Source organism: Equus caballus, chromosome 29 (genome assembly GCF_041296265.1).
Source record: "Equus caballus isolate H_3958 breed thoroughbred chromosome 29, TB-T2T, whole genome shotgun sequence".
In the NCBI taxonomy this organism is placed as follows: domain Eukaryota; kingdom Metazoa; phylum Chordata; class Mammalia; order Perissodactyla; family Equidae; genus Equus; species Equus caballus.
In genome coordinates, this window is record NC_091712.1 from 19007472 (window position 1) to 19151650 (window position 144179).

General features: G+C 40.6%; 2 protein-coding genes and 1 long non-coding RNA gene across 10 annotated transcripts; 2 read left to right on the plus strand and 1 right to left on the minus strand.

Annotated features, from left to right (window-relative positions):
- Positions 1-27979: 27979 nt before the first annotated feature.
- Positions 27980-59387, minus strand: MTPAP (mitochondrial poly(A) polymerase). The gene is made up of 9 exons (XM_001493752.5): positions 59175-59387; positions 53498-53670; positions 52725-52958; positions 51461-51685; positions 43973-44184; positions 41596-41822; positions 30731-30823; positions 30577-30650; positions 27980-28713 (listed from the first exon to the last, which is right to left on the minus strand). Exons 1-9 carry the CDS (start codon positions 59326-59328, stop codon positions 28351-28353), a joined length of 1755 nt encoding a protein of 584 aa, XP_001493802.2. The 5' UTR covers positions 59329-59387; the 3' UTR covers positions 27980-28350.
- A 15550-nt stretch (positions 59388-74937) lies between these two features.
- Positions 74938-97723, plus strand: MAP3K8 (mitogen-activated protein kinase kinase kinase 8). 8 transcript variants are annotated; one of them, XM_023632346.2, is made up of 9 exons: positions 75460-75794; positions 78285-78388; positions 79921-80279; positions 86715-86882; positions 89049-89310; positions 90726-90832; positions 94707-94859; positions 95488-95734; positions 96599-97723. In XM_023632346.2, exons 3-9 carry the CDS (start codon positions 79944-79946, stop codon positions 96727-96729), a joined length of 1404 nt encoding a protein of 467 aa, XP_023488114.1. In that variant the 5' UTR covers positions 75460-75794; positions 78285-78388; positions 79921-79943; the 3' UTR covers positions 96730-97723. The 8 variants fall into 8 exon arrangements, with proteins under 8 accessions (XP_023488113.1, XP_023488115.1, XP_023488116.1 ...); XM_005606867.4 differs by lacking the exon at positions 75460-75794 and adding an exon at positions 76058-76181; XM_023632345.2 differs by lacking the exon at positions 78285-78388 and having other exon boundaries at positions 74938-75794.
- Positions 97724-108701: 10978 nt separating this feature from the next.
- On the plus strand, positions 108702-118458 carry LOC102150520 (uncharacterized). Its single transcript, XR_002804931.2, has 4 exons — positions 108702-108913; positions 110153-110276; positions 116330-116456; positions 117986-118458. It is a non-coding gene; the product is annotated as an uncharacterized lncRNA (long non-coding RNA).
- Positions 118459-144179: the final 25721 nt, after the last annotated feature.

Here is a 144179-nt window from a genome sequence, read left to right on the forward strand (position 1 = left end):
TAAATGGAACAGCAAAGCCTGGATGACAGCACATCTGTTTACAACATGGTTTACTGAATATCTTAAGCCCACTGTTGAAACCTACTGCTCAGAAAAAAAAAAAGATTCCTTTCCAACTACGACTGCTCATTGACAATGCACCTGGTCACCCAAGAGCCCTGATGGAGGTGTACAGCAAGATCAATGTTGTTTTCACGCCTGAAAACATTCTGCAGCAGTAGCCTGCAGAGCCATTCTGCATCCCATGAGTCAAGTAGTAATTTTGACTTTCAGGCCTTGTTATTTAAGAAATCCGCTTCATGAGTCTATAGCTCTCACAGATAGTGATTGCTCTGATGGATCTGGACAAAGTCAACTGAAAATCTCTGGAAAGGATTCACCATTCTAGATGCCATTAAAAATATTTGTGATTCACGGGAAGAGGTCAAAATATCGACATGAACAAGAGATTGGAAGAAGTTGATTCCAACCCTCATGGATAACTTTGAGGAGTTTGACACTTCAGTAGAGGAAGTAACTGCAGATGTGGTGGAAACAGCAAGAGAGAATTAAACGTGGAACTTCAAGATGTGACTGAATTGCTGCGATCTCACCGTAAAACTTTAACTGATGAAGAGTTGCTTCTTATGGATGAGCAAAGAAACTGGTTTCTTAAGATGGACTCTACTCCTGGTGAAGATGCAGTGAAGACTGTGGAAATAACAACAAAGGATTTAGAATATTACATAAACTTCATTGATAAAACAGTGGCAGAGTCTGAGAGGACTGACTCCAAGTTTGAAAGAAGTTCTACTGTGGGTAAAACGCTATCAAACTGCATCGCATGCTACAGAGACATCGTTTGTGAAAAAGAGTCAATCACTGTGGCAAACTTCATTGTTGTCTTGTTTTAAGAAATTGCCACAGCTCCCCAGTCTTCAGCAACCGCATCCCTGATCAGTCAGCAGCCATCAATATTGAGGCAAGACCCTCCACCAGCAAAAAGGTTATGACTCACCGAAGGGTTAGCATTTTTAGCAATGAAGTATTCCTCTAATGAAGGTATATACATTGTTATATAGACATAATATTATTGCACACTTACTAGACTATAGTATAGTGTAAACATAACTTTTATATGCACTTGGAAACAAAAAAATTCATGTGACTTGCTTTATTGCAATATTCACTTTATTGGGGTGGTCTAGAATTGACCAGAAATATCTTCAAAGTATGCCTGTAGTCGTTTTATATAAGTCTGGAATCCTCCAACTTTTTCTTCTATTTCAGACCTGTTTTGACTACTCCATTTCCTTTGCCTTTCCATATGAAATGTCAGCTTGTCAATGTCTACAAAACAATTCCTGTTAGAATTTTGACTAGGATTCTATTGGATCTATAGATCAATTTGGAGAGAACTGCCATTCTAACACTCTTAAGCCTTTCAATCCATGAACAAGGTATGTCTGCATTTGTTTATGTTTTCCTTGATTTCTTTCATCAGTGTTTGTGGTTTTCAGCACATATATCCTGCACATATTTTGCTGGATTTATACCTAAATATTTCTGTGTATGTGTGTTCTTTTTAAAATTTTGAATTCCAATTGCTAGGGTAGAGAAATAGAATTGATTTTTATATATTAAACTGGTATCCTGTTTTCTTGGTAAACTTATTGTTCTAGGAGATTTTTTTTCATGGATTCTTTGGTTTTTTCCATATAGTCTTATTGTCTGTGAACAGAGAGTTCTATTACTTCCTTTTTAATCTGTATGCCTTTTGTTTCTTTTTCTTGCCTTATTGTACTGGAGAGAACTTCCAGTTAGTGATGAGAGAGGATATCTTGCTTCATTCCAAGCACTTTGGGGAAAGCATTCAGTCTTTCACCATGAAGTGTAGTAATAGCTATCAGACTTCGTAGCTGCCCTTCATCAGGTTAAGAAAATTCCACGCAGGGCTGGCCCTGTGGCCAAGTGGTTAAGTTCATGTTCTCTGCTTCAGCAGATTTGGGTTCATCGGTTTGGGTCCTGGACATGGACCTACACACCACTCATCAAGACATGCTGTGGCAGTGTCCCACATAGAAGAACTAGAATGACCTACAACTAGGATATATGACTATGCATTGGGGCTCTGGGGAGAAAAAAAGAAAGAAAGAAAATTCCATGCTATTCCTGTTTGCTGAGAGTTTTTATCATGAATGAATGTTGAATTTTGGCAAACGCTTTTTCTGCACCTACTGAGATGACAATATGGTTTTCTTCTTTAGTCTGTTAATATGATGAATGATACTGATTGATTTTTTAACACTGAACCAAGCTTGCATTCCCAGGACAAACCCCGCTTGGTCGTGCTGTATTCTTATTGTTGAGTGATTTTACATCTCTGTTCATGAGGAATATTGGTCTGTAGCTTTCTTACTTGTAATGATCTTGGTTTTGATATCGGGGGATTGCTGGCCTCATAAAACAAATGGAAAAGTGTTCTATTTTCTGGACAAGAATGCATAGAAGTGGTACTATTTCTTAAATGTTTGAAAGAATTCACCCCTAAAACCATTTTGACCTGGAGTTTTCTTTGTTGGAAGGTTTTAAATTATGAATTCAACTTCTTTGGTAGGATACGCAGGTTAACTATTTCTTCTGCAGTATGTTTTGGTAGATTGTGTCTTTCAATGAATTGGTCCATTTCACCTAAGTTGTCAGAACTATGGGCATAGAGTTGTGGGCAGAATTCCCTTATAAGATCCTAATGTCTCTTCTTTCATTCCTGATATTGGTGATTCAGGTCTTCTATCCTCTTTCTTTCATGACTTACAGGTTTATCAACTTTAATGACCTTTTTAAGGAATGACATTTTTAAAAAAGCATTTTAGCAGTTTTATTACTTTGAGTTAACAGATTTTTCTTTCCACACTTCAAAGATGTCACTCCATTGTCTTCTAACTTGGGTGGTTTCTGGGTGAGAGTCCATCTGCCTCTAGGGGTGACTCAACAGGGAGCTTGCCTGACTGTATGTTAATACCTTCTGAAAGCAGTGCAGACAAGGGTCTCTGCATAAATGATTCTCTCACACAGGAAACATTACTCCGGGGGTTGTGCAACATGGCCCTGGGTAAGATGCTTAGGCAGGGACCTGATCACATAGAGCTTTGTAAGCCAAGTCAGGAGTTTGGGTTTTATTTCAGAGTAATAGGAAGCCACTGGGGAGTTTTAAACAGCAAGAAGCATGATCTGATTTTAACTTTGTAAAGATCCATCTAACTGTTAGGAACTGAATTGTGCCCCACCCCCCTGCCCCCATTCATGTACTGAAGCCCTAACCCCGATGGTTACTATACCTGGAGACGGGGCCTTTAGAGAGGTAACGAAGGTTAAGTGAGGTCATGAGTGTGGGCCCTAATCTGACAAGACTGTTGTCCTTATAAGAGGAGTAAGAAACATCAGAGATCTCTCTCTCCACACAGTGTGAGGACACAGTGAGAAGGTGGCCATCTATAAGCCAGGAAGTGAGATCTCACCAGAGACCAACCTTCGCAGCATCTTGATCTTGGACTTCAGAACTGTGACCAAAAAAAACTCTGCTCTTTAAGGCACCTGGTCTGTGGCATTTTGATATGGCCGCCCTAGCAGACTGCTAACTACTGTGTGTAAATGGAAAGAAAGCAATCACTATTGGAAGCAAGGAGAGCGGTGAGCTTGGCTAGGGCAGCGGTAGCGGAGAGGATGGGAAGCAGACACACCTGGGCTGTGCTCTGGAGCGCAGCCCACGGGACATGCCGGCGGATTGGAGCTGGAGGAGGAGGGAAATAAGGGAGTCAAACTCCAGATATATGAGTAGGGAAATAAATCAGGCCAACTTTCCATTTTTAGTTTGGACTTTAAGAAAAATCACTTGGCTGAAAATTAGAAACAAGCTTGAAGATGAATCAGAAGATATTTTCAGACAGAACAGTGATTGTATAGGTACTAATTATAATTTTATAATATTATGTAATGTATTTTTACAATATAGCAGGATCCTACAATCTGACAGTAAACTGAGGCAACCGCGCCTGAAGGATACATAAGTCACTTTCCTCTAATTGCCAAAATAAGGCCCCTTCTGTGCTTCCTCCACACAGTACCGAATGACTCAGTCCCTCAGGGGAGGAAGAAGGCACGGGATAACACAGGTCTATATGGCTCTTAAATCATTTGGGCACACATGAGAATAATTATCATTGTAATGAGCTTCTGGAAATCTGTGAAGCCACCAGTTTGGAGCCAAATTGCAGCCCTAATTTTGCCCTCACATTTTCAGAGAACACCAGCTCTCTTAAGAGTAAAATTTCTAGTCCACAGCAACAGCACAGCCTGCGTTAGCAGCTGACAAAAACAGAAGGAATTAGCTTTTATACAGAAATGTTTTCTTGTTAACAAAAGTTTGCTTTCGTTTTGGTCATATTAAACAACCTCTGTAACATGATACTGCACAACTAAGCCTCCAGATGCTTCTGTAGCTGACCTGCATTCTCTGCCCGGAATAAGAATGTGTGTTCTTTTAAGAATAATTCTCTTTTCTCCTCACTCGGAGGAATAAAGCAGAGACAGAAGAGTGTCAAGGTTGTGGGAAGAGATGTACTAGATACTCTTAAATGAAGCAAACTGCCATTCTTTTAAAGCCACCCAATAAAAAATTGAAACAGTAGCTTCGATTTACCCATATACTGACAGAATGGTTCTGACCTCTTGACTAATATCCAGCCTTACTGTGTGTCACCAAAGTCAGTCAAATAGCACAAACAACCATTGCTTTGCTGCATGGATATGCAATGTGCAACCCTTATTAGCAAATATTCCTGTTAAATTCATTTCTAAAATTTTCCTATCCAAGACTAATTATGTAAATGCTCTTTATTTTTTTGATTGGCACCTGAGCTAACATCTGTTGCCAATCTTTTTTTTCTTCTTCTTCTTCTCCCCTGAACCCCCCAGCACATAGTTGTATATTCTGGTTGTGAGTACCTCTGGTTGCGGCATGTGGGACGCCACCTCAGCATGGCCTGACGAGCGGTGCCATGTCCACGCCCAGGATCCAAACCAGTGAAACCCTAGGCTGCAAAGCAGAGTGCGTGAAATTAACCACTTGGCCACGAGACTGGCCCCTGTAAACTGTTTTCTTAATCACAACTATAAACTCCTTGTAAATTAAATATTTATACCAAGAAATATGCATCATAATGAGTATCATACCAAAAATGTGTTGGGGGGCTGGCCCCATGACACAGCAGTTAAGTTCGTGTGCTCCGCTTCAGCAGCCCAGATCCTGGGCACAACCTACCTGCTGCTTACCAAGCCATGCTGTGGCAGGTGTCCCACATATAAAGTAGAGGAAGATGGGCATGGATGTTACCTCAGGGCCAATCTTCCTCAGCAAAAAGAGGAGGATTGGTGGTAGATGTTAGTTCAGGGCCAATCTTCCTCAAAAAAAAAGAAAAAAATCTATTATAGCTTATTGATGCATTTCAGGACCAAGTAATATCACTGTATAATGTTTGGAGCATTATTTTTTCTGGTGTCACATCTAGAATATATAATCTCGGTATTCATCCTAACTGCAACCTGGGAGTACCGGCAAAATCCAAAGGATATCCACCACTGTTCTTATATTCCTGGTTCGTATCCATGTAAGCAAGTCATCCAATTTCTACTTTTCCATCACTTAAGGCTAAGGCCTCTTCACTTCAGTGAGCAGGGTGTTGTGATCTAAGGTAGCTTTCAGAGGAAGAAACCAAGCACAGATATAGACACGCAAAATTATTTCCATTAAACCTAAAAAATATATAAAATGTCCTGATTCAGGAGTTTCCTGCTATCTAATGTTTTTAGATCAAAAGGCTTTATTTTTTAAGGAAAACTTAGAACCACGTTTCCAGTTGTTCTGTTTCTAGATCAGTAATTAGAATGCCTGCCTGAGCTGTAATTAACATAAGCCCATAATGACCTAGTGCACACAATTGGCATTTTCTTGAGACATGAAAAGCAGCTTCCTGGCAATGGATACTTGTCACTACATTCAAAATTAATTATTTTACTTGTGTTCTTAGGGGGAAAAACAACAAAAGACGACTTTATTCATTAAGATCAGTATAAAGAACTTTTATTTTATAGTATGCTAAAAAAAACCCACCAGAATGCCTTTTTCAGTTAACATATTTGTTGTTAAAATTATTTTTAAAAGTCCAAAGACATACCTTTTTCATGGATAATTATAAGGTTATCAATATTAATCTCGTTTATAGAGTAATAGGTGAAAACCAAAGTTTACTAATAAAATCCAAATTTAAAGGGTTAAAAAATTATAAACTTAAGTCATTTTATGACTTCAAGATAAAAATATTTAAGAAATAATGGCTTCTGCTTCCAGCCAAGAAGGAGTAACATGGACTAGAATTACTCTCCCACTTAAAATAACTAAAATACCAGACAAACTGTATGAAAAAAGTTTTCACGACATTGGACATAAAGAAAAAAAGAAGTCAGCCCTGAGAGATGGGAAGGAAATGCAGTGAGCCCTGTTTCCCAGCTGCCGTGGGGGAAGGTGGACCAGGCAGAGACGAGAGGACTTCCTGAGCCAAGAAGATGGAGACCAAGACACTACAGCTTGCAAGGCAGAAAGCTGGAAAGGAGAGAAGGGCACAAACAGCGGGGAGTTAGATCTTGTTTTTTAATCCATTCTGCCATCTCTGCCTTTTAATTGCAGAGTTTAATCCATGTTTCTTTAAAGCAATTGCTAATAAAGGACTTACTTCTGCCATTTTGCTATTTGTTTTATATACATCATATCTTTTTGTTCCTCAATTCCTCCATTACTGCCTTTTTTAGTGTTTATCTATTCTAGACACTATTTTGATTTTCTTCTTATTTACTTTTCTGTATATTTTTTAGTTCTTTTAAAGATGAAAATTAGCATCTTAAATTTATAGCAATCTAGTTTGAATTAGTACCAACTTAGCTTCACTAGCGTACAGAGTCTCCGCTCCTCTCCATCTCTGTCCCTCCTTTGTGTTGTAATTGTCATAAATGACATCTTTATACATTGTGTGCCCATTACATTGATTTATAATTATTGCTTTATGCGTTTGTCCCTTAAATCATATATAAAATAAAATTACCAAAAAATACAATAGTAGCTTTTCTATTTACCTAAGTCGTTAACTTTATCCTTGTTCTTTATTTCTTCCTACGGCTTTGAGTTACGTCTAGTATCCTTTCATTTAAGCCTGAATTTTCCTTTTAGCATTTCTTGAAGGGCAGGTCTATAAGTGACTAACTGCCTCCGCTTTTGTTTATCTAGGAAAGCCCTCTTTGTCCTTCATTTCTGGAGGATAGTGTTGCCAGGTGCAATATTCTTGCTTGACAGGTCTTTCTCTTTTAGCAGTTTAAATGAGTTACCCACTGCCTCTGGCATGCACGTCTGATGAGAAATTGGCCATTAATCTTGTGGAGGATTCCTTGTATATGATGAGTCACTTTTCTCTTGGTGCTTTGAAGACTCTCTCTTTGGCATTGACGGTTTTATTATAACAGGTCTTGGTGTGACTCCTTTTATGTTTGCCCTACGTGGGATTCATTGAGCTTCTTGGATGTGTATATTTGTAACTTTAACCAAATTTGAGAAATTTTCAGCCACTATTTCTTCAAATATTTTTTCTGCCCCTTTCTCTCTCCTCTCTCATTGGATTTCCTTTATGCTTAAGGTGGGAAGCTGGATCAGGTCCCATGAGTCTGTGAGGTTCTGCCCACTTTCCTTTTTTTTTCTGCTCTCCAGACTGGGTAATCTCAATTGACCTATCTTCAAGCTTATTGATCCTTTCTGCTGTCTGTTCAAATCTACTATTATGCCCTTCCAGAGAATTTTTATTTTAATTGTTAGAATTTTCAGTTCTAAAATTTCTATTCGGTTCCTTTTTATGGTTTTTATCTCTTTATTGATATTCCCTAGTTGGTGAGATATTATTCTCCTGCTTTCCTTTACTTCTTTGTCTATGATTTTATTGATCTCTTTCAGCACATTTAAGACGATTTAAAGTCTTTTTCTAGTAAGTTCAATGTCTGTGCTTCCTTGGGGAGAGTTACTGTTAATTTCCTTTTTTTCCCTAATAATGGGCCAAACTTTGTTTCTTTCATGCACCATAATTTTTTTGAAACCTGGAGACTTTGAATATTATAATGTGGCCACTCTGGAAATCAGATTCTTCTCTCTCCCCTGGGTCTCATGCTACTGCTTTTGGGAAGGTTATAGTTGCTTGTTTAGTGACTTTTCTAAACTAATTTTGTAAAGACTAAACTCTTTGCCATTAGTGACTACTGAAGTTTCTGATATATAAGCTTATTGGTCAGCGAGTGATTTGGCAGAGACTTCTTTGGGTGACTTGAGCCAACATCATCACCATCAGCAGCAGCAGCAGCAGCAGCATCTCCCAATCTTCGCAGATTGGTTCTGTGTTAGGGCACTTCTTCAGTGCTTAGCAAAGCTGTTTACAACTCTTCATTTCTAGCTTACGGAGCCTAAAGGTCAGTTGGAGGGGAAAGCTTAGGATCTTCTCAGGTCTTTTTTGAGCATGCCTCCTGTGCTGTGTATGTGTGTGGCTTTCCAGATTCCCCATATACCTGAGATGTTTTCAAAGCCCTTATTCCCCTGTCTCCTTCCCCAGCTTCTTCTTTCCCGGGATTTTCAGTGTATCTGCTGCTTGTCCCAACTGTTCTCTCTTACCCAAGGCAGCTATAGTTAGCATATTTGCCATGAAATGTTTTTGACAAATGCTGTGCAGGAATCTCCTTTGGCTCTGAGAAAGCTGGAGGAAAGAAAGCCAAGCCCTTGAGTGGATTCCTCAGGGAGTCACCAGACAGATCAAAACACATAACCACAGTTCTGGGAGAATAAGGTCCAAATTACCTCCTCTGAACCAGAAGCTGCACGAAGAACACAGATTTCTGTCTTCATAGCCACTGCCAGCTGGAGAGTAAGATATGGTACACAGGTGAATTAAATGCCAGAGGGCTCTCTTACTGAAATTCAGCAGCTTCTCTCTTCATTATGCATTCCCTCCATTGTTTCAAGTTTTTTGTTAGATTCTAAACATCAAGAAAGTGGATTCTGAAAGTTTTTGCCAGTTTAATCACTGTTTTAGTAGGGGGTGAGGTTTTGGAGTTCCCTAATTCACTATTTTTAGTGACGTCACTCATGGATAACTAATTTTGACAAAGGCACAAACTCAACTTGATGGACATCTGCATGCAAAACAATGAACTTCAATCCATACTCTACACCATACAAAAAACTAACTCAAAATGGAACATAAACTAAATTTAAAACGTAAAACAATGAAACATCTAAAAAAAAAAACAAATCAGAAAATCTGTTGCCTTGGATTAGGCAAAGGTTACTCAGCTATAACTTCAAAAGCATAATCAATAAAAGAAAAAAATTTATAAATTGGACTTCATCAAAATTTAAAACTTCAGCTTTTCAAAAGATATAGTTAAAATAATGCAAACATAAGCTACAGTTTAGGAGAAAATATCAGCAAATCATATAGCTGATAAGGGACTCATATCCAGAATATGTAAATACTCAAAACTCAATAATGAGAAAACAACTCAATTTTTTAATTGCAAATATTTGACAAAACACTTCAATGAAGAATATATATGGAGATATAAAATATATATAAAGATATAATAAGTATATATTAAGTAATAATAAGAATATAATGCAGAATATAAAAATAGGACATCAGCAAGATGATATTTAGTAGATCTCAATCTAGGCCCCACAAAAACAATAATCTAACAATTACTCACAGACTAAAATAGCTCTGCAAGGGCTCTGGAGTACAATTAAGAGTACCCAGTGGAGCACAAAAACCAAAGAGGGTTGCAAAGTGTAGGAAGCATTTTACCTGTGTCACTCCATCCCCAGACCGGTACTGCTTGGTGCCAAGAGAGCCCCTCAGCTGTGACTTCCCTGCAGAGGAAAAGGACAGCAAGAGGACCCCAGCAGGCTTTGCCACTGAGGACCCTGGCAACACTTGAGCTTGATACTTCAATATTGAAGACTTCATTGCTGAGGAACCCTTCAGTCTTTGCTGATACCCCAGCTGACAGAGCTACCCAGATCCAGAGCCATTACTGAAACCCCCTCCCCAGGGACAGAGACACTGCTGTGTCTCCCCAGGGTTGGAGATGCTGTACCCCATGCCCCAGCTCTGGTGCTGTCACACATGTGCCTTGGACCTGGAGCCACTGCACCTACCTCTGAAACAAGAAGCCCTGCACATCCCAAGAGAACTGCAGAGAACTGGTGCTCTCATGCACCCCTGGAAGCAGTGTCCCCATACCTAGTTCCAGACTCAGCACCATCATGCATGCCACCCAGCCAGCACCCTCATGCTGATGCATAGGTGGAAGGCCTTTTCTTTTTTTTTTTAAAGATTTTATTTTTTTCCTTTTTCTCCCTAAAGCCCCCCGGTACATAGTTGTATATTCTTTGTTGTGGGTCCTTCTAGTTGTGGCATTTGGGACGCTGCCTCAGTGTGGTTTGATGAGCAGTGCCATGTCCGCGCCCAAGATTCGAACCAACGAAACACTGGGCCGCCTGCAACAGAGCGCGCGAACTTAACCACTCGACCATGGGGCCAGCCCCTGAAGGCCTTTTCTTGACCAAAGTCAGCCCATACAGTCTGAAAGATATGACTGCTCCTTCAAATGCAGACACCAACTCAAGGCTACGGGAACACGAAAAATCAAGAAAACATGACACCACCAACGGAACACAACAAATTTCCAGCAAGTGATCCTAAAAAAAATACAGATACACAAATTGGCTGACAAAGAATTCAAAATAATTGTTTTAAAGAAGCTCAGTAAGCTACAAGGAAACATAGACAACTGAATGTTGAACAAAATGGTAAGTTCAGCAAAGAGATAGAAATCATAAAAAAGAATCAGACATAAATTCTGAAGCTGAAGAATACAATTAAAGAAACAAAAAATGCAATAAAGAACTTCAACATCAGAATGGATCAAAAAGGGGAAAGAATCAGTGAACACAAGGACAGCTCATTTGAAACTATCCATTCAGAGGAGGAAAAAGAAAAAATAATGAAAAATAAGGAAGAAAGCCTGTGGGATCTATGGGATATCATCAAGTGAATCAATATAAACATTGTAGGAATAACAGAATGAGAAGAGAGAGAAAAGGGCAGAAGCTTAAATAATGACCAAAAAATTCTCAAATCTGGGGAAGAAAATAGACACCTAGATGAAGAATCCCAAAAGACCCCAAATAAGTTGTACATAAAGAGGTCTACATCAAGGCACCCTACAATTAAATCATCAAAACTCAAAAACAAAGAGAGAATGTTGAAAGCAGCAAGCAAAAGGGACTTCTCACATATAGGGGGCTTCCCCCCCACCACCATAAGACAATCAGTGGATCTCTCAGCAGACACCTTGCAGGCCAGGAGAGAGGGGGATGATATATTGAAAGTACTGAAAGAAAAAAACCTGCCAGCCAAGAATACTATACTTGGCCAAATTATCCTTAAAAATGAAAGAGAGAAAGTCTTTCCCAAATGCAAAGAACTGAGGGAGTTCTTCACCATTAGACCTGCCTTACAAGAAATGCTCAAGAGAATTGTTCAAACTGAAATGAAAACACACTAAAAGCAACATGAAAGCATATGAAAGCATAAATCTCACTGGTAATAGTAATTATATAGACAAACACAGAGTAATGTAACACTGTAATTGTGGTGTGTAAATTACTTCTAACCAAAATATAAAAATTAAAGGACAAAAATATGTTAACAGATGCACATAAAAAGAAGCAACCCCTGAGAAAAACACAAAATGTATTGGGGGAGAATAAAAGTGTAGAGTTTCTATATGCAATTAAAGTTATTAACTTAAAGTAGATGGCCATAACGACAAGATATTTCATGTAAGCTTTGAGGTAACTACAAAGAAAAAACCTATAATAGATACACAAAAGATAAAGAAAAAGAATCAAATCAAATTGCTACAAAAAATCATCAAATAACAAAGGAAGACAGCAAGAAAGGAAGAGAGGAACAAAATAACTCCAAAACAGATAGAAAACAATTAACAAAATGGCAATAGTAAGTTCCCACCTATCAACAATTACTCAATGTAAATGGTTTAAACTTACAATTCAAAAGGCATTTAGACAATCCTAATCAAAATCCCAATGACATTCTTCACAGAAATAGAACAAAGAATCCAAAACTTCATATGGAACAAAGAAGACCCCAAATAGCCAAAGCGATCCTGAGAAAAAAGAACAAAACTGGAGGCATCACAATCCCTGACTTCAAAACATACTACAAAGCTGTAGTAATCAAAACAGCATGGTACTGGCACAAAAACAGACAAGCAGATCAATGGATCAAAATTGAAAGCCCAGAAATAAAACCACACATCTATGGACAGTTAATCTTTGACAAAGAAGCCAGGAACATACAATGGAGAAAGGAAAGTCTCTTCAATAAATGGTGTTGGGAAAACTGGACAGCAACATGCAAGAGAACGAAAGTGAACATCATCTTGCACCGTATACAAGAATTAACTCTCAATGGATTAAAGATTTGAGTGTAAGACCTGAAACCATGAAACTCCTAGACGAAAATATAGGCAGTACACTCTTTGACACTGGCCTTAACCACATCTTTTTGAATATCATGTCTACTCTGGTAAAGGAAACAAAAGAAAAAGTTAACAAATGGGACTACATCAGACTAAAAAGCTTCTGCAAAGCAAAGGAAACCATCAACAAAATAGAAAGACAACCCACAAACTGGGAGAAAATATTTGCAAATCATTTATCAGACAAGTGGTTGATCTCCAAAGTATATAAAGAACTCACAGAACTCAACAACAACAACAAAACAAGCTGATCAAAAAATGGGCAGAGGATATGAACAGACATTTTTCCAAAGAAGATATACAGATGGCCAACAGACACATGAAAAGATGCTCAACATTGCTAATCATTAGGGAAATGCAAATCAAAACTAAGATGAGATATCACCTTACACCTGTCAGAATGGCTGTAATTACCAAGACAAAAACCAACAAATGTTGGAAAGGATGTAGAGAAAAGGGAACGCTCATGCACTGCTAGTGGGAATGCAAACTGGTGCAGCCACTATGGAAAACAGTATGGAGATTCCTCAAAAAACTAAAAAGAGAACTACAATATGACCCAGCTATCCCACTACTGGGTATCTACCCAAACAGCTTGAATTCAACAATCCAAAGGAACATATGTACCCCTTTGTTCATTGCAGCACTATTCACAATAGCCAAGATGTGGAAACAATCCAAGTGCCCATCAACCGGTGATTGGATAAAGAAGATGTGGTATATATATATATATATATATATATATATATATATATACACATATATACATATATATATGTGTGTGTATATATACACACACACACACACACACATGCACACACAATGGAATACTACTTAGCCATAAAAAAAGACAAAATCATCCCATTTGCAACAACATGTTTGGACCTGGAGGGTATTATGCTAAGTGAAACAAGCCAGACTGAGAAAGACAAACACCGTGTGATTTCACTCATATGTGGAATATAAACAAATACATGGACAAAGAAAAAAGTTCAGTGGTTACAAGGGGAACGGGGGTGGGGGTTGGGCACAGGGAGGTGAAGGGGAGCACTTGTGTAGTGACAGACAAGAAATAATGTAGAACTGAAATTTCACAATTACGTAAACTATTATGAATCTCAATTTTTTTAAAAAGGCATTTAGCGTGGATAAAAAAAACAAAATTCAGTGATATGCTGTCTACCAGAGACTCACTTTATTTATTTAGTTAGTTTTTGGGTTTTATTACTATTTTAAAAAATTATTTTATTAAGGCCACATTGGTTTATAACTGTGTAATTTTAGGTGTACATTATTATATGTCAGTTTCTGTATAGACTGCATCGTGTTCACCACCAATAGTCTACTTTTTATCCATCACCATACATACCTGCCCCTTTACCTCTTTCACCCTCCCCCCACCTCCTTCCCCTCTGCTAACCACTAATCAGTTCTCTTTGTCCGTGTATTTGTTTATCTTCCACATATGAGTGAAATCATATGGTGTTTGTCTCCGTCTGCCTTATTTCACTTAACATACCTTCAAGGTCCATCCGTGTTGTTGAAAATGAGATGATTTTGTCTTTTTATGGCTGAGGAGTATTCCATCGTGTATATATATATACCACATCTTCTTTATCCATTCATTGGTTGATGGGCATGTAGGTTAGTTCCACATCTTGGCTATTATGAATAAAGCTGCGATGAACATAGGGGTGCATAAATTGCTTTGAGTTGTTGATTTCGTGTTCTTTGAATAAATACCCAGTAGTGGGATAACTGAATCATGTGGTATTACTATTTTTAATTTTTTGAGGAATCTCCTTATTGTTTTCCATAGTGGTTGCACCAGTTTCCATTCCCACCAACAATGTATGAGGCTTCCCTTTTCTCTACATCTCCTCCAACATTTGTAATTTTTTGTCTTGGTAATTATAGCCATTTTTTTAAATTTTTTTATTACAATTATGATAGTTTACAACCTTGTGAAATTTCAGTTGTACATTATTGTTAGTCATGTTGTAGGTGCACCACTTCACCCTTTGTGCCCTCCCCCCAGTCCCCCTTTCCCCTGGTAACCACCGATCAGTTCTCTTTGTCTGTATGTTAACTTCCACCTATGAGTGGAGTCATACAGAGTGCATCTTTCTCTGTCTGGCTTATTTCACTTACCATAATACCCTCAAGGTCCATCCATGTTGTTGTGAATGGCACGATTTTGTCCTTTTTTATGGCTGAGTAGTATTCCATTGTATATATATACACCACATCTTCTTTATCCAATCATCAGTTGCTGGGCACTTAGGTTGGTTCCATGTCTTGGCTAATGTAAATAATGCTGTGATGAACATAGAGGTGCATGGGACTTTTGGAATTGCTGATTTCAGCTTCTTAGGATAGACACCCAGTAGTGGGATGGCTGGGTCATAAGGTATTTCTATTTTTAACTTTTTGAGAAATCTCCATACTGTTTTCCATAGTGGCTGCACCAGTTTGCATTCCCACCAATAGTGTATGAGGGTTCCTTTTTCTCCACAACCTCTCCAACATTTGTCACTCTTGGTTTTGGTTATTTTTGCCATTCTGACAGGTGTAAGGTGATATCTTAGTGTAGTTTTGATTTGCATTTCCCTGATGATTAGTGATGATGAGCATCTTTTCATGTGTCTATTGGCCATCCTTATATCTTCTTTGGAGAAATGTCTGTTCATGTCCCCTGCCCATTTTTTGATCGGGTTGTTTGATTTTTTGTTGTTGAGCTGTGTGAGTTCTTTATATATTACGGATATTAACCCTTTGTCAGATAAATAACTTGTAAATATTTTTTCCCAATTAGTGGGCTGTTTTTTTGTTTCAATTCTGTTTTCCCTTGCCTTGAAGAAGCTCTTTAGTCTGATGAAGTCCCATTTGTTTATTCTTTCTATTGTGTCCCTCATCTGAGGAGTTATGGTGTCCAAAAAGATTCTTTTGAAACTGATGTCAAAGAGTGGGTAATTATAGTCATTTTGACAGGTGTAAGGTGATACATCATTGTAGTTTTGATTTGCATTTCCTTAATGATTACAGATGTTGAACATCTTTTCATGTGCCTGTTGGCCATCTGTATATCTTATTGGGAAGAATGGCTGTTCGTGTCCTGTGTCCATTTTTTTTTATCAAGTTGCCTGGTTTTTTGTTGTTGAGTTGTATGAGCTCTTTGTATATTTTGTAAATTTAACCGCTTGTTAGATATATGACTTGCAAATATTTTCTTCCAGTTGGTGGGTTGTCTTTCTATTTTGTTGATGTGCAGAAGCTTTATACTCTGATGTAGTCCAATTTGTTTATTTTTTCTTTTGTTTCCCTTGCCTGACTACACGTGGTATTTCAAAAGGTGCTGCTAAGACCAATGTCAAAGAATGTACTGCCTATATTTTCTTCCAGGAGTTTTATGGTTTCAGGTCTTACATTCAAGTCTTTAATCCATTTGAGTTAATTTTTGTGTATGTGTAAGATAATGGTCTACTTTCAGTCTTTTGCACGTAGCTGTCCGGTTTTCCTAACGCCATTTATTGAAGAGACTTTCCTTTCTCCAATGTATGTTCTTGGCTCCTTTATCAAAGATTAGCTGTCCAGAGATGTGTTGTTTTATTTCTGGGCTTTCGACTCTATTCCATTGATCTGTGTGTCTGTTTTTCTGCCAGTACCATGATGTTTTGATCACTGTAGCTTTGCAGTATATTTTGAAGTCAGGGAGTGTGATGCCTCCAGCTTTGTTCTTTTTTCTCAGGATTTCTTTAGCTATTTGGGGTCTTTTGTCACCCTATTTGAATTTTAGGATTCTTTGTTCTATTTCTGTGAAGAATGTTATTGGGATTCTGACTGAGATTGCATTGAATCTGTAGATTGCTTTAGGTAAAATGAATATTTTAACTATATTTATTACTCCAATCCATGGGCATTGAATATCTTTCCATTTCTTTATGTCATCATCAATTTCCTTCAATAATGCCTTATAGTTTTCATTGTATATGTCTTTCATCTCCTTAGTGAAATTTATTCCCAGATATATTATTCTTTTTGTTGAGATTGTAAATAGGATTGTATTCTTGAGTTCTCTTTTTTTTTTTTTTAAAGATTGGCACCTGAGCTAACTGTTGCCAATCTTCTTCTTCTTTTTTTTTTTTCTGCTTTTTCTCCACAAGTCCCGCCAGTATATAGTTGTATATTTTACTTGTGGGTCCCTCTAGTTGTGGCATGTGGGATGCCACCTCAGCATGGCCTGATGAGCAGTGCCATATCCACAACCAGGATCTGAACAGGTGAACCCTGGGCCGCCGAAGCAGAGCACGCAAACTTAACCACTCAGCCACAGAGCCGGCCATTGAGTTCTCTTTCTGTTAGTTTGTTATTAGAGTGTGGCCAAAATACTAAAGAGCTAAAATCATAAAGCCTTGACTATACTAAATGTTGGTGAGGATGAAGAGGAAGAGAAAGTAAAATTATACAACCACTCTGGAAAACAATTTGGCAGTTTCTTAATAAGCTAAATAGATATCTATCATATGGTCCAGTAATTCCACTCTTAGGTATTTGCCCAAGAAAAAAGAAAGCCTATGTTCATATAAAGACTGTACGTGAATGTTCATAGCAGCTTAATTTGTAATCGCCACAAACTGGAAATGATGAAAGTGGTTCATAAAATGGAATATTATTCAGTAATGAAGGACTGAACTGGTGATACACCCAAAAATATGAATAAATTTCAAAACAATTATGCAGATTAAACGAAGCCAAATAAGAGTACATATTGTATTTTCCCATTTTTATAAATTTTAGTACATGCAAATATCTATAGAAAAGAAAGCAGATGAGTGGTTGTCTGAAGAGCAGGCTGGAAAGGGAGCGAAGGTGGAGTGGGGCGGGGGCCAGGCGGGTTTACAAGGATGCACCACGAAACTTTTGGAGGTGGTAAATATATTCAGCATCTTGATTTTGGTGATGAGTACATAATATGTCAAAACTGATGAAATTTTATACTTTAGATATGCACAGTTTTTTATATTTTAATTACACTTCAATTTAAAAAGACTGGATAATTTTGCCTTGAGCAGTTGTTGACAGAAGAATGAACCAAGAACCGTGGTTTGGGGCATTTCTGAGATCTCTCCTTAACCATCATTCTGGGAATTCTCTTCAATTTTCTCCTTTTTCGGTCTCTTTTTTTTCTGAATCCCTTCTTCCTCTTTCTTGGTTTGCTCCCTCACTGGATGGAAGAGACCCTTTAGTGGGGGATATTTCTATAAGAAAGAGTATTTCTGTAAAAATATTTATTCTACCATCACATTTATATGACAGTTTGACTAGGCATAGAATTTCAGGTTAGAATTCCTTTTCCGTCAGAACTTTGAAGGCTTTGACTATTATCTTTCTTCCTTTGTTGCTATTAAAAAGATCCAAGCTTATTCTTATTCCTGATATTATTCCTTATTCCTCTGTGTGTGGACATTGGTTTCTTTGTACATCATCTTCCCTTCTGTCGCCTCCCCCATCTCTCTGAAGGCCTTTAGGATTTTCTAATTGCTTCTGTCAAAGTTTATGATAACGTGCTTTAACATGAGTCTATTTTTATCCATTGTGCTGGTCACTCATTGAACACTTTCAATTGAAAACTCATATCCTTCAATTCTGTCAAATTTTCTTGATGATTTTTTCCCACTTTTTTCTTCAATGGGGGTCAGAGTTTATTTCTTATCAGAGGAAGAAGTGCATTTGAGGTGCAAAGAGGTGCTGTTAAGAAACGTAACCAATGTTCTGAAGGCTTTTAAACACAGATAAGAAAATTAGACAATGGTAACAACTGTCATTAAGTTGAAAGGCTAAAACCAGTATTTCAAACTTTTCCTAAATGTGCGATTAGGAGTGATTTGATAGTCTTGGAAAACAAATACTCTACATTTCCCAGCATAATGAACTTCTTTTTAAAAAGCAAAACAGATTTTAGTTGCACAGAATTTAAAACAGACTGTAGCTTATGTAACTAAACTTAATAGCCTAAAATATTTTCTCCTAAATCATGCCGCACATATTTTATTAATCTATGAATAAAATTTATTCCAGGATGGTACTGCACATATTTAATCATACTCAAATCTTTCTTCATCTAGGAGATCAAATATAGCTAATGTTGCTTAGAAAATGGGAACTACGAGACGGCTTTAGAATTAAGAAACATTTAAACCACAATTAAATTCAAATATTACTTAACACAGCTTTCACCCTGAAGCACAAAGAAGTCTGAGGTACTGTCTTTGTTCAGAGCAACCAAGATAAAAACATCAAATAATTTCAGTTTTCAAAATGATTTTATTAAATATTTAAAGACTTGAATTAAGGTCTCTCACAATATGGTTATGCTAGAATATATGTAGCAAACTATAAATACAAGTTGAAAACTAACTCAAAATAATGACAGCTATTTTTAATTGCTACTTATCTGTTACCTAAACAAACATAGGCTGATAACAGCTGAAAAACTACAAATATTAAAGGGTCAAACATTAGAAAAATAACTGACTCATAATATAGAAACACCTAAATTATTTCAGTGACGTAAAAATGCACTAAAATTTTATGTTCATAAATAAGATATCCTGATAATATGCTTAAAGTTCAAAAGAGAATTTCTACACTCTCTCTTATAAATCATAAAATTTTCAAGCAGTATTTGGCCTAAAATGCTTCATTCTTGGTCTCAGTCCAGATAAATATTTTGGAAAACTGGAAGAAAAATTGTATTTTATAGTTGCTTGAGGTGTCTCAATGTGGTTGGAAAAAGAAGATATTTTCCCCCATTCTTTTTTGGGCATTTTGCACTCATTCACACATGGCATAAATTTAAACTTTGAATTGGCATGCACAAAATCCTCTATGAGGAAATCACAGTCCAGAAATAAAAGCTGGCAATTTCTGATTTTTGAAGCGGAGCACAAAACAACATTTGCAGTATCCGCTTTCCTTACTGGTGAACTAGGAATTCGTTCCAGCCAGGTGTCTGCACTGTTATCTAAAGCCCAACTCAACATGTGCTGGCAAGTGAGATGTCATTTGAAAGCTCCTTACAAGGAAGTAAACTAAATGAATAGTGTACATCATTCCTGTAAGATTAAAAAAATATATATGGGATCAGAAGCTGGAATCAAGCAGAACTCAACGGTTTCCGGTAATGGCAGAGTAGATAATATACACCAACTCTCTCACTGAAAATGAGAGCAAAACCAAACTGAGCAAAACAAAAAGCAGCTGCTTGCAAGCATGGAACGCTAAGGAGGCAGGACTGTGGAGAGGCACTCACACAGGGGAGCCCAGCCCTGCGGCTGCTTTCCCCACAGGGACTCCTGCTGAGGAGAGCTGAGCAGAGCTCGCAGAATACTCACAGGGAAAGGGGACAAAAACGGGCGTTCAGGGCCGACCAAGGGGAAGGGGCCCCGGGAAACACTCCTGGCTGTGGACGGGCTACACTCGGGAGTAAAGAACTAGCACTAGAATCTGGAACGGAATCAACTTCAAAATCTCAAGGTGATCTGGGATCCTAAGTACCCTACTCACCTTCCAGAAGCAAAAATAAATCCATTCTGAAGGAGACGAACATCATACTCCCTCAAGTAACCGACCGTTCTGCGTATACAGTGTCAACATACAGAACGAGGAGGTGTACTACCAGGAGAGAAGCCGCTGTGATGAAAAGCAGAAACAGACCCACAGGGGAGCCAGAGAATCGAGAGATCAGACGCAGACTTTAAAATAACTGTGCTGAAAACAAGGACATCAAAGACGAGATTGAGAATTTTGTCAAAAAATTGGAAAAGTTTTTTAAAGTACAAAGTGGAAATTCCAGAACTAAAAAAAAACCTACTGAAATTGAGAATTCAATAAATGTGTTTAAAAAATTAGACACAGCTTAAGAAAAAAATTGATAAACTATAATATAGGTCAGAAAGAAATATCCAGAAGAGACCAAAAAAAAAAGAAAATACTGGGAAGAATTTGGTTGAAAGTTTTCTAAAACTGACAAAAAAATAGTTTTGTCCTTAGGTAATACTGAACAACTCCACAGGACATAGTCATATGTGCTGACATAATCAGCACAATCCAGGTTGTGGGAAACTCCACAAGGCAGACAACCCAGTATCTTCCATAAATGCAACGGGGAAAAAAAGAGATGAAGCAGAAACCTAAAGCTTCAAGAGACCTCAGAAACAGGTCAACCAACCACAAAGTATGGACTCTAACTGGATCCTGATTCAAACAAATGTACTTGGGGAAAAACAATTGTGATATCTGTAAGACGACTGGAAACTTGAACACTAATTGCATATGATGCTATTAAAGAATTAGTGTTCTTGTTTGTTCTACTTAGGTTTGATAATGATTTGTGATTATGTTGGAGATACTGACATATTTACAAATGAAATGGTAGAATGACTGGAATTTGCTTAAAATCACACAGATGGGGTAAGTAAATGGGGTTATAAAGACAATTTGCCCTGAGCTAAATATTGAAATAGGCAAAAGATATATGCAACTTCACTATACTTTTCAATGTACTTTTGCCTGTGTTGAAAATTCTCCACAATTAACAATAATAAAGTTTTCTATAATTATTGGTAAGCTTGACAATCTTTACTGTTTACATGTCCATTTTAATTGCTTCTATGATCTTTGTCTTTGTTTTGCCTATCATAAACTTGTAGAGCCCATTATTTATTAGAAAAATTAGCCCTTTTTCATTAGTATAAGAATTTGTTCCTTTTGCCTATGGTTATTTTGTGGTATAGCTTTCCATTTTAAAGTAGTCACTCTCTCTCTTTCTTTTTTTTTTTTTTTTTGCTGAAGAAGATTTGCCCTGAGCTAACTTCTGCCAATCTTCCTCTATTTTGTATGTGGGTTGCTGCCACTACACGGCTGCCAATGAGTGGTGTAGGTCCACACCTGGGAACTGAACCCCGGCTGCTGACACAGAGGATGCCGAACTTAACAACTAGGGCACAGGGCTGGACCCCTAAAGCAGTTACAGTTATCAATACATTATTTTATAAATGCTTGTCATACTTGTAAAAGCATACTTCTCTACTCCAAGTTTATAACTCTCATCTATGCTTTCTCTTTTATACTTTATGATTTCACTTTTCCCCCTCCACATTTAAATTCTGACCCATCTGGAATTTATTTGGGTGTAAGAGCGAGATTGGGTTTAAACTATTTTTTTTCCAGTAGCTACCAGTTGTCCTCACACAATTTATTGAATAATCCATCTTTCTCTATTTATGGACTGTTTCATTGATTCATCTATTTCAAACCAGTACCATCCTGTTTTAATTACTTTTGCCTTATATTTTAATTTCTTTACCAAATTAAAATTTTTTTCCTAGCTGTTCTTGTATGTTTATTCTTCCAGATACACTTCTAATGACTTTCAAGTTTCTTTAAAGAATCCTTATAGGATTTTAATTAATTGCATTATTAATTGATAAATTTATGTAGGCAGAACACTTACCCTTATACTAAGCCTTTCTATTCAGGAAGAAAAATCATGTTTCCAGCAATTCAAACCTTTCATCTCTCTTAGGAAGTAGTGTATCTTGATTTAGAATGTCTGGTACACAGTAAGCACGGGTAAGTGTTGACTGAATGAATGACTCCACTGTACCATTACTTTAATTGTCATTATTAGAGAAGTCTGGAAACTTTAAATCAGTGAAGTTTATAAACAGAATACATTTGGATGTTACAGAATAAATCCTGTGTTTTTTACTAACTAGAACCTTTAATCAGTAACTTTTTTGTACACTTGTACAAAAATGTTCATTGATATGTAAAATGACCGTCAGGCTCTGTACAATTCACTGGTATCTTTAAAATCACAATGAACAAACACATATAATTTAATATTGACTTGCTGTAAAATGTACTTTCTTGAATCCTACTCCTTTGAAAATTGATGGGTTAAATGGGTACACAGAAGAGGGAAAACACTGTTGGGAAACTAGCTAATAGGTCACTGTATTAAATTAGGAGAGAGGTAATAAAGACATAAACTAAACAAGCTAACGGCAAGAGAATTAGAGAGAAAAAGATCAATCAAACAAGGGTGGGAAAAAAGGAATCTAAAAGGATCCTAGAGTTTGAGCTATGGTGGCAGAGAACAATGGTACTAACAATAGAAATAGGCAAATTAAGAGGTTAGCCAATTTTAAGGAATAAAATAATTTTAATTCAACACAGGTTGAACTGGAGGCAAAGAACAAGAGTTAAAGCACCAAGTCCAGAGCACGATAAAGATGCAGTTCCAGAGGGCGGGGCCAAGACGATGACTTGACAGTCAAACGTCCACGAGTGATGGTGAAGCTATGGAAACAACGGTATCTGACAAATTTGTTTATTTCAACCCATCTTACTGCTTAACAACAGAATCACTGAGCAGCAGCACTTCATTTGTCTAAGTGTAGCCACTTCTTTAAAAAATTAAGAAATCAAAATATAAAAATATTTCATCAATTATAAAAATAGAAAATATAAAAATATGCAAAAGGCGCTGTAGTTCTCCTCTTAAAAAACTCAATTATACAAAGCTGAAGGAAACCACTCCTACTGATAACGGCTTTAGAATCAGTAATGCCAAAAAATCAAGTAGGGAAACTCCAAAGATACTTACTGTGGGTTCAACTAGAGAACTGAGAGAAAAAGGGAAGTTATCACGTAAATCATTAACAGCCCTTCTAAATTACCAAAATTAATTGCTAAAGAAGAAAACCAAGGTGAAGCTTGTGTTAGTTTTATACTGATACATATATATTTGTAGAATTTCAATGTACATTTTAGATGCAGTAAGAAAAAAACCAACCAGGCTTTGAGTTTCAAATTCCCTTGCAAGATATCAGCCAACTTCATAATCTACCTTTTACTGTCAATTTTTGAGACGAGAGACAACACGTCAATATGCTCTTTCAAGCCAATGTGTAAACTTAGCAAAGATTAAGTAAAACTCTAGTCATTAAGCTGCAGTAATCTAAGCCAAGTACTAGTAACTTTTTAACAGGAAAATCTTTAAAAATGTATGACTTTCATTGTACCTAACAAGTTTAACATGTTAATGAATTTTGGTGACACAAAACATAATGCAGACCTAATTTGTAATCTTTTGTTAATTTGCTCCATTTTATTTGACAGCATCCATTATACTAAGTTTTCGATGTGCCATACTTCCAAATAAACCCAGAAAAAATAACAATCTGTAATTTACATTTTTCATTAATTTAGACTTGGCCTATTCTAAATGGGGTATTTTATAGCATTTACTCTTCATAGTCTGACATTTACTGTTCCAAGTCCTATCTTTCCAATACTCTCTTTAAAATGTCTCAGCAGCACATTCGAAAAGCTTAGGAACTTTGCCATGAAAAAAAGGAAGTTTAAATATATTCATCTAGGAGTAGGCAGAAAAAGGGAAGAATGTCTTTAACCTGGTTTGGACTCCACTGAGTACTCAACGATGGGAGATACACATACAGATAACAGGGGGGATCACATTGAAAAGATGAAGTGTGTTTTTTTAAATAATTTGTGGGGATTCTATATATCCTGTATCACAGACATTAAAGATTGAAAATTCTATCTAAAATAGACATTTTCTGGGAGTTGCTCCATGGGAATTCCAGAGGAAGACTGTAATGTTTATATTTTTTGGAATATGTATCCACAAGTAATTGAATTCAGCACGGAAACCAAAATGTCTTTCAAGTCCTTAAATTTTCCAACACCATCTCAAGGTGAAAAGTGATTTCTGGTCATGTTTTCATTCCTTTCCAAGTACATCTTGCAAAGAACTCCTCTTTAATAAGGCTTTACATAAAATTCTATGTCATGAACTGATATTTCCTGATGATGGCTTTAAATTACTTAAACTTTACTTCCTTATTAAATATTAAGAAGACAGACTCTTCTGAGATATATGAGAGTCAGCTTCTGGACCTTTGTAGAAAATTTAACAGCCAATTATTCTTTTTTTTGAGGAAGATTAGCCCTGAACTAACATCTGCTGCCAATCCCTTTTTTTCCCCGAGGAAGGTTGGCCCTGAGCTAACATCTGTGCTCATCTTCCTCTACTTTGTATGTGGGACGCCTGCCACAGCATGGCTTGATAAGTGGTGCATAGGTCTGCACCCGGGATCCGAACCAGCGAACCCCAGGCCGCCAAAGTGGAACAGGTGAACTTAACCACTGCACCACTGGGCCGGCCCCTAACAGCCAAATTTTATCTAACTTGATGAGACCTATGGTACTCAAGTTCACTTAGAAAGCAAGCAAAGGAGCTGTGATCTAAAACTGCTTGGTATCAACAGATTAATCATCTAAAGCACTGCTTTAATCTGTACTCCTCTACACAAAACCCTTCAAGGGTTTACCAGTGAAAACATACTCAACTTCCTTATCTTTCACTGGCAGCCCTTCACAATCTCACTCGACCTTGACTCTCCAGGGTCACAGTGGGTCTGGACTGCCACTTCTCCCACCACGCTTGCCTCTTCTGACCCGTTTACGCTGTCCTCTTTTTTCACAACGATAACCCCACGTCCCTCCCTCGGTCTACCTACTATCTCTTCAAGACGTACCCTACCCTACTCAATAAAGCCTTTCCTGACCATCTCAGGCAGAATTGGGTTCTTGCTTTCTACAGCGCTTTAACTGCTCCACTCCTACAGTGTTCCCTGACGGGACTGAATCGAGACACGAGACTACTCACCAACTCAACGCCAAACTCTGGAGAGCGGAGTTGCTACCTGGACAAGCTGTGACCGCTTGGTTGTTCTTTCTGCTGGTTTTGCAGATGTTCACTGTGTCGGCTTACATTATATATGCAAATGTAGCTTTAAGGAATTGAATGGAGCTGCACTTTTAAGATGAAGGAGTTTCTAGGAACATGAAATGACGTAAAATAACCTGATTCTGTGCTCACCTGACTATAACCCTAGAGCAAGGAAGAGGCGGCAAGTAGTAAACGACAGCAGGAAGAAAGTCCTACTTCAACTGTCTTTACTCCCTCTCCTCTATGATCTCCAAAGACTTGTGAATGAGAGATTATACATTTATACATCGTTCTCCTAGAATGTCTCTGGCCAATTCTCTAATTTCCTAAAGATGGGTAATAACTCCAGGAATGTATACTCTAGTCATGCATCACTTATCGACGAGGATCCGTTCTGAGAAATGTGTCGTCAGACAATTTTGTTGCTGTGCAAACTTTCATAGAGTGCACTCACACAAACCCAGATGGTACAGCCTACTGCACACCTCCGCTGCATGGGGGTAATGTTAAGGGGCCACCGTCACATATGCCGGCCGTCACTGAGCGAGATGCTGTTATGTGGTGCATAATTGTAGTGGGCTATAAAATCTGAAATGGTGTATAACTGCAATCAATCTGATCTAGGCAGGCTCATATCAAAATGACTTTCACACACTGAATAAAACTTATTATACATGAATGCTACTGAACGAAAGCCTGGTAATAGCTAGAAAAGAAAAACCTCGAAAACGTTTTTCCTTATTATTCCACCAGTTTTGACTAAGAAATGGCAATGACAAATAATTGCTGACTATCCCTAAGATGTAATAAAAACTATCTTTTAAAAATTTGGGATGTGGATACAATGAACTTAGGAGAAAACATATTACATTTGTTTGTAGTCTATATTCAGTTAACTAGAATTTAAACTTCGTATTAACAGATCACTGTAGATCAAAATTCATCACCTAAGTCTCACACTGAAAAATAAAACAGACCTACAGTGTCAAAGCTATTCTGTAAATAACAAAAAAGAAAATGCTAACACATACACATACTTTAAAACGGCCATTTTAGACTTGACACCAAGCAAAAAAAGAAAATGTCCAAATATCTATGAACAGGAAAAAAAAAATCATTTCATCTAGAAGCTTAAATATTTATGCTTTTTAAATCTCTTTTTAACTCTCAATACAGATTTCTAACCCAAGAGAATAAATCTAATTAAAGAACAAATGAAAAATGCCTTTTAATTTAAAGACATTGCCTGTATAACAGAACACTGATACTTGTTTGTTGCTTTCCAATGTGATACCAAATAGCACAGCCACGTGGGCACGGAGGGTATCTGCTTTATAACAATTCTATTAGTGAGTTTCCCAAAACATCCCAAGAAAAGCTCATTCTAGTTTCTGATCTAAAATTTAGATGGGAAACTATTTTGAAAAGCACTACGAACACTAAATCTGAATTCTAAGTAGCAAGCATAATTATACACCACAAACGCTACATCGTGACAGCTAGAGAAATAACCTGTACGATGGGCCAGGCTCTGCACCGAGCACTTTGCTATTCACCTCGCTTCATCTTCACAACAGTCTGGCGAAGTAGGCACTATTAGCATCCCCATTTCATGGACTAAACAGGTGGGGCCCAGGGAGACGGAGTAATTTACCAGGAAGCCACTTTAGCTCAAGTCTGTGTTTGCAAACACTACACTGTTTGCTTCTTAAACTGAAAGCTTCTCCAGAGGGAATGTAATGGAAATTATATTTCAATATGTATCCATTTCTTACAGGCAGAAAGAAATTCTCACAAGAGAAGGAATATTGGGAATATCACACATTAGTAGAAACAGGGTTTTATTTTTGAAAATAGAAAAAGTAACTAAATAATAGCCAGCCCCAGTGGTCTAGCGGTTAAGATTCAGCACTCTCACCACTGTGGCCTGGGTACGTTTCCTGGTCAGGGAACCACACCATCTGTCGGCTGTCATACTGTGGTGGCTGTGTGTTACTGTGATGCTGAAAGCTGTGCCATCAGTATTTCAAATACCAGCAGAGCACCCACGGTGGACAGGTTTCAGCAGAGCTTCCAGACTGAGACAGACTAGGAGGACCTGGCCACCCACTTTTGAAAAAATTGGCCATGGAAACCCCGTGACTAGCAGTGGAGCATTGCCTGATTGAGCGCTTCGAAGGGGAGGGGAGGGTGCAGAGACCGCGCAGGGCTGCACTCTGCTGTCCACAGGGGTGCTACATGTCAGAATCTACTCGACGACACTAACAACAAAACTAAAACATATTTGAAAATACAATGTACCAATATTTTTATATATCTGGCTTAGAATACCTAGAATGTAGTGTTAGAAGTGTCTGCATTCTTATCTTTTAAAAATACAAATATTTTTGGAAATCAGTACCAACCTGTTTTAATTTATAAATGAATAAGAGTACTTTGCTTGAAGAATACAAAAACACATCTAAAGGGTACTACCAAACTGTGAGGGTTTATTGTCTTCACTGCCTACACACATATACCTAAAGTTCTTTCAAAGGATTTCTACGCAGGGACTGATGTGGATATCAACAATGGTTTGAGTCTAAAACTGATTTTTACCATTCGCTTTGTATAGTTTATCAATTTGTGATCCTCCTTCACCTGTTCCTCATGGCTGCGTTCTAAAAAAACGCCACCGGGTACCAGACTGCTGAGACTGAAAATGTCCCGGGATGTCAGACCAAGTCAAGGGCGCAATGAGAAGATCAGGAGAGCAACACCAGACGCAGCTGAGATCTGTGAAGGCAGTCCAAAGATCATTTCATAGGAGGAAGCCAGTTCTTGCAGCCACGGTACAGCCATCAGGCCTGAGTACTAACTGTCCTTTTCCCATTGGTGTCCGAGGGACCTTCTGCACCGCTACTTTTTATGGATTCCAACAAGTTTTTAATTCTTTCACTTGCAGGCTTCTTCCTCTTCTTCTTGGCAAGAGACAAACTATTTGTTACAGAGGGGAGCAGCAGGGTCGCCAGTCCCCAGGGCTGATTCCCTGACGGGGAAGGGCGATCTTTATCTTGCTGATGTAAAATCCAGGCGCTCTCTCTGGCCAGATCCACAAATTTCTGCAGCTGGCTTTGAGTTACATTTTTGCTGATGTTGAGAGAAGTTTCAAAAGGATTCTGAATGTGCAGCGGAGAAGATTCAGGTTTGTTTTGTTCCCTTCCCTACAGATTATTACAAAGAAGAAAAAAATGTATAAATATACGAAGGGCTCAGATATAAAAACAGTTTGGCTTAATACAAAGTCAAAAACATGTAAAATACTAGCATTAATTTTACAGAGTAAAGAATTTCTTTCCTAAGGGGACTGGGTATGCATGCATTTGTGTATATATGCATGCATACTTCTGATTTTTTTTTTCCCCTTATAGTTTTATGAGTATTCTTTAGAGAAAAATAAATTAGGTTTATGAGCTATGGATAATGATGTCACTGCTCAAATGAGAGGTATCTGGACTAAGTCAACCAATAAAAGTATTTTTAAAATAACTAACTTTGACCTAACAGGATATAGCTGGGAAGGGGGAAAAAAAACGAAAAAGAAAAATGGCAGAAAATAAGATGAAGATACACTTATTTTTAAGACTTGCTAAAAATATACCTATTACAGTGGGAATGGAAGCACACAAAATTCAAAGCTTTACAATAATTAATGTTTCCCAAGTATGAAATGAGAAAGGAAGAGAAGGAACAAAGGATCATTCATTATTCATTTTAAAACACTAAAAGTTTCCTATTACTTTCCTAAAGATCCAACTTAAATAAGGCACTGCCAGGTTGACGCCTCACAGAAATAGAAAAGCTACAGCGACGAGCCACATGAACAGTGGTGATCCGTCTGCCCAGACCAGCTTTCCCTCTCTCAGATGGTATCACGTGCTACAAAACCAATGGTCAAGGGGCTCCCACGTGAGCAGCACCTGTTTCCTCCCTCACTCCTCTCATGCCACTGCTGGCAGGGGTCCTGCCTGTCCTCATCTCTGAGCCCTGGGAGGAAGGGGACAGAAAGGATAAAGAACTTCATGTGTTCGGTGACCTTTTCTTCCAGACTGCATTCCAGACCCGTGTCCCTTCCCTCCCTTCCTCACACTTTTTTTTTATCGGAAGATTAGCCTCTTTTTGCTGAGGAAGACTGGTGCTGAGCTAACACCTGTGCCCATCTTCCTCTACTTTATATGTGGGACACCTGCCACAGCATGGCTTGACAAGTGGTGTGTAGGTCCGCACGCAGGATCCGAACTGGCAAACCGCAGGCCGCTGAAGTGGAATGTGGGAATTTAACCACTGCGCCACAGGGCTGGCCCGTTCTCACACTTTCTTTAACAAAACCTCTATAATCAGGATAAGAGGGAAGAATGAACAAAGCAGAGTTGAAGAAACAACAAAAAAGAGTATGTGAGTATGTGTTAGACGAAGCCAATCTTACAAGAGCTGTAACTAAGGACCCAAAGGCGAACCAGAACAAACCCAGAGAGCGAGCTCAAGGATCGCCACACGGAAACAGACTTCGCCTAGGGTTCTGCTCTGACTGAAAATGTCTATCATTCCAGCTACTCAGATGAACCAAAATCATAAATTCACCTGCCTAAGTAAATTAAATCCTAAGGGATCACACTGAAGGAATTACTAAAATCTATCTCTGGGACTATGTATCCGATTTCTTCTATAGGAACACAAATCCAGTTTTAAAAGAACTGTATGTAAAATTATGCTTTCCAGAAAATTATTCAAAATCTGTTCCACGTCTGGAAGGACACGGTAGTATCACTTATTAGCAGTAAGTGAGGAGAAAGGCGGCATGGCATAGTGACATGGCACACGCTGAAAGAGCTGGCTTGCGCTCCTGCAGATAGCCGGGGGCTGAGCTCAGGCAGGCTCTGCAGCTCCTCTCGGCCTCCTTGTTACTGCCTGCTACTGCAGAGGCGAAATGCAATAACGTTTGTTAGAGTGCTTGAAGACAGTTTAATTAAATACTAGTACAGCAGGAGACCAGACACCCAATAACCAAATATTAAAACGTTATTTACCTGTCGAATATTTATGGAATTTTTATTGAAAGCGAAATTTCCAAAATATTCAAAAAATTCTTTCAGTAGTAATTCTGCAAGAAAATAAAACAAGGAAAATAAGAGCAAAGTCTGTTTCAATCCAAAAAGGAACAAAGAAAAAGAAAATACCTACCTAGTGTTTCTGTGTTTTCTGAAGGTTTAATTCTGTTCAGGTCACGAATAAATGTACAGTTGTGGCCTTCTATTACACATTTATCTTCTGCATCTTAAATCAACCGAAACAAAAAATATTTCACATTAAATTTCAAAGATATTCTCTACTTCAGAAAGGAAATCTATAATTAAATAAATCAAAGTTACATGTTAATGTGTCCTATTACTAGTGTTACATGATACTTAAGGGCTAATATTTAAAATTCCATTAAAAAAATTTGAGGGGCCGGCCCCATGGCCTAGTGGTTGGGTTCACAGGTTTGGATCCTGGATGTGGACCTACACCGCTTGTCAGCCATGCTGTGGTGGCAACCCATATACAAGACAGAGGAAGACTGCACAGATGTTAGCTCAGGGTGAATCTTCCTCAGCAAAAAAAAAAAAGAGAGAGAGAGAGATTTGAGACTAATTATACTACCATGAAATTAACATTACATTTACATTAGCATATTAAAATTGTCGATCAATAACCCAATGATTCCTACCCTATCTTTTGAGGTAATCAGTTCACCAGTTACAAATGAAACCGTAAATAGTTTCCATCTTTCACCAACGCAAATCTTGACACTACCTTTGATCAATAAGATTTAAGGAAAGTCTACATTTCCACTCTTACCACCTTTTTCTGCATTTACTCTCAACAATTCATCCATGATACTAACTGAATGCTCTAAGAGTTCTGAAAAACTTCGGGTAATTTCTAAAATGCAGCACTCTAGAGCAACTGGAATTGAGCACGACAAATTCAACAGCACACTGGACTTAAGCATTCACGTTTCCTAATGGTATTCCTATCTTTAGAGGTAACCGTTTCCCTATTTCCCTAATTGTTGATAAATCCACAGCCACCATGAGAGCCCTCGCCCACTCTAATCTGTCTTCCGTGGCACAATGTGCAGACACACTCCCACTCTTCCGAAGTCTAATCACTGGCCACCTTCCCCAGAAGCATTTGACCGTCCCAAGCCAGTGCCCCCTCCTTCCAGTCCCACGCTCCATTAGCACCTACCTGACCACATTCTGACTGGATGCATGCTGTCTACGGCCCTCCCTAGTCTGGGACTACGAAGGTCACTGTCCTTTTCATTATCGCCTCTCTCTCCTAGTCTAGTCCACAACAACAGTGCCTGACGTATAGCAGGCACATGACCACTAATCTTAATGACTGCTGATTTTGAATACTTATCTATAATCACCAGAGAGAAATTTAAAAAGAGATAAATGAGGTTCCTTCAAACTTCTGTCTCCCTTGTCTTGTGGTTTCGGTTATACGGTTGTTGTTGTTAAGTCCTGGGTTACTGACATAATTTCTCAAAAATCATTCTAGATTCTAACATATTAGTTTTAACAGCAAATTTTATGTGCTCTACTATACAACTTATAGTACCCTGAAGAATTTATATACAGTTCCACTTAGATCTATTTTTTATGGGGCCTGGGCATATGTTTCACTGTGTCAAATTGTCAACAGTTTACACTTTTTGTGACACAGCGCCAGTTACATTATACTGATGCTCTTTTAGCTGTCATGTCTTTTTTTTCAGGAACGAATTTTCAATAGAAAAATGAGATCCACATTAAAATAAAATATTTCTAGGAACGTACAGTGATAAAAAACAGACTGTCTCTACAACTGTTGCTCTTCACTAGAACAGTTTTTAACAGACAGTACAGAAACTTACAGGGAAAAAATCATCCTCTGATTTAAGATTGGGCCATCTTTGTTTCTCCAAAATCTCTAAGGCATTCAAACCTAACGAAGAGCCCAGCTGTCAAGCCTTTCCCTTCCTTTTCTCTCTCTCTTCTTTTTCTTTAACACTATCACCCAGACAACATCTATACCATAATAGCACTATACATTTACTACACAATAGCCACTATAAAATGTATATGGAACAAAAGACCGCAAATAGCCAAAGCAATCCTGAGAAAAGAGAACAAAGCTGGAGGCATCACAATCCCTGACTTCAAGATATACTACAAAACTACAGTAATCAAAACATCATGGACCTGGCAGAAAAAGAGATACACAGATCAATGGAATGGAACTGAAAGCCCAGAAATAAAACCACACATCTATGGACAGCTAATCTTTGACAAAGGAGCCAAGAATATACAATAGAGAAACGAAAGTCTCTCCAATAAATGGTGTTGGGAAAACTGGGCAGCCGCATGCAAAAGAATCAAAGTAGACCATTATCTTACACCATACACAAAAATTAACTCAGAATGGATTGAAGACTTGAATGTAAGACCTGAAACCATAAAACTCCTTGAAGAAAATATAGGCAGTATACTCTTTGACATCAGTCTTGGCAGTATCTTTTTGAATAACATGTCTACTCAGGCAAGGGAAGCAAAAGAAAAAATAAACAAATCAGACTATATGAGACTAAAAAGCTTCTACAAGGCAACGGAAACCATCAACAAAAAGAAAAGACAACCCACCAACCGGGAAAAAATAGTCGCAAATCATATAATCCAACAAGGGGTTAATTTCCAAAATATATAAAGAACTCACACAACTTAACAACAACAAACAACAAACAACCCAATCAAAAAATGGGCAGAGAATATGAACAGACATTTTTCCAAAGAAGATATACAGATGGCCAACAAGCACATGAAAAGATGTTCAACATCACTAATTATTAGGGAAATGCAAATCAAAACTACAATGAGATATCACCTTATACCTGTCAGATGGCTATAATTAAAAAGACAAGAAATAACAAATGTTGGAGAGGTTGTGGAGAAAAGAGAACCCTCAAACACTGCTGGTGGGAATGCAAATTGGTGCAGCCACTATGGAAAACAGTATGGAGATTTCTCGAAAAGTTAAAAATAGAAATACCACAAGATCCAGCTATCCCACTACTTGGTATTTATCCAAAGAACATAAAGTCAACAATTCAGAGACTTATGCATCCCCTACGTTCATCACAGCATTATTCACAATAGCCAAGAGATGAAAGCAACCCAAGTGCCCATCAACCAATAAATGGATAAAGAAGATGTGGTATACATACACAATGGAATACTACTCAGCCGTAAAAAAGACAAAATCATGTCATTTTTGACAACATGGACAGACCTCGAGGGTATTGTGTTAAGCAAAATAAGCATGACAGAGAAAGACAAACACCGCATGATTTCACTCATGTGTGGAAGATAAACACATGGACAAAGAGAACAGATTACTGGTTACCAGAAGCGAAGGGGGTGGGGAGAGGGCAAAAAAGGTAAAGGGGCACATATACCTGGTGACAGATAAAAACTAGACTATTGGAGGTGAACACGACGCATTCTGTACAGAAGCTGATATATAATAATGCACACCTGAAATTTACACATTATAAGCCACTATGACCTCAATAAAATAATTTTTAAAATACGTATGTAATCGCCACTAGCCACATGTGGCCAAAAATTAAAAATTCGGTTTCTCAGTCACACTAAACATATCTCAAGTGCCTAACAGCCACAGGTAACTAGTGTCTATTGTAATATACAACACGGATACAGAACATTTCCGTCATCATAGAAAGTTCTGCTGGATAGTGTTGGCTTAGAAAACTGATTCTCAACCTGTTCAGACATATATCGACACCCTACCACTCTTTTCTTCTTCCTTTGGCACTTTCTTCTTAAAAGTACTGTATGAAACACTAGCAAAATTACTAAGTAAATACAAATTCTCTCAGTTGTGAAGAAAAGAGCAATGTATGCATCTTAATAACTTGTAATAGAAACCTGATGACATTTTTCTTCACCTTAAACGAAGTTAAAAACTACATGAAAAGTTAAGGTTATGTATTTACTAAATTTGTTTTTCTTGCCTCCTTTGGAAACGTTTAGATTCTCATGGGTTATTTTTCAGCATGATACACACGACAAAAAAATTCACTGAGTAACGAACGTCCTCACAGACATATGCAGATTGATAAACTTACCCACATTTTTCAGGGAACTAATATTGTACTACAATAACTCATAATTTGTTACAAAGATCACACTGGCAACAGTTGGCATATAGATTACTAGGGTCTGCAGTATAGATAATCAGATCTATAGGTTGTGTAATTATGTAGGTTCTTCCTTCTGGTCAAAAGAGCCAAAATCAACACTGTGCCACCCACATGCATTTCTAATAAACAATATGAAGTTGACAGGGATATGAATGAGGGACATCATAACAGGTGTCAAGTTCATATGAAGGCTTAAATAGCTAAAAGCTCTATAACCAACTACATTCAGCTTCTATTATAATTATTAAAAGGTCCACTCTTCCCAGTATGCCATGGCTCAGTAATAATTAAATGGGAGAAGCCAACAGGTGATTGTGCTCTAATGAGTGCAGGCTAACTCTTTAACACGGGGGTGGCGGGTGCTATACGCCAGGCAAACTGCCATTCTACTTCCTTCTAATCTACCCAGCCAGTGATTTTTGAAAACGCACATCCAGCGGCCAGCCCTGTGGCTGAGTGGTTAAGATGGCGCACTCTGCAGCCCAGGGTTTTGCCAGTTCAGATCCTGGCCACGGACCTAGCACGGCTCATGAGGCCACGCTGAGGCAGCGTCCCAGATAACAGAGCTAGAAGGACCTACAACTAGAATATACAACTATGTACTACGGGGCTTTGGGGAGAATCAAAAAAAAAGAAAATGCACATCCGAGCAACTGCCTCTCACATATTTGGATCTGACTGACCCTGTGAAGAGTCTAAGTGTCATGGTTACACCCACCCTTCAAAGTAGCGTTATTTATTACCTTGTAGCTTACTTGACTTCAGAATGGAACTCATACTTAGATACCATTCTTCACAAGTGTACATCTAGAATGTAGGCTCTCTACTATTAATCACGCATGCTAATCAACAGACAAGGTGAAGTCCTCCCTGCTCCTCCCACCATGCCACCTGCTGCACTAACACTAAGCCTCTTTGAGGCTGCCTAAATACTCACCCTCCCAAAACACCACTGAAACGACAGTAAAATAATAGAAAATCTTAAAGATGGAGAATAGAAGACATAAGAGCAACCAACAATTTTTCAGGTTGAAGAACAGATGAACAAGTAGCAATGACTTAGGAGATCTGAAAAACGCTGAATTCTAAACCAGCAGTAAGGAAAGCCAAGAAGAAACCAGATGTACAAGGCAGAGATCCTAACAGCTCAGCAACTGGAGGCCCCACGTCTGACTGGAGAGACCAAGGCTGGAAGCCTGACGGCTAAAGAAGCAGACTCCCTAGGTCTCTTCCTCTCTGACAGAAACTTGAGGTTTATTTTGAAGAAGGTGAAAGCAAGGCTGTCTAGACACAGCTGAGGGTGGGAAGACAGTTCCACAAGTATGTGCCGAAGGCTCTCTGCGTGCTAGTAACCAGGCCTTCTCCTCCAGGAAAAAAAAAATTAAGAGAGTCATTTCTGGGGAATCTGAATAGCCAAGAGAAACGACCCAGAGATAGTGACATCTAAAGTTCCCCGCAACAAAGCAGTCCAGCAAGGTTACCCTACAATGAACATCACAGGCAGCAAGCCCCAACTAAACTCAGAGATTCCAATGAGCTTTTTAGTTTCTAACTCAAACATGAACAGAAATTCAAAGATCAGACACCTCCGCAAGGCTCTAACAGGAGACTAAAAGAAACAAATGAACAACTGTTTGGAAAGAACAGAGGCTAGGTGAAGAAAAATTAACTAATGGAATATCTGATGCTTCTATTTTGAGAAAAGATTTATTTAGAAAACCGGTAGCAAGTTTGAGTCAATTAACGTAAAGTACATAAACAACTAAGCAAACAAGAAAATAAATAGTACTAAGAACTACTAAACTCCAAAAAACAAAAAAGTTATGCAGAAAAGGAAGTTAATTTTAGTTTACTCTATGGATCAGATATGAATAGCATTTACGTAGTAGAACAGTGTGAAGCGTGGAGAGCTATATTTAGAATATGAGGGATGGAAAGGATGTGGGCGTGGTGGGGGCTACAGAAGGCAAAGGGTTAACTCCTCCCCTTCCCTCACGGGAAGACATAGATGGTGCCTAACGCTGAAGGTCAAGAAACAGCAATTCAAGCATTTTCTTTTGGAAAGATAGTTTAAAATATCAAACAGATCAACTAAAAGAGTTAAAAGCAGTTGCCTACAGGGAGAGGCACAGGAGGAGAAGGCACAGGCTCAGAGGGCAAGTTACTGTTACAAAGTTTGTAGAATATTCTATTCAAACTGTGCATCTGTAACTTTGACAGAACTGAACTGTGAAAACCAGAGTTCTTTTCATCAGACACCACTAAGAGTGAAAAGGGAAGCACAGTGTGCATATATCTCATATATAGATATACATATACATAAATATGTGACATGGGACTCTTACGCAGAATATATAAAGAATTGCTACAAATGAATAAGAAAATGGATAATCTAATAGAAAAACAGGCAAAAGACTTACAGAAACTTCACAAGAAATACCCAAACGGCTAATAAATATTTGAAAAGGTGCTCAACTTCCTTAGTCATTGGAGAAAAGAAAAAATACACCATGTTGCCAGCAAACATGTATTCAGAATAGTTACCATAAACAAGATGACACCCGGTGCTAGCAAAGACGGACAGCAAGGAGAACTCGGATACAGGCCTGTGGGAGCCTACCCTCTGGACAACTGTTTGGCAGTGTCTATTAAAGCTGGATATACCCAATCCTAAGACTCAGAAATTCCATTCCCTTACAGAAATGAGTACTTGTGTTCACCAAAAGAAATGTGTTAGAATGGCCACACTAGCACTACTTGTAATAATCCCAAACTACAAATTACTTAAATGACCATTAAAAACAGAATTTAAAATTTTGGGGGGCATATTCACATAATAGAATACTACATAGCAACGGAAATGAATGGTCCACAAATACACTATCAACATGAATGAATCTCCTAAACATAATGTGCAGAGGGAAAAAGCCAGATGCAAAAGAGTGCCTACCATACGATGCCTCTAACATGAGAGACAAACACGTAAAATGAATCTGTGCTGTCAGAAGAGGCTGGGGGTGGGGACGGTATGCAGTACCGGAAGGGAGAAGAGCTGGTACTTCGAGGTGCCTTATTCAATCTGGGTGGTGCTGACATGGATGTGTTCAGTTTTTGAAAATCAATATATATACATGTACTTCTATGTGTATTATATTCTGGCTAAAAAAAGAAGTATAAGCTCTGAAAAATGCTTGGATTTGAATTCGGGCTTTGGCATGTTCTAACTGTGACCTTAGGAAACGTGGATAATCTCTCAAAGCCTCAGTTTCCTCAGCTATAAAATGAAAACATTAACACCGCCTCCTCAGGTCTGCTGGGAGGGCTGCATAAGATGATGCATGCAATTGTTTAGCCAAGAGCCTGGCACGGAGTTAGCACCCAATAAACTGGTACTGGGTCACACAGAACTACCCATTAAAGCTCTCCTCAATGCTGGAGTCTGTGCACCAAATCTGCTACAGATGCTACCCAGTCATTTCTTCCTCAAACCTTTAATTCGTCAGAGGAAGAACAGGGATCCTAAACGAAAAAGCTCCAATCAAACTGTTTATAAGACGAAAGCACTATGTAAAAGCACCAGGCACCGAAGTAAATATAACAAAGTAGAAAAGGCAAAAGAGGATGGAAAACACGAGAAAATGAGAGACACACGGGGGACAGCAGTGGAGATTCTAAGAAAACAAAGAAACAGAAATTCAAGAGTAACCAAAATAGGAAAGTTGCCATCATGCTCAGTGCAAAGGGCCTTCAGCTTTAAAATGTTCGTCTAATCATTTGAAGTCTATTTACTGAACCTCTACTATGGACCCAATACCACGTCACAAATGGAAGACGCAGAAACGAATCAGACAGCTGCCCTAGAAAAGCTGGGCCAAGGGAGGCAGACCAAAGAAGCACACAGTGTAACAGTTGTTCCAGCACAGGTGTGTCCCAGGGGCCTGAAGCCCGTAGAGCTCTACCTCCTGGGAGGAAGGGGGATAGCCAGGAAAGACCTAACAAGTGAGATCCTGGACTGGGTGTGTCTCCCCTCTTCCCTGGCTTAATCTTGAAGAGGTTCTCCAAGTACAAAGAGGAGGGGGGCAGGAGAAGGCCCTCGTGGAGGCAAAGGCACAGAACCAAGAAAAAGCACAAACCCTGAGCATCAGCAAGGAGCTCAGAGTGCTGAAGCTGCTGATTTGCACACAGGAATGAATGGAGAAGAGGAAAAGGAAGATTGCAAAGGGCCCTAAATACAACACAGAAGAGTCTGGACTTTTTAACTTATTCTAGGTTCCAAACAGTGGTTGACAAAGTCCCAGAGTGCTGGAGGGTGTTCCAGAAATTCATGCTGCCTTCTATTCATAAACAAACAAGCAAGAACGCAAACAAACGAAATATTATTTTTAAAAACAAGTTGATAGACTCTATTTGCATATCAAATGAGAGGCACACTGAGAAGAAAGGAAATGATTGTACCCTAGACTCAAGCCACTTAGCTGATGAATCACAGAGCACCCAAGATGGTTTTGACTGCTTCACAGTTTAACACCGTTTTTATTCTCAGCCATATACTGGCAAACACACATCAGTATGGGATGACTGATTAAAATGAGGAAATATAAAAAACACAGATTTTGAAAAATACATAAATGAGTGAGAAAAAAATTCTGATAAATTTTCCTCAAAATAACCTTCACCACCTCCTTAATAGACATCAACTATGAAAAATTCTTGTACACAAAATTCAAGATATCTCTAGAACTTCAAAAACCAAAGACAAAAAAGTAGCAACAATTATATTAAATTTACTTTGCATTTATTGGCAATTCAGGCCTACAATGTGCTATGTGCAGAGAAGCAACTGCAAAAAACAGCCTGGAAGTTTTTCTTACCATGTTTAAAAACTAACACAAAAACTTCTAAACAACCAACTGGGATTTTTAAGTAGAAAACTAACGAATTCCAAAACTAGTTTTGTCTGTTTTGATGCCATAAGATGGGAATAAATTTAAATTTGTTTTTAAATAGATTTGGAATAAAAATCTCAACACGTCATTTTCAATTTGTCCACAAATCATATTCTTTTTCTAAAATAATTAGCGGAAATTTAAAAAAAGACACTAGGAAGTTACTGAAGGATTTCAAGATAGAGAATAATACAAATAGATTTGAGTTTCTGAAAATCGGTCAGTCAGTTAAGGATGGATTGGTGCGGAGCAGAGTTCAGGAGAGAAGGCAGCGTACACTCTCCCAGGCAGGAGTGGCAGCACCTGTGAGGCTGGAGGAGCGCAATCAAGGTGGTAGGAGCAGGCTGCCCCTAACATAAACTTGCCTCATTTCTTCCTCCTTTTTCCAACTTTTACTTTTTCTTAGCTTCTGAACTCCAAAAGTTCCATGTTTCCTCAAAATGGTTTCCATGAGAGCAGTATTAAGCATCAGGGCACAGAGCAGGGGTTGAAGGAAGTGCTATTTACAGGTTGCTTATTGGTGAGGATCTACCCACATCCTCTGCTTACGCGGGCCACCCCTCTAGCAGACTCTGAGTTCCCTGCGATCACCCATATCCCTGCTGCACAAAAACAACAACTGACACACAGTGGAGCAACCAAGAAATACTGAGTGAATGGAAGCACCCAACGATGAGAGGAGCACAGGCACGGGTGCTGCCCTTTATTTCATCCTCAAAGGGAGACAGATTCATGACCACCACTCCACCTCCCTGAACACTTCCTACTTTCCATTAACCTATCCATCTGGGCTTCTTTAAAGCTCAATTCCAAGCTGTACCAACACTTCACAGTGTTCACAGGGAAGAAGAGATTACTTCTAATTTGGCTTATAAGGAAAAGTGGCATAGAAGAGAGAATTAGAGAAGAGAAGGCACGTTCCAGGCAGAGAAACAGACAGTGTGAAGAAAGGAGCCAAGATGAAATGTTATAAGAGTAATCACAGTGTTGGCTGGACTGTGGGAACACACAGACAGAAACAGCGGGAGAAGACGTTGGAAAAGTGGGTTGTGGCTAGACAGGTGAAGGTCTTAGACACCAAGCTTCGTAAACTGTTTAAGGTTTATCCTGTAGGGAATAAAATCCCTTTTAAGGTTATGTTAAACAGGCAAGATTCAAGGATATCTTTTAAAAGAACTATCCAGAAGCAATATTTAGAATGGGTAGAAAAAAGATAGCGTGTATACACATTTTGAGTGTATCCCTGAATTATCTTCCTTTTATAATTTAGGACTATAATACTTTAGTATCCCCTCCAGCATCCATCAAAATTTCAATTTACTTATAATATAAATTGAATAGCATACTAATTTTAAAATAATTCACCTAAGATTGCTTATAAACTTTCAAGTAAAAACCACATTTAGGATCACAAAACATCAAGAAACAGTTTTTAGCATCTTATTAGAGAATCTGGAAGTAGATTCAGATTTGGAAAGCCATCTCGGAAGCTGTGATCCAATCAAAAGCTCTATCTGGGGTATGTTCTTTTTCAAGGTCATTCCAAGCTTGGTCAGCTAAGGGAAAGGCTCCAGCCATCTCATGAGAGGTGTAAACAACCTTGCCAACTGACACAAATAAGAGAGAACTCTCAAAAAAGTCTAAGGGCCTGTTTTGCAAATCATCTGCTTTCATGTCCCCTAGTGGGTGTTCCAAAAACAAAAAGCACTTAAATTTTAGATTCAAAGGCTTTAAAAATACAGAAGACAAATTATATGACTAACAAACAAATACACACAGCTTTGATAACACATGGTAATTATATTCATTCAAAACATCAGAAAGAGAGAACAGACTGCTCCTAGTCTTACCTGCAAGGTTTTCCAGGTAGTCCAGGGTTGGAAGAATAGGGGGTGATCTCCTCTGGAGAAAAAAGATGACCATCATTGTAAGGGAGAAATTTGTAATCCAAGCACCAGGAATACTACTCGTTAACGAATGGGCTCGAGCCCAACATCGGACACTGAACACCAAGGCTCTCACTCGAGAGTCCAGGGCACCATAGATATAAAGGAGTTCAGAACTTTTCAAGGCAATCCTTCAAAAGAGAAAAAAAAATTTCAAACCCTCAAATTATGATCCCAGAGTAGAACAAAACACATACCTGGAACATATCTAAATATTTTACTATATCTCTATCTGAAAGTATTCAGAATACAATGATTAATCCAAAGCATTATGTATTTCCAACATAAAATTTAATGTAACTGACTGAATATCATTCATTACAATTAAGAAATTCTTTTAAATGTTGACAATCACAATGTAGTTCTAAAACCTAGCATTTTTAAATCAAAGTTCCTAAACGTGACTTAAATACACCACATAAGTACTCTTTATTACTTAAGTCTAATACTTATAAAAGCCAAATCCATGAAGATAAAGTGTCTGTTAAGAAATAAAACTTCAGAGTCTATTTTCAGTCAGTTTCCTAGTCCTAATGTTACAGTGCAAAGAATTACTAATCAGAAATATTTTAAAATTAAACTCCTACTGATCAAAACATGTCTTGTAATTTCTCAAAGGACTGAAAGAGGGCAAAAAATCATTTAACAGCATCCACTTCAAACTGTCTCTAAAGCACCACCAGGGCATTTACTTCCTGACTTTCCAGAAAGTAGAAAAATGGCAAATTAGAAATTCATGGTGATTAAATATTTTATATATGTAAATGAAGCTAAATTAAGCCGAAAAATAAGTATCAAATAGTGTAAATTGCTTCTTCTATAAAGAAAAAACGCAAGAGTATTAAAACTTGAAGTGTATTAAAACAAATTTTTTAAAATCTGTCCCAAGAAGACAATGAAAATAACAATATTATACACAGATAAATGTCATTTTGTTCTATTTTACGTAGTATAAAGAAATGTAATAATGAAAGAAAATGCAGTGTGTATTTGTGTGTGTGTATATATATATATATATGTATTTTATTATTTTATTTTTTTGCTAAGGATGACTTGCCCTAAGCTAGTATCTGTTGCCAATTTCCCTCTTTTTGCTGAGGAAGGTTCGCCCTGAGCTAACACCTATGCCAATCTTCCTCTTTTGATATGTGAGCCACCTCCACAGCATGGCCACTGACAAGTGGAGTAGGTCCGTGCCCGGGAAATGAACCTGGGTTGCCAAAGAGGACTGCAAAGAATTTAACCACTATGCCACCAGGGCTGGCCTGAAAACGCAGTATATATTTTCACTCCATGGCTACTTGAAAGAAATTCAGAAATGCTTAGCACTTACTTGTTGGTGAACACTTGAGTTTAATCAAAACTGCTCTAGGTTGGATTTTCTGAATCTATTTTTAATTATGGTTATTTAACAGACAATACAGTAAAATCAAATGCATATAGTGAGAATACTAGAGTTAAGAAATAAAGTCCTTGGGCCAGACCCGGTGGCCTAGTGGTTAAGTTCAGCATGCTCTGCCTCAGCAGCCCAGGTTCAGTTCCCAGGCACAGACCTACACCACACCACTGTCTGTCAGTGGCCATGCTGTGGTGGCGGCTCACATACAAAGAGGAAGATTGGCAGCGGACATGAGCTCAGGGCGAATCTTCCTCAGCAAAAAATAAACTCCTCAACTGAGTTTTCCCTATTTAGAACCAAACAAAAGTAAACAGAGTATGAAAGAACTTGTCTTTCTCATTCCATGTTTTCAACCAAACAGGTTGCTAGGATAAGAAAATGAAAAAATGCTGAAGAAAAACTATGCAGTCTTCAGCTGCTTAGACCACTGTCTGACCTAAGCAAACACCACATGTGTTTAAGACACAAAGCTGACTCTACGTGGGGTCAAGTCAAACTCCAGTGGCGATGTTACTTCCTAAGAATGCCTAGAAGACTCTATACAGAAAATACAGAAAACTAAATACTATGGGTACTTTCATGTTGTGATCAGGCTACATAAGTAAGAGCAATGAAATACAGTTCTTCTCAGATGATGTTAGTTAGGCATGCTAACATTTTAACACAATATCCTAACATTTTATTTAGGAACACCAAAAGATCAACAGATATGTACAGTGCAAGAAAAAGGATTTCCTACTTTGCAATACAAGTATTCAAATTTTTAAAAAATTATTAGTAAAGCATATCTAAGAGTCTGAAGCCACTAATGTCTGCACAAGAAAAACCATGCTAATACCTTATAATATTCACATTTAAGATGATAAACTTAAGAGATCATACCTATTGTTAGTAGTCAAATCGCACTGAAATCCAGAGGCCTGGTGTGAGAATCTCACAAGCGGACACCGAGCATTTAATATTTTTTGTACACCCACACAACCAGGGCCAAACTGGTCCAGGCATTCTCCTATCACAGAGAGGATCTTCTGAGTTGCAATTCTTTCTGAAGGAACATTTTTCACTTGAAATTCCATCAGAAAATTTCCAGAGGTCTGAATAAGAAAAATATTAATAAATAGGAGCTTTTTATAAAAAGGAATTTCTTAAACTTTTCCAAAAGGATGCTTTAAGTCATTTCCGGCAAAACACACACACACACAAATTCTTCATGTAATCATAATCAAAAGCAGACTTAAAAAATATTCAATTGACTTTTGTTTCTCCAGAGCATAAAGTGCTAATTTGAAAAGCTACTGGCTTTTTCTAATTGACTCACATACCATAGCATGTTATGTATTGTAAAGTACTGTTACACGCAGAACCACTGACTGTAAATTCTGTGAACGTATATTAGCCCTTTCCTAGTTAGCCATTGTTTTTTAACAGATGCTATAAACCCACAGTAGCTACATGCACAAGAACAGCAGATCGAACAGAAGATCAAATAGATCAGATGGAAGAAAACAGACAGTATAAACACGCAACTATATACAGGAATTTAATATTTAATAAGATGAGCTCTGCAAATTATTGGGGGGAAATTACTATTCAACAAATGAGTCAGGCGGCCATTAAAAAATAAACTAGAACCCTATATTAGTCCCAAAACCAAAGTAAATTCAACATGGATCAAAGACTTAAGTGCAAAAAGTTTTATCAGTAAAGTACTAGAAGACAATGGGTGAATGCTTTTACAATCTCAGAATAGTGAAGGATTCTCTAAGCATGACACAAAATTCCAGAAGACACAAAAGAAGAAATGATTCCATAAAAATTAAAACCATCTTAAAGCAAAGCACATAGTCACTACTAGATAAAAGACAAAAAGGAAGACAATAAAACATATGTCACATACAGGGGTAATTCTCCTAATTTATGAAGGGTTTGTACAAACAAAAGGGAGAAAAACCCACCTAATTCTAAAAATGGGCAAAAAAGATTTGAATAAGAAATTAACAGAAGAAATAAAAATATAAGAAACATAGTGGGACTGGCCCCGTGGCCAAGTGGTTAAGTTGGCGTGCTCCGCTTTGGAGGCCCAGGGTTTCACCAGTGCAGATCCTGGGCGCGGACGTGGCACTGCTCATCAGACCACACTGAGGCGGCATCCCACATGCCACAACTAGGACTCACAACTAAAAATACACAGCTATGTACCGGGGGGCTTTGGGGAGAAGAAGAAGGGAAAAAAAGGTTGGCAACAGTTGTTAGCTCAGGTGCCAATCTCTAAAAAAAAAAAAGGAACATAGTAAAAGATGTTCTTGTTTTCTACAGAAATTAAAGAAGAAACTACAACAGCACTGAGATCTTTCATTTATCAGTCTGGCAAAGACAAAAGGGCTGACAGGACCAGCACCAGTGGGTGCAGGAAAATGCGTATACACCGTCAGAGGGAGGATAAACTGGGACATACTTTTTGGACAACTTCAGTTTCCACTGAAACTTGAGATGCATAATACTTTGACCACCTATTAAAATTCTAGGAAACTGTCCCAAAGGAATACTTACATAAATGAGCTGACGTCCAAAGCTGCTCACTCGCTGCGGCACTAGCTGTGTGGCAGACACCTTTTGAGTGCTCTATGCAGCTTAACAAGGCTCCCTACTCTCAACCACGCCTCCTCCAGAAGTCATTCCTACTGAAAGGATTCAAGCCCCAACAGTGTTTATCACGGACACACAGGCCCCTCCTCCCCGCTGAGTGGACCAGGTGTGGGCAGCTGACTAAGCACTGTGGGACCGTACCATTCACTCGTCCAGACATCTCTACTAGGAAGTGGGACTGAGGTTCAGAAGCACCTTGTGGCTGAAAGATACAACTCAGAAGCTTTGGGGCACCACGTTCTATACGAAGAGGATGAAAATGTAAAGAAAATCAGTGGGGAGAGGGGAGTGAAAGAAAGATAAATACAGCTAATATGTGGGGAGAAAGAGAACACTCCATAGGTTCCTCAGAGTTTACACGTCCTAGTTCCAGTCCTTTCCTAAGACTGGCCCGCATTCCTGACCCTGGGTTCTATGATGCCTGCTCTACTTCTTCTTTTTTTGCTTGTTTAAGCTAGTTTGGGTTGGTTTCTGTTATGTACAATTGAAGAATACTTCCTAACATACTTGGCAATAAAAAAGGAAAAAAACGGTATCACGTTGTCCAAAAAAAAGAGGGTTGGTTAAGTAAATTATAGTACATTCATTCAATGGAACTCTGCAGCCACCGAATAGGATGCAGCAGACTGAATTGCTAAGACACTATTAACTGGAAAAAAAATCAAGTTATAATCTGTGTAGATTAAGTTATAATTTATAAAGCTTTTTTTTGTTTAAAAAAAAGCATTTCTCTATGCAAAGGATAAAATCCAGAATAAAACACATTAAACTATCTACATTATTTCTAGAGGTGATGGACCCATGAGAGATATTATACATTTTTGTAACTACTACTTTATAATTAGAAAAAAATAGATTAAAATAGTATACCAATGAGGCATGCATACAAATAATTCCCACAAATAAACATGTTATATTTTCTCTACCGATTTCTGTCATCTAGACAGATTTCTATTTACTAGGAAACTCTGACACTAAAGGGAATAAAAAATGAGTTTCCTTTAAAAACATTAGAATTTCAAAAGTCTAGCTTAGCTCCTTTATTATAACATCTTTATAACTTTTGCTTCCCTAGCCTATTGTATTTTTAAACACAAGCACGCACCAATGTATGTGGGAAGGAGGAACTCAAACAAGGGCAACCAATAAACACAGTATCTAGCCGTTTAACAGAAAAGCAAAGAAAAACAAGCATCTTCTATCGAGAGTAAGCAGGATCAGAAAAGAAAGACTTATCTGGGGTCAAATAGCCTCGGGGTGGCAAAAGAAAGGCAACAGGAGTAGTGTCAGAACATACGTGCAGCAGTATGTTGGACTCAGATGCAAAGGAAGGGTCAGAAACACTCAGAAGGAGGAGATAATGAGATTTTTAAAATATTAAATATGATAAATGAGAGAAGAATAAAGTCACTGAGGTAACAGAAGTGAAAATGACACCAGAGGATAATGGATCCGAGGAATGAAATTAGAGCCAGAAAACTGGAGAACCTGTGAACCATGAGCAGGAATGTGACACGTTAAAGCTATTCACCAAACATGCTGCGTCACTTTTCTCACACTCAGGAGATGTTGCCTTCCTGCCCTTCTGAGGTTAAGCAGTCACGTGACTTGCTTTAGCCAAGGAAATGTGGGCAGAGGCTTCCCGCCTCGCCTGCAGGCAGAAGCTGAGAGCCAGCGCTCAGCTCCCCACGCTGCCCTTCCACTGCCTCAGTGACGCAGAAGCACGGGTGATGAAACCGCGGTCAGCCTCGGTGCCTGAGAGATATACTACAGGGCCCCTGCTGACCCACTCTGGCCACACGGCCCCAGCAAGAGATGACAGTGATGTTTCTGAAGCCAGAGGTTTGGGAGCTGTTGATCACCAAGGAACACCCTGGTCTAATCTGGCTGATAGAAGAAGTGAGAGACTGAGGAACACACAGGTACTCACACTAAAGGACTCTGCACAGAAACAAAACACTGCCATTATGGAAGATACAGATAATGAAAAACACATCTATTACGAGCAAAAGTAAGACCCTTTCAAAAATTACTCTCCTCCATCAAATAAAAATTAGAAAAACGCTTCATACACAGCTAAATCAATAAACCTTTCTTATTAATTTTGCTATTCTTTATAGCACTATTTAGTTTCAGATAAATTTTTGAAATATTATTACATGTTCTTCCTAATCACTCTAGCATTATGCCACTATGGAATAAAGACAAAACACAAGTTAAGCACTTTGCCCAGAGCAACAATTTAGATAACAGAAAACAGGACTTAGCCACCAATTTTCACTTGTTACCTAAATCCTCTGGATATAGAACCCTATTAGAAAAAGGAAAAAACTGAAGGGACAAGCAAGACAGATTTTAGCTCAGGATTCTGTGCTAAAATTATCTTTGTGACAACACATTTCACATGTATGTTATCTTTCACACATTAAAAATTTTATGGGGGTTGGCCTAGTGGCATAGTGGTTAAGTTTACACATTCCACTTCAGCAGTCTGGGGTTCAGAGGTTTGGATCCTGGGCATGGACCTACACACCGATCATCAAGCCATGCTGTGGCAGTGTCCCACATACAAAATAGAGGAAGACTGGCACAGATGTTAGCTCAGGGCCAATCTTCCTCACCAAAAGGAATAAATAAATAAAAATTAAGAAATTTACTATTTCAGTAAGTTAATTTGATTTATTCATTAGCAAATCATCTACTTAGTGCCTGTGATGCACAGGGTATCCTACATAGGCCTGTAAGACATACAAGAATCTCACACAGTCTTCCTAACAGCCTCAACTTGGGCTGAGGAACAAAACAAGCCCATAGGGAATTATAAATCAAGGTGGAGTGCTGGGAGGCACAGGAAGTACCAGGAAGCAAGATGAAAGAGAGTTCACGATCGCACAAAGTGGTCAATAATGCTGCTTTATGAATGTGACGGATTTAAAAGTGCTTCCATTTCTCACTAAATTTCATTTTTCAGGTTTCTATTAGCAAAGCTAATACTCTGAAATATGTACATGCAATGTTGCGTAAGTTAAACCTATATACAAAATAACGTCAAATTGTTTAGTGAGACTGGAGCACTGTCTTTTAAATTATCTTTTTCTAAATACCTCTATATTTTAGAAATCTAAGACCCAACTAAAAGTTTTCAACTCCTCCCTCTGCTTCCAACAGAAAAAAATGTTTTCTACTTGTCTAAGAATAAAATTACTCATGATATTGCTGCTGACGGTGGTGGATATTTGAGCACATCGTGCTAAGCACTGTCCTAAGTGTTTCACGTGTCTTAGCTCAATCAATTCTCTCAAGTTCTGCGAGACAGGTGCTATAGCACTCTCTCAATTTTACAGCTCGGAAAATTGAGGCACAGAGAAAGTCAATAACTTACCCAGGATCACACAGCTAGTAAGTACAATTACTATTGTGCAGTTTGGCACCAGAGGCCAGGCTTTAGCCATTACAACACATTACTATGCTCCTTGACTATGCAGCGAAGTCTTTTATTTAATATAAAAGTAGTCTAACACAATTTAAGTGTCCCTGCTAGGGATTTAATACAATTTCAAGTACATGTCAGTCTTCACGAGACTAATTAATTTTGACTGGAGAGGAGAAAAAAAAATCAAGTATTCCAGAAGGTGGAGACAGAACCAGGTTTTGAAAGCTGCTTCGGAATGACAGCCGGTAAAAGGAGGGAAAGAGCCCTCCTCACAGAAGGGACAGAGCAATTGTTCGGTCAGTATTCATATTCTACAACTCCCTTAGAATTTGGTAATTAAATAATGTGATGGGAAAACTCGATGTATAAAGATATACAATGAGAAATGATCACTAAAATTACTTAAGAGACAGAGCACTTCAATACTACACTAAAGAGAAGAACCACTGTAAGTTTGTGAGAAGATCTGACCCTTGTTTTAGGGTAACTCGAGCACAGACTGAAGGTTGGAATATCAAGGCATGGCACAAGGGATCAGCAGAAAGCAGGAAGCTGTTATAACAACCTAAGTGAGAGGTTATAAGGGACTGTGTGACTACAGCTTTGAGGAGGTAAATGAAGGCACAGACATAAAACATACTGAGAAACAGCTAAAAAAGATAGCAAATGTCAGGAAAGCTAAAATGTCACTAACGTGAAACATACATAAGAACTTTAATAAAAACAAAAAAATTTGCAAGAAGATGAAGATAAGTTTTGTAGTCGAAATGTTAAGTTTGAAGTATCAACTGGACATTCACATGCAGTAGTTTGAAATACATTAAAAAAGACAGAGTCGGGCCAGCCCAGTGGCTTAGTGGTTAAGTTCATGCACTCCGCTTCGGTGCCCTGGGTTTGCTGGTTCACATCCTGGGCGTGGACCCACACAATGCTCATCACTCCATGCTGTGGGGGCATCCTATATAGAAGAACTAGAAGGATGTACAACTAGGATACAGAACTATGTACTGGGGCTTTGGGGAGAGGGGAAAAAAAAAAAAGGAAAATTTGCAACAGATGTTAGCTCAAGCTCAATCTTCCTTACCAAAAAAGCAAAAAAAAAAAAAGACAGAGTCACAAAAACCTAACATTTTATAAAAACACAGAAGCCCTTTCAAAGTTGTAACTACATGAAAGCATCCTTATATTGTTCGAGAGGATGGTAGAGATACCAATTTTTACTCGGTTAGACATGCATGTTAATAAGAACATAAATGGAATAATTTTTAAACTATTAAGAGGAAAAAAGGGAAGGAGGAAAGGGCAGGAATAAAGAAACCATTACCCACATAGGAGGAAGGAAAGAAGGGAACAAAAAGCAAAGAAAATAGGAAATAAAAAATAAGACAGGAGAAGTGAATGAAAAAATTATCAGTAATAAATAAATACATGCAACTAAAAGACTCACAGACTAGAGTAAAAGCACATAAATCAGTGATCCACTATTTATAAGAGATATATGCAAAATGTAACAACACACGTAAAGGCTGAAAATACAGATACAGAAGAAGAAATATGACATGCCACAACTAGAAGGACCTGCAACTAAGATATATAACTATGTACCAGGGGGGATTTGGGGAGATAAAGCAGGAAAAAAAAAAAAGATTGGCAACAGATGTCAGTTCAGGTGCCAATCTTTAAAAAAAAGAAAAAATTTTTTAAAAATTAAAAAAAAAAAAGATACGTGAGGCAAATAACAAGCGAGCACCTTAACAAACAAACAAGAATTTAAGGACAAGCATTTACAGAGATGAAGAACATAACTTAATATAAATGAACAACCCAATTAGAAGATATAATAATCATATACCCATATAGCTATAAGTAGCTAACATGGCCTTTGAAAAATGCAAAAATCCAAAGAATTCGAAGGAGAATTTAACAAAACTAAAAATCATGAGATTTTTAAATTTTTCAGTAACTAGCTCACACAGATAAAACACTTAGTTAATATACGGATAATCTGAATAACACAGTAACTAACTTGGACTAACCAAAAACCTTCTGAACTCCTGAAAAGAACAACCATTTTACTGCAAATGTATAGGATATTCACAAAAAATAATCACAAGTTAGGCCAATACAAAGGAAGAATTTACAATTCTGGAGAACCAATATCAAATGGACCATACTCTTTAACGGCACTGTTTACTAAGTTTAGAAATCAACAGTTATAATTTTATTAAGTCAGAAGATTTCCTTTATTTTTCTAACAACTCAACTTTAGTGATCTAAAGAAATACAATTACCTTGTGAGCGCTGAATTTTCCTATTTCATCTAGATCCAAAAACATGTCCAAATCACATCCTAATTTCCCAAAACTGTTCACCGAAGAGCCGAAGGGCCTGACGGCACAGTCTGGAAAATAGGCGCCCGCCACGTCTTCAATAAGGGAGCAGGTGAGGTAGCGCAGCCTGGTGTTCTCCTCCGTCAGCTGGGACGCCTTCAAGAGGGTGTCCAGCTGATCATCTATCTAGCTGGCCGAAACAAAAGCAACAAAACAGAGAAAATGTACAGGTCACAGAAAATAATCGTCACTTTACTTCTAGACATTCGACGGCTTTGGAGACCTACCTTAAAAATATGCAATCTTTTTTTCTTCAGCCTTAAAAGTGGATTTTTAAAAACATCCTTTAAAAAACACTGAGGAAAGATGAAACTAGCAAAACAGAAGTTGGCTAGAATGAAAACTACTACTTTTCTTAGGCAATGAGTATAAAGTGTTGTTTTAGGAAAATGCAAGTAGTAAAATGCTCCAGAAAAGGAGGTCAAAACCACCATAAAGCTGGACATTTAAATGAAGTTGGGGAGAGAAAGGAACCAAGTTAAAGGCAAAAACAGTAGAAATAAGCAATGCTTCAAGTAACGAGGCCCAAGATTTCTCAGTCCCTTAGACTAACAATTCTGTATATTCACCAGAACACTGGTGTTAAAATGATGACATTTTGAAGCTGTGTATTGGAGTTGAATATTTAGAATAAAAATCATAGCCTCAAATGTCCATATTTGAAAATAAGTGAACTAAGCATTCAACTCAAGAAAAACAAAATATAAAAGATTAGAAGTAAAAATTTAAGAATTAGAAAATCAAACCAAAAAATAACACTTTAATAAAACCATGAACTGATTCTTTGAAAGGACTCCTAAACCAGCTAAACCTCTGACAAGTCTGAAAAAAACCAAAACTAATACAAACATTATAAGAGCAGAAAGAAGAGATAAAATGAGAAATAAGATATTTTAAAATTCATAGAAGAATGCTGTGTACAACTGTCTGTCATTATGTTGACTAGAGAAAGAAAACATGCATAGTCCAAAGGCCCAACCAGCTTTGGAAGAACGTGGTTATCCCAAGCAGTACAAACGGGGTGAGGGCAGGGAGTGGGGAAGGATTCCTTTCGTTTTTCACTCAATGTATTCTGTTGTTTGCATATTTAATCATAAGAACTTCCAAGAAATCATATCACGCACACATATTTCTTAAAGTTGGGGAAGTACACCTATAAACTTACACTTTCTGCATAACAGAGTAATTCAAAAAGCTTCTTGCTTGAGGGAGGCGACTGACTGTTACACGGCACACGCGCCGGCTCCGAGGGCTGGCCTGAGGGACTCCTCAGCTTCAAACTGAAGCACCGTGACCGGAACGGAATGGCGGCCTCCGTGCCCAGGCCCGGGGTACGAGTCACACTCTGCAGTGAAGCCACACTCTCCTTCTGACAAAACTCCACAACAGCATAAAGCCCCTACACCAAGAACATGAGACAAACAGGACACGTTTCACAATGATACATCCTACATGGTATTTCAGTTCATATTTCAGAGTGATTATCATAACATGAAAAACATTAATTTTTAAAATTCACAAATGATGAGCTTCTAACATGGGCACTGGTTGTAATCATTATAAGCTAAGTAAGAAAAGGACCACTCTAAAGTGCTATTAGTCAAGAGAAGCTGAAGAGAAAGGTGAAACAGAAAATTAAAAGACAAAACAAAGACCCCCCTCCCACTGGCCCTTCTCCCTAAGATAAGAGGACTATTTAAAGTATTCAAATAATAGAATCATTCAGTTATAAACAGCTTGTAATTCTGTAATACTCCTGTAAGGATTTCTGTTCTCAGGTCAAAAAAAAACCCTCATTAAAGAAATTTAGGAAGGAAAATAAGGAAAGATGTAGGGTGTCAAAAGAGAATCTAACTTTATCATATTGCAAAGAGACAAGAGTAAACAACTTTAAAAAAAAGCACGAATGTTAAGGTAGATTGTTTTTCACATACTTACAAAGCTTTCATAGAAGAAATGATTATGAATAGGTCCATGTTGGGATAAATATTTGAGAAACTTTTTTTCACTGATTTTACTTGGGCAATGTATTAAAACAGTCCGCTGTGCCTGTTCTCGTCTTTCTTTCTGGACCTCAGAGAACCTCTTTTTGGGAGTTTGGTCTTCAGAGCCTATGAATGAGATAAAAATGTTTCCAACATACACACACACGTAAAATTAAAGAATATTTTGATAAGACTTAAAGAATATTTTGATAAGGTGTATAAAGATATTAAATGTGACTAAACCACTTTATCCTAATCTCATCTTCTTTCTTCTCTTCCTTTCTAAGGGTGAAGCTACACACTTTCAATTTTCATTTCACCATTCTCTTGTGACTATCACTAAAACTGCCCGCTTTCTCTGTTCTGATTACTATATTCAACAAACAGTGCTAAAGAGAGAGCGCTCCACCAAATTTTAAAAGCAAAACTAGGAAACTAAAATCACTCATTTAACACTCCCACAAATACACACATACAAAATCTGTGCAAGCTATAACATTTCAAAGCCTAAAAGAAATTATTACAAGCCTGAGTGTAAACAGACAAGGAGTTTAGAAGTTTAATGTATTTAACTAAGTTACTATAGTTCTTCTGTCAAGGGTCTTGATCTGGCTCAAACAATTAACAATGAGTTACCAACTATCATGTGCTCTGTATCACAGGGAAATCAAAGAATTTAAAATCTAGTTGCTGCCCATAAAGAGCTCATGGACAATTTTACTAAAGAAATAAAGAGTAATTTTTTGCTTTCATTAAAAACCACTCCAGGATTTAAAAATGTAGACAAAGAGAACAGATTAGTGGCTACCAGGGGAAAGGGGGAGTGTGGGGTGGGCACAAAGGGTGAAGGGGTGCACCTACAACACGACTGACAAACAATAATGTACAACTGAAATTTCACAAGATTGTAAACTATCATTAACTCAATAAAAATTTAAAAAAAAAAAAACACTCCAGGGGTTAGGAATTTTACAATCTCAGGAAATGAAAACAGGAGCTATGATAGTCAATAATTAAATATTAACAATCCACTGGCTGCAAAGGAGAGATCAGCAAGTAAACTATAAGAAAAAAGAAAAGCATTCAAGTTCTAAGAACATTAAAGCCACCAAATCTTAGCAACTCAGTTTTCCTCCAAGATATTTAACTTCTAGTTGAGTGGCTTAAAAGTGCTTCTTCTGAAAGTCTGGAATGGTAGATTCCAGGGATTATAAACCACCACATGTGATATAAATACCCCCAACAAAATTCCAAAGAGATTAAATAGAATAGAAAATGTAACTGATGCATGGAAATCAGCAGGGGCTTTTAGCTTCATTTTCTTTCGAAAGGTTAAAAAACTAAGGGATCAAGGACATACTGAAAACACACTGTACCTTGATTTCAGCAAACTCCAAGACATTCTCATAGACAAGACAGAGAAATGTGGGCTAATGACAGTTAAGAGTTGGCTGACCCCTAAACTCGGCTCATTAGCACTGACCTACAGGCAAGTCCATTGTCCAATGGCACAAAAGAGAACTCTCAGCCTTGACCTACTCCACGTTTCTAACAATTATCAGACACTTACTGACTATCTTTCCTACACTCACTGTACAAGATGCTGAAAACACATCTATTAAATATGTGTTCTCATCTCTATTCTGGATGCCAATTCCTTAACACCAATCTCTTATTTCAGGCCTGTATCCCCACAACAGCCTAATTCCTAAACTGGTCTCATTCACTCTATCTTGTCCTTCTCAGGTCAATCTCTACATTGCTGCCAAAGTAATCTTTATAATCTTTTTTGTAAAGTCTCATTCTTTGACTTCTCTGCTTAAACCCCTTCAACAGCTTCCCAATCCACAGCATGGGTATAGGTACTGGCATCTTGGTCCATCTCTGCTCTTCAATGTGAATTTCTACCATTGCCTCCTTTTGCACTGTTGACTGATGGCAGTCTACCCACACAGAACTATCACTCACACTATGAACTTTCAGTGTCTCCTTCTCTCAGGCTGCAATGCCCACCTTCTCATTTTCTGCCTGCAAACTCCCATTCATCCTCCAAATCTTTTTTTTTTTTTTTTTTTTAAAGATTTTATTTTTCTCCCCAAAGCCCCCCGGTACATAGTTGTATATTTCGTTGTGGGTCCTTCTAGTTGTGGCATGTGGGACGCTGCCTCAGCGTGGTCTGATGAGCAGTGCCATGTCCGCGCCCAGGATTCGAACCAACGAAACACTGGGCCGCCTGCAGCGGAGCGCGCGAACTTAACCACTCGGCCACGGGGCCAGCCCCCATCCTCCAAATCTTACTCAGGTCTGTGCAGACTTCTGACTCTCCACAGGAGACTCTCTTCCACCTCTGTATTACCTTACTTCAACATCTATGAAAGAATGTAATTCATGGTGGTGCATTTATTTCACAATATGGAAGAATCTCTCCCTTCCATATTGAGGACAGGGACTGTTCTTATTCACTTTCATCTCAGTCTACTGACAGTCCTTCCAACTATTTCCATCTTTTTTTATGATACAGGCTTTCACTTTTCCAGCTGTAATTACCACCTATATATTCTTGTTTCCGATTTTACTGAGTCTAGACTGACGTCCAACTGCTTGTTGGGAAAGTAAAGTCAAACTGTGAAATTTCATTAAGTAGGAGTATAAATCCTCCCCCAGGCCTCTCCCTCTAATGACAGCGGATCATTAAGCCCGGTACTTACCTTTCCAGACATGTTCAAGTCATACCTAAACATATACATTTGTATGTCTCCATAAACATTTTTTACACAATCAAAATTATACCATACATTCTAGGCTGTAATATGCTTTTAAAAATGTAATACATTGGGGATATCTTCCCATATCAGTAGATATATATTTACCTCATTTTAAAAATAATTGTTTAAGTATTCTTGTATATTTACCATAGTTTAGCCAATCCTCTACTGATAGATATGTAGACAGTTTCCCTTTCTTCACTATCACAAACAATAACGCAAGGTCATCTGTATACATTGTCTTGGCACTTTTATGCAAGTATATCCTACAGCTGGATTACTGGGGAAGAGCAGGGACTGGAGCAGAGATTGAGATAGAGAAGGTTGATAAAAGATGGGGCAGCGTGCCTGAGAAAATGGGAGAGGTAGCACCTAAAGCTTTACAGCTCTGGCCTTGAACAACAGTAGGTAAGCACAATGTAGACATGACAAGGTTGTGAAGGAGGGGACAAAAAGTTCAGGCAGTTTAAGTTTATCATCTCACAAAAGGCTTATTCAAATCTACAAATGACACAAAGTTAAGAGGAAAAACTAGTAAGTGCTAATATCTTATGATAGACTCAAACCTGCAGCGGTCACTGTTGTCTGGATGCCTGGCACGGCCTCCTTGTTCTGGGAACAGCAGGGCCCTGCGGGTAGACCACTCTGTGCGGCTGTGGTGGATCTGCCAACACAGCGACTCTAGTATCACAGTTACCCTCACCCTACTAGACAGGCCAGGATTATCACACTGTTTTGAATAACTCCTCTTGGTCTAAAGGGTGGGAATGTGATCAATCAAAAGCTCTTTTTTAGAATTTTTCAAATTCAGGTCAAAGATTATTTCACTCTTCCCTTTGAAGAGAGCTGCAAGCAGTGAACACAGAGCTGCTGGTGGCCATGCGTCCACCAACACCACCATGGAGAAGAATCTCAGAGAATGAGGCCACTGAACAATAGATGAGGAGGAGAATACCTCACACTGACCACATCCAACCAGTCTACCTTAAAGCAGCTATGTCTCTTTCTGGAGTCCAGCTACAGGGGTTGGTATATCCTCCCTTTTCTGCTTATGCTAATTTCAGTTAGTTTCTGTCGCCTGCACCCAAAAGAGTCCTGAATAATACATCACATATTCTTACTCTTAAATTAAGGTTCTTTCCACTACTCACATGAAAGCTATGTCAAAATTAAGACCAACGTGGAAATGGAAATTAGCATATTTTAGTTCATTACAAACATTTTTCACCCATTAGAGCCTGACCAAAAACTGAACTGGCTGATTTACAAAACAGTGTGTTTCTTGTTACCAGAAAAGGTTAATAGGAATGTTTTGGCACTGAGTTCTCACACTGAGTGAAAAATTGAACTGGATATTTCTCAAGTTCCAATTATAAAATTATATGCTTCTATGTGACTATAAGGTGTACTTGCCTTCTTCTCTTTTTAAAAACGGAAAAGAAATGGAAAAGAAATTCAGATGAGGATTTTCTTACTTGTTATGCCCCACAAGAGCCCATGGATATTTAGTCAGTTAAATGACCCTAATGATACAAAATGAAGCACATTTCCTAAGAAAAACAACAAAGCTGTACTAAGTGAAAAGGATTGCCTTGGAATCAGAAGGTTTTATTCTTCTTTGCTACTGAATAGCTGGGTAAGTCTGAACTAGCCACATGGATTAGTCTGTTTCCTCATTCATAAAATGGAGTAATAATAATTCCTTCCATACCTTCTTTACAGAGTTTTATTTCTCAAAGAGCATTTGAAAATACTCTCAAATTTAAACCACTGTACAGATGTTAAATTACAATAGTGTCTTTGGCAGAATCCTTACTCAAATTTTCAGAGTTACTGAAGAATTTTTAACAGAATCAGCTTCTACTAAATACAATCCAATCAGCATTTCAATGAAATGTCATATTAAGTAACACTTCTCACTGTCAATACAAGTCTTTGACGCAGTCTGATGAGGGGAGCAATCCCATCATTTACTTTAGGGTAAAATACTTTCCTTGTTCAGCCTACTTTAGAACTGTTCCCAGAAATAATTTCATTTCTTAAAACTATAGCTCAAGAAATGGTAGAAATCAACACATTTTCTTTTGTTTAACTGCTCGACTCGAAGTCTAAATTAACTCAGCTATATGACCCTGCACAAGTCAGCTCTTGGAGCCTCTGTGCACATCTGTAAGACGGAGACAGCGATACATTTCTGCTAGATTGTTTTAACAATTGTAAACAACGTACACACAACTCTTGGGTCACAAGACGGGTTGGCTACTAGAGAGCTTCTCAACACACAAGAATATAAATTCAGAACGCGTGCAGGACAACAGCCTGTTCTAGTGGGTGCAGGTCTGTTACCACGCTGATCTTGCTCGAAATGGCCAAAAGAATAAAGCAGACGGCTAAATTTCATAGGCAGAGCCCCACATTTGGGAGCCAGGAATCCTGGTTACTCATCAAGGCTTCACTATAGTCGATCTCCATCAGCAAACTGTGAGAATCAAAATCAGATACAATTGCGAATGATGAAGCAACCGACTGGTACGTGCCATCACTGTCATTACTGGGAACATTATTTCGCCAAGTTGTAAAATACTAGCAAACGGTGTTCTTGACCTGGAATTCACAGAGGTTTAAACGACCTCATTACCGAGCACAGGAGTCTCGGAGAAAGAAATGTCACACATCCCACCACTCGAGCAACGGAGGCGGCCCTGGGTTCCCCTAGGGAGATGAGAGGAGGACGGGACACAGCCTCACCCTATTGCCAAAGGTTCCACGGCCGTTTCCTGACGCCACGCGTTCGCCCTCTCTTCCCCCTTCCCTAGCCCGCCGTGGGCCGGGGCTACAGAGCAACCGAGGACGGGGCGCCATCACCTGTCTCCACGCTCCCCGACGACTGCTCTTCTCTCCTTACGTCTGCGGCCACAGTTCCTGGACGACTGAGAAGCCTGTGGATAGGACGCAGGACTGGACTTCTCCGAGCACACACGGGTAACAGAGTCAACAGACCCACGCCGAGAGCCGCCATTGTCAATGGAGCAGAAGCGCGAGAGACGAAAGGGCATTCCGCTTCTGCGCATGCGCGCCGAGGCAAAAAGAATGGGCAGCCTAGAGGGTCAAAATAGGCGAAAGACGTTCGCTTTAAAAGAAGAAATTGTGTTAAGGCCTGGACCGAGATGGCTGAGCTTTCAGATGTGCTTTGTTTCCCGTCTCCCACAGTTCTTTAAAACAAGGCCCCAAGAGAATGAGTCGCCTACTGTTTCAGAGTCATGAAAATAGAACCAGAGAGCAAGATCACGAGGAAGGAGCGCTAACTTGGGAATCAAGTATCCCAAGTATCATAAATGACAGCATTTTTTCTTTACCAGACACTGTTCTAAGTGCTTGACATGTATTGACTGTTAATCCTTACAACAGCCCTGTGAGGTAGGAACTATTGTTATCTCCATTTATTTATGGGAAGACTAAGGCATACAGAGGTTAAATGACGTTCCTAAAATGACACAGCCAGTCAGGGGCAGAAATGGGAGTTAAACTTAGCTTGTCTGGTAGAGTGTCCTTTTCACTTTTTTTGGTAACAATTTTATTGAGATTTAATTCATATACTAAACAATTCACCCCTTTAGGTGTACCATTCAATGGTTTTTAGTATATTCACAAAGTTCTGCAACAATCACCACATTTTTAGAACATTTTCGTCACCTCCAAAAGAAACCTTGTGCCCGTTAGCTATCAGCCCTCAATCACCACACTCCCCCTAGCCCTAAATAACCACTTATCTGCTTTCTGTCTCTATGGAATTGCCTATTTCAGACATTTCATAGAGATGGAAACATGCAATATGTGGTTTTCTGTGACTGGCTTCTTCCACTTGGAGGAATATAATGGTTTCAAGATTCATCCACGTTGTAGTATCTCTCAGTACTTCATTCCTCCACGGCCAAATAATAATCCATTGTATGATGCTAAAAGATAAACTGAGGCATATTAAAAATTATAAGAGTTTATTTAGCAAAAATCAACTTGAATAGGGCAGCACCTAATCTCGCAGATGGAAAGGAGCTCTGAGGAGCTGCGCAAAATGAAAGACTTCTATAGGCAGAAGGGAATGGGAACAAGGAAGTTATACTAGGCAAAAAAGAGGGTTGGTTACTGCAAAGTTACTTTCCTTTAGGGGATAGCAGGGGTCTATCATGCAGATTACCTCACCAGTGCTGATCAGGTGACTCCTGATTGACTTGTTTAAGATTCCATTTCTGGGAGAGCCGAAACTGTAATTAAGTCTGTTTGGTGAAGTGAGGCTTGGCATAAGTGACTCCATTTGGGGGCTGTTGTCTTGTTTTTAACAATGGATATGCCACATATGGTTATCCATTCATCAGTTAATGGATGTTTGGGTTGTTTTCATCTTTTGGCTATTATAAATAATGCTGCATGAATATTCATCTATAAATTTTTGTGTGAACATATGTTCTCACTTCTCTTAGGTGTATACCTAGGAGTGGAAGTGCTGGGTCACATGGTAGCTCTATGTTTAATCTTTTGAGGAACTGCCAGGCTATTTACCAAAGCAGCTGCACCATTTTCGTTCCCACTAGTGGTGCATGAGGGTTGCAATTTCTGCACGTTCTTGCCAATACTTGTCATTTTCTGTTTTGTTTTTTTAAATAATAGCCATCATAATGGGTGTAAAATGATATCTCACTTTTGATTTGCATTTCTCTGATGAATGTTGAGCTCTCTTCATGTGATTATTGGCCATTTGTGCATTTTCTTTGGAGAAATGTCTATTCAGATTCTTGGCCCATTTTTTAATTGGATTATTTGTCTTTTTATTATTGTTTTAAGAGTTCTTAAATATTCCTGATATAAGTCCCTTATCAATATATGATTCACAAGTATTTTATCCCATTCTGTGTGTTGAATTTCACTTTCTTGATGGTGTCTTTTGAAACATGGAAGTTGATTCTGAGGAAATGCAATTTCTCTGTTTTTTCTCTCATTGTGCTTTTAGTGTCATATCTAAGAAACATTGCCTAACTCAAGGTAGTGAAGATTTACCCCTGTGTTTTCTTCTCAGATTTTTATATTTTTAGCTCTTACATTTAGGTCTTTGATCCATTTTGAGTTAATTTTTGTATGTGGTATGAAGTGGGGGTCCAACTTCATTTTTTTGGATATGGATATCCAGTTGTCCCAGTACTATTTGTTGAAAAGACTCTTCTTTCCCATTGAATGGTATTGGCATACTGGTTGAGGTCAGTTGATCATGGGTTTATTCCTGGATTCTCAATACTGTTTCATTGATCTACATGTCTAGCCTTATGCCAGTACCACATTGTCTTGGTTACTGTAGCTTTGTAGTAAGTTTTAAAATCAGGAAGTTTGATTCCTCCAACTTTGTTCTTTTTCAAGATTTTTTTGGCTATTGTGGGTCCCTGCATTTCCATATGAATTTTAGGATCAACTTGTCAATTGTTGCCAAAAAGACAGCTGAGTTTTCATAGAGATTGTGTTGAATCTGTAGATCAATTTCAGGAGTATTGTCATCTTAATATTAATCTACTAGAATATGAACATGGGAGGTCCTTCCATTTATTTGGGTCTTTAATTTCTTTCAACAGTGTTTTCCAGTTTTCAGTGTATAAGTCTTACACTTTTATTAAATTTATTTCTAAGTATTTTATTCTTTATGATGCTGTTTTGAATGGAATTGTTTTCTCGATTTTGTTTTTGGCTTGTTCATTGTAAGTGTATAGAAATACAGTTGATTTTAGTATATTGATATTGTCTCCTGTAAACTTGCTGACTCATTTAGTATTTCTAATAGTTTTTTTGTAGCTGCCTTAGATGTTCTATATACAAGATCATGTCATCTGCAAAGAGAGAGAGTTTTACTTCTTGCTTTTCAATCTGGAAGCTTTTATTGCATTTTCTTGCCTAATTACCCTGGCTAGAACCATTAGTACAATGTTGAATAGAATTGATGGGAATGCACATCCTTGTATTGTTCCTGTTCTTAAGGGAAAAGCATTCAGTCTTCACCATTACATAGGGTGTTAGCTGTGGGTGTCTTGTGGATGCCCTTTTTCAGGTTGAAGAAGTTCCCTTCTCTTTATGTTTGTTAAGCATTTTTACCATGAAAGTGTGTTAGATTTTGTCAAATGTTGTTTTTTTCTTCTGCATCTACTGAGATGATCTTATAGTTTTGTCTTTTATTCTATTAATATGGTTTATTACTCTAATTAATTTTTGTTGATTGATTAACATACTTTTCATTGTCTACTTTTTCACATCTTTTTTAGTTTTGTACCAAATACATATAGGGGTAAAAAGGAAGCACCTTTAAACACTTTACATCTTTCATATAACTTTGTTAATGAAGTTATTATATGAATTCTTAAATATGGTCAAACTACATTTAAAAATCATATAAAGCTTGGGGCTGGCCCCGTGGCCGAGTGGTTAAGTTCGCGCGCTCCGCTGCAGGCGGCCCAGTGTTTCCTTAGTTCGAATCCTGGGCGCGGACAAGGCACTGCTCATCCGACCACGCTGAGGCAGCGTCCCACATGCCACAACTAGAAGAACCCACAACGAAGAATACACAACTATGTACCGGGGGGCTTTGGGGAGAAAAAGGAAAAAATAAAATCTTTTAAAAAAAAATCATATAAAGCTTTATAATGATATATTCTAAATTTATTATCATTCAAACTGACCATTCACACCCATATCTTTGAGTTTTTATGGTTTTGCTGCTGATAGTAATTTTTCAACTATTAATTGCAGCTCTATAGTTGTAGATATTCATAAACTTAAGAAGGTAAAAGGTTATTTTAAAATCATATTTTCTTTCACTTAACCTTTATGAGTAGATTGTAGAAACCACAGAATTAAGATTGACATAATGTTCTCAAATAAAATTCATGAAATATGTAAATTCATCATCTGACAAGCCAGTTTAATATATTCAGTGTGCTCCTTATATCATCACTTCTGGAATTTCTAGACTCCAGTCCTCCCAGCTTCTCCAGAAATTCAAGCCAGGAGGCTTTCCATGAATTACAGCTTGGGCATCAGCATGCCAATCTTAACCATTCACTAAAATTCAGTCATAGAGTTTGCCGCGATTGATAAGGAACAAATAAAATTGCCAAAGTGATTTCTCATGGTGATATTATGCAGAGAGGTAAACTGTTCCTATGCTGTTTCCATAGAAATGAGGAAGAGCTGTTTCAGCAGTTTACATATATATCTCTATGAGATCTAAATGAGATCATCATCTTTCAGTATGTAAAGCTATTGCTCAGGCCCTCATATTCAGATTAGCATCGTCTATTACCTCTTTCCTGAGTCTATCCATCGCAGATTATTCCAGAATCCCAGGCAGAGGCTTCTGCTGTCCAAATGGACAGTCCTGTCAACAAACACCAGGAGAAAACTCATGAATCTGGTCGTTTCTGACAATGCAAGCCTTTTTTCTACTGCTGCCACACGGGGGCACTGTTGAAAACTGGTGATTACATAGCGCAATGCATACTCATCCACAGCAAGCCTGAAGCCATGCAGTGCCGCTGGGGTCTCACTGTCCTGATGAAAATAGCTTACAATGCTTTTGAACTTTCTATGGGCTAGTATTGTATTGTGTTTAACTGCATCATCTTATTTAAACCTCACAATACGCCTGTGAATGTTATTATTATTCCCATTTTATAGATGCAAAAACCGATGTAGAAAGGGTAAGCAAAATGACCAAGGTCATAGAGTAAGTTGTGATTCTAACCCAAGCTTGAATGATTTTCTAGTCACCGTGATTATAAGTCCATCCTTTCAATATATTTTGACGTAGTAATTCCACTTGCGGTAATTCCACTTCTAATTAGAGAAGCACATCAAGGTTTACATACAAGGATATTCAATGAGGTATATAATGGTAGGAATACTGGAGACAATCTAAAGGTCCAACATAGGGGACTAGTTAATTTACAATCCATCCACAGATTAAAATACTAATAGGTTATATTTATTAAGTGTTTAATATTAGCCTGTCACAGTTCTAAGCATTTTGTATCTTGACTAGTTAACCCCTACAAAACCCTAGGTTATAGGTATTATTACCATATTTCATCTAGGTTAAGACACTCCTTTATGCACCACTGAGAAAAATGCTGCCAATTAATGTGGTACACAATGCTTTCTCATTGTTGGTGGAAAGGCACACTGATTTCAGAGATATTAAACTATGGGAAAAATTGTTCATCTGAGAATTGATAAAATAAACTATTTCCTTCATGTATGGAGGGGCAACTGAGGCACAGAGAGATTAAATAACTTGTCCAAGGTTAAAAAACAAAGCTGTAAGTAATCACTACTCTCTGAGATGCTTATGTAAACGTTGACAGCTTGCGACAACTTTTCTCTTTCCCCTCTGATTTTTTTCTAAGCAATTGCTACCATTTTTGGAACACGAATGGTCAGTTAGATTTAAAGTCACAGACAAGTGCTTGTAAGCAAATGTTTTAAAATGTGAACATTGGCTTTTGGAATGTGACACAATGTTCCTTTACTCTGTATATTTCACACTGTTTCTTCCTCTTTGGGGAGGCTAGGCTTTCTAAAATTCAGACACCTGATTCCTGCGGCAGAAGCATTCGGTGAGCTTACTAAAATATAAAGTTCTGGGCTGTACCCCTAGACTTATTTAATCAGCCTATCAGCGTTGTGATTCAGGAATCTGCATTGTTTACAAGCTGTTAGGTATGCTAAAACTTCAGAAGCACTGCTGACGGCCATCACTATCTGTGTGGGTAATCCCATGGGACTCTACACTTTTCTGAAGAGATGGTTTCACCCCATGAAAAACATCTCACTTAATCTAGTTTTTGCTGGACTTAAGCACTTTTCTCCATGGAGAACAAGTTCATGACTTTTTTTGCTATATTTGTAATAATAATAACATTTGCTCCATTTGCTAAATTTGCTGATACTAATTTTTTACTTAGATTGCAAAGCTTTATTGATTCACTTATATGTGATTTTTAATTGTGATCCTATCTTTAATAATGAGTTCTGTAAATTTAGAGCCCAACAAGTCCATGAACTCAGACACATAGTCAGCAGTACAGAAATACTCATTTCTATTCTTGGCACATTTAATACTAACTCATGTCTTCTTTTCTTTAAGAAAGGAAGGGAAGGGAATGGAGGGAGGGAGGGAGGAAAGAAGCAGACAAAGAAAGAGACAGAAAGAAAGAAAAGAAAAAGATCCTTGGAACAGGCAAGAAGGAAGTGAGATTGCTTTACCATGTTTCCTTTGTCCCTCTCAGACCACCTGTCACTGGCTGCCTTGCCTAACCCTCAGGAAATGCTGTTGCCACCAAGCTACAACAATACCATCTTCTTGTAGGCAGAGAAAACCAGCCTCTAGCTGGATAGGGACCAGTATCTGGGGACAGTCTGATGCCACTCCTCTGAAGGGAACCCACATTTTCTCCCTGGGTCAAGCCACTTCTGCTTGGTCTGTGGCAACCCAGCTGGGTTAGGAAAAGAGAAGGCTGCCTGAGGAGCCTCATAACTAAAGGCTCAAAGACATAAAAAGTTTGGCTTATTCTTATCTGTTCTAGTGTTCTAAAGAATGAGCACTCTATGCAGGTCCCTGAGACACAAAAATAGGCCTCTAAATTGACCTTTCTAAAAAGACTGTCAAGATCTCCCTAAAACCTTTGCAAACTATGTAAGACATTCGACAATTTCTTAGTTGGGTATTTCCTTTAAAACGTCCTGTTTCTTAACAATTTCAGATATTTTTCCAAGAACCATAGGGAGATTTGCAGTGGAATAATCCAGCTCACATGGTAAAAATGAAACTACCACCATGTGGCTTATGATGCAATGAATAAAGTAAGTGTAATAAAGAGGCACTAAAGAAAACCAGAAGGTTTGGTATCTTCAAAAGAAAAACCACAGCAATATGTCTTCGACCTGCTGAATTGGTTAGCCGGGTTTCTGAACACACTGACCGGGTTTCTGTTACTAACTCGAGTCCTATGCAGTTGAAAGAAAAACCCAACCGCTAACAAGTTCTACGCTATTTCCTCTACACTGAAGACATTACATTGTAGCACTCTGTGGACGCCATTTTTTCCCTATAATCTCCCACTGACTGTTTTCTCCACTTACACATTGGAATAATAACCACATTTACTAACCGTCTTGGTTTCACAAGTAAGGAAATTAAAGCTCAGAGGGATTAAGTAGCTTTTCCAAATCACACAGCTAGTAAAAGGCGAAAAAAAAGACACCTAGATGTTATTTAACACAAAAACCCACTTTCTTTCTTTCACCCTAGACTTTCCATTAGAGAAAGAAAGATAAAAATACCATATAATGGATTATATATATATTTTTTAATTTACTTTCATTTATCTTCTTTTTCTTTTTTTGGAGGAAGATTAGCCCTGAGCTAACATCTGCCGCCAATCCTCCTCTTTTTGCTGAGGAAGACTGGCCCTGAGCTAACATCCGTGCCCATCTTCCTCTACTTTATATGTGGGACGCCTACCACAGCATGGCTTAGCAAGGGGTGCCACGTCCGCACCCGGGATCTGAACCGGCAAACCCCAGGCCGCCGAAGTGGAACGTGTGCACTTAACTGCTGAGCCACTGGGCCGGACCCCAACGTTTCTTTATATTACTCTTTTCTACAAGGAGCTGCATGTTACAGTAATAATAGATGGGATTTGTGGGTCAAAAAAGCTAGCTTCCGGACCTGGTTCTGTTATTTGCTAGTAATGTGACTTTGGCTAAGTCACCCTCTTGACCTCATTTTCATCATGTATAAAGTGAAAGTGTTGGAGTAAATCACCTCTAAGATCTTTGCTTACTTTGAGAATCTGTCCACATCAAGTAATAACAAAATTAAAGCATGGATTTAAGTGACAAACAGCTATTTCACTTTTGACCCATACCAGGTTGCTGTAATCTACATCATTATTTTGATGTGAGGGGCACATTCTCAGAAAGGTCCTCTCTGATCTAAGTAAGGTTCAGTCCATCAGCATCTCTCCACACCCCTTCGCTTCCTCCACCTTGTTCATTTCCTTCAGGACACTTGTCACAAGTTGTACTGATACATATTTGTTACTTGTCCGGTGTCTCTCCCCCCAACTCAACTCTGGGTTCCCTGAAAGCCATGGGGTTTCCTCCACTGCTGTTTCCCAGCACATGGGACCCTGATGAGAACAGGGCACACTCAAATATTTGTTGAATGAACGAATGAGTGAGCAAATTGCCTTTAAAATGCTGTGGTGGTGATTTTTATCCTCTCTCTTGTAAAGTTAATTTTAAAAGTAGTTACCAGAGATAAAGGTAACAGAATCTTAATTTCTGTGCATTAAAAAGAAAATCAGAATGATGTTCATTAAAATATTGACAGTAATTATCGCTGATCTGAGTGTTGGAACTGGGAGTAAATTTCATTACCTCTAATTTGCAGCATGTCTTTACTGATGTGAATTGTTTTGCAACCAGATTTAAGTTTTTAAAAAGTACAGACTCTTGGTGTGGTCTCTAATTCAGTGTTCCTCTGGGGACAATTAAATCTGTAACCTGTGCATCGAGACAGAGGGCTTCGGGGACCATGTGGTATGTCTGGAGCTTCCCCATCTTTAATTAACTGGAGCTGAGATGTGTCTCAGTATTCCAGGCCTTCCCCCCGCTTGGAGACCCATGCCCCGGACTACGCTCGTGAATCTTGGATCTGATGGGTGAAGCTGGGGGAGCTGACTAGGCAGCAGTTCACTCTGCGAGAACCACCCACAGTGGCAGGTTCGAGCAAGCAAAGAGGGGGGACCCTGAGACCAGGACTGCAGGCTGAAGTGGGGAGGGCTGGCCAATGGCTTCACTGACGATAGACTGCAGCAGTTGGCAACAATGGTGGAGTGTATCTCAGGCAATTCCTGGAGCCTGTCGATTCCCATAAGTGTCTCTTGAATGAGTGAGTGAGTGACTCAGCACCTACTAAGTCCAAGATTATAGTAATCCAATGGCTACATGATTTTGAAATCAAATTTTGGTTTGAATCTTGACTCTGTATACATTCAAGTGACCTAGGACAAGTTGCTTTTCTCTAAATGTCATCTTCCTCAAATGTAAAACGGGGCTAATTATAGCAACTTTCAGGGTTATTGTATTAGTGATAACAGCTACCAAGTGAATGAAAGTATTATTATGTTTTTCAAGTCTTTTAGAACAGCATAAATACATGTAATAATTGATTTAACTTTTCTCCTAATGTCAAAGCTGTGTGGGTTGTTAACAACTTTTGATATTATAAAAAGTACAATGGAAACAAAGCAGCTTTTATTTTTTCCCTTCTTACATAAAGAAACCAAGTCTCCGTGAGTTTCAGTGATTTGCCCAAGGTCACCTGGACAGGAAGTGGCAGAGCAGAGTTTTAAATTCCAAAAATGTGCCCAGTATTTCCCAGGAACATCCCCCTCAAGCTTTCTGAAATTCAGCTCTCAGGGTCCCCAGCCTCCGTCTACCGAGGGAGAATTCCCCAGGTGGTTCCTATGAGGCAATGGGAAAGAAACTGATCGGGAACGCAGCCAGCCGGTGTCAGTGTGGGAGCTCAGATTATGAGTGAATGTGTCCCCTCCCACTGCCTGGGGGACACAGGCACTCTGCCCCCTCGGGCTGTCCGGGGCCTGCAGCCTGGTGCTCAGGACCTACCTCTGATGACCTTCTCACCTTCCCGTGGCTCTGAGCTGTCAGAATACGGGTGAAGCTCTAAGGAGGCCCATGGTCACCCCTCAGGTCAGAGATTTTGCTACTTGGGTAACAATAAGAGATGTACAGATGTATTACTGAATATTAGAAAAGGGAAGGGAGAGTACGAAAACAAAATTAATAAACTAAAATGTGTCCAAAGTGCCTGAAAACATAAAATCTACCTGTAGGTGGCAGTGTGCTGATAAATATTTAACACCTGGCCTTCTGAAAAGCCTGCCCTGGTTTGTAGCATTTGCTGGTTTCCGTGGTGTAAATACTCCCACCATGGCCTATTTTAAGCTACCAATGTGAGGCCACCGAATGCAGAGTCGGAAAGACACGCACAGGAGCACATCGTATTGTAGTATTTCCACTACACAGATATAGTAGACATGAGTAACCTCAAGAACGTAGAAAACAAAATGTAACAAAACAATCAGGAAGTGGTCAGTTGCTAGCACATATTACCTTTGTCTTCAATATATTTTATTTACTTGCAGTTTTATATAATTTTATTTTTAACAATGACTATGCTTAGCAACCAGCTCTCACAGACGCTGAAAAATTTAATACTGGCTCTGTGAGAGGGTAAAAATGGGCTCTGCCCGGCATGGTGCTGCCTGTAGGAGTCTGGGCGGAGGACTCTGGCTTTGGAGAGAGCAGTGGCCTGGAGGGCTGTGCATCTATGCCACAGCTGGCTGGGAAACCGGGAAAAGCTGCCTGCCTGCCCGCAGCGTTCTTAGGAACATCTTAGGAATAGGCCTTAAGCTCCGGCAGCACCTGCACATGCCCATCATCCCACCTGGAAGCAGGGCCAGAGGGGCCAGGACGTCACTGTGGGTTCCTGCTGTCCTTAAGAGGAATCAAAACTAGTTTGTCTTAAGGATAAGCAAAACCAGTGTTCCATGTCTGGGGCTTCCCTCCCCCACATCTCTACGCACAAGGAGATAGTCGAAATTCCTGCAGAGCCTCTTCCCTCATGGTTAGAGATAAAAGGTTAAAAATATAAAGACCTGGTGGAGGTATGTCTGAAATTCACTCAGGTCTAAAGGAGGGGGCCAGAGGCTGGAGCCTGAAAAGGCGGCCACCTGCAAAGGAATGGCCGGGATGGGAAAACTGTCCGCGATGTTTCACAACTGGCCCGTGGTCAGTCCTGTTTTCCTCCAACAGGCACCAACAAATAGCTGTGCACCGAGCTGCCTTTGCTGTGGGAGGCAACCACGGGCAGGTAGACGCAGGAACATATTTATTTGGGTTTGGGGTCAGACAGACATGGGTTAGAATCTGGTTTCCTTCGATACGTTACTTAACCTCTCTAAGTTCATGTAAATCCCACATGCAAATGGGGATACTAACGTCCACCTCACGATTGCTGTGATATGATCCATCTAAAGGGTTTATTTAGCAGAGTGCCTGAGGCTTAGTAAGTGCTCAGAATATAATAGCTCTTATTGCTATTTTTAATGTGGTTGGAGTGTGTAATGATGCTTATTTATTATGAAATCCACCCATCAAGGCTTCTTGATATTAAGAAAAAAGGTTCTGATGAACAGGAATCCATGGCTTTAAGAAAGAAAGAAATCTCTCCACTCACATGAAAGGGATGGAATCTGCTGGTAACTGTTTTCAGTATTGTAATGTCACTGCCAGAGCAAAAAGCAGAATGTATTTAACTCACTTGGTTTAAAACAAGTCACGTGAAGATAAGCACACCACATCTTTTTTAGGCTGTTGAAATAATCTGACCAGTTTCCTAACATGTTGCGTGTGAAGAATACCATTTCAAAAGAGGCTAGGAAATGATCATCTTTGGAGAGTGTGCTATTCTGGGTTTTTTTTTCTCTATCTACGCATTTACATTTGCAGTTACAGGGTGGGGATCACTGTACTGACTTTTTTAAACAATTCCTCCCCTCACCCAACCAATGCATTGCCAACGGATCCCTCACCTCATAGGCAGTGCCCTTTCTAGGCAGCATTTGCAGGTGATGCAGAGGATGGGGGGGCGGGGACTGAGGTACCAAGGTTTATAAGGCATGTAGCAGGTGGCCTTAGGTTGCTCGTGGGTACCCTCCAAAAACCCACCTGGGACAACTGCTCCAGGGCATTTGGCCCTGGGCACTTTGGGGAGCATCGCTGCTGAGTCTTTCTCCCCCTCTCAAAATGTCAAAAATGAAAACCACTGCATTGGCCCGAGGACAGAGCCTTGCACAGTTCCTGGGGGCATCCAGGGCCACGTGGTCATTTCGGAAGCCCAAGATGAAGAAACGCTGTACCAGGAGTTTCCATTTGGGAGGTAGAATAGAGAAGCACAGAGCAGTAGTTTCTGTTTTCAAAGTGTGGTTGAAGGACCTCAAATTTGGGGAAGTCACAGCACAAAGCAATTACTAAAAGTATCATATATATCATACAGAATAGTGCAATTTAGGTGCTTTGAGAGACCTATGACTTAGCTTTCTGCACGTGAGAACAGGTCTCTGAGTCACATCCAGGCCCCATTGACACACAGCCTTCATAGATAAACAATGGCGGCAGCTGAGAGTACTTAGGAACTTCCCTTCTCTTCCCATGGCTGCTGGGGGATTTCTCTCCCTTTCCCCCCACGTAAGGACTCTATCTCTGCCCCAGGCCCCATTTCCCTCCTTCAGTTGCTGTTCCCACTTTGCACGGTGATGGCAAAAGTTGGTGAGTACAGTGATGCCCCAAAAGGTGACGAGAGGCAAAGGGAAGGAGGACACAGAGGAGTCTGTCCCTTTCATCCCTGTTTGTCCTCCCCAGAGTCCTTGGGAGGATCCGAACAGGAGAGGGTTGCAGGAGCTGAGGGCATAGCCTTGCACTCTCAGCTGTGGGGCTGGAAGCTCCAGGGCCTGTTGCCTCTGCAATCTCATCAGGGATGCCTTGGGGTGCTGCTGGGGCAGAGGAGAATTTAATAATGCACCCTGTGGTCCCCATAGGTCTGACGGACATCCCTAATCCACCTCAAGATGCTGAGTGAGGCCGAGCAGGTCCATCAGCCAGCAGCTGCAGGCGGTTTGTTTCAGGCTGACGCCCAAAGGGGCACAGGTGGGGGTGGGACATGAGGTGGGGCTGGTGGTTCCCAGATCCAGGAGGCAGCCCTGAATCTCCTTCTCCACTGGATAGCTCATCCTTTGGGTTGACGTATCTTTTTAGTGGTGTTCATACTAACTGTTCCAACAGCGCATGCACGTTCTGGAAATTAAAGCCTCTCAGTTTGAAAGATTTAATATGAAAAAGTTGAATTATAATTGAAATCCACTCACATTAGCGTAAGAAATTTACATGTGTCAATGAAAGAAAAAGTGCTACTGGATTTTTTAAATACAATTTCAACGGTTTAAAATTTTTAAAGATTATAATGGTTTTAAATGTACTACCCACATGTCTGTACAGTTTCTCACCTGAAGGTTATTATCAGAAGTTTGATGACATCATTATTCAAACATCTGAACTGGTAAATATGAATAGTCGTTACAATAAAACCATGTGGAAAAAAGTTATGCTCATGAAATCTGGCTCAAGTTTCTCTTAACTTTAAAAATAGCTTATTTAAGGCTTTATTCAAATTCAGTTTTAATTATCTTCCCAGAATACTTTGTATGTTATTATTATAATTTAAGAGAGTGAAACACATTTTTCACCAGTCCACATACAGCTTAGCTATCCCCCAACTTATTTCAGTTTATTCCAGTATTCTCTTAAAATATCATATTTTATGAATATGAAAAAGACTTGACAGCAGCGTCCTATATTACATTTCTTAGCCTAGAGCCCCATTTGGGGTTACATAGGCTGGTGCGCTGACTGGGTCACCTACCCATTGTTAATCATTTTGTTTTCGTGAGTAAATAAGTTCTGATTTCCAAACTACAGGCTACAAACCCATTATTGTCCCAACCTGTGAGTGGAGAAAGGCTCTTCAAGTCGACTGCAACCGGTTGCCACTCAGTCTTACAGTGCATTTTGTAGGCTGCAAACAGCCTCAAGAGAGCTGGTTCAGTGTCCTTCCTACGGGCTTCTTGAATAATTCCCCTGTGGTCATGCACACTGGCACCAGGCGCTTCTGGGCAGCAAGTTGAAACCTCACTTTGCTAGCATGCTCCTAAAAGAGCAGGATTGTTTTTGCAAGCCTGTGTGACAAAGTCCTGACCGAGAAAAATGAAGGTGTCTTGTCAACCTTTTCTGTTGTTTTAGTTGTGCTCTCTTCAGTCTCTTCCCTCTGGGTCAGCAGACCTAATCTTTGCTAGACTTTAAAAATGTTGCTGAGAGAAACCTCTTAATTCACCCTGATGAAATCTGCTATTGCCTAAGTCATTAGCAGCCAGAGAGAACCCTGCGGGAGCAGCCACTTCATCAGCTCCCTAAAACACAGCTATATTTGGGAGACCTCTGTGTAGGAAGTAAGGCTAATTCTTAGTTCCCAGAAGATTAGGTGTGGTTTTCATGAGCTCATTCAAGGGGTGGGGGCGGGAGTGGTTCCATGTTTCTATTTTTAAAATGCTTATAAAGATCATCCTTTGTTGTTCAAAGACGACAGATGAGGGAGAGACGTCTCTCACGTTACAATTAGAGGTCACAACCTGGTTTCCAGAGAAAACGCTGGAAGAGTTCATACTCCAGTTTCAGCCGAGAGTGGAGAGTGGGATCATGAGCTCTGAGCCAGGGCCAAATCCCAGGGAGTCCGCGTCCGGGACAGCGAGGCTTCTCCCAGTCCGCCGCTGGCCGCCTCTGCCGTCATTGCGGCAGGATTGGTCCAAGCTGCACCCTCTCCGTCCAGGACCGGAAGGGCCCGGTCCCCAAGAAAGGCTCTTCCTCGAGGCACCTGGGACTCCTCCACGGTCTGGGACCGCCTGGATGGTACACGTCCCGCGTCACTCACATCACAACACTCGCCTAGCTCTAGTATTTAAAATAATCGGGGGCTGGGGGCGGTGAATTAGCGCCGAATCAGCCCTCGCCGTTTTATTTGCTAGTTGGGCTCACTTTTACTGACGCCCTCTGGTGACTGTCAATCACTTTGTCCCTGCGTGACCAGAGGCACAAAGAAATGATGGGAGTTAAGGTCCTGCAAAAGGGCCTTGCTTCTCACCGCATCTAGCCTATATCCGCCAGCAATTCTCATATGACTTCCTTAGGTCGCAATAACAATGCGCTTTTCACAGAAGAAACCTGGAGAGCCTTAGAGCGTGTCCGATGCAGCTTTGAGTCTGCGGGAGGGAAATGAGCTTGGGCACTGGAAAGAGCAGGTTGTAGACTCAGTCAGAGCGTGTTCGAATCTGAGCTCTGCCTGGCACGCCCAACGTCCCGGGCTAAGATGGAGAGGATGTCTGTCTACCTTACAGTATCTCTCCTTCTCCTGGCGGCTGTCTTGCAAAATGTCTGGCTCCTAGTAAGTGCTCGATACTAGGGAAATTTAGGGGGGGAGAGGGTGCCCCACAATTCAGTAGCTTTTGGGAATGTCCTGGCAAAGTGGATTTCGTGGAGAGAGGCGCTATTTCCCTAGAACTCACTTCCGGCTTCACCTGGAGTAAACGCTTTCCACTCAAGAAGAAACCTGTAAACGAACTCTGATCTTCTTCCCAAGGAGACCAGAGAATCCAGACTCGCAGCTGGACATCAGTGCAGACACACTTCCTAATTGGGCGGTACCACAAAATAACCCGTTCCAATAAAGACTAGAAAGGGGAAACCAGGGTTTGCTGGCGGAGTACCCTGGCGGGTCTCCAGGTGCTCACCCCCTACCTGCCCGCCCACTCTGCGGCGGCCTCTCCCAAACCTTCAAACTGCAGTCGGTGCGTGCGGACCACGGATCACGACACTCATTGTGTGAGGACCTGAATCGAAATCTGGGCAGGGCAGGCCGCGCTACCCGTAATCGCGGCTGGGTGCGGTTCTGAGAAGACTAGACGCTCACTGTGCCTCCTGCAGCGCGGCGGAGACAGCACGCGGCGCGCCTGTGCCCGCAGGGCTTGGGGGTGGGCGCGGGGCCAGCAGCGCGCCCCCCCTGCCCGGGCCTGGAACACCCGAGTAGCGCCGCGGGCGCGAGCGCTTAGGAAACACGATCTTCCTCCGGGAACCAGGCGGGGGTGCGGGGGCACAGTCTCCCTTTACAAATCCGCCACTGGGGCGCCCTCTACCACCGGGTTGTCCGGTCCTGAGGGAAAACTCCTAGGTGTGCCAGGCCCTCAATTGGAGAGGCAGCTGCTGTCCGGGGGCCCCCCAGATGGCGCGGCGAGCCTCTCTCCGGCGCTCGGCCCGCGCCCCTCCCCGCTCCTCCCTAGTCCCGCCTTCTGCTCCGCCCGGGCGCCCCGAGGGCAAACGGGGAGGGGGGGCGGACGGAATTTCCCAGCGCGGGGGCTCCGGCTTCCCCGCAACCCGGCAGTCTCTTTCTGTTTACGGAGAGAAAGGGGAAATGGAAAAGGCGGGGAGGCGGCGGCTGGCGTCCGCTGCGCCGCCCCTCGGCCGGCTCAGACGCCGTGAGTCAGGGGCCGACGAGGGCGGCCCGGCCTGGGGCTCACTCGTCCGCTGCGCTCTGGACGACGCGCCACGCTCCGGGGCCGGTCGCCCTGGCTCCAGCTTCTACTGCCGTCGGACCTCGGTGCCACGGCGCGCCCGGCTCCGGAGGACCGGCCACCTGCTGCGCACCGAGGCGTCGGGAGGCCGCGGCTGGAGCGCTCGGCCCACGGGGGCGCGCGGAGGCCGCAGGTAATCCACAGTTTGGGGACTCTGGGGTGTCTTTCTGATCGCAGCCCTTCTGGGTGCCCTAGCTGTTCCTATTCTGAAACGGAGGGTCCCCGCGGCAGAGGGGAGAACTCCGGGACTTGGGGAGGTGGAGGCGTGCCCGACACCCGCGCTGCTCCGCTTCCGTCCTCTGCGCGTGTCGCGGTTGCAGCCTGCACAGCTGGAAAGCACCTTGCGCAAGGGTCTCACCGAGTGCAGATCGCGACTCCTCCCCCTTCCTCCTCTTTCCCGGATCCCTAGCGCACCAGCACTTCGGGTGTGGGCAATGCGCGGGGAAGCAGGGACCCGCTGTCACCGCGCCTCCCGCTGCGTACGCCGCCCGGACGGCTGCACTCTCCTTGCCGAGCCCCGGTGAGTGCACCTCGGAGGCAGGGGACCCGGCCGCCGCCCGCCCAAATGATGGGTGCTTTTATAATTTACAAACCCTTTCAGGGTCTGCTGGCTGTAAGGACTGGAGGAAGGGAGTTGGGGTTGGTGGAGCAAGACAGCCTTTTGACTAGCTGAAACTTATTTCATGCTTATAACTCGGACGCTGTTCTGTGACTAATGAGTCGTTATAGCAGAACACAAATGCTGGGCTTCGGGTCTAAGAAAGAATGCTAGGGGAAAAAATAATACTTTACAGATGTTTCCCGGTAGGAATGTGCTATCAGGACTCCGTAATCCTTCTGGTTCTGGGCGGAGAACGACGCTGGGAAGGAAGCTGGGCGTGCAGAGATTGTCCCAAAAGTTAACAGCGAAGGCCGTGAGCTGTCTTTAAGGGAAACGTTGCAATGTCTGTTTCACTTTTGGAAAGACGTATTTTGGCCCAGAATAAAGGACTGCTCCTGATAAAAAACGGGAAAAAACACAAATACAGTTACTTTACATGTCTGTGGCCTGAGTCTTAGGTTTTTGCCAAGTGGAATATAATCTGATTCCGACAGACGCCCCCAGCTCTCTGATGGATTGAGGTTTGCGTGCGGGACTTCTGGCAGATGGCCCTTAATTAAGGACTTGCTCGTATAAGGAGAATCGGATAGATGAGGCCTCTAGATGTCTTGAAGTAGAGTCGCTGTGCTTCTATTCAGCTAGACTGTGTCATTCTGGGTCCTTTTGAGAACAAAAATATAATAAGAAATGTGCCCTGGGAGGCAATGTACTATTTCGGCAGAAAATATCTTTTAAATGGGAAGTACCGCAAGGTATAATCGTCCTTTGTTAGGCAGAAGCTGATCCCTGAAATCTTGGCCGTTTTCATTCACACTTACCAGGAAACCCTCAACGTTTGTTTATGCAGATACAAGTACCCAAGAGTGTGACATTAATGTTTTGGAATAGGATTTTCTCTTGATTTTATTGCTGGTTCCTGAAACAGTTTGAAGCAAATAATTTCGACTGTATTTGCCCATTTCTCCATTTCTAAAATTGCCATCCTCGTCTACTCCGTTAAGAAGTAGGAATTTTATAAGGATTTTTTTTTTTTGGTAAATTGTATGAGGAAGGGTCTCTATTGTTGAGCTAGAATATCTTCACAGTCCACACTTTTTCTAGATGGCTACTGATCATGAATAACGCGGAAATCATTAGCGTGTTGTCTGCTTAATTACGGCCTGAAAGTGCTGAGGGGCTTTGCGGAGGCATTTGAGGGGGCGGGCTGGTCACCAGGTTGCTCCGGGAGCCTGCTGGGCGTGAGAGGAGCCGGGCGTTGCTAGGGAATTATGCCCGGATCCGGAGACTGCCCCCGAGCCACACTCCGCCGCGCCCCCGCCCTCCTTCCCCTGCTCCCTCCTTCTCTTCTCCTCCTCCCGCCCGGCCCCCCAGCACGCAGTTTAGGGGTGTGTGTGTTTAACCTCTTGCTTCGGTTTTGCATATAAATGCTTGAGATGCTTGAGACTTTCTACAGGTTTGAAAGACCAAAAGCTGTCTTTCCTCTCTGGGTCGGCTGACTGTGCTGTAAAGCGTCGGAATGGACTTCTCCCTCTCTTTCTTGAGCCCTGTTGCTACTGGGAACTTTATTTTCTCTCAAGTTAGCCATTTCATAAGTCAGTCCAGGAGCCTTGGAACTTTTGAGCCAGTAGGGTCCTAAATCAGGCTCTTTTTGTTTTAGCTTCTGTTTTTCAGTAAATTCGACACGCAGAAGCTGCAACTAAAATGGCTCGATGAAACCAAAGTCGAATGTTCCTCTATTAACCTAGGAAATTCCTTTCATAACCCCACAGGCTCCAAGAGCTGCAAGATCTCTGAGAGGGAGCTTCCTGGCTCTCTGGATGTAACTGGTGGTAACAGCTATCAAAGCAGTGTGCATAGGTTTCTGCCTTTTTTCGCTGTCTCTTGTCTTGGATGCAATCTTTAAAACCTTACTGTGAAGAAGTTGGGGGAATAGGTAGCCACATCCCTTTTGCTGATAAGGAAGGAGGTCTCATGCAGTGTGTGCAAAGCCAGGAGTCTGACTCTGTACTTCTCTCTTTTAAGTTCATAACAGCAACTCCAATGACACAACTGATTTACTGTGGGCCAGACACTGCACGAGCACCTTCTGCACATGACCTCCTTAACTCTCGCACCCACCCTGTGAGGTAGGTGCTGCTCAGCACTGCTTCCATTGTACAGATGGGGGAGTGGAGGTGCAGAGAGATCAAAGTACTAGCCCAAGGTCACGCAGACAGTAGATGAGGGTCCAAAATTTGACCCCAAGCAGTCTGAGTCTTGATGGAATGTCAGACTCCAGGATGCTAGACTGCTTTCCTTACGTCAGCAAGTGATTGTCAAGTCAGTTAACGAGGGCACTACATTGCATGGTTCTTTTCTCAAATGAGATTCACTCAGCTGATGGCTGGGTCATGCGTTGCAGGTGGCCCCGTGGTGGAACGTTTCCTGGAGCTTTGCCCTTGTGCTCCAGGTTGATGGAGGCCTGTGGCTTTCAGCACTGAGTGTCGAATGTGTTAAAGGTTCTTGCTTTTAAGAACCTGGAACCTCTTTCAGAGAGAGGCTGTGCGTTCAGGAGCGCAATAGTTTAAGTAGGCATACATGCCTCCAAATTCTCTGAGATCTCTTAAATCCTTTGTCTTTAATCCTTTGGAATGGACTTGTTCTAAAGTCCTGAGTAACAGCGTCATGTTTTGCCCTTGATCTACCCTTTTTTGTTCTCATTGGCAGATCCCCAGGTGTAGCCCTTGCTTTGTATGTAAGAACTGAAATATGATATTGGCTAACACAGTTCGTTGGTCTCACATGTGTCTTACTTGGGATAGATTTAGCTTCCCTGGCCTCTTTGTAATTCTACGACTTCTGGAGAGTTATTGACCTAGATATTAGATTAACCTTTTTGGACCCTTGAAATCTATGCTCTGTACTGTTAAAGAATTCTAGTCCCAAAGGGGACAGCTGATTCACAGGTTAAATGAATCTTCTTTCTCATACTCTTCGCTGGCAGAACAGGGATTTGAGGCTTCCTGTCCCCCTTCTAAATGAGCTGTTAAATTCATTTGCATCAGAATTGTTCCTGCAGTTTGACCTCTCAGCATCAGATTTGCTTCCATTAAAATCCATCTTGCGTGCTTCTGGCTTCAGGGCTTGAGTTTTATTTGCCAAGTTAGCTCCTGAATTTGCTAAAGTAGTTCTTTTTCTTTAAAGTCACCCAAGGCATAAAAGCCACCGGAGCTGTGTGTGGGGAGCACTGTCCCTGTTTGTGGGGAGCTCTGTCCCTGTGTGTGGGGAGCATTGTCCCCTGGCGGAGCAGCAGGGTGGAAGCTGTAAAGCACCAGCCTGGAGCCTCAGCTCCTCAGATTTCTGAGCTGCTCCTATTTATGTTTATATTTGGTGAAAGTTTGTTTTCAGTGGCTATAGCTGATGCCATCAACTCAGTGAGTGAGTAACATATAAGCTCTCTGGGTTTTCCCTCTGCAAAGTGAGCAGCCGGACTAATGGTTAGTTAAGGTCCCTTTCTTCACTGTCTGTCAACTTGAATTCACACACACTGTTGACGCAGGGCCCTCGTTTTGTAGACATGGGCATAGAGAGGCCCATTCCCAGTTTATGTCCAGTTCCCATGAATCTCAAAATGCAAATACAAATATAGCAAACTAAGTATTTGTGTTTTCTTTTGCAGATTCTCTACAAAGCACAACAGTAATGGAGTACATGAGCACTGGCAGTGACAACAAAGAAGAACTCGATTCATTAATTCAACATTTGAATGTGTCTGATATAATAGACATTATGGAAAATCTTTACCCAAGTGAAGAGCCACCAGTTTACGAACCCAGTCTAATGACCATGTGTCAAGATAGTAATCAAAATGAGGAGCGCTCAGAGTCTCTGCTACTCGGTGGCCAAGAGGTGCCTTCGTTGTCGTCGGTCAGACGTGGAACCGTGGAGGAACTGCTTGCTTTTGCAAACCATATATCGAATACTGCAAAGCGTTTTTATGGACACCGACCACAAGAATCTGGAATTTTATTAAATATGGTATGTTTTTTCCTTGATGCAGTTGAGTGCTGTGTGTTCAGCTTTATTACTGCAGCTTCATTTAACGCAGGGTAGCATTCACACCTGCTTTAACCTGGCTGCCAGGTATGGTTTTTAAAAATGCAGTATCTGTAAGAATCCCCTTCATGTTAAAGATGCAAAAAAGTCTTCATTAAAAGTCCATTTAAAGAATCTTTTCCATATTTTAGTAGTAGTTTTACAAACAAGTAATTCAGAAGAGTGTATTTTAGTTTAACTGTTCGTGAAAACGCTCATCATCGATTAGGCAGAAGAGAAAGGCTTAATGAGAATTTTTTATCTGAGAGGGAAGAAAGACTTTAATATTTTTGAAGCTGAAATTTTTGCTCCTCTCTTGTCACATCTTGAAATGTCACAATATTAGTATTGGCTAAATATGGTTCTTGCAGAAATGTGATGTGTAGGCAGTAAATAGCTATCCACAGATTCTCCTTCCTTAATTGGCAAGGTATGAATGACAAATAATATATTTGCTTAGTCATCCCAAGTATGTAAATAATCCAAAATATTGTGACAATACTTGGTTGCCACAATCATAGATCAGGTGATGTGTTTAGGTGTGCCTGAGATTCTGTCAATCTCTTAGTATGTCAGAGGTGAACAGCGGTGCTGGCTAAAGGTGATCCAATTTTTTAGAAAAGAACAATTTGCAAAGGAGTGGGTGGTAGCTTGCAAAACGTGCTTATTCATGAAAGTGACCCCTTTCCTTTGGTGTCTCTAAATGGCAAAATGGCTAATGATGGGGGAAGGTCACTGCTGAACAAGTAAAGAGTCTGGACAAAGTTTGTAATTATTTTGGTTTTTTTTGCATACCATGTTCATTCAATTAAAAACAACACAGCAGTTTAGGTCAGCTATGGAGTGAATTGTTTTGTTAGAAGCCAGTGGTGTTATTACATTCTGCACGGTCACGTGACTTGCTTTGGTCTGGATATACCAAACTGTATTTAATAGTTGACTTGACTTTACCTGGAGAATAGTACTTCTTCTTATCCATGGGAGGTAATAATTTGAACTAGGAGCAATGCCTGATTTTCTTAGCTAAAATATAGCTGGACAACTCTGGTTCAAAATAATATATATGTCTGTGATCAGAAACATAATGGTTTATGTATTTCTGTCTCTTATATGAATTGGTATTTTTAAGGAAAACATGCAGAATAAACAAATTATTCTTGCTTGTAAATATGTAGAGACTTAGGTATATTTCCCCTGGGCCATCAGGCTGATGAGAGATGGGCCATAGAACTTCACTGGGAGTGTACAGAAGGGAATTCAGGAAAACTATAAGGAGTACAAAGCAATAGCTTCCTGAAGGTTTTGGAGTAAAAACAAAATGCTAGTGCAAAAAAGGAGATAAAGGAAGTAAAAATTTTACCAGCAAAGGGTAAGAGTGAAATGCTGGCAGTCCTGCCATGGAGGGCTGACAGATAGATGCATATTCAGGAGAAAATTTAAGAACAGGACATATAAGGGCAGGGATCTTTAAAACTTTTAAAGGATTTGTATTTTAAAAATGATCAAGAATATAACATGTAAAGCAGGAAGAGGTAAAAGTGAATTGAAGATAACAGGAGAAGTTTAAAATCCACAAATCAAGCCAGTGTTTGATGGCTCTGGGGGCCGTGGTTGCCTTTCCTGTCACTGACCTGAAGGATTGTTACAACCCTGCAACTGCTAGTGACCTATCGCAGCTCTGTGGTCCATGGCTAATGGCATGGGAGTTGCGAGGAGCTGTCGCTGATCATAGCCAGCCTGAGACAAGATGCTACAAGAAGCAAGCTTTGCTTTTGGCTCTCTTTCACCCTCACGTGATGCTCTCCTTGGAACCATCCTGCATTCAGAACCTTTCTCTTCCCCATCCTCCACCTAATACCCTATCAAAACTTTTCTCTTCTGGGTTCGTTTGCTGCTCTCTGTCTCTCTGCTTTACAAAATGACAGCAAATATCTACCAAATAAATAAATTCCAAGGTAAAATTGATCTATGAAGTTTATCTACATATGGGCCAAATCCTTTCGTTCAAGTATCCCTCTGTTTCACTTGCTAGACATGACTCCAACATCTGCAGTGTATCAGGTGCTTTTCCAAGTGTTGCACAGTCTGTGCCCTCTGGTAGCTTACTGCCTGGTGAAGGCAGGAGGCAAGTAAACAGGCCATTATCATGCAGTGTGGTACTTCCCAGTGCAACTACGCCCTGATTGCTAGGGCAATGTGGGGCAGGATACCTCACATAGCCAAGCGGGTGGGTCTGGGCAAGGGAGAATGTCAGAGAGGCTTCCAAGAGGAGTTGACGCCTAAGTTATTGACTTGGAGTTAGACAGATGAAGGGGATGGAGAATGGAGAGTGTTCCAGATGAAGAGAAGAGTATGTACAAAGGCCTGGAGGCATGGACACGTGGTGTGTTCCAGGCAACCAACAACCACAACATCCATGGAGGTAATTAGACAGGACGGAGGACCAAGAATTCAAAAACTATCCGGAAGCATAGGCATGTTAAATGGTGGTCTGTGTGTGTGCGTGTGTGCTATTTTCCTAAAAATAACATTTAATAAAGATTCCACCAACGTCCAGCAGGACCTGGGGGAGAACCTTGAGAGACTGATGTAGGGGTTGCTTTGTGTGAGAGTGCTACTAGTTATTTATAGTCTAGACAAATTCATAACCTGATCTGGAGATGAATAACCCAAAATGGATTCCATACACTCAAGTCTTCGGTGATTATTGGAGAGCTGAAGGGCCCCAAAGGGCTCGCTCATAGACGTGGGTGTGAGATGCTGAATGCTGTTCCTCAGGGCTTAGTCATGGAGTCCTGGCTTCCCAGAGTTGAAAAAACCTTAAAGATACTTGAGTCAAATCCCCTGTCTAGTGCTTGAATCACCCCATTCATCATCTCCAGTAATTGATGGTGCATTTTGGTCTGTGCTGGAAAATCTCCTGTGATGAACAGTTCATCATACACTGGGGCATTTCATTTCATATTTGGCCAGTTCTGACTGTAAGTAAATCCTTCCTTATATAGGACTAAAATCCATCTCTGACTCTCTTAGTCCTCATTCTACTTTTTGGCCATAAACAGGTATATATGATGAATAGTGGTGAAAAATGCCAGGGAATGAAATAAGTGTGTATGTACCTCAGCTCAGAATGGGTCGGCTGTGTGACCTTAGACTAGTTATTACGTCTCTCTGTGCCTCAGTTTACTCATCTGTAAAATGGGTAACATGATAGCATTTACTCCATACCGTTGTTGTTGGGAACAAATCATGGCTGCATGTGACCTGTTTACACACAGCGAGTGTTGAAAGAATGCAAATCATTGTGGTAGTTGTTGTTGTATGCAATTGTTACTCTCCCCCCTTTTGACAGTCCTTCCAATATTCCAGAAATTGCAGATTCCCCACATCTTCTCTCTTCTTTCACAAACGCTTCTAATTGTATCTGCTGCTGCTTGTGCATGGGGGTGTTAACTCTCCTTGTCATCTGGATAGCGCCCTCAGCTCAGGCCTGTGCCATGCCTGTCCTACAGCTCAGAAGTTGAATGTGGCGGTCCAGACGTTATGTGACCACCAGAGTAGGATACGGCCAGCTCTGCCTTTGTTCTAGACAATATGCTTCTTTGAACATAGCCTAAGGTCACATGCATTTCACAGCAGCCACAGCCCACTATATTCCACAATAAAATGGAATTTATTTTTACCAAAATACCTAAGAATTTTTCTCAAGTGCTGCTCCTGGGCCCAGTATTGTTTAGTATGGATAATAGTGATCTGGACGAGGACATCGAAAGCATGCTTATAATGTCTGCACTGGAAGATGGCTTTGGTAAGTGGAAGAATTGCAGAGATAAGCAGCATAGAGTTCTGTAAGATTATTTGGGAGGGCCCCCAAAGGAAGAAGAAGGAGGGAAAAAAATTATCTCAAACCCAAATAGGGAAGGCCTGGGGCTGGGGAAGAACCAGGGTCTTTGCAGAACTGCAACTGGTCAGCGCTCGCATATCACACTTTCCCTTCAGGGCCTATCATCAAAGGTCACCGTGGAGACCTTGTGGGGCGCTCCGAGGAGGGTGCCCAGGAGATGGGAGATTGTAAAGTAGGGGGGAAGGAACTTGCAGTATTTGATCTAAAGGGGAGAAGGGTACTCCATGATGTGGAAATGTAGGCTTTTAATGACTGGGTTTTGATCATGGCTCAGCTTTAATTACAGCTTTCTGGAAGCTCAAGGGCTCTTATCTAAAGAACAGGACCTGTGGTTTTGGGGTCCGACAGAGCTAAGTTCAAATCCTGACGCTGTTACTGCCCCACAAGTTGCTTAACCTCTTGAAGCCAGTTTCCTCATCTGTAAAATGGAGATAAAAATAGTACTTATCTCATAGCACTGTCATGAGACTTTGATGAGATAATGTATTCAAGTACTGAGCGCTGTGCTGGCTGGTGATGCGCACTCAGTGTGTGGCTCTTAATATTCTCCATCCCTTGGATAGACTGAGAGGACACTGGGTCAAACTGGGTTAGACAACAGCAAAACTTACACGAACGTGAGTTAAACACTGAAGTTGATAACTGAGAGGAAATGGTGACATTGCGTCTGTAAATATTTAATAACAAGAGAGAGGCAATAAGCTAGTGCAGTTGAGTGCTGTCAATACGGTTCTGTCTAAATGTGGAAAGGGTCTAAATTCATCACATTCTTAGCATGCTATCAAAAGAGACCTCCAGTAACTTGAGGTGACACACTTCTTGAAAGAAGGTCATATTTCAAACAAGTCAAGACCGTGGTCCTGTACTCATTCATTTCCACTGCACAGAGGGAGCGCTCGGTAAATATTTAATTTTTAAATTTAGTGACTTCACATTTCTAGGTATTGGAGTTGTTCTCTACTTCATTCCCTGACTAATAGTGAGCACATCTGTTTGCGGGGGGGTTGCTAAGATTAGCAATATGGAGACCAAATGAATAACCCTGGTAGTTTCTAGAACTATTCCCGTAACATGACTCTGTGAGGAGCTCCATGCATCGGTAGATGAATCAGCCCATCATTCTTTTCCCATGTGGTCCACATTCCCCTCAGCTTCTTCTGTGCTTGAAATGACATCATTTTGATAGTTTCATAATTCCTGGATTCATAATCTGAAGTCGTAATATTACTAATTACATTGAAGGAAAACTTGGACTTTTGAGACTTTTTATTCCTTGAAAGAACACTTCAAATATTTTTTTTTTTAAAGATTGGCACCTGAGCTAACAACTGTTGCCAATCTTCTTTTTTTTTTTTTCCTGCTTTTTTTCTCCCCAAATCCCCCAAGTATATAGTTATATATTTTAGTTGTGGGTCCTTCTAGTTGTAGCATGTGGGATGCCACCTCAGTGTGACCTAATGAGCAGTGCCATGTCCGTGCCCAGGATCCGAACCGGTGAAACCCTGGACTGCCACAGTGGAGCACGCGAACTTAACCACTCGGCCACAGGGCCGGCCCCCACTTCAAACATTTTTTACACATGTGTTCCAGGTCATATCTCCCATGGACTACCTTGTTAATTTGTTTTAATTTTAATTATTTCTCCTTCTAACTTGCTTACTCTTTAAAAATCGAGATATACTTTATATGCAGTAAAATACACAGATCTTAAATTTCTGGTTGATGAGTTTTGACAAATGCACATCCCCTTGTAACCCACACTGCTGTCAGGGTACGTCTCTTCATTTTTGAGTCGACTGGTTTTGAAATCTCTTGTTCTAAATTGCTTGCTCATGCACTCTTGGAGGTCAGAGGTCATCTATCTCTTGTTCGTAGCTGCCTCCTCAGCACTAGCACAGTGCCTGGCACGCAGTATGTACTCAATATATATTAAATGAGTAAGAAGGTGGGAAATAATTCTGCCCTTACTTTATTTATGTAGCGCTGTCAGCTCATATCTCTGGCATAACACATTGTTTTCCACACTCCTTCATGATCCTCAGTTAATTTCCATGTTCTCTCTGTATGCATCAAGTGTGAGTAATAGCTATGTGGACTAACAGGTTAGCACATTTTAATTGGAAACAAGTCAACTTGCAGGCAGCATTTATATTTATGCAATCTTTATTTTCAGCCTTTTGGTCAGATCCGTCATACTCCCTTAGATAAATAATTTTTAAAGTTCTATTTAGCAATTAATTACTCATGAATAATATGATCAGGTCTGCCCAGGGACGTGTTTCTGTTACATGCTTTCTCTGTCTTGCTGAAGCTCTAAATACAGTCTCTGTACACTGTTAGGGTTATACACAGTGACATCACTTTCAAGCACTGTGTATAGGAATTTGATCTAAAGTAACCAGTTTCTAAAGGGTGGGTCTTAGCAAAGGACTTTGCTGAAATTCTCACCCTCTTGCATCTTTATCATGTTGTAGGTGATCACTCCCCAAAATGGACGCTATCAAATAGACTCAGATGTTCTCCTCATCCCCTGGAAGCTGACATATAGGAATATTGGCTCTGATTTCATTCCTCGGGGGGCCTTTGGAAAAGTGTACTTAGCACAAGATATAAAGACTAAGAAAAGGATGGCGTGTAAATTGGTATGTACTTTATAACCAGACAGCGTGCACTGCATGTTTGACGTTGCGGCTTTTGTTTGTTTGTTTGTTTGCATTACTCAAAGTTGTTACCCTTTGACTGGATCTTATCTGAGGGTACCCTGTCCAAATTGTCTGTGTTTTATGGATTTGCTTGCTACCTGGAAGCGTTCAGCCCCTTGGTCTAAGTGGGGGGTTGATTTTAATCTGGTTTGCCCTGATGAAAAAGACAGTCCTGCTGGCTTATTTAGCACCAGCTTGGATAACATCATCCCTCTTGTGGTGGGGCGGGGTGGAGGGGAGCTCTCCTGCAGGAGCAAATCCGTGTGCTGTTTCTTTAATGCCACCCACTGAGGAGGGAGCCAGGCAGGGAAGCAGAAGCTGGCAAGGCTGCAGGACTCCTCAGGACTGCAAACTAAAGAGCTGAGTTTAACTAGACGAATTATTGAAAAGACCCCATCTCTTCTTATTAAACAATCATTGCTCCAAACTTTGGAAAACTCTTTGGCATATCTACCTAAGCTGAGCATGCACACACCCTCTCACCCAGCAATTGCACTCCTGTAGGTACAAACCCAACGGGCGTGTACACCAAAAGCTATGTGTCAGAACCTTCCTAGCAGCACTATTTGTAATAATCCCAAACTGGAAGTTTCCAGATGCTGAAATGTGGTATATTTACACGATGGGATACCGTACAGCAAGGAAAAGAAGTGGTTTACAATTACAGTAATGTCAATGTATCTCATAATCATTTTGTTGAGCCAAAACAGCCAGACCCAAAATATCTATGGTATGAGATTCCACTTAAAGAAAGGCCCAAAATGAGCTGAACAAATCCAGGCGTGTGGAACTCAGATTAGTGGGTCCCCTTGAAGAGCAGTGACTGGAAGGGGTCAGGAGGGGGTTTCCGGGATGCTGGTAGGGTTCTGTTTCTTGATCTGGATGATGGTTACATGGGCGTGTTCAGCTGATAATTCACTGAGTTTGATAGTTAAGCAGTTTTACACTTTTATCTATGTCTGTTTTAAAGTGCAATAAAATAAAATCACTTGATTTAACCAAAAATAATATGCAAAGTAAGTGCTGAATATCATCTTAGTCTTTCTTCTTTTAATTAAAAGGTCAATAATATCTTGACCTCATTAATTCCCTCATAAAGATTTGCTAGAATATCAGCTATTAAAAGAAAAAAAGGAAGTGTTATAGTCAGGCATTTAAAGCTTGCATTTAGAGGGGACATGTTTAAGTTCTTTTAAAAACAATCTGATGACATTTTAGAAAGATCTTAGAACCAAAGTGTCTAGTTTTTCAGTTTCATCTCAAAAGGCATGGGAAAACAGCTTTGTGGGTTTGTTTTCCTTTTAGTACTTATATTTAATTTTTAAACTGTATTTTTTCTTAAAACAGAAAAACATATAAAATGATTAACAACCCTGAATAGATTCGAAAGGGTCTAGGTGAAGAATGAGATCCCTTTCCTTGAGGTCACTACTGATAATGGGTTCTTATGTGTCCTTTAAGAAAATGTCTATGGACATATGTATGTAGAGTTTAAAAATGTTTTACAAATAGGAACATAAAATATGTACTTCTGCATCTTGTTTTTTTCATCTAACACTATATTTTGGAGAAATCCCATGTCCATATGCACTGTGAAAGATCTGCTTCTTTATTAATACCTGCCTGGTTCTCTGTAGAATGGATGGCCGGTGCTTATTTTAAATGCACTGTTAGAGCATAGACCGTGGGACCAAAGACATAATATTGTTTCAAGACAAGCTGAAATATAGAAAATACAACCTAAAATCTAGGTGCCATAGAAATTACACATAAAATAGATAGGAAATTCTCTCTCTTTTGATTCAATCGTAAATAATTCTTTGGCTGGATTTCTACGTTCTAAATGAAAATAATATTTCATTTTCTTTGTTTTTTATTTTATTTTGAGTTGTTTACCTAAAGCTGACATAATGTAAAGGCAGATCTGGAGTAAACATTTTCTTAACTCGGCAGTACAATTTCATAATCAGAGTATCCTTGAGGGCAATTATTTGCCTTCTGGCTTGTGGGTTGACCTACATTATATGTGTATATATATATATATATATATTTCACTATTCACTGTCCTGGGGTTGTTTAGAATCTTACTGGATTTTTGTGTTTTAGATCCCAGTCGATCAGTTTAAGCCATCCGACGTGGAAATCCAGGCTTGCTTCCGGCACGAGAACATCGCTGAGTTATATGGCGTAGTCCTGTGGGGTGAAACGGTGCACCTCTTTATGGAAGCAGGCGAAGGAGGCTCTGTTCTGGAGAAACTGGAGAGCTGTGGACCGATGAGAGAGTTTGAAATTATTTGGGTGACAAAGCATGTTCTCAAGGGACTTGACTTTCTACACTCGAACAAAGTGATTCACCACGATATTAAACGTGAGTTGTCTTCGGATATGTACCTTTTTGGCTTCGAGACTGGTTAGACAGGCCGCACGTAGGCTCCTTCCTCCAGTCTGAAGATCTTCAGTGGCAGGGAGGACACTCCCTCAGAGCACTTTCCACCTCCCTCCGCTGTGCTCCTGAAACATGGCTTAGAATCAGGCCAGGTTACTGGCGCTTTCCAAGTCATAAGGAAGTATGATTATCCAATTGTAGAAAAGATTATAGCCACACATCTATTAAGTACTGCCTACGCCCTTGTTAATAAGACTTGAAAATGGTAATTTTCTTTAAAACACACACACATACCCTCACATATTCTTGAGAAACAAATAGCTTTTAAATTTTGAGCATCAATTTGGCGAGAGTCCATTAAACAAACCTTCGCTGGCTGCTTTCTCAGAGTAAGAGATGATGGGGAAACACACAAGAGAGACCCACGATGAACCCTTAATATCTCATGGCAAATTGGACTAGCCTCACTTTTACTGAAAAATAAAGGGTATTTTACTTTTTCTTTTAGAAAGTAGCTTGATAACAGTATGCTTCTATCTTAGAATTTGAACCTCAAGCTCTTGAGCATTATTATATTTTTTCCAGCGTTATTGAGATATCATTGACATATATAACCGTGTAAATTTAAGGTGCACAATGTAATGATTTGATATGTGTATATATTGCAAAATGCTCACCGCAATCAAATTAGTTAATATATCCATCACCTTAGTTACAATGCTTTTGTTGATGAGAACTTTTAAAATCTACTCTTTGCAACTTTCAAATATACGTTATAGTATTATAGTATTATTAACTATGGGTACATTACCTCCTCGGAGCTTGTTCATCTTCTAACTGAAGTTTGTGCCCTTCGACCACCTTCATTCACCCATTTTCCCCACCCTCACCCACTGCCCCTGGCAACCAGCAATCTGTTCTCTGTTTCCATGAGTTCAGGTTTTTTTAGATTCCACATATAAATCATCTCATACAGTATTTGTCTTTGTCTGACTTATTTCACTTGGCAAAATGCCCTCTGTGTCCATCTTTGTTGTCACAAAGGGTAGGATTTCCTTCTTTTTTACAGTTGAATAATATTCCATTTTATATATACATACACATATATCACATTTGTCCATCGATGGATACTTAGCTGGTTTCTATGTCAACTATTGTATCTTGAGCATTATTAGTGGTTACAATCATTTATATCCACGTTGGCTGAATTCTTGACATACCTGAAGTGATTTCCACCTAAACTCTCACTAGATTCCTCCTCCTCGTTTAAGCATATTGTGTCTATCTCAGTTGGGAAGCACTTCAATTATTCTGATTTGGGACTCGTTTTAAGTAATGTTTTCATTATTTATGGGTATATAGACAATTTTATGCTAAAAACTTTCCTCTCTTTATAGCTAGCAACATTGTGTTCATGTCCACAAAAGCTGTTTTGGTGGATTTTGGCCTAAGTGTTCAGATGACTGAAGATGTTTATTTTCCTAAGGACCTCCGCGGAACAGAGGTAATTATGTTCCCACAAGAGTGGTCAATATTTATTAAGAGTATAAATAAAAAATGTTCTAGTGTTGACTGCAGAAAGGACAAAAAAGGGGAGAAAAACCATTGCATTACATTATTATGACCATTGGAACGTATTTAATGAGCCCTTGCCCTGCACCAGATACTCATTTTAGTGCTTTAAATGAATTATAGTGTTTAATCCTCATGGCAACCCTGTTATTGGTAAATTGGTAAGTTCGTAGGCAGGTACTATCATGATTCCCATTTTACATTAAGGAAATAAGCTTGAAGAGGTTAAAATAAACTGCCCAGAGCTACTTGGCTATTGATCCATCTGGGGCTTGAACCTAGTTTTCTCTGAGTCTAAAGTCTAAGGTGTAACTACTATGTAACTTTTTGATATAAATAATACATATAGTCTTAGTATAACTAATATTGCTATTTTGGTTCTATTACAACCATAATTTTCATGGTCACTGATAATATTTATTGAGAGCTGTGACAACATTTCAGGATGATCCTTAATCCTTGGGATCCTGTAATAAACCTCAAGTGTATTATCTAGCACAAATAAATCTTATTGAAGTTATAAACTAGCTATATGTTGGACTCATTTGTGAAGCAAAAAAACCCAAGGCCAAAATAAAAACCAAACCTTCCGGAATTTAAATGAGATTTAGAGAAATGCATTCGTGGGCTTTCCAATAACCTGTTTAATTTAACATTCCCATTATTAGGCTGCATAGTTGATTTGATTCAAGTAGGGAACGTCTGTTGAGCATCTGCCCTAGAGTAGCTGTTGCAGGTTCCTGGGACAGCGCACTGGACCAGGCCCACGAGGATCATGCCCTCGGTGGTTTGCATCAGTCCTCACTCTTTGGTGAAAGAACCTATTTTAAATTTACCCGAATTATCAAACAACCAATAATTTAGTTCACAGTAGGTTGTGATGGGCCTGGGGTTGGATGCAGCTGAGAAGGTAAGTGAGTGTAGAAGCTGCCTCACTGCCCATGTCCCCTACAGTGGGATGCTCACTGTCCCAGCCTTTCAGCCCCATGCCCTGCTCTCTGCCGGAAGTGCCCCCAGGAAATAGAGAGAGGGCACGGGTGGCACCTTTGCCTCAGGATTACCAGGTCAGTCTTGGTGTTCAACCAAATGGGAACCCTTAGACTAGCTAATAGATGTATTGCACTGACCTCACTTGCAATGTGAAAAAAAAAATTATCTTCATTTTGAACCAAGATTTTCTAAGCCTTTTCTTAACTCTCTCAAAGCAAAGACCCTCCTGGGCAACAGATCAAATTCTTGTTTTTGCTGATATTACTGAAATTATTCTGGAAAATACTTGAGAGAGGATTCTGGGCAGTCATCTTTGAACAGAATAATATTTGGAAGAGAAAACCATAGAATCCTTCACCAAAGCACAAAATCTAATATGACTTAATGCTTACGACATTTTTTTTGGAAAATGTTTCAGCATCTTTTGGCATTAGTCGTAAGTTCAGATATGTGACATTCTACCCCTTTTCCTGGAGCCAGTTTGAGAAACAAACTATTTATGGTATTAAAGATGGAAAATACCTTTCTCTTCCCAGCAGTGTGATCAAATTGAGCATTTTGCAATGGCTAGAGAAAGATAGGACTTTTCTGGGATTCTCTAGCAAAAGGAGAATGTGTGCTTGAGGATGAGATGATAACATGGTGTTGGCTCCTGGACGTGTTTGGATTAGTTCTTTTCACCAAATGTAAATTGCTTTTTATGAAATGCTAAACTGGCTTTGGTGTTTATAGTTATGAGCTCTTCTAATCCACTTGCATTTAATCCCTGTCTGGTCCTCATGAGTTGAAGTTGGATAGTGAGCCAGGCTGTAAGTCAGCAATGACCCTTTCGGCAAGCTCGCTTTGCTCCTCATACCTAAAGAGCCAATAAGATGTGACTGGTCGGGGTTGACCTTGCAGATTTGCTTTCCACTGGACTTGATCGCTTGGCCACTGCATGGCTGTGGATGATTTTTGATCCCTCGGTAGACCTCACAAACACTGCCACCTGTGTTTGATCTCTCTCTCAGTGTTCATATTCAGAGCATTATGTTATAAGCTTATAATACATATACAGGGTTAATCCAGCGTATATTTAATCTATTATTTTTGAATTACATGATATATAGAAAGAATAAATAATGAATGTAAATAATTAATTAGAATAAAATAATTCTGTAATAAAGTAATGCTATAATTATATAAAAGTATATAGCATGGTCCTTTTCTAAAAGTGCTTATTTTCTGCTGAGTCTGTGTTTGGTCTTACTTGTTAAGTTAACATGTAATCATCACATGTGTGTGCGTGTGTGCACGCACACACACACATGCACACATACATACACACAGTCTTGCCCTGTCTGATAAACATGTTGAGAGGTGCAGGGCTTGACCCCCGACCTCTAGACTCCCTTGCTCCAGTGCCCAGGCCTGAGGATGTGCCCTCTCAGAGAGCCTCGCGTGGGTGGCCCCAGGCCTGCTTCATGCCTGCAGTCAGCCAGCCTGAGGAGTCCGTGAGCACCAGGCCCCGCTGCTCTGGCCCTTGCAGAGATTGAGGAAGCAGGAGCTCCGAGCCCCAGAGCTCCCTCAGGGGATCTGCCTGAGGGCAGCAGCCAGTCACCAGGTGGACAGGATGCTGCTGTGGGGTCGCGTAGGGCCTGCAGAGCCCCGGGTGCACAGCTGCCTTGGTTACACCAACAGTACATTCTTTGCCCAATCCTGGCTTGGATTAATCCTTGCAAGGGCGGGAGGAGGAGACAGGCAGGCAATCCTCTCTTGACGGCTGATCCTACTGACTGCTTTTATTGTTTAACTTTGTGATTATATTTAGTAAGAAAGTCCTTCAGGATTCAAATGCCTTGTCTTTGCTTCAGGGAAAGTTTCAGAACAAGGAGCTCGGTTTAGCCTGTTTGCTGGGACAGAGAGAGAGAGAGAGAGAGAACAAGAGCAAAAGCCAGCTCGGAAGTGTGGTTAGGATGGGGAAACTGGGCAATTTCCCCAGTTTTTGTAAGCCAGTTCTTATTTACTGTGAATTGTATTCCAAGAACGCTAGCCCCCTTTTCCATAGTCAAATGACAGACAGTATAAAAACTTCTTAAAAGTAATATTGATAATTAGGATATTAAGTACTATATGTCTGTACCAGCTATAAATATAAATCATTGGTCACCAGTGTTTGCTCTCTTTTCCTTTCTTTTTGGAGTTTAGAAACAAACACTTGTTAGAGAAACTATTTCTAAAACCAGCCCTGCTTTTCCAGCATTAACTCATGAAACTAGATGGAACTTATACATGTTAATATGGCATGCCTTTAATATTTGGTCACTGGCTGCGTGGTAGGTAGAAATAAGAAGTAGTTCATAGAAATGGCTAATTGGTTTCACTTTTACAACATTACAGTTTTAAGTTCTTCTCTTCCAAGTGAGTTGTGTTAATACCCTGTGGATTTCTGCCGCCTTTTATTACTGCAGATTTTTAGAGGTTTGGCAATTTGTAAACGTGAAGTGAAGAAGTACATTTGAAGTGTGCATTTAAATATGAAAGGAATTGGTGTTTTAATAAAAAAATGAAGCCTCGATCGATGCTTTGCAGAACTTTGATGAGTGAGAGTCCTGGGTGGGTTCCTGGCTGCAGGGGCACTTCATGCCAGAGATGCCCGGCTCCCTGAGTGTGTGTCTGTGTTATTCTCCTTCCCTTAAGGGAACACAGCGATCACATGCTCTTCTGAAGGGATGAGGCATGCAGTAAACAGGGGAAAGGTGGATGAGCCAGCTTCCAGGACTGGAAACCCAGACAAATGAGGGGAGCCAGACAGATGTTTCCAACCTCTTTTTCAGATTTACATGAGCCCAGAGGTGATCCTGTGCAGGGGCCATTCAACCAAAGCAGACATCTACAGCCTGGGGGCCACGCTCATCCACATGCAGACGGGCACCCCACCCTGGGTGAAGCGCTACCCTCGCTCAGCCTATCCTTCCTATCTGTACATAGTAAGTGGGGGTCCCCCACAGGCAAGGGGGGAGAGCTGCTCTACCACCTCTAATGCTCACACATCCCGAGCTGGATGGTGGTGAACCAGTGACCCATGAGAGGAAGCTGAAGGTTCTTCCAAAGGGAGGAAAGCCCCATTCTTGCAAAGGAGGCATTGCTGTTTTAGTGGAAATTTACTGAAATGTACATTGGGTATAAATTATATGCTATTCCATTATAGCTGTAATAAAAAATGGCCACTTAGTAACATCAGGGTAGCATAAATCTTTGAGCGAAGGAAGTTGTATATGTTCTTTGAACACTTTCAAAAAAGAAAAAAAATGATAGTAGATTATAGGTCCCCATGGCAGCCTGGCAGATAGTGGAACGTGCAACTCTCATTTTACCATTGAGAAATTCAGCAGCATAGACTTCTGCCATGACCTTTGGGCCACTGTTCATATATAATGCTGTCACTGCTTATTCAAACCCAGCATCGGTGCCCTTAGCAGACTAAAGGGACACTTGTCATTTGCTGCAGGGCATGTGGTAGGAAACAGATGACTTTCCAGGTCTTGTTATCAGAATCTTTTTCCTGTTGAGGGTGTATTTCCATGTCAGTGATGCTGAGAGATTGTTTGTTGATAGATCCACAAGCAGGCGCCTCCGTTAGAAGATATCGCAGCTGACTGCAGTCCCAGCATGCGAGAGCTGATGGAGGCCGCCTTGGAGAGGAACCCCAATCACCGCCCCAGGGCAGCGGACCTGCTGAAGCATGATGCCCTGAACCCCCCCAGAGAGGACCAGCCACGCTGTCAGAGCCTGGACTCGGCCCTCTTTGAGAGGAAGAGGCTGCTGAGCAGGAAGGAGCTGGAGCTTCCTGAGAACATTGCCGGTAGGGACGCCCTACGTGGGCAGTGCCTCTTACTTCCCTTCTTTTCCATCTACGTCAAACCTCTCATGTAGCTCATGAAAACACTTGCAAAAAAATGAAGTGACTTCTTGAATGCCGTAAGTTGTTTGAGAAATTTCAGCAAGAATGTCAGCAAAGCATAAAAAAAAAATTGACTAATTTACGAGCCAGTCATAACAGGTTTTCAGCGCATATGTAGGTAACATAGTCATTGAGAATCGCCTCCAACTTGCTTTTTTGCAACAGAGAATCATTTGCCTTTAAAAACAAGTCAAGCAGGACACTTCTGTTGTTGGTAAAGAGCGGGGTTCTGTTTAATTCAATTATGATAAGCCACAGCAGTCATTGCACAGATAAAATACTGAGTTTGAAGTCAGTTTGCATTTCTATCTTCCTCTGCTTAAATTCTCTTTCCAAACTTTGACGCCTTCCCGGGTAAGAAAGTCAGTATGCATTCCAGGAGCATAGAATATGCTTGGAGAGGGGTTTCTATTTTTATCATTAAAAATCTATGGCATTCTTAACCATTTTGGTCCAAACCCAGATGTCAAGCCTGGAATGCTTGTTTTCATTTCCCTGCTTCTTGTCTGACTTTTCTGTATTTAAAGAGAACCATCTGGGATGTTGGAAAATATGCCAGGAGTTCTAGCTAGTTTCTTGTTGTCATTGATTTTTTTGTCCCTGTTGTGTTACATAAACTAGCTCATAGCGTTCAAGTCTGTAGCTCTTACTAAAACCAGAGCTGAATGCTGTTTCATTAGGCCCAAAGTGTTTTTTTCGCAGAAGGTATTTATTGAACGTGTCCCCTGGTCACTTATTTCCTTTTTTCGACGTTTCCCTTTTCAGATTCTTCATGCACAGCAAGCACCGAAGAATCCGAGATGCTGAAGAGACAACGTTCTCTCTACATAGACCTTGGAGCCCTGGCTGGCTATTTCAACCTTGTTCGGGGCCCACCAACGTTAGAATATGGCTGATTAATGACACCGTTTGCTCTAAATTAAGACTCAGCATTTATCTCTTGGAAGCTGGTTCTCCTGACTCTGCACAGGGCCTCCAAATAGTGAATTGTGTCATTTATGAGCCAGCGGTATGGGCTTCCACGACTCATGAATGTGACTCCATGTGGCCCCTGTGGGTTTGATTTGTCAAGCTGCCCTGCTACCCGCCAACTCTGAAGGTTCTCATTTCTCATCTCACAGGAAGGAAGCTGAGCGTTCAGAGAAGAATCGTTTCTGGTGACTGATTCCATTCACTGTGCACTTTGCTCAAAATTTTAAAAATACCAATTGCGAGGATAATAGCCTCAAATTACTATTCTTGGTTCTAATTTAAGTATGGGAATTGCATTTAACTCAGAATAGTTGTTTTATGTATATTGGTGTATATTATATGATAACTCTTTGAGCCTTTGTCGGGAAAGTCTAGTAGAAATGAAAGTCATTATACTTTGGGTGAATAGAACAACTTGAATATTGTAGCAATAACCTGAACTAGCGTCTTAAAAATGGCTGATTAACTGGGAGCCGTCTGGCAGCAGGCCCCTAGTGACAGGTTCTGTTATGTTCCTATGGAAATATTTTGTACTGTACATGCTATGCTTAAAACATTTAAAACATGATGTTTTGAATGTGGATAAAACTGTGTAAACCACATAATTTCTGTACATCCCAAAGGATGAGAATGTGACCTTTAAGACAAATAGAAACGTTTGTAAATTTTTAAAGATGCTACTTTTATAATTCTTAAGACTCTATTTTCTTTTAAGCATTTGTATATTAAAATAGCATACTGTGTATGTTTTATATCAAATGCCTTCATGAATCTTTCTTATATAAATATATTTTTAACATTGTAAAGTATGTGAGTATTCCTACTTAGAGTATGTTTTTACATCATGCAAATGAAACCAACTCTTTTATCCAATGTGATGGGTCCAACCAAGTGAATAAATTCAGTATTTTTCCTTAATTATTGTGGAGAGTGTGATTCTCACCGGGACCGGGGATGGGTTACAGGGGTTGAGATATAGCTTGGAGGGGAACGCGAATTACAAGAAGGCAAGAGTTTTGCAAATTGTGTGTATGCTCCTCTTCTGTTGCTGCTGTATCAAGCCATTATTGTCATCTGGATTGTGTTGCATTCCTCTGGTACATTGAGGTAGAAAAATAATTGTTAGCCAGTGGGTCAGGCTAAGTGTGGGCCTATTTTGCATCTTGTTTTTATACATTTATACTACCTTTGAATATATGCTTGTGTGCTCTGTGCCTATTATTTTTTATGACGTTAATAACTAACTTGCCTTTGTATAAGGTAGATTTCAGTCACATACACCAAATTCTAGTGAAAACTGTTGAATGGGAATCTGATCCGTCATTCACTGAGTGAATAGTATTACAGGCTTTTACATGTGTTATGTAAAACACACCAGCCCTGTAATTCTCATAGCACACACATGAAAGATGCATTGCTACCTCTGGTTTTTTTCAGAGGAGGAAACTGAAGCAATGTGAGGTTAGGTAACTTTATGCTCAAGATCACAGAGCAAGTAAAGAGACAGAGCTGGAATTTGAACCCACGGCTTTCTGACTCCAGCGCTTATGTTGTTTCTCATCTTGTGCTGCTCATAAGTGATGGATCGTCTTGCTGCAGAGAAAGCACGGTGCTCCCTCTGGGATTCAGTTCTCTAAGGGCAGAGGTGGATTTACCACAAAGCTAATGCAGCCTCAGCACAGGGCCCCTGACTTGATGGACCCCTCCACGGCCCTTTGCCTAGTTTTGTATTACCGCAGATCAGGCCCGACAAACCTGGACCTGCCCCTGGGTCAAGATACATAACTTTGGAAGATTTTCATGAAAAATGTTCTGGTTAACAAGAATGGAGTTCTAGTTAAGAAATTCCACTTAGAGAAAACCATTCCTTTTAAATAAATTGGAGCTCTTGTGGAAAGAATTGGGGATGTTTGTTTGCTGAGAGGTGATGAGCAGTGGTGGTGGCTGAGAAAGTGGTCATGAGCGCCACGAGGGGACGTTCAGGGCTGAGAGCTGTACACTGGAGACGTGCAGAGCTGTTGACCTGGGAAGCCAAGAGTTGCAGCCAAGGATGGACCACCAGACAGAGAATCTGCTTAAGAGAAGCAAGGAGGCCGTGATGGGTTCCGAGGGAACCCATCTCCCACCTCCTTCTGAGAAGATGAGCAGTGGGGCTGTCAGGATTGTGTGTAGCTAGGACATAACAATCAAATCCTGAAACCTCCCTCTGCCCACCTGATAATTCCCGCTTCAGGAGCAGGGCTTCTGATTGTGTGGGGCATTGGAATGCATGATGGAAGACAGGTGGGACCTTTCCACTCGGGCCTCACAGATCATCTTGTCTAACCCCCCTGTTAGCTACACTGGGACATAGACATACTTGCTGGTGGTCACATGGCCAACACTGGAGCCGCCTCTTCTGATTATCACTACCCTCCTTGTGTTTGCCTTCAGGTCTAAAATAACCTGAAACAGGTGACGAAGTCTGCCTACCAGGGATTTGCTAGCCCTACTGAGGATTTGCCCATCCACTGGATGTCTGCCATGTCACAAAGCACCACAGTAGCACCTGAATTCAGTGGGACTGATTTCTGTCAGCTCCTTGTATTCCTTTCGGGTACATGTCCATTGTCTGACAGACCAAAGCTAATCAATCTTTTTTTTTTGAGGAAGATTATCCCTAAGCTAACATCTGCCGCCAATCCTCCTCTTTTTGCTGAGGAAGACTGGCCCTGAGCTAACATCCGTGCCCATCTTCCTCTGCTTTATATGTGGGATGCCTGCCACAGCATGGCTTGCCAAGCGGCGCCATGTCTGCACCCGGGATCTGAACCGGTGAACCCCGGGCAGCCGAATTGGAACGTGTGCACTTAACCATTGCACCACCAGGCCAGCCCCTAATCAATCTTTTATTGATGGCAGATTTTTGTGGTATAACTCAACAGGAAAGCCAGTGTTTTCTGGAGGGCCTGGGGGATTTTTTTCATGGTCTGCAATGTGATTGGTTGCTTGATGCCACAGGTCCAGGGCCAACCCCTGAGGGCAGCCAGGAGGGAACGTGCCCAGTGGGAGAGCAGGCCTATTTGGTGGAGAGTTGAAGTCTTATGGGGACCTACTCTGGGCACAGAATTGTGTTGGCCTCTGCAGGGGACACAAGTAAGAGAGGGTCCTAGCCCCTCTGACTCATTCAGTCCCTGCAGAAAGGAAGCACACACCACGCTCGCATTGTTAGACGTTTCTTCCTTTTGATGTATGTCATGGCTGACTTTGGCCAAGCATTTACTTGCAGTTTTACCTTTTGCCTGTGAGCTAGATTTTCAGATGTCGATTTCATCTCAAATGTGCAAGAAAATTATGATTACAATAGCATGGATTGGGCATCCACATCAGGTTTCAAAAGTCCACTTTGGGCCGGAGAGAGGAAAGATGCGAAGCAGCCATATACAAAGCACTTTGGTACAAACCTGCACGCACTCTCACCAGGATCTTGGCTCCGCTCTCTCTGGGGAGGGTGCGCAGGTGAGCAGCTAAAGACAGAGGACAGGGCCCCATGCAGTCATGCTCCCTACTCTAACGCCTCAAAGCCTTCGGCCCGGCCCAACCCGGGAGCAGCAGCTGACCCCACGCCAGCTGGAGCTTGGCTCATCCCTCTGGCAGGACTGCACTTTTTCCCAGGTTACCTATGTTTCACCTAGATGTGGGAAACCTGTTTTGTCTCACTTCAAAATCAAAGTGAGAGACGACCACTCAGAGCTACCGCCCATGAGAACAGGGCATACGCCTCATTTATTTTCAGTGCTGGGATAAGTTCTGAGTACTTAACCAATTCAGAGACATCTGTTTCCTCAGAAATTACAGAGATAGAAGTGACAAAAGCTGGCTATCTGGCTGCCTAGAGCACAATGGGAGATTTCATGAGATCCTGTTAATTCTGGTGATCATGCAAGGGAAGCAACCGGGAAAACATGTTAGGGCACAGCATTCTCTCATCATGGCTCTACGCCAGCGCCGAGGCACCCTGAGTCAGCCTGGTAGTTGCTCATCATACAAATAACACTGAAGATTAGAGGAGATATGGAATTGCTCTGTAATGTGGGCTACTATCATTGTCCTTAATTCATACTAAATTTTCTCTCTACGAAGCTTAATATGCTTCAGCTCTATCTCCCCACATGAATGTAGAGTTTCAGCGAGCGGGAATTGTCTTGCATTTCATTGGAACATGTCCCCATAGGGGTCCTTTTATAAATTCCGGTAGACTCAACATTCTTCCAAGGCATCAAGGAGATGAAAAGGAAGAAGAATATTTTCAGGAAAAAGAGGATTCCTGGGCACTGCTGAAGGCTTGGAGCTAGGAGTAGAGGTGACTTCTGGCTCAACATTGCTTCTCACAAAAGTGCCTGTGCGGCCCATGGGGACTGTGAGCCCAGAGGCAGTGATGCTAATAGAGAGGTTACAGGACGACAATGCTTGGCGCCAATGAGGTCTTTGGCCAACTTTTGTGCTTGTGTGAAAGAGAAATGGCATAACTTCATACAGACACAACTCCCCCTTTCCGCCAGGTGTTTCTGCTGATTGGAAATTAGAGTCTTGCCAAAGTTTTGCTCTCAATAGGACAGAGGGCTGGGTGGCGCCTCAGGGCCCAGGAGACTCCGTGTACCTCTCACAACCTCCTTGTGTGGACTTATTTGTTAGTCGTTGCCAGGGCCAGCAAGCTAGAAAGCCCCAATTGTTTCTATCTTAATTAAGTTACACAGGAGAGAAAGAGAACTAACAGGTAATTGGTTCAGATTTTCTCACTGAAACCCAAAGTTCCTTTTTTCATCTGGCCAGCAGGTAAGAGCCAAAGGAAGGATTTGGCAAGCGCCTTCCTCATTTATCTCTTCAGCCTCGCCCTCTCCCTCCTGACACCCCTGCCCTTCCCAGTTCCCCAGCTCTGCTCTCCAGAAACAATTGCTGCTAGCAAAGATATCCTACGCATATACAAACATATGTGATTACGTAAAACAACAACAAAACACGCCCACATGGTGGCATAATTTATACATAGTTTTGCATCTTTTTCTTTTACAGAATATTTCCCAGTGATTACAGAAGTGATTCATAAGAGTGATGTTATTTAACACGCGTCTTGAATCTGTCTTAGACAAAGCCTTTTCCCAGACGTTCCTGCCATGCAGTGGGGGCGCTAGTCTGGCTCTACTCCTACTTTCCTTTCCTCCACTGGAAATTGAGGGGTGGCACCAAATGGCTTCCTGGTCTGCTTCTAGCCACTGGAATCTTTCAGATTCATTTTATAGGAAAGGAAATTGGATGGCAACAGGTTTACAGATCTGGCTAAGGTCCACGTTTAATTGTTCACAGAGCAGGGATGGGAACCAAAGCCCTTGACTTCTTGTAACATGAAGATCTTGCCTCCAGACCACACTACTGTTTGCCACTTACTGTTTCCTTCTTGGCTATCGAGGGCCTGGGAAATCCCAGAAGCAAAGCAAGATAGCAGTTAACACTCATGCTAGGTTTGGGGGGGGGGGGAATTGATAGGAACTATTTGGCTAGACTGATCAATTTCTCTTCTATTGATCCTGTCTCCAGTTGATCTCATGAGATGTAACGTATGTGGGTGAGAATAGGCTCAAGGGTAAAGGATGGAGGGAGAAGAGATTCTACACATGGAGGTAAAATCGAGGTGATGTTAAAGCAGAAGAATTGATGGCATTTGGTACAAGAAAATAAAGTCATGAGCTGCTCACTAAAGTTAACAATGACAAAGAATGTTGCTAGGACCAGCCGTGTGTTCAAGAATGTGGGGTACATTTGTGGGTAGATATAGTCATGTTCCAATTAGCTAACTATGGGAATCAAACTCTTTTTCACGTAAGCTGTACTGTAGTTTGGGCATTATTATTTCTGTTTAGGATGGATAGAATCACAGCAAATTGCGAATTCAGCACAGCGATGCCAAATGTCCTAAAAGTAAAGCTCTTCCAAACTAATCTTAACCTAAGAGTTGGCAGGTGTGTTGGGGAGGGCTAGTTTCCCTCATGCGCCTTGGTCGCCATGTGCTCTGATCATTGAGGCTCAGATAGCAGAGGCCACAATGGGTCAGACCTGTCTTCTGTGAGCCAGACCCCAGGCCTGGGCAGCGGGGCTGTGTTTGGGATTTGCAAAGTCTGTTCCCTTAGAAGTGGCCAAAGAGTTGGTGAGCCATTGTTATAGGAGGTTTCATCTTGTCAAGCAAGGGAGCAAGCTCAGAGGAAATGGAGACTATTTGCTGAGCACTGATGTTGCGACTGATATTTGTGGTAGCCACTTTGACGTATACAGCATTAGTAAACTAGAGAACCGAGACTCTGGCAGTTTGGGTAAGTAATGTGAAGATACACGGTCGGTTCATGGCAGACCCGAGACTTGAACCCAGGTCCATCTGACTCCAAAGCTCATTCCTGTACCACTAAACTCTGCCTCTTCCCCATGTCACTGGAGGGAAGAGGAGAAAGAAGCTTCCTACCAAAACTTGTTGTGAGGGGAGTCCAAATCCTATGGCTCCTATATTATTCCCACCTCTAGAAATGAAGTGACTTGAATTATAATGTCTGTCCCTGGGCCGTATCCTCTTCTTCAATACAAACAGAAAGGTATAGAATGTGGTCTTAGCTCATAAAAGAGTTTACAATCTGGTTGTACAACAATATCAGGACCCATAAAAATAGGAACCAGGTCACTCAGCATAATTAAGGACATAATTGTGTGGCATGGAGTGCTGTATGAGTTCATACCGAAGACAAAGGCAAAGGAAGAAGAGCTGTGATAACTCATAACACTGGAAAGGGGTCTGCACCAGTTAGTCCTTCTTAGAAAGAGTAGGCTTCCCAGAAAATGGAACACGAGGCAGAGCTTAAGTGCTAATGGGAGGTACAATTCCAGGACAGCGAGAGCGAGGGAAGAGGGACGTGAAACAGAAAAGGATGGGAAGCAAATAAAAGGCCATGTGTTACTGGACAGGCCACAACTTCAGGAAAAGACACAGCTGGTTGCTTAGACACATGGCATATCTTTGGAGAGCCCATACAGAACACAAGGTCCCAGAACAGCCCAGTGAAGGGACGGAGGGAAAGGGATTCATTCTCTCTCTCCCTCCTACCCCCTGTCTTATTGGTCAAGGTTTTCCTATGAGTGATAGCTTCCCTGAACTTCTGGGTTGTGCCTCCAGACACCTCTGGGCGGTTGCCAGGGAAGCCCATTTCCAAGTGCTGCAGTTTAGCACTTCGTCCAAATGCCTAAGTGAGTGGAGGGACCAGAGCCACCTAGGTCCTGTCAGGCCTGGGCATCAGAGCTGCTGTGGCTCTCACGAGAGCAGGAGCGATGCAGGCCATGTTGGAGCTTGCACTCCTCTTCGTGGAGGCTTGGAGATGATCAGGGCTGGCAGATGTGATGGTGGCAGCCGTGGCAATAGGCAGCAGTGAGGGGGATCTCCATGAGTAAGCATCCAAGGGTGCAGGAGACAAGTGGGGTCAAGTGAATCTGAGGAGGTGTGTAATGATATCTGATTCAGAGTTCCAAAAGAAAAGAGATGGGGCATTCCAAGAGATAGGGTAGTCTAGGGTATCCTATTCAAGAGAAATAGTCATCTGACAAAAATTCACTCACAGTGGCACTCTTCCAGAGACAGCATTATAGGGGAACCATGGGGGCTAATTCGACAGCTCTGGGCTAGTAGCAGCCCAACTGTTACCAGCTCCAGGCTGGAGGAATTTAGGGACAAGAGCAGTTACTGAACTCAGAAGTGCAATCATGTAGAAGAGGTTACCTTCAAACGAACAATGACCTTTGGTCAAGGGGCACAGCCAATGGCCAACTCTAGGGCCATCTTACAAAGAAGAGGGTAAGAGCTCCAATCAGAAGCCAGAGAGTAACAGTCTACCCATGTAGCTCATGCGGGTCAGTGCCCAGGGGCTAAGAACTGGGTGGAGAAATAAGGAGTTTGGATCCGGAGGGGCATTTGGAAGATCTCTGACATGGGGTCCAAAAGAGCACCTGCTCTAGGTCTTCCTCACTCCTGCTATTTTTTTTTTTAATTAGATGAGAGACGGTATAGCTTGTTCAAGGTTATAGCACCAGGAGAGACTTTGCAGGGTGAGTAGAATGTGGCCGGGGAGAGGGAAGCTGCCGCAGGCCAGGATAGAAGGTAGACAAATGCCCAAGAGCAAGAAGACAAGGCAGGTTTGTGGAGCACTGAGGGTGTTGTCCTGACCAACAGAAGTAGAAGAACTGTGAGAAATACCGGCAAACGGGTGAGGTGGGGTTTGACTTTGAAAGGCCTTGAAAGCAGACAGGTCAGTGTCCCCTTGGTGTGGCAGGAAAGAAGTTTCTATTGAAGGTCTAGAGATGAAAGCAGCACTAAGCAAGATCAGCCTAGGCAGAACAATACATGCACTTTAGAAAAAAGAGAAGTGGGATTCAGGGAGTCTAGCTGAGAAACTGTTAAATAAATACAGCAAAGGAGTGATGCAAGCCTGGATTTGAATATGGTAGAGGATAGTCATAAGCTGTGCTTCATTGGGAAAACTGGTAGGAGTTGCATATTGCTGGATGCGGGGATGAAAGAGAGGAACGAGCCGATGGGAAACATAAGTTTCTGAGTCTGGACGATTGAAGAAATGGCAGTGAGTGGGACAGAGAGAGCGAGGTGAGAAGAGAGGTCATCTAGGGCGGGGTCGGGATGGGGCGATCATGGGCTTCGGTTAGGACATGTTGAGATTGGGAAAACCCACTACTTAATCATCTTTTCTAATCTTGACATGTGTGACCAAGGTTATTATCTATGGGAAGATAGAGTGGTGACATACCAAGGGTGGGGCAGTGGGAGCTGTCTTCCAGAGTGTAGGAGTGAGGGGGTGCAGTGTCTACAGAGAACTCACAAACCATAATGAAATGCACCCAAAGCTGATGTGCTTTTGAGGTGACTATGCCCTACTTGGTGCCAAAACGCTTCTTCCTAAAAAAAAATCTTTTGTTAGTCTAATTTCTAAACAATTGCTGTGGCTACTGTTGACTTTTAATAATACAGAGAAGCTTAAAGTTGCCACTGTTAATTACTTATCCTTTTGTTGTTTTTTGAAAGAAATTATTAGTTTTTTAAATCGTGGTAAAATATACCACATAAAATATAAAATTTACCCTTTTTAAGTGTGCAGTTCAGTGGCATTAAGTGCATTTGCATTGTTGTGCAACCATCACCACCGTCCGTCCACAGAACTATTTTCATCTTGCAAAACTGAAACTCTATACCCTTTAACCTTTAACTTCCCATCCCCCATCCCAGCCGCCCCTGGTGACCACCATTCTACTTTCTGACTGCGTCAATTTGACTGCTCTAAGGACCTGGTAAGCGTGGAGTCATCCCTGGTCCTTTAATAAACATTGTATGGTGGCTGATTTGGGGAACTAACTACAAAGTTACCCCCACAGGGAACTCAGCCACATGAATTTGTTTCAAGAGTAAGTTTTTTAATGGCACCTAATTGTTAAAGTTCAGTCAGGCGTGGTTGGTGTCTCCAGCCCTTCTGGTCTTACACATCCCTATGTTTAAACAGGAGATTCAAAACGAACAGTGATTGATAGCCCAGGGGTTTTAGAGAAGAAGAAACAGAATTTGAGTCACTTCCATTCTGTTATTCTATGTGACCACGTGGAGTTCCTATTTGTGTTTAAAATTTGAAACAGTAAAATAGAGTGTCAACTGTGAGATAAAATATTTTTGTTTGGTGAGTGTAAACTTTGGCCCATACATGAAATGTTTTAAACTTGAGTAATATCTTCAAAATTAAAATTGAGGTTTCTATTTTAATTACTAATTGTTAGTTTTCAAACTAAAAACGAATCAAGAAAATAGAATTTTTTTTTTTTGGCCAATACCCGTTTCATATGACTTGAGCAATAACCTGGTTAAGAGGGAAAATGAGCCTCTCACAATAAAGATGGTCCTTTCTCTACTGTTCAACAGACAGGAGAAAAGATGAAATAATCAGTTGACATTTGACAACTTCATGGTTTCATAAATGTTTACCAAGTAAACATTTGGACAGAAGTACAGAGAAGTATAGAGAGTTTATTAGAATGTTTTTTAATTTGTTTTGTTTTTGTTGGAGACTGCTTGCAGATAAGATTTTAAAAAATGGAACGTCCCAAGTCAGCCCTGATGGCCTAACCTTGGGGTTAAAGTTCAGCATGCTCTGCTTCGGCGGCCCGCGTTCAGTTCTCCAGCATGGAACCACACTACTCGTCTGTCAGCAGCTATGCTGTGGTGGCAGCTCACATAGAAGAATTAGAAGAATTTGCAACTATACACAACTATGTACTGAGGCTATGGGGTGGGGGAAGGCAAAAAAAGGTGGAAGATTGGCAACCGATGTTAGCTGAGGGAGAATCTTCCCCTGCAAAAAAAAAAAAAAAAAAAGGGAATGTCCAACTTTATAACTGGCCTTAAAATCTGGTAGAAATTTAATCTTCAAGTCCTTGAATGTGAGATAGCTGAATCATATCTCTCTTGCTTTAGATAAATGGAAAATCCTGGCAGTGGAATGGAAACTCCTAAAATCCATCAAACGAAAATAGATTAAGAAAGAAAAAACAGTGAGAAATTTTATATCATCATTTGGGCTTAATTACATTTTTAGCCAAACGAATCCTTTCTATACTTAAAGAGCAGATATATGATCAGGAATCAAAAGAAATTTGTTGGCATTGGTGGAAATAGACTTAAAATTGCTATCTGATTTTGAAAGAACATTTTGTAAAAATGAAACATACTATTCTTTTAGAAGAGAGTTTTATTTCATGCATATTTCCCCAAAATTCAAAATCAATTCATTCATCTTCTGGGAAATTACATCAAACTAAAAATAGTGGTAGACATTAAAAAAAGCTAAATACATTGACATTCTTTTTATAGCACTCTTGATATTTTTCATGGTTATTGAACATTTGAAGTGATCAGATGTGTCCATATTGAAGATGGTCAAGTTAAAGTAATCAGTTTTAGGCATCTTTTCTATTTCTGGGAAGACTGCTACTGAAGGCATCAAAGAAATTGTGAAACAGTTGGATACAGATGGACTGAGCATAAACCTCTGCCATGGTCAAGGAAATGACAACACTGTAGTTCCGATCAGTGTCCATGGGGGCGTCCAGCAAAGATCTCAGAAACTGATCAAGTCTTTACACGTTTCTTCTGCAAGTCACTCTCTGCACCTTTGCAGAGTTTACTCTTTTGGGCGTGTTTCTTCATGGGTGATGTTTTTGGAATTATGAAAACATTTTATTCATTCTTAGTAATCTCACCTCATCAGTGAAAAATGCTGCAGACTGTAGGAAACAAGCCAAAAGCCTTTCCCTGGGAAGATGGAGCGCTCAGATGAAGCTGTGCACACCGCAAAGACTGATTCTGAAAAACCAACCCCAACTTGCAAGCTGTGAGGATCGTCTTAGATTTTAAGAAGAAGGCCTCTACCTCTGCAACAACAAAATATAAATAAACAAGTGAGTTTGACGTAGAGAATAGAACTAAATTTTGAAGAAGAAAGCATAGATATGAGAAAAGATGCCTGCCTTACAATGCCAGAAGAAAACTCAAAGGGTCATGTTTCAATGCTCCAATCATTTTCTAAATGAATGAATTTTCTAAATCACATTCTAAAGGAATGGATCAAATAATGTCAATGTTTACTCTATGATTTTTGTAGAAGAAGAAAAACTATGGACGTTTTTAATAAATAGAGAAGAAATCTATGGTGAATTTTCTAGAGAAGATATTTGGAAGATAATGGACATTTTTTGAACGTGAAGTCTTTTGAAAGCCAGTGGAATCAGTCTCCAAGAAACAAAAACATTGACAGTCTGGCAATTTCTGGAATTTATTGGGAAATGAGATTTACTTGGATCACAGCTAAACTTTATTCTTTTCCTAACTCATGTGAAAGGAATTTTTTGAAATTAAAATAAGCATTGTTCTTCAATCAACTATGAGTGAAGAAAGAATGGATTGAATATGAACATGCAAAGACAATCGATCAGAAATTAATCTGCCATTGACAGATTTGCAGGAGTTACGGCTGCAGAACAGAAACGGTAATTTATTATTCTTTACTGCAATGGAAAAAAAGATAGTTTTTTCTCTTTCTAAAATACATTACTGCAATTAACATTTGTAAAGTTGATGCAATTATCTTTACATTTTCTTTTTTGAATTGTAATATTTACTTTAATTTTAAGTTTTTACTGGCATTATTATACAGTTGAAGTTCAATGACAGAGCATTTCATCGTCTGTACTTCTTTTCTAGTCACAGCTATTATTTATCTTGTTTCACAATCATGACTGAAAATAATTTGGTCACATAGAGGAAGGGGGTGTTAGAAAATGATCTGCTCTGGGGGTTATGGTAGGTGTGCTACTGTGATAGGGTCGTCTTTGCAACTTGTACAAAGGGGTCTGTCTTTGTTGAGTATTCAGAACATTGAATAACATCTGAACTCTTGATCAAAGTTTGAGACAAGGGCTAGGACCTGGCTCCTGCTTCGCTTCAGCCCGATCCTGGTGGATCAGAGGGGTCACCACAAAGCTCGTGCATAGCGGGCGCTTTCATGGACGTTTCTGGAACAGATGAGTGAATGAACAAGTGAATGAAGGACTTTTCTATCTGGCAACTCCCCTTCTGCACAAAGAGGCATGTGGAATTTTAATAAGACTTAGAAGGGATTTAAAAATACACTAAAAAGGTCCCAGGGACGAAATAGTTTATGAGTGTATGTTTTCCGGAAGATTTATAAACTTTGGTGTGGCCTTTAATGTCATGGTTGTACACAGCCTAGTTAGCAAGAAACTACACACCATGAAAACAGGGTATTTCCTTAACAAATAAAATTTAATTTGAGAGGAAGCTAAGTGGTCAAGAAAGGTGACAAAATAGCAAGAGGAGTTTCAATGAGTAGAAAATAACAAGAAAAAGGAAGGATGCCACCTTACCTAAATAGTTATCGCCAGCACACGTTTGGGCTCTCACGCCCAAACCAGAGAAATGGGGTGAAGTAATTTACGACTTCGGCGTGAAGCTTAACAGAGCTTCTAGTTCAAAGCTTCAATTGTGGATCCATCACGTCTGACCTAAAATAGTCCAACTACTCAAGAAGGGTGGTATTTGCTTCCTTCCTCTTCTAAGCTCACTGATGGTAATTAAGAACCAACCTGGGATAACTAAAAAAAGGTCCAAAAGAAAGAGGAAGTGAGTGAAAATTGTGGGTGTGAGTGTTCAGTATGTTTTAGGTCAGTGTGTACACTGTCCATTTATTGCTATTTCTTCTCCACTAGGACCCCCGACTCCTTTCAGAAACACAGGCCATCCAGTCCGTGGGGCTTTCCTTGTGATGTGACACGCACTGAGGACCTCTCCTGTGGTACTGAGTGCCCCGGGGAAGTTTGGTAGTGGCTGTGGGTAGGTAAACATTGATGGTCTTGCCCAGGTGTGAGCTCCTATTTAGCTGCTATTCCTAATAGGCCCTGCTAAATTTGTAGACCAGTTTGGGGCTTGGATGGGAGCCATGAAATATAAACTAGAATTGCAACCAATAAAAGATAGGGTTAATTACATAGAAGAGGCTCTTCAATTAGAGTTCAAAAAGGGGTTTAGTTTGTATAGAGGAGAGCTGAAGAGAAATGTATTCACTGCAGCAGAAAATATCAGTAACGGCAGGGAAACGACTAAGTAAATTATGGTACATTTACTTATGGATCTTCTGTTATCAATAAAAAAATATATATATTATGAAGAGTTAATACATATACAAAGGAGTTGATCTGTGCTCCTTTACTGCAGATAGAGATGTGCGATCAGCAAATCTGGTTACGCTCAGAAGGAAGTCTCCACTGCTCTCAGGATAAAGCACAAACTCAATTACCTAGATTACATGGTCTGTTACCCCTAGAATCAACCTCAAAACCTCTCCTGTCCCTTCCCCTCCACGCTGCACACCTGCTGTTCCCTTTGCCTACGCCAGTCCTTCTCTAACGCCCAGGTAACTCCTGCTAATTCTTCAGATCTTGGCTTGGACCTCGCTACACTCAGAAAAGCCTTCCCTGTCCACGCCCTTCGAGACCAGACTGGGGCGTAGAACACGGTGCTCTCCTCACAGAGTCCTAACTGCCCACTGTTTCCGACTCTAGACCTTGAGCTCAGGGAGGGTGGGGGGCATTGTATCCCCAGGGCCTGAGATAATCCTTCACACACAAAAATGCTCAATGAATATTTGACGAACGAGTTTTAATAATGAATGCTAATGCAAAGATCCACAACTGTATGTGTGACACGATTACAAATATTTTTTTAAAACAGTACCTTTTAAACAACAGAAAGGACATACTGTATACAACAAAAAGTTAATATTTTAATTGTCAATTTTCTATTGCGTCCGTGTATTATTTTCACCATGACAAAGAACCTCTTTGTTGTTTTAAAAATGCAACAAAAAAGAGGAAACTCTCTGAATTCAACCGTGGAGTTGAGAATAGTATTTCAAGCATAGTGCCTACAACCGCGATTTGAGTTAAAAAAATGCTGGGGTAACCTTTGGGTGGAGGGAAGTTACATTTATATAAACAACCCATGTGCAGGCCACAGCAGAGGTGGTGCAGAGTGAGAGGGGAAATGAAACACAGGACCGGTGGCACCTGCCCAGAGGACAGGCAGGGACCACTCCATTGGTGATAGAGGGCAAAGCCTGCAAGAGAGGTTTTAGGCAGGAATGGGAGTGGAAGGAGAGAAGATGGATGAGTGGATGCTGAAGAAATGTGAAGGAATGCTGAAGAAGTCGTGGGGATAACCCCAAGGAGCAGCGAAGGACAGCCAGGAGGGGGACAAGACGGCCTCACTTGGTTTAGATCCATAAAGCACAAGAGGCAGAAGGAGAAAGGGGATTCTGAAGAAATCAAGTGGTGGTGTGTGGGTGTGGATCAAAGGGCCCATGGTCAACAAAGCCCTTGAAAGAGACCCCAAGAGAAATTCAAAGAAGGATACACACAGCTTGACAAAAGGAAGCCTGAGCTTTTATCCGAAAAAAGAGTTCAAGTTGCCAGAAAGAAAGGTGTCAAAGGTGAAGGAAACTTGTGAGTTCAGCTGAGTACATCTCCCCACGTGGTGAAACTCAACTGAAAGTCGCCATGCATGTGACTAAGCCAACAAGCGATGGCCACAGCCTGACTGAGGGAGGAACTGGAGAACATGAGAGGGGGAGGAAGTGAGAAGCTGTTTGTTGTGCTAGAAGAAACTGGGTGGAGGTTGAGTGTCGGGGACAGTTTCTGGCTTGTTCGGTGTTAGCCTGGGGTAATTATGCAATGACAGCTTGTAAGGCCCTTCCTAAAATAATATAAGCTCACTAGCAGCTGATAATCACAAGTAAGCTCAATCAACAGCGTGAAGGGAAGCTAGAATGAGGTTTACCAATGGAGGGCTGCATGCTAGGCAGAAGTCACATCGCCCAGGGGTTAGGAGGATTAGAGGTGGGAGCTGCTGGATGGACTTCTCTAACTCAAGCGGACAGTTCCTGGGGGTCCAGGAGACTCAGCATTGAGGAACCTCTGGAACGCCCAGCCCAGCAAATCCATTCTCCTGGAAACTACCCCGATTCTTCCCTCTCATGCTCAAGCTGATTCACTTAGGTATGGAGAGTCAGATCCAAGTCGGTTCCCGCCTGGACTTTCGGACCGCAGACTCAAAGCTATGAAGTTAGTGATCTCAGTGTCAAAAGCACTCAGGTGTGCCAGGCATTCACCAAGCACATCAGTTAAATAAAATATGGAGTTCTGCTGCACCCAGTCATCAAGAAAAACTGGCAGAAGGATCAGAATGCAAGAGAAACCACCAATGTGCATAGATCACCAATAAACCTGTTTCCTGCAGAAACCTTGACACCAAGCTGTTAGGACATCTCTCTCCCGTATCCAAGCAGAGATCTCATCAATATTCCAGACAGGAGATCTGTCTAGACCAGCTCTGCCCTCCCAGCCAAGTGTAACTGCAGGGGCTCCTGGTTGTTGTGCCCCAAGTTTCCACCTGGGAACCAATGGAAATATACACTGGGCTGCACAGTACTAAGACGCACAACTTGGGAGCTCAGAAACCACATTTCCTGGCATATGGTAATGCTAGTCATCAAGGAGGGAGACTCAAGCTGATGCCCCCAAATAGGAGGAGGGATGCAGAGGCCAGGTGGCACTCAAATCTCTGGTTCCAGTCTTTTCTCGGGCCCAGCTGCATCCCTGTCCCTCACCTTGTCAAAAATTTTCTTAGATCCTTGAGTCAATGAATTCCCCTTTGGGGCTAAACTAGCTTTAGTTGGGGTTCTATCTCTTACCATCAAAACAATATGCAGACACTATTGAAATCAGTGTGGGCACTTGACAGAAAGAATCTAGCTGCCAAGGAAGAGGGACACAAAACTCCCAGCAGAAGCAGGCTAGTAAACATCTGGGTAGTTATGACCCAGAAGTTCTTTCTCTTGACTTTGGGACGGTCCTGGTGAATGCTGCCGTAGGTGCCAGTGGGAGCACCAAAAGAAAGGCAATCAGATTCAGCTGGAAGGTTGGGGCAGAGTGGGTAAGGGAGGGATCAAAGAACCGTGGGGAAGGGGAGGGAAAACAGGTAAGGAGGCAGATGCTGCTGTTGTCTGGACTGCAACTTCAGTGACTGACCGTGGATGTGACGGCAGGCTTAACCATCCATTAGGGAACTTGTCATTTAGAGAAGGAATTTGGCTGGTCTAGGGGACAGTCAGAGCCATGCAATACATGTGACTCAAGAAACCATGTGTCAGGAATAGTGCTCCAAATCTGCAGGATTAGGACATAAACACATCTCATAAAAGAAAACTATATGGAATTTCGGCAGTATGGTAGGTCATCTATCTGTCAACAATGGGGTGATCACAGAACTCCGTTTGAGACAGTCCTGTTTTACACTCGCTATTCTGGCATAGTTGTTAACAGCAACCTCTTTCACACTCAAAAGTATCCGAGTTTGACTGATAAATTCTGTGGTCACCCTAGTGGACAGCTAACTTGCTACTGTGTCACAGCTGAACGGATGGATGGATTTCAAGGTCCCAACACGGAAGGCAATGGTAACTTCTGCCCAAAGGAATACAGGGGAGCCCCGGGGGATGGAGAGAGGCGGGGAAGGAGGGAAGTAGCAGCTTTGAGAAGAAAGAGAGACAAATAAAACTTCTTTCCAATATTGGTAGGAAAAAAGAGGAAGATATAAGGAATAAACAAAATGGTATGAAAAATAAATCAGCAGCCAGAAGAAAACTGCTGAGGACAGAAGGAGTGGAGCTGCCGGTGAGGTCTGGTGAGCTCAGAACCACAAGGACATGTGATCCCAGGCACAGCGGGATGACCTTGGAGAATAGTGAAGTGTCACAGAAGGAGATGAGTGAGTCACGGAAGTAGAACCAGACTGGCCAGAATCCCAGGCTGAGTAATTCACTGCAGGCTGTAGGGTTGGCACGTGTCAGTGCCAGGGACCAGAGCTGTGCGTAACTGATGACAAACGAGTTCAGGACTAAGATTTAGGTCAAGAAGGGAAGACAGACACCAGCGAGCCCTCCGAGGAAGCTGTTGCTCTGAGGTTCTCACAAAGATTCAGCCTTTTTGCTCTGAGAAATTCAGAGTTACTGGTTAACTCTGACTCTGGGATAGACAACTGCATCCTAAAAATATAAACGTCTAAGATCAGCTCCTTAACTCGGGCACGCAAGGAAAACGAGATCCAAGGGAATTACGTGGCTTGCGGTGCCCACAGCGCCAGGCAGCGGCGGAGTTGAATTCTAGCTCGAGCTGCAGCAGCCCGTTCTCAGCACTCAGGTGTAGTGGAGAGAACACACTGGTCCAGAGAATGCTGCCCAGAGCCCTTCCTTTCGGAAATTAACCGCTGTACACAGGAGTAGTAAAGGACTTCAGAAACTTTGAAGTGAAAAACCAATTTAGCTCAGAAACGTCTGAACTTATTTGACTATGGTAATCATTTGTTCATGTAATACAGAATTTCTTTTTGAGAGCTGCATCTAAGAACATGCTTTGGAAATGCAACCCGTATGGTCCTTGGCTGCTTTGAACAGACGCAGTTTCGCCACGCTTGAGGGTGCCTCCTTGCCTTTGCCTCCAGGAGCTTTTGCAATATGGGGCTGAACATATGGCAATACTCTTTTGGTTGATAAGGGTCTCGTCTAGGAAATTTCATGGTGTTTGTAGGGTTTTTTGGTCCTATAGTCCTTGTGCTGTGTGTTCTCCATCTCTACTCCAGATCCACTCTCCACCTCCTCCTGCCCTCTGCCAAGACGGCTGACCTGTACAGACCACAATGTGTTCAGGCTCCCTTGTCACCCTCCTCTCTGACTTCTGGTAGTGCTTGGGCAAAGGGGACCAGTAGGAGATGAGGAGAAGCAAGAGGTCAGCACTTAGTTCCTGGGTCCTTCCCTCAAGCAAGATCCCAGGTGCTGCCACAGGGCCCTTTGCTCCTAGTTTGCTCTCTCTCCAGGTCCTGGAGACCACTCCCTCCAAGTCCCTTGGGCCTCGGGGGATATGGTGATATTGTGATTAAGAAATATTTATTTGGTCTTCATCTCCGTTTCTAGCACAGAGCTCCTAAAACTCTTAGAATTTCATAAATGATGAGAGTGATAGACATATCTTTTTTATGTTAATGAAGCAACTTTTGGAATACACCTAAAGATGGGGGCTGGGTGCCAAGAGAACCAACCGTGTGATTAGAGGGTTGGAAATTTCAGTTTGGCCCAGGAGAGAGGTGCTGGAGATTGAGCTTAATTGCCAAATGGCCAGTGATTTAATCAACCATGCTTAGATTAGGAAGCCTCCATAAAAAACCAAAAGGACGGCGTTCAGAGAGCAAAGGGGTTGGTGAACACGTGGAGCTGTAGGTTGAGTGGTGCGCCTGGAGAGGACGTGGAGGCTCCGTGCCCTTTCCTCACACCTTGCCCTGTGCATCTCTCCCATCTGGCTATGCCCAAGTTATATCCTTTTATATATTTTATATTTTTATATTTATATTTTGTATTTTATTTATATTTATATATTTTACATTTATATATATTTATATTTATATTTTATATTTTATAGTAAACTGGAGATCTAGAACAATAGTTTTTCTAAGATTTTTCTCATTAAGTACTAGTTTCATTCCCATATCTTTCTAATTATAGATATTTTAAACATTTCTGTGCAACTAGAGATAAAGCAGTCCTATTACAATATTATCTCCCTCTTGTTTATAAAATGCACTTTTGCTGTAGAGAATTTTCCTTATTTTATCAATTGCTGGTTTTGTCATCAGTCACCGATGACCGTCTCTACTAAATGTCCTTGAGCTTTCAGCGTCATGGTGTTAAGTAAGGTCATGAGAGACCAGTGATCGTTCTGATTATTAATATACGTTTCAAACCCATGTCTGAGGTTTTTCTCTGTTTTTTAACTTTCTAGGTGTCCCTGCTGCCTGAGAATGACAGATGGAATGAGACTTGAGCTCAGCTGCTTGCACAAATGGATGTTAGTGTGGGAGGAAGAGTGGCCGAGGAGCTTCTATTTGGAACTGATCACATTACAACAGGTTGGCTGTAAAGCGTGGCTTTCCTTCAAATTGTGTTGGCTGGTTTAAAGACATTTTTAAAAATTGAGTTCTATGTGGTGATGGGGGCAAAGAGCTTACCTCTTTACCCTGAAGTACCTGGTATAAGAGCGATAAGTAACTGCCCCTGAGGGGTTAGAGGAAGCGGGCTCCCAGGCTTTGAGTAATTCAAGGAGGTGGAAGAAATGCTTTAGAGTGGTTAGGGATGGGCAAAGTTTATGTAATGGAAGGGTGGAGAAGGCATTTCAGAAGAGGCAGAATCTCTGCCTTCGCAGAACCTTCATTCTCTTTTCCTCCCTTTATGTATACTATATATATTACTCTGAGTAAATTATCTATACGCAAGCACTCCTATAGCTTGGAAATACTCTTTCTTTTCTATAACACATTTCCAAAAACTCAGAAAACAGAATAGCAAAAATTGGATCCTTTTCTTCTGAAATGATAGGTTGGAAAGATAGTAGGCGACCTTTCCACTTAAAGGGCATAATTATGAGGGAGACAGGACTGCTGGTTAGGAGTGTTTTAGGTTCAAATGTGTACGAGATTTAAAAGCATAAAAACCTGATGGTAGTCTTACATGTTACAAAGTAGGGACTTCATTCCAGGAGAGTTTTAAAGGGTTATTGGTAATTTATTCTTGTTTTTAGTTGCAATCTTTCATGATATCTTTGAAATATTTTATATATTTTCTTTAATTTGATTATTTCACTTGAACATAAAGATTACGTTCAGAATGTCTAATGATTGTGTTGTGTTTATATGACCTATGCTTCTTGGTGTTGGTAAATTCATTTTTACACTTTCCACCCAATTTTATAAGGGCAAAAATATGATTAAATATTCAAATATTGGCATAGACATTGTACAGGCAAATGTTGTGACATTGCCAAAAATGAACTATTATTAGTGCCATTAATCATGAGCTGATAAACTTAATCCAAACTTACTTTTGGAAAGACAGTTGAAGGATTTAAGTGACAAATTTCACGTGGGTTGCAAAAATCAAATCAAATATATGAAAATCAGGATCTGCAATAATACTGTGTTACAGGTGTCACCAATTGACAAGTGAGTGTTACCAAGTAAAAGAATGGAAAAGTATATCCTTTCTGGCCATTTTAGATTGAATAAATTGGTGAAATCTTGAGTCAAAAGGAGCAAACTTTCTTTCCTTTTTAACATATATATTGAATAGAAAGATAGATTTTTATGATCGCAGACCTTATTTTAAAAGTAGACAAGTACAACCCATATTTTAATTTTTTTTAGGTAGCTTTTTGTCTAAGAAGTCCGCAGTTATCTGTGTGATAGATTTTGAGGTTAAAAATAGAACACTTGAAAGTATGAAAGAATTATATTTGGGAACCAAGTTTGTAAATGCCTTTAGTTTTTATAAATAGGAATCAGTAGATTTCACATTTTTTAAGGTACATAAAGTTTTTTTCTTTTCTCATTTATGGTTTTTGCTTCTCCTAAATTTTCTGCCTCTTACGTATCTACTATTTCAGGACTCATATGAACGAGCGAAACATATCTTGAAGACTCATGCAAAAGAGCGCAAGAATCTAGCAGAAGCTTTGTTGACCTATGAGACTTTGGATGCCAAGGAGATTCAGATTATTCTTGAGGGGAAGAAATTGGAAGTGAGATGGTAGCTCTCTTGGAACGGAGGCCTTGCTGGGTTTATTGCAAGAAGATAAGTAGCATTGCAGGAATCTCCTTTTGCAATGCTTTCCCTCCATTCTCGACTTGACATCACTCAAGGGTGTGAAATACTTTGTCAGTCTTTTGTCATAGTTATCTAATTTTGGTTATTCTCATGATGGACACCTCCTGCAAAGAGCAAATAAATAAAATAAAGAGCTATGAGGATTGAAAACAGCTTGTTTGAGAAATGTCCATCAGGTATCAAGCCAAAAATAAGTAATGATTTTATGGTTGGTTATTACTAGATGTGAATAAAAACTGTGCCTTTAGCTCCTGGGAAGTATTTTTACTTAGCAAAGTGAAACTGTTGAGGGATTGTCTTTATTTCCAGATAGTACCATTTATCTTTGATAAAGAAATGATGCTAAAAATAGAAATACTGTATGACTCAGCTATCCCACTCCTGGGTATCTACCCAAAGAACTTGAAATCAACAATCCAAAGTAACACATGCACCCCTATGTTCATTGCAGCACTATTCGCAGTAGCCAAGACATGGAAGCAATCCAAGTGCCTATCAACCGCTGATTGGATAAGGAAGATGTGGTATATACATATACAATGGAATACTACTCAGCTATAAAAAAAAGACAAAATCATCTCATTTGCAACAACATGGCTGGACCTGGAGAAAATTATGCTGAGCGAAATAAGCCAGACTGAGAAAGGCAAAGACCACATGAATTCACTCATGTGTGGAATATAAACAAACACATGGACAAAGAAAACAGTCCAGTGGTTACCAGGGGGAGGGGAGTCGGGGGGCACAGGGGGCAAAGGGGAACACCTATATGGTGACTGACAAGAAATAACATACAACTGAAATTTCACAATGATGTAAACTATTGTGAACTTAATAAAAAAAAACAGAATAACATCCTCATATGAAAAAAAGAAGAGAAACTATCCTGGGCCAGCCCGGTGGTGTAGTGGTTAAGTTCATGCACTCCACTTCAGCAGCCTGAGGTTCATGGGTTTGGATCCTGGGCGTGGACTTACACACGGCTCATCAAGCCATGCTATGGCAGTGTCCCACATACAAAATAGGGGAAGATAGCTATGGATGTTAGCTCAGGGCCAATCTTCCTCAGCAAAAAGAGGAGGATTGGTGGCAGATCTTAGCTCAGTGCTAATCTTCCTCAAAAAAGAAAAAAAGAAATGATGCTATTTGGCTGTTGGTAAACCATATTCATACATACATCAGTGGAAACTTCACTAAGATGAACTTAATTATACTCCACATTGACCATATATAAAATGGTTTTTTGAAAATCTAAGAGTAAAGAATTGTAAATGTACAGATAAAATCAGAATTTAGATGATTACAACCTTTTACAAATGCAGCTTGCATTTTCATGGTCTTTTAAAAAAATATTACTATCACTCTGACTAATGAAATTTATTTCAAAGCAATAGTATTTTGTTAAATAACAAGTAACATATCGCAAATTGTGAATAATTATATGATTATGGTTGGTATTAAAAGCAAAATAAAACCAAAAACTCAGTCCCCTTCTGTTGTCCACAGCTGCAAAGGGCAAGAAATGACAGGTACCGCCAAGGCTACTTGGTTGTTTAAGCAATCAGAGTTTATTGATAAAACGCAACAGAACAAGGAGCATGGAAACAAAGAACAACAAATCTGTCCTTACAACATCCACACCACCAGCAGCTGGGGAAGTCCCAACAGTTTGTAAGCGGGCGGGAGTGCCGATTGTCCGGGTCTGAGGCAAAGCGTCCTCTCCTCAGGGAGACTCGCAATTATTCTATGCCTGTGACTCCCTTTTACCCTAAGGTTTCTCTAGGTTCTGACTCAGGGTTTCAGACATTTAGATACTTTGAGTTATTTCTTCTTGTTCCCACGGATGGGACGTTTCTATAGTCTGGTCAGGTGCCCGTCGAGGTGGCCAGCTCAGACAAGGAACATGACACAGGACATTGTCTCAGTAACTTGTGCCTTGGGATCAGGGTCGAAGTGGCCATCTTTGGCCCCGAACCCAGACATATTCTTTCTCATAGGCCCCAGATCCCAGTGTCCCTGGAAGGCGGGGAGGTCAATGAACTGTACAGATTCCAAGTGAACTTTTGAATTACCCTGAATTAGAAATGAAAAGGTTTCATTTGGATTTTGTGAATATTCATGTCTTGTTACAGGATTTACAGGTGAGTTTATTTAAATCAATAGAAAAATTATTTTAAAGCACATTGTGTTGGTTTTACAACAAAATTATATGCTTTTTTTTTTTTGGCTGAGGCAGATGGGCCCTGAGCTAACATCTATCGCCAATCTTCTTCTTTTTTCTAACATGAGGAAGATAAGCCCTGAGCTAACATCTGTGCTAAACTTCCTCCAATTTTTTTTATATGTGGGTCACCACCACAGCATGGCTGATGATTGGTGTGGATCCACACCTGGGATCCCAAGCTGCTAATTTGGGCTGCCAAAGTGGAGCATGCTGAACTTAACCATTACACCTTGGGGCTGACCCCTCAAATTATATTCTTGAAGTGATTTTATTAAAATTACCTACACTTTTCTAATAACTTATAAGCCATCTATAGTCTTCATTGAAGAAGTTGATAGAGGGAGCATGCTACAGGATATATTCTCGCTCTTTTTTTGGTAATTTTAAATTTTGATGTACTTTCAAACTTACAGAAACGTTACCAGGATAATACAAGCCACTCCCATATACCCTTGATTAGATTCACTAATTATTTTCATTTGTCCCATTTTTTTTATTCCCCTATTCCTTTCTCCTCTCCTCCCTCCTTGCATCTCCCTCTCTCTGTGTATATATTTGTGTGTGTGTGTGTGTATACATCTTTGTGTGACCACGTGTTTTCATTTCTCTTGGGTAGACTTCTAGAATTGAAATTGCCCGTCATGCAGTAAGTTTCTGTTGAACTTTTTAAGAACCTGAAGAACTCTTTTCAAAGTAACTATACAATTTTATTTTCCAGCCACCAATGTAGGAGGGTTGCAGTTTCTCCACGTCGTCTACAGTACTTCTTTTAGTCTGTCTTTTTGATAAGGCCATACTAGTGGATACAAAGTAGCATCTCATTTCTCTAGGACTAGTGACGTTGAGCATCCTCTCCTATGCTGTTGGCCGTTTCTATATCTTCTTTGGAGAAGCCACCCCTTTTTTGGGGTTGTTTGTCTTCTTATGTGTTGTAAAAGATCGTGTACTCTGAACACAAGTCTTTATCAAATGGATCTTGCTTTTTTTAATCCAGTCTGACAGTCTCAATTATTTGAGTGAGGTGTTCAGTTCATTCATATTTAGTATTGATAGAATTGTTTTTACATCTGCCATTTTGCTATTTCTTTTTTGTTTTTCCCTTATCTAAAGTGATCACTCTGGTCCTCCTGTTTTGAGTTATATCTGAGTGGTCACTCTAGGTATGACAATATGCATTGTAACTTATCACAGTCTACTTCAAAATAATATGGATTTAATTCTGGTAAAATGTAGGAACTTTATTCCTATCTATCTCCTTTTCTTCCCTTCTCTTTGCTCTCGTCATCATATGTTACAACTTAACAGTCAGCTGTTAATTATAATTTTGGTCTCCTCTAGTGATAAATGGGTTTTTTCTTGCTGCTTTCAAGATTTTTTTTCTTAGCCTTCTCTTTTAAGAGTTGGCCTATAATGTGTTTAGGTGTGGGTCTCCATGTGGTTTTCCTCCTTGGGATTGTTGAGCTTCTTGGATCTGTAGATTAATGTTTTTCATCAAATTTAAGAAGTTTTTGGCAGTTATTTCTTTCAAATATGTTTATCTGCCCTCTTGTTTCTCTCTTTTCCTTCTGGTATTCTTGTTACACACGTATTGATATATTTGATGTTGAACTGATCTCTAAAGCTTTGTTCATTTTCTTCGTTGTTCTTTCCTCGTCTCCTCTTCAGACTGAATAATTTCTGTTGATCCTTCTTTAAGTTCACCGATTCTTCTGCCATCTCAAATCAACCAAATTTTTCATTTCAGATGTATTATTTTTCAGTTCCAAGTTTCCATTTGGTTCTTTCATATACTTTCTATCTCTTTTTTTTTTTTTTAAAGATTTTATTTTTTTCCTTTTTCTCCCCAAAGCCCCCCGGTACATAGTTGTGTATTCTTCGTTGTGGGTTCTTCTAGTTGTGGCATGTGGGACGCTGCCTCAGCGTGGTCTGATGAGCAGTGCCATGTCCGCGCCCAGGATTGGAACCAACGAAACACTGGGCCGCCTGCTATGGAGTGCGCGAACTTAACCACTCGGCCACGGGGCCAGCCCTACTTTCTATCTCTTTTTTGACATTCTTCATGCATTGCATCATTTTCATCAACATTTTCATTAATTCTTTAAATGTGACTTCCATTAGTTCTTTGAAGATGTTCGTAATAGCTGCTTTCTGCTCTCTGCTAAATCCAACTACTGGAGATACTCGGACTGTTTATATTTAATGCTTTTCTTCCTTAGTCAGGGTCACACTTGTTTCTTTGCTGTCTTGTTGAATTTCAGATAATGAAGCAATTACGAATTCTGATTGTCTCCCCAGAGCGTTGTTCTTGTTTTGTTGAGTAACTTGCATTCAGTAAATTTGTGAAGTCTGTCTCTACTACAGTATGCAGCCATTGATGTCTCTGCTTATTTTTAAAAATGTTAAGTCTTGCTTCCCAAGGGTTACTACTGTGTCTGCATAGCTTAGCATTATCCAAAGATTCAACAGGGGTTGTGTTCAATCCCCATCAGTCAGGCCCTCCCTTCTGCTGATGGGTCTGTGTGTGGGCTGGCAAACAAGTTCTTAAATGTTATATCATGCTCCACAATAAATCTTGGATTGATTAAAGATTTAATTGGGGGAAAATAAAAGCAAAATAAACTCAAGAAGACGTAAAGGCAAGGTTGGTCCAAAGGGGAGGGCTCAGAGTCTTGCAGAAATGCATTTCATTTCATCTGGAGGATGAGCATTGGTTTCTCCTCCCAGGTCTGTACTTGATGACACACATGGCCACAGTCTCTGAAACCATGAAAACAGCTTCCTGTTGTTGCATTGGCTAAACTCCATGGAGACTTCTGAGGTGCGCACATGCACTCGTGTTTAGTTGCGTTGCTTGGCTACAGTTATTCTGGGCTGAAAGATTTCAAATCCTGGAACTTCACTGCTGGAATGTTGTGGCAAGACCTGGTTGGCTGATCTATAGCTCTAGCGTTGGGCTCAGGAGGCAGTGAGAAGCGAAAGTTGCCCTTGGGCTCCTCCATCAGCCCGCGGAGGGACAGTATGGGCATGGAGTGTGAGGGACCTGAGTACAACATCCGAGACAGAGATCTTGGGAAGATCCACAAAGCTACCAGCATGGGCAATGTAGGGAAAGTGCAGCAGATTGAAGTTTGTCAAACATATCAAAAGGTTTTAAAACACTTGGTCAAATAGGATCATAAGTCACCATGAAACAATGCTCAGTTATCCATTTAACCATGGTGACAATTAAAGACTTTCAGGCCATTATATAAAGTTAAATGGTTGTAAGAAAAACAGTTTTTGTAAATAAAGATCTGATAAAAACAATACAGGAAATTATTTTGATAAAACATAGAACCTCTGCCTTTTAGGTAGACTACTCAAAGGTAAAGAAAAAAACCTTTCATAATCTCTTTATCAAGAGCACACTAAAAGCCCAAGGAAACCCTGTCATTTTAATAGAGAGAAAAATCAAATTCTCATTTTGCACCAGTTTACTTTTGATATTAAAACTCGTTTACTTAATTAAATTCATTCCAGTCTTAGCCAGCTCGACTATGTATAAAACTCTTTCTCAGGATTCCTTTTCCATAAACCTATAACTTATTATTATTATTTTTTTTTGTGAGGAAGATTGTTGCTGACCTAACAGCTGTGCCAATCTTCCTCTATTTTATGTGGGATGCCACCACAGTGTGGCTTGACGAGCAGTGCTAGGTCTGCACCTGGGATCTGAATCTGCGAACCCTGGGCCACCAAAGTGGAGCACATGAACTTAACCACTATGCCACCAAGCTGGCCCCATAACTTATTTTTCTTTACATTCAGATTTTGTTCTAGGCATTCCATCTGTCTTTTTTTTTTCCCACTAAAAACACACATTTTATACTAAGATATTTCCCTTATTACCTTAGTGGTTTTAACTACAAGTATTAATTAGAAATTTCAACCCTTAGAAACCTTAATTTCCAGTGAAAACTAAGAGGTCAACCATTATGAACTATCTGCCATAGCAGCAATCTTTAAATCAGCAAATTTATGAATTAATTTTAATTTCTAGAAACATCCTTCTTCATAGTGCAGTCTTTCAATAAAGCACAAGACATGTTTGCTAACAGCCCCAAATCTACCTTTTAGTTTCTCTCTAATGAGGTCAAAAGTAGGTAAACTTAGTCTTCCATAGCAATTAATGTTTCAGTATTTTCTCTTATTTGGAAATGATCTATGAATAAATTCCCATCATTTAACTTAACCTGGCAAAACTCTAAAGTTTCAAGTTACCAAAAAGATTTTGGAAGCTATTTTTAAGTACACATACCATAACACACAATTGTTGTCAAAAAGTTCACCTAAAAACCTTTTAATTTTGCTTATAATATCTATTTAGGTTGTTTGTTCACAACAATTATGCTTAGATTACCCACAAAAACTTCATGAGACACTAGACAAAGTCAACCATCAATTTTTTGCTGCCAAATTTTGTAATAGAGATAATAAAAATTTATTTGACTTTTAATACACCTAGGTAGGACAAAAGTTTTATATTTAATGCTGATAACTCTAAGGACACGCCTTTTTAAATTAATCAACAAACTTAAATTAGCTTCATTACCAAATATTTTCCTAGATCACATGATCCTGAAATTCATTTGGGTTGATTTCCATTATATTTTTAAGAGTGTACTTAATTTATATAGTGCTTGTTTGTTTTTATGCCAATTAAAGAGAGCTCTCTTCTAAACTAAATTTGATAAAACCATGCAGAAGTAGAAAAATATCACACATTTACAACATACATACAGAGACACATATACATAGAGACCCCATAGCTACTGTTTTAAAGTTACTGCCATGAATTAAGTACAGTAATGCAAACCTCACTAGTTATGAAAGAATAGTTGGGTTCAAATTGTGTTTCTGGCAGATGGAATAAATTAAGATTACATAGATGGCTAAAGCTTTTTTTCTACTAATATTTATGGAGAAGACAATTAAGATGCTAGATTTTGAGTAAGGGTACTTCTATAGCTGTTTGCCCCTTTTTTTCCCCTTCAGCCTTAGGAATTGGGGACGGTCTAGATTGAAGATTTATAAGATAAGGACAGTGCTCTCAGTTGCTCAGAAATTGGGTTATAACTTAAATGACATCATAGGTTGATCTACCAGTCTAACTACATTATCCTTAATTTGCTTTTTTCTTTCTGGCTACATAGTTTTATTTTAACTTAGGGAAAAAGGCCTATACAAAAACATTTCCTATCAGGCTCTGACTACCAGCTTTCAATTTGGCCAATTTTTGACCATAGAGCTGCTTAAAAAAAAAAAAAAAAAATCCTTTTTAAATCTTGCTAATTTTCAGCCAGGACAAAGAGTAAATATTTCTGGCAGTATCAAACAATTCCCCGGACCCAAGAGGCATCTTCAAAGGTTACTATACTCCTAAGATTCAGAGTCACTCCCAAAGATAGGCAAAAGGAAAAAACCAGCAGCCTGCATGTCCCAGGCAGACGGAAAGCCAAGCCCAGCCCTCAGGACACAGAACGAGACGAGAAAGAAGGCAGTAGTCATCCCTAGGGGAGAAGGGCTCAGTAACCAATGGATCTGGATTTGGAAAGGAAGGGACAACACTAAATTTCATTTTCCTCTCTTGACTGGGCACTACAACGGCCACTGATCTTTCTAACTCTTGTCTACATTTGGTAGGATCTTCTGAAAGTGGAAGTAAAAGGCTTTAGAATTCAAAAGATCTGTTGTTGCCCCAGGAATACAAATTCTTTGGATGGGCTTCTGGGATGTATCTGCAGGACACATTGCATGGGAAGGCCTGAAGCTGACAGCGCCTGATCCTAGAGCCCAGCAAAGCGAGTCTCAGTGCGTGTCCCAGGCGCTTCTGCTAACTTCCTTCCCCAGGCTTCAGCATTTAGATGAGTGACCTGTGAACACTTAGAGACTGGGCTAGAGTGTTCTCTGTAAATCTTGTAGAAAAAGGGAAACTAAAACAAGCAGATGGGGCTGGATTTTAAGCAGGGGGTTTTACATTGGATTTTTGTTTTAAGCCTAAATTTCTGTTCTTTGATCTTGTTACGGAGTCCCTAAGTCTAGCTGTTATATTATTTTTTTTTAAGTGCCAGACAATTGTATTTCCAATGTCCTGATTTTTCACAGTATCTGCAAATGTCTGAAGGCAAATCGGAAGGGGTCTGAGTTGACTGTGATTTTTGTTCTAATTTCTGTCCTTCTTTCTTATTAAAGGAATCTCAATGGCTAGCTGTTGTCGACGAAAATAATCCTTAACCAATCCAGAAATGAAAATTTGGGTGAGTTTATTCTGAGCTAAAATGTGAGGACCATGGCCCGGGGCCTTTCTTGCCGAAGGAAGAAAGGACACCAAAGAAGTAGGGTGTACAGAGTGGTTATATACCCCCAAACAGGATGTTTCACATATGATTGAAATGTCCCTTTTACAATAGTCACGAGACTGCTCTGTCGGCACAGCGATTGATGGACACAGCAGGTAGGTCTGCTGTCTCGGTGAACACAGCAGGGTGGCAGGTCTGCTGTCTCGAGCTGGGTGGTCAAAGGTGAGCTGGGTGGTCAAAGGCAAGGTGAGCACAGCAATCAGTTCCTAGCCTAAGGAAAGATGCTTATCCCTAAGGAAATGCCAATGTGGGGGGAAGTTGCTCCTTTATCTTAAGGGCATTTGTTCTTGCCATAGGAAATGTTTAAAGCAGATATGCAATGTGTGCTCAATGGTCACAGTCAGGCCCTTTTGGAAAAAACAAAGTTAGGCAGAATTAGGTTTACGCCAAATGGCTTCCTCATATACTCCAATATATCCTATTGCTTGCCATTTCTATTTGTCACTGTTATACCAATACAAGAGCTCTCCAAAAAATCTTTTTATCCAATTTAGAAGTTTTTCCAATTCAAAGGATCCATCCTCTGGCCATTGACAAGTAGGATCTTAATAGTGACTCAAACCAAAAGCCTTTTTATGGCTTACCCATGGACGCAAGAGGCATCCTCAAAAGAGAGTGCAAAGGATGCAGTCCTCCCAAGACGCAAAACGTTCACTCCCAGAGTTAGCCTAAGAAAGTAAAGGCGGTGAATATGAGGGGCCTGGTTTTAAACAACCATTCCAAAACACAGGGAGTCATGTGCTTCCCCCACTCTTGAACAGAACAAGGTGAGATTCCCTAAGCACAGAGCCACAGCCGTCTCGGCTGCCTGCCTTATGCATATACACCATCTGGCTGGTTGAGAGGAAAGAAAACAACCACCATCTGTGGGAGGAATGAGATCAACAGAAAACAGAAGTACTTATCTCAAATCTTGACCAGAGTTGCTTTTGCCCAAGAAACTAATTTAACAAATATTTTCTCCTGCTAATCTAAATTTAGAAAAGAGAAAAAAAGATTCTTATCGCTCTTGCTTCCGATAGACCTTGCAGCAGGCAGAGATCCAGAATTCTGATAGGGCAAGAATTCTTATCTTCTGCTGGCACTCGTCAGATGTCCATGTTCTCTCAGCTTCAGCATCCCTGGAGGGAACAATGTCCAGTCAGGGAAGTTTATCCTGATGGCTACACCAACTGTGGGGGAGGAAGAAATTTTTCTCTACCCTACTAGGTTCTCCTGGTAGGTCTAAGAATTAAATTGATATGAGACAGGTTAATAAAAGAAAATAAAATTTAATTGCATAAATTTGGGAACCCTACATACACAAGGGGGTCAGAGATCTCACTTACTTTAAAGGTTCAGAGACAAAAAGGTAAAATGAGATATACATTCCATCTTGAGCTAAGGAATGGGATAGGGGCTGAGGCCTCACGGGGAGGAGGGTAATTCACAGGATGATTAGAAGAGCAGATGTTCAATAATTAGAGGTTTACCCTGCCATACAGATAGGTCATAAAAATTTATTTCTGATAATAACTCTTATTATGGGCAAGGCTCCCAATTTAAATTCTTTAAAGGAGAGGTAAATGCTTCTCAATCCACAGGGTCTTGATTACCTTTAGCTCACAATATTCCACATGCCAAAGTGGCACATCTTGGGGAAGCCTGTTCTGAACCCCTTCAATTCCTTTCACCTCTTGTCTTATCCGAAATTAGATTTAAACTCTAAGACACCACTTCCTCTAGAGCCCCAACAAATGGAAGCAATTTATGTTCTCACAGTCACAGACAATTCAGGGTCCAGAGAAAGTGGCTGTGTTCTTGTTGCCTTTTGCCTTCATTTTCATCTTCCTCCTACTTAGATTCTGAAGGGGTTCAGAATGCCCCTGTGGCATGAAAATTATTTTTAGCTGAAGACATTTGAGTTCCTGAAACCTTTTATTGGCCTAAAAGCAGAGCCTCCCAAAAGAACTCAAAAGAACTTGATTGTCATAAAGCAAATCTAATCCTATTGAAGAGGAGAAGTTAGCACCAACTCAAACATTGTCACAAAACGACCATATCTCCCATCTATTCGCCTAAGGTCCCATTTATCTCTCCTAAGTGTCATTTGTTTTCCCATAAATGCCTTTCTCCCCGACCTCTCAGTGAGAACTTATTTGTTTTCCTGAAGGTGTCTGTCTCCTCCTCCCTTTCATCTGTTAAATGATATCTAATGCTCACTCTTACCACTCTTATAACATAGTACTGGAGGTTTTGGTCAGAACAATGAGGCAAGAAAAAGAAATAAAAGGTATCCAAACTGGAAAGGAAGAGTAAAACTCTTGCTGTTTGTGCATGACGTGATTCTGTAATATAGAAAACCCTAAAGAATCTACCAGAAAACTATTAGAAATAATTAACAACTACAGCCATGTTGCAGGGTACAAAATCAACTTACAAAAATCACTTGCATTTCTATATACTAATATGAACTAGCAGAAAGAGAACTCAAGAATATAATGCCATTTATATTCACAACAAAAAGAATGAAATATCTAGGAATAAATTTAACCAAGGAGGTGAAAGACCCGTACTCTGAAAACTATAAGATATTATTGAAAGAAATTGAAGAAGACATAAAGAAATGGAAGGATATTCCATGCTCATGGGCTGGAAGAATAAATGTAGTTAAAATGTCCACGGTACCTAAAGCAATCTACAGCTTCAACGCAATCCCAATCAGAATCCCAATGACATCCTTCTTGGAAATAGAACAAAGAATCCAAAAATTTATATGGAACAGCAAAGGACCCCAAATAGCCAAAGCAATCCTGAAAAAAAAAAAAAAAACAAAGCTGGAGGTATCACACTCCCTGATTTCAAAATATACTGCAAAGCTATAGTAACCAAAACAGCATGGTACTGGCACAAAAACAGACACACAGATCAATGGAATAGTATTGAAAGCCCAGAAATAAAACCACACATCTACGGACAGCTCATCTCAGACGAAGGAGGCAAGAAGACTCCATGGAGAAAAGAGTGTCTTCAATAAATGGTGTTAGGAAAACTGGGCAACCACTTGCAAAAGAATGAAAGTAGATCATTATCTTATACCATACACAAAAATTAACTCAAAATGGATTAAAGACTTGAATATAAGACCTGAGACCATAAAACTCCTAGAGGAAAATATAGGCAGTAAACCCTGACATTAATCTTAGCAGTATCTTTCCAAATACCATGTCTACTCAGGCAAGAGAAACAGAAGAAAAAATTAACAAATGGGACAACATCAGACTCAAGAACTTCTGCAAGGCCAAGGAAACCAGGAACAAAATGAAAAGACAACCCATTAACTGGGAGAAAATATTTGCAAATCATGTATCCAACAAGGGGTTAATTTCCAAAATATATAAAGAATTAATACAACTCAACAACAAAAAAACAAACAACCTGATCAAAAAATGGTTGGAGGATATGAACAGACATTTTTCCAAATAAGATATACAGATGGCCAACAGGCACGTGAGAATATGTTCAACATCACTAATTATTAGGGAAATGTAAATCAAAACTACAATGAGATATCACCTTACACCTGTCAGAATAATTAACAAGACCAAAAATAACAAATGTTGGAGAGGATGTGGAGAAAAGGGAACCCTCATACATTGTTAATGGCAATGCAAACTGGTGCAGCCAATTTGGAAAACTAAGTATGGAGATTTCTCAAAAGTTAAAAATATAGGGGCCGGCCCGGTGACGCAGCGGTTAAGTGTGCATGTTCCGCTTTGGCGGCCTGGGGTTCACGGGTTCGGATCCCTGGTGTGGACATGGCACTGCTTGGCAAGCCATGCTGTGGTAGGTGTCCCACGTGTAAAGTAGAGGAAGATGGGCATGGATGTTAGCTCAGGGCCAGTCTTCCTCAGCAAAAAGAGGAGGATTGGCAGCAAATGTTAGTTCAGGGCTAATCTCCCTTAAAAAAAAAAAAAACCCAAATACTGTAAGATACAGATATCCCACTACTGAGTATTTATCCAAAGAACATGAAATAAGCAATATAAAGAGATTTATGCACCTCTATGTTCATTACAGCATTATTCACAATAGCCAAGAGGTGGAGACAACCCAAGTGCTTGTCAACTGATGAATGGTTTATATATACAATGGAATACTACTCAGCCCTAAAAAAGACAAAATCGTGCCACTTATGGCAACATGAACGGACCTTGAGGGTATTATGTTAAGCAAAATCAGCCAGACAGAGAAAAACAAATGCCATATGATTTCACTCATTTGTGGAAGATAAACAAACACATAGATAAGGAGAGCAGATTAGTGGTGACCAGAGGGGAAGAGGGCAGGGGGAGGGCGAAAGAGATAAAGGGGCACATTTATACGGCGACAGAACAGGAGTGAGCACGATGCAGTCTATACCGAAACTGATAAATAACGTACATCTGAAATTACACAACGTTATGAACCAATATGACATCAATAAAATAATTTTTAAGTTAAAAAAATGGTATATAAGCCCCAAATTCTAACCACCCCCTTGAGTCACATTCTTTGTGATCTCTTGCATGTAGTAGTGCATGATTAAAAGTTTTTTTCTCATGCTTATCTGCTTTTGTCTATTTAATTTGCAGATCTGTATCACTAAATCTAAGAGGGTACGGGAAATATTTTCTTCCCAACAATTCCAAAAGCTAAAATTTTAATAACTCTTACTTACATCCTTTATTCTCCTTTCTTTCTGCCCTTCCAATGTTCTTACTCAGCAAAACCCCAACTACACAGGAGATTAATTGCCATGCTTCCGTCTCACCTTCACCCAGACATCCAAGAGCTGCTGAAGATCACGCAGTGCCCAGTGACCTTGCTTCTTTTATTGAGTTAATTAGCATCTCTTTTCTTCACTCTTTCCTTAAACTGCTCACCTTATTTCTTCCCTCTCTCTTGTACCAGATGATCTTATTTCCCATGACACACTTCTTGAAAGATTTGCCCGTTTCCTCATTGACAATTTATCCCCACCATCTCTAGTAAGGCTTCTCTTTCCCCCATTCCCCTGAAACTACTTAAAGGTCACTGATGACTTAATTTCTCATTCTTCTTGGCGTTAATATAAAGTGATCTCCTCAAGACACTCTCTCCTTTTGGCTGGGCTGGGCTTTTCATATTCTTTAACTTTATCCTGAATGCACACCCAAGGCATTCTGATAGAGACAGAGCTCTTATTAAATATCTCACAGTGCATTATTCCGCTTGCTCAGTCTTCCCCCTGGGGTGACGTGGTGACATCTGATCGCTTGTCCTGTACCAGTAGGTGAAGGACAGAAGACTGACTTTCCCTGCTCCTTGTGAAGGGGCAGGGTCAGCTGCCCTCCTCTCCTGGGAAGGCTCTCTGCCTTACTCCAGCCCTTTGGCATGTAAATAAAATCTCTCCAGGAGCCAGACCTGGAGACCTCTCCACCTTCCTGGGCCTCATTCCTCCTTGAAATGTAAATACCTAAGGAGATAGGGCACCTCAGAGGTAGTGCACCTCAGAGGACCTACTCTGGGCTGCAACTATTTGGTTCTGCTAGGGATTATTATTAATCCTTGCAGATCAGGGCAATTAACTAGACAAACGGCTGCAGATCTAAATCTCATACTGCACCAACAGTCGTAGAGGGCCAGGGCTTTTTACAGAATCACCGAGAAATCCCACGAAGTTCTATTTCCCCACAATTCTACCCCTTGTTCTTAAAAGAATTTTAGCCCCTGGGGGATTTTCCTAAGCGTGTGCCACATCACGCCACTCTAACCTGTCAAACTGAGATTGGCATTGGCGCTCACCAAATCCTTTTGGCTTGTCTCAGACAACATTTTTGTTTGTTTGTTTGAGGTAGATTAGCCCTGAGCTAACACCTGCTGCCAATCCTCCTCTTTTTGCTGAGGAAGACTGGCCCTGAGCTAACATCTGTGCCCATCTTCCTCCACTTTATATGTGGGACGCCAACCGCAGCATGGTTTGCCAATTGGTGCCATGTTAGCACCCGGGATCTGAACTGGCGAACCCCGGGCTTCTGAAGAGGAACATGCGAACTTCACCGCTGTGCCACCGGGCCAGCCCCTCAGGCAACATTTAATCAGGGCTGTGATCAGCAGGACACTGAGCAAAAGGAGGAAATGAACCTGTAGCTTTGGTCTCAGAAGAACACCCCAAGATCTAGGATTCAGGCATCTGAGTCCCAAAACCGTTAGGGTCTCTCTTGGAAAGCCAGGTGGCTTCCTCCTCATGTTTCTGTAGCAACCTTTTCTACCTGGTCCAAGGCACATACCCAAGGACAGCTGGCTATGCTAACAATTTGCAGACTTGGCCTCGGCCTGCAAGGAAGGAAGGCTCGGCAAACTCTGTTATCCATACAGCGATAGCCAGTGAGTTGAAACTCCCCTGAATGCCTCTCAGGCTGAGGTGAGGTCGTTGATAACTTCAGCAGGAGTCAGGGACAAATTTCCTACTGGTTCCTAAGGGAACATCTCCCATTTAGTAAAACCCCCACAGCGTACATGTGTGGGGGCTATGTGCACTGAAGGGGTCTTTCCTTCAGTGTTTGAATGTTTCTGATTAATGTCCCTACGTATAAATCAGTGTTTTCACTAGAGAGCAAGTGACTGCCTGCCTTTCCCACACACAACACAGGATTCCCAGAGGACACACATAACTCCCCAGGAAATAGAGTGCCAAGTTGCTAGGGACCACCAGCTGGACATTGGTTGGTCAGGCAGCACAGTGGACAGGGCCCCGGCACGGTCTCCCACTGACTGGGAAGGTTTAGTGCCGCCTTCCCCCAGGTCAGTCCAAATAACTGAGGTCAGTTCAGTCCCTGTGTTCACGGGGCTGCTTGAAGGCAGGCAGTTTCTAGCCGTTCTGCCGCCCTCACTGGGGAGGGGAAAGTTTCCCCCTATCCCACTTGGTTCTATTGGATGGTTTAATAATTAAATTGACACAAGTCAGATTAACAGGAGGGAATAAAACTAAATTTAATTATGTATGTATGGAGGTCTCATAGATATGGAACCCAAGAAGTGACCAACGAAGGCTCTTTATATACCTTTTAGACAAAGAAAGAATAAATTTGTGAAGAACTGACAAGACACAGAAACTTAGGATTGGGTGCTAATTAGTGAAGAAACTAAGCAGTTTGTTTACATAGCCTCCTCTGCCCTGAATTCTGTATCTCTGGCACTAAGCATGTCTTGTCTACCACCTGGTGCAGGGAGGGGACCTTTCACGTGGGAGATGTATTTCCTGCTCTCAGGTGGACAGAGACGAGCGTCATAGTGTCCTTCTTGCTGACTTTCTCAAGTAACTTTAATTCAAAATAATCAATACGCCGTTTTGGCATATTTTGGGGCGGGTCCATATTTTGGGTGGTCTGTAATGATCCTGTCAATTTCCTCCTCTGAAACTTTCCTGGCAGTTTCCCATATTAAAAGCTGAGCTGGTGGCTTGGGAGAGAAAGATCAGGTTAGTAGCTGAGTGGTAGGAAATCTGCAAAGGGAGAAAAGAATATAGATTAGAATGAGGATGAACAAACAGAAAAGAACAAATTGAAGCACATTTCCCCCCAACCCATTAAACCAGTCTCCCAACCCTGGAATAGATCAGTCCAATGAAAAGCCTCTGCTTCATTTATCTGATGGAAAGTGTTAACCTTCTTTTTTAACAGATGTAAGTGACACACTACTTGTCCTGTTTGATTTACACAGAAGCAACTATTTTCACCAATGATCGAACGAGCTCCTCCTTGCTGGGTAGTCAGTGTATCTAGGGCACGACAACTTTGGAGCACAACAGGGGCTAAGCTGTTAACTTCGGACTGGAGTATTTCCAAAGTTTGCATGGTGGTGTTAAACTCTTGTTCTGTCTCCATGGAAAGATTTAAAGCCACTCTTTCTATTTCATAAGTTCCAAAGCTTGGAATAAGGTCTTCAACACTGAAAAGAATTTAGAGTGGTGACACCCAAGCAGGGTTTTTATGATTTCTTGTGCAATATTTTGTGCAGCATGACTTTATGAATAAAAGAGCCCAAGTTTGTAACTGGTTGGCACTTAAGGTGGAGTATTTGGTGACAGAATGAGCCAGATATCCAGGTCCACATTGTCCTGACTTTTTAGGTGGGAACCCTTTATATATCTTGTTACCACATAAGATAAAAATTCAGTGTGATTTAAAGATAGGGTCGGAGTTGAACCTGTAACTGCCCAGATTGGAGGTATTCTATGACCTCTGCTACCAGCAATGTGAGGGCCCAGACAGCTCTGTTTTCCAGGTACTCCTGTCAGTCTGTAAGAGCAGAACAGGTTACAAAATATCTGATACGGGAGGCCCTCAGTCTGGCTTGGGCAGCTGTAAAGCTTGGTTTTGTCACCTGGCCAAGTTGGTGCAGAATTTTGGTCCATCATTATACAGTTTGGGGTGTTGGGCCGTCTCATCAGGGGAGCGGCTGAGACACCCCAAGTTATACAGGATGGCCTGTGAACCATCCAGAACATTTGAGTTTTTAGCAAACATCTGTGCTAGAGTCACTTTTAATCTCTGTGACAGGCTTGAAGATGCCATGGATGGAATCAAACAACAGAGTTTGATCGCAATATTGTCCTGGTTTGTCACCCAGGAAAGGTCCAGTGGCATGCCTGTTTCCAATACAAAGGGAAAATTTTCACCATTGTCTTTATCTGGGCAAGGACAGTCCTTGAGCTTCTATAGAGGGTTTCCGAGGCCCAGTCACCCCTCAGAAGAAGAGAGAGGGCGATGCTTTTCCAGTGGTGGGTACCACACCCTGCTGTTCCTCCATCTTCTGTCCTTAGTCCGTCAGGCGTTCTCATCGGCAGGAACGAAAATCTCTACAGATACGTTTACGCTACAGTCACGCATCGCTTAACGATGGGTTCTGAGAAACGCCTCATGAGGTGATTTCGTCACTGCGTGAACATCACAGAGTTTACTTACACAAACCTAGATGGGACAGTGTACTACACACCCAGGTTATATGGTACTAATCTCATGGGACCACCGTCCTATTTGCAGTCCACTGTTGACCGAAATGTCATTATGCAGCACACGATTGTATTTTTAATACCTTTGGTTCATATAACCAGAACACCATCCTGAAAGAATATACCAATTTTCTTCCTATCAGCAATAAATCTATTTACAAGTTTGTTGTTGTTGTTGAGGAATATTAGCCCTGACCTAATATCCACTGCCAATCCTCCTCTTTTTGCTGAGGAAGACTGGCCCTGAGCTAACATCCGTGCCCATCTTCCTCTACTTTATATGTGGGATGCCTGCCACAGCATGGCTTGATGAGCGGTGTGTAGCTCTGTGCCTGGGATTCCAACTGGCGAACCCCAGGCTGCCGAAGCAGAGCGTACCAACTTAACCACCATGCCACTGGGCCGGCCCCAGGATATGTACAATTTTTAACACATAGTTTCAATACACAGTATATGTTCAACCTTTTGCAAATCCCAAATCCTGACAATAGAAAGATTCTTTCCTGTTTTTATTTTAGAAAGCACACTACTTAACTCCAACCTTTATCTTCTCGGTTACAGCTGCTCTGAGTCATCTCACCTGTGCCTTCCACTCACCGAAAGTGTTACCGAACCTGAAGTGAGTTTGCTCACCTGTTGCGCAGCAAGCCAATCTCTGACACTGGGTGTGGTGGAAGAAAGTAGGAATTTTATTTTTGCACAGCGCTGAGCAAGGAGAGAGGGCAGCTAACGCTCAAATCCCAAACTCCCCGAAAAGCTAAAAGGAAGGGTTTTTATTTGGGGTTTTAGGGAGGGGAGGGGGAGCATATGGCCTTGCTGGTCGGAGCTTTCCCACCAGCCTGTCTTTGGTCTTGAGACTACTTGCAGAGAGAGGGAACTCATGACCTTGCTGGTCAGCAGCTTTCCCACCAGCCCATATCTCTTTGCGGGAGGAGATAGTCCAGGTGCTTGTCCTTGATGGTGTCTGTCTCCATGGAGGATAGTGGATTCTGGAGCCAGGAAGCCAGAGAGTAAGCAGGGAATGAGTGTTTTGGTTTTAACCCCATATATGCTGGGTTTAATGTGGGGAAACTGATATCAGGGTCGATATCAAAAGCACGTCTGTTTCCATCAGTGCATCGGTGTCTCCGAGTGACATGGAGGTATCGTTCCCGAGCGGGGGCTCCCATAGTGAGGTCGGAGCTTTTCCCCTGGTTGTGACAGAGCCTTTTTGATTTAGTATGTTGGAGACATATTTGAAATACCTGTCTATGTTTAGGCATTTGGAACAAGATGATTTCTGTCTTCAGTTTAATCTCCTTTATGATTAAAGATGTCTAATGCTGGCTTTATTGTACATTGAGAAAAGTTACTTTGTTTGATTCTTTAACGTTTAATTTACAGACAATTTCACGAGGCCGTATATTCGGTATTCAGGTTTAGATTACTGCTCCTGCCATACCGCTTAGGCGCTCTGTCGTGTTCCTCCCGCAGCAGCAGTGGCCCACGATTAACTGACCGTGACTGCCCTCCCAGCCTCAGGGGAGGCAGACTAGGAAGAAGTTGTCATCTAGCGCCTTATAGGAGCTTTCGCTGTAACTGAACAGTTAGCACGGAGGAACCGGAAAGTGAAACGTCTAAGCTGTGAAAGTGTACTTTCAGTACTCAGAGAATTCTAAAATCAGCGTTGCCTAGGACAAGAGGGAATTCCCAGCCTAGGAGCCTTTGTGTTTACACGGTTCATTAATAAGATAGTTGCTTGTAGCTCAGGAGACATTTTCATAGAAAACATTATAATCTAGTTAAGTTTCTCCAAAGCCTCTTTGGCCCATAAATAGCTTATGTTCCTAGTCCTGACATCAGGGGCTCTGGCGAAATACAGTGGAGGAGGTGAAAAAACTTCACTCTGAGGGTGTTGTGGGGGCAGTCTTAGGATACACTTTTAATTAGATGAAAAGTTTATCTTTGTTCTTTTTATGCTTCTCATTTATACCATCTGCCCAGTTCCTGCTGCCTCTTTCTGTAGGAAATCCATTGTCTTTCTGCTGTGGTGACATCCTTCTCCCAAATTACAGTCTTTAAGACAGAGAGGTTTCCTCATGAAAATACTGCATGTATCAAAATTGCTACATGCAATAAAACTACGTTCATTTCAGAAATTTTGGAAAATATTAGGTAGGTGGCATAGTGGTTAAGTTCACATGCTCTTCTTCGGTGGCCTGGGGTTCACGAGTTCAGATCCTGGGCACATACCTGCACATTGTTCATCAAGCCATGCCGTGGTAGTGTTCCAAATACAAAATAGAGGAAGATTGGCAACAGATGTTAGCTCAGGGCCAATCTTCCTCACCAAAAAAAAAAAAAAAAAAAAGTATCACACTGTATATGCTGATTTAGATTCTGCTTTGTTCATTTAATAGTCTTATGAACTTATTATATCATACATTTTCTATATTTTTAATGACTCAAAGTGTTCATTGTATGATGTCCCATTGTTGGTTATTGTTTCCAATATTTGTTGCTATAAACTGCACCATTTCTATTCTCCGTATTAGTAAATCTTTGACTATTTTGTCAAGAGAAATTGCTAGGTCAGTAGTGAAGTACAATGAGCTTGAGACTAATGGTCTCAAAGACAGAACTGGTGTTCTTTGCCTCTGATTTCCCCTGATTAGTCCTATTTTTGTCTTCACTGACTGCTCATTATTGCTTCACAAACATTTCACTCTCCTTAAGCATCCTACCTCCTCTCTCCTCTCACCCCCTTTGCTCTGTGGTGACTTTGCTCTCATCAGGTCTTGCTCATTCAAACATCTGCTCCACAGTGCAAGCAAAAAAATCTTCCTTTCAACTTCCTTCAGGCTACTGACTTCTTTTCCCTTTTCTTTCAGAGTGCTTGAAAAAGATACTCTGAACTTAGAACTGTACTTGCAAAACTTTCATTCACACTATATCCCATTGTAGTTTGGCTACTACTTTTACCATTTTACAGACTTATTTTGCTATATTTTTGTTGATTTTCTTAGTACTAAATATAGGCCTTTTAAAAAAATCACATCTTTTTCACCTTTTCCTTAAATTTGATCTTGCTGAACATCCACTACTTTCAAAATACTCTCTTAAACTGCTACACTGTTGATGACTTTTTGCTCTGTTTTGCTGGCCTTTTTTATGGCCAACCCCATAAATATTGAGTGTACGGTGCATTCATCCTTAACCTAATTTTCATCGTGCACAGTCTCCCAGGTTACGTTACCCATTTTCATTTCTTCACATAACGTTTATATATCTTTGTTCTGACAACTCCCAAATATATCTCAAACCTAATGTCTCTCTAAAGTTTTAAAGTAATTTATCTAGTGGCTTGTTAAAATGTCCCTCTAGATAGGCTCCAGGGACCTCAAAATTAAAGATTTTTTATTTTTACTTTTTTCCTTTTTCTCCCCAAAGCCCCCCGGTACATAGTTGTATATTCTTTGTTGTGGGTCCTTCTAGTTGTGGCATGTGGGACGCTGCCTCAGTGTGGTTTGATGAGCAGTGCCATGTCCGCGCCCAGGATTCGAACCAACGAAACACTGGGCCGCCTGCAGCGGAGCGCGCTAACCTAACCACTGGGACACGGGGCCAGCCCCATTTTTTTTTTTTAAAGATTTTTTATTATCAAAATTAAGATGTCTGAAACTGAGCTACTCCCCCAAATTCCAGTATATTTAATCTTAAAGCGGTTTCAGCCCCTTTTTATTAGTCTGGGTCTAACTGGGAGAAAGAAACTGCATAGTCATTTGAACAGTGAAAATTTAATGTAAAAAATTAGTATAATTTTTTAGTTTATTATTTAAAAAATTATTTTTACAGAGGATTGGAATCAGTATAGATTGGCTAGTAATAACTAAAGAAAACTCTAAAATTCGTATAAGACGAGCAGATTCCAGGAACAGCTAATCCTCCTCGGATGAGATGGAGCACCCCAGGAAGAGTTCTCCTCCCTCGGGCTGAGGTCCTGACCTTGTGGGGGAGGGCGTGGCCTTGGCTCACTGAATGGCAGGGAAGTCACTGGGGCCACGCCAGCTGAACTTGATGGAGATCTGCCCCCTCGGGTACCAGGGAAAGCTGTTCACGGGCGTGTGTCTTACTGGAAAAACTGCTCCAAAACTGCCCGGTGAAGGAGTGGTGCCATGGGAAGCTGCTGGGTACTGCTGGCCACTGCGCTGCAGGAGCCAGGCTTTGGAGAAGCTGCACAAGCTGCAGGAGCCAGATGCTGGAGAAACCCTGGGTGCTGCAGACAGGAGCTCGCTGAGTGAGCACTCTAGAACCAGGAACAAACCCTCTTTCCTCCTGCAGTGTCTCTCGAGTGCCCTCTACTGACACAGCTTGACATCGTGCCAGCTGGCAAAGGAAAAATACTTAAAGGGCCCACATCCGTGTTCATGGCAACAAGAGGGATGAATAGGAGCTGAGAGACAACAATCGAAAACCAGCACATCCATCCAGCACCCTTCTCCCTCCCATCTCTCTTACTCTGCCCGTTTCTTCAAATGTCTGCTGTCTGTGATTTGTTATTTCCATCCTTCTTAGTTAGGGTTTAGTTCAGCCTCAGACCATTTTTCTCCTCTTCCATCAGCCTTCGCTCATCCAGCGTATCTTGTTTATATTCTATTTTCTTTCTATCAAACAAAACTAATCATATTAGCTCTAGAATTAAATTCAAACAATGCTCTTCATAATTTGGCCGTAGCCCGTCTTCCTAGTCCCTTCTTCCATCAATAAACTTTTTACTACATCTCAAACATTCCAGGCCCTTAGATGACTTCTTTTTCCCCTTCCGCAAGGCTTCCTCCCCCAGCATTTTGCTAATTAGTTGTTACCTCAGTGAAGCCTCACTCATTTAGGAAATTAGTTGCTCTGTGTTCCGTGTTCTCTCACCACTTGTTTTTATGTCTCTGTAATGGTGGTTACCATGTAGTATATTTTCCATGCTTTTATGGTCCGAGGACTTGACACCCAATCAGTAAGGGGAGTCATTCTCTTTCTTAGTTAAGACTCTGTATTTCCCTTTTGAAGTCTATGTATTGTAAACAGACTTTTCGATTTCCCATTTTAAAAGATAACTGTTGAAAAGTAGCTCTTGAATATTTCAGTCCTTCTGTTTCCGTTATAATAATATCCTTTACACTGAATAATTTTTAGAAGTTTACAAAGCACTTTTAAGTATTTGCTTTCATCATGCCTCTAACTATCTCACTACATGTGTTAGGATACACAGGTGAGGAAGGCATGATGTCTTCCGTTGACCCATACTATCTCGTTGTGCAATAGGCAGGGTGTATTTCGTCCTCATTTTACTGGTGAGGAAATGGATTCTAAGAATATGAACGACTTCTCACAAAGCTAGGAAGTGACAAAACCCCTGAATGTCAATCCACAGCTATAAAATCTGTGGATGTAACTTTACATCCATCGTACATTACTTACTCTGTTTTTGCTCTCCTTGCTTCAAGTTCTAGCTGTTTGGGGCTTGTAATTGTTACTGGTCTTTAGTGTTTTCCTATCAGCTCATGTGGACAAGAAAATAACTCACCTCGATCCAATTTTATCTACTTTCGAACTGTTTCAAGGTGAGTGCATTTTCTTGCCTGGTTTGTACACATTTTGACCTTGTTCAGTTTCCCTCCTTAGTTGAAGTTAGAGATACGTAACTATAGAGCCTCTCAGTTCAAAGAAGGATCTCAGCACTGAGGCCCAAGGAGTGAGATGTCCTGTGGTGACAGGGCACACCCTTTCTCTATCAAATGGGCTTCTGTCTATGGGCAGTAGGGACTGGAGGAAGCTTAAAGCTCCATGGACTGGTGATACCATTGGGAATAGGATTTTTTCACCTTTCTCAAACCTCATATGACCTATCTGAGTAAAACTAGAACTATAAAAATATTAGAACCAATTTTTTTTAAATGTTAGAAAGAAAAAGGAAATCAGTACATTTGTTAGATTTTTAAAAATCCCATTGATTTAATTTTTCCCATTGGCATACATCTCATGTCTCTGCACAGTCCTTCTTTGAAAATAAATATGGTAAGTTAATATATTTTTGTTCCAATTAAAATAAGCCATTTTAATGTTATTAATAATTCTAATAGATACCACTTATTAACATTTACTATCTGCCAGGTTCTTTTCTGACTTGTTTTCTTTTCTTTGTTAACTTTTCATGTTGGAAGAATTGTAGATTTACAGAGCAGTTGCAAAGGTAGTACAGAGAGTTCCTGTATACTCTTCGTCTGGCCTCCCCTAATGTTAACTACTTACAGGACCATGGTACATTTGTCAAAACTAAGAAATTAACATCGGTGCAATATTCTTAACTAAACTACAGACTGTGGGGTTTTTTTTCTTATAAAGATCGGCACTTGAGCTAACGTCTGCTGCCAATCTTCTTCCTTTTTCCTTCTTCTCTCCAAAGCCCCCAGTACATAGTTGTATATTCTAGTTGTATGTCCTTCTGGCTGTGCTGTGTAGGATGCTGCCTCAGCATGGCTTGATGAGCAGTGCCACGTCCACGCCCAGAATCTGAACCTGTGAACCCTGGACCACCAAAGTGGAGCAAGTGAACTTAATCACTCAGCCACAGGGCCAGCCCCTAAACTACAGACTTTCTTTAGATTTTACAAAATAAAATTTAATTTCCTGAGATTACTGCTTTTTTCCGCTAGGGTCCATTTTCTGCTCCAGGATCTAGTACAGCATACTACATAGCGTTTAGAATAGGGAGTGCTGTGGGTTTTGTTTTTTTAATTTTAGATGACAAACATTTATTAGATTCCAAGTAGCATACTAATCTCTGAGAATACACTGAAGAAGCAGTCATGGCCCCTTGCTTTCTAGAACGTCTGTGTGTGCTCTTACATGCGTCTGTAATGATCTGGTACCATAATAAGTGGGCAGTTTGTTTGAAAGGGACATCAGCTTCGTGAATTTCTTTTTGGATGATACGTAAACAAGCAATGTTAGAGGCTTATCAAGATACTTGTTTTATGCTGATGAAAGGACAGATTTTTTTAAATCAATGTAAGCTGTAAAAACCCAGGATCAAGAGAGCAAGTTTGAATAGTTTTGTGACAAAGGTTTGACTTGAAGCTGTACTTTGTATAAACTTAATTCGCTTGCTAATTCTTCATTCTTATTTTGCCTTTATTTCATATAAGGGCTGTAGGATAAAAAAATTCAAGAGTGAGAAAAAGTTTTTGAGCTTGGACTAAAGATCTGCTTGCATTTTATTATTTTTTATGCTACGCTCCCTCCTTCCTGAGGGGAGCTGTTAGTAATTTAGAGTGAGGAGGAGACTGGGACCAAACTCAGTCCTGCCCCCAGTGACTATGGGATTCACTTTCTTTCTCTAAATGGCTGTTTTCTCACGTGAAGTGTGAGGAGTAACTCCTTATCTCACATTGGAGGATCAAATGAAACAGTCTAAGTAAAGTATGTGGTCCACAGTAAGTGTTCAGGAGAGTAAAGTTTTCGTTACTATCGTTATTAAAGTATTATTGCTATTACTATTGCTTGTCTAGTCTGCATGTTTACATTTTCTTTTAAGGTTGTTCTTCTTACTGCCAGCTGTCTTCTTGGCTTAGGCAGGCAGAGGTAATAGGAAGGGGTTTCTTGACTTGACCATAAGGATTCTTAGAAAAACACCTGAATCCCAAGTGGGATACAAGGCTAGATGGGAACTAATTTCTCTTGTTGCTGTCTACCTTTTCCCTGGGGTCATGGATGTAACCGAGGATGGGGCCCATTAGACAAGAGTAGGAGTTAGGAAGCATCGCCAGAGTATTCGTGGCCTCCAGCTATGGAAGGAACCTTCTTGGTACCCAATGACTATGGAAACTTTAAGAGAGAGAGACCTCTGGTTTGCAGAGTTTTATCACATGGTTCATTAGAGTTTTTGAAATTGTCTCTAGGAAATAGCAATTCTTTATCTCTTTATGCTCTTAACTAAAAGTAACTTGAGACATATATCTTTTACCTCTTAATTTGAATTTCATTTCATAGTCAACTATATTAGTATATCAGTTAAAAGAGAGAATCTAAGGGACAAGTGATAGACAGTAGAGTGATGAAGCATTGTGATTAGATTAGCAGTGCTTTCAGATACTTATAAAAACAGAGTCATATATGGACAAATAAAGAAAAACTTGAATTTTGGTTTTTCTAATATTTGGTAAAATGACTATATTTCATATGACCTTTTCCCCCCTTTGGCTTGGCCATTAGAAACTTCCTACTTTTTTCAATTTCCCTCCAGTTTACTTAGACATATTTAGTACTTTACGTTCCTCTTGCTTGTATAGACACCATGCAAGAACTC

Bases quoted from the DNA above. Each gene is read 5' to 3' on its own strand.
- MAP3K8 (XM_023632345.2), top strand. From the start codon at position 79,944: ATGGAGTACATGAGCACTGGCAGTGACAACAAAGAAGAACTCGATTCA. The intron at 80,280-86,714 runs GTATGTTTTTTC...ATCATGTTGTAG, and splicing joins CTGGAATTTTATTAAATATG to GTGATCACTCCCCAAAATGG. The intron at 95,735-96,598 runs GTAGGGACGCCC...TTCCCTTTTCAG, and splicing joins GCTTCCTGAGAACATTGCCG to ATTCTTCATGCACAGCAAGC.
- MTPAP (XM_001493752.5), bottom strand. From the start codon at position 59,328: ATGGCGGCTCTCGGCGTGGGTCTGTTGACTCTGTTACCCGTGTGTGCT. The intron at 41,823-43,972 runs GTATGATCTCTT...TCTCTTTTGAAG, and splicing joins GATTTGACTACTAACAATAG to GATTGCCTTGAAAAGTTCTG. The intron at 28,714-30,576 runs GTAAATAACGTT...AATAATCTGTAG, and splicing joins ATTCCATAAATATTCGACAG to GGAAGGGAACAAAACAAACC.